The 123895-nt window shown below is 48.8% G+C and overlaps 10 protein-coding genes, 1 long non-coding RNA gene and 1 other non-coding gene across 17 annotated transcripts; 8 read left to right on the top strand and 4 right to left on the bottom strand.

Moving 5' to 3' along the window:
- The first annotated feature begins 6 nt into the window (after positions 1–6).
- LOC132450162 (uncharacterized) lies at positions 7–3955 on the top strand. The gene is made up of 2 exons (XR_009523806.1): positions 7–2902; positions 3621–3955. It is a non-coding gene; the product is annotated as an uncharacterized LOC132450162 (long non-coding RNA).
- A 362-nt stretch (positions 3956–4317) lies between these two features.
- sf3b6 (splicing factor 3b, subunit 6) lies at positions 4318–6869 on the bottom strand. Its single transcript, XM_060042175.1, has 4 exons — positions 6695–6869; positions 6206–6324; positions 5604–5742; positions 4318–4826 (listed from the first exon to the last, which is right to left on the bottom strand). The coding sequence occupies exons 1-4, from the start codon at positions 6722–6724 to the stop codon at positions 4737–4739; spliced, it is 378 nt and encodes a 125-aa protein (XP_059898158.1). The 5' UTR covers positions 6725–6869; the 3' UTR covers positions 4318–4736.
- Positions 6870–9885: 3016 nt separating this feature from the next.
- On the top strand, positions 9886–34379 carry tdrd6 (tudor domain containing 6). 6 transcript variants are annotated; one of them, XM_060042137.1, is made up of 17 exons: positions 9886–9991; positions 10221–10311; positions 10427–10513; positions 15032–19932; positions 20039–20160; positions 20367–20447; positions 20559–20625; positions 20877–20926; positions 21098–21172; positions 25924–25978; positions 26329–26387; positions 26436–26732; positions 26817–26862; positions 27297–27380; positions 27765–27895; positions 32780–32828; positions 33787–34379. In XM_060042137.1, the coding sequence occupies exons 4-17, from the start codon at positions 15111–15113 to the stop codon at positions 33861–33863; spliced, it is 6015 nt and encodes a 2004-aa protein (XP_059898120.1). In that variant the 5' UTR covers positions 9886–9991; positions 10221–10311; positions 10427–10513; positions 15032–15110; the 3' UTR covers positions 33864–34379. The 6 variants fall into 6 exon arrangements, with proteins under 6 accessions (XP_059898120.1, XP_059898121.1, XP_059898122.1 ...); XM_060042138.1 differs by having other exon boundaries at positions 26460–26732; XM_060042139.1 differs by having other exon boundaries at positions 26484–26732.
- Positions 34380–35524: 1145 nt separating this feature from the next.
- pla2g7 (phospholipase A2, group VII (platelet-activating factor acetylhydrolase, plasma)) lies at positions 35525–50698 on the bottom strand. The gene is made up of 11 exons (XM_060042161.1): positions 50274–50698; positions 49599–49726; positions 48883–49033; positions 48272–48365; positions 45134–45202; positions 43902–44076; positions 42402–42515; positions 40786–40877; positions 39595–39765; positions 38784–38932; positions 35525–37956 (listed from the first exon to the last, which is right to left on the bottom strand). Exons 1-11 carry the CDS (start codon positions 50335–50337, stop codon positions 37856–37858), a joined length of 1308 nt encoding a protein of 435 aa, XP_059898144.1. The 5' UTR covers positions 50338–50698; the 3' UTR covers positions 35525–37855.
- Positions 50699–51210: 512 nt separating this feature from the next.
- ints9 (integrator complex subunit 9) lies at positions 51211–65367 on the top strand. Its single transcript, XM_060042142.1, has 17 exons — positions 51211–51409; positions 51742–51869; positions 51999–52059; positions 52399–52461; positions 53716–53855; positions 54128–54214; positions 54454–54574; positions 54720–54854; positions 55159–55270; positions 55577–55757; positions 56030–56090; positions 57424–57595; positions 59099–59223; positions 60290–60457; positions 61484–61582; positions 61827–61964; positions 62104–65367. Exons 1-17 carry the CDS (start codon positions 51401–51403, stop codon positions 62278–62280), a joined length of 1977 nt encoding a protein of 658 aa, XP_059898125.1. The 5' UTR covers positions 51211–51400; the 3' UTR covers positions 62281–65367.
- On the bottom strand, positions 64752–67511 carry glrx5 (glutaredoxin 5 homolog (S. cerevisiae)). The gene is made up of 2 exons (XM_060042174.1): positions 67024–67511; positions 64752–66276 (listed from the first exon to the last, which is right to left on the bottom strand). Exons 1-2 carry the CDS (start codon positions 67325–67327, stop codon positions 66104–66106), a joined length of 477 nt encoding a protein of 158 aa, XP_059898157.1. The 5' UTR covers positions 67328–67511; the 3' UTR covers positions 64752–66103.
- A 109-nt stretch (positions 67512–67620) lies between these two features.
- On the top strand, positions 67621–68947 carry prkrip1 (PRKR interacting protein 1). Its single transcript, XM_060042173.1, has one exon. It carries the CDS (start codon positions 67786–67788, stop codon positions 68350–68352), a length of 567 nt encoding a protein of 188 aa, XP_059898156.1. The 5' UTR covers positions 67621–67785; the 3' UTR covers positions 68353–68947.
- A 135-nt stretch (positions 68948–69082) lies between these two features.
- On the top strand, positions 69083–69386 carry LOC132450502 (small Cajal body-specific RNA 13). Its single transcript, XR_009523881.1, has one exon. It is a non-coding gene; the product is annotated as a small Cajal body-specific RNA 13 (non-coding RNA).
- On the top strand, positions 69101–75803 carry clmnb (calmin b). The gene is made up of 8 exons (XM_060042340.1): positions 69101–70500; positions 70974–71035; positions 71139–71234; positions 71668–71751; positions 72414–72506; positions 73090–73310; positions 75465–75657; positions 75765–75803. The coding sequence occupies exons 1-8, from the start codon at positions 70428–70430 to the stop codon at positions 75801–75803; spliced, it is 861 nt and encodes a 286-aa protein (XP_059898323.1). The 5' UTR covers positions 69101–70427.
- Positions 75804–81636: 5833 nt separating this feature from the next.
- Positions 81637–85245, top strand: LOC132450150 (alpha-1-antitrypsin homolog). The gene is made up of 5 exons (XM_060042160.1): positions 81637–81763; positions 82501–83170; positions 83568–83838; positions 84204–84351; positions 84593–85245. Exons 2-5 carry the CDS (start codon positions 82504–82506, stop codon positions 84782–84784), a joined length of 1278 nt encoding a protein of 425 aa, XP_059898143.1. The 5' UTR covers positions 81637–81763; positions 82501–82503; the 3' UTR covers positions 84785–85245.
- A 4202-nt stretch (positions 85246–89447) lies between these two features.
- si:dkey-63b1.1 (B2 bradykinin receptor) lies at positions 89448–91073 on the top strand. The gene has a single exon (XM_060042341.1). The coding sequence runs from the start codon at positions 89448–89450 to the stop codon at positions 90666–90668; it is 1221 nt and encodes a 406-aa protein (XP_059898324.1). The 3' UTR covers positions 90669–91073.
- An 8416-nt stretch (positions 91074–99489) lies between these two features.
- Positions 99490–121411, bottom strand: kcnk10a (potassium channel, subfamily K, member 10a). The gene is made up of 7 exons (XM_060042151.1): positions 120800–121411; positions 114819–115186; positions 107127–107244; positions 106315–106475; positions 104982–105174; positions 104019–104161; positions 99490–101403 (listed from the first exon to the last, which is right to left on the bottom strand). Exons 1-7 carry the CDS (start codon positions 120852–120854, stop codon positions 100747–100749), a joined length of 1695 nt encoding a protein of 564 aa, XP_059898134.1. The 5' UTR covers positions 120855–121411; the 3' UTR covers positions 99490–100746.
- Positions 121412–123895: the final 2484 nt, after the last annotated feature.

Raw genomic sequence — 123895 nt, forward strand, 5'->3', positions numbered from 1 at the left:
ACGACCAGATCTCCCTGGAGGAGTTCAAGGAGGCGGCCAAGAGCGACCCGTCCATCGTGCTCCTCCTCCAGTGCGACCTGCAGAAATAGGCTCCTCCCCCCCCACCCCCCCCCCCCGCCAAACAGACTGCACCGAGAGAAGATCACGTTCCATTCAATCTGCAGCTACTTCCAACCTGAGAGCAGAAAATTAAGAGAAAAAAAACACAAAAAAAAAATACATGCTTGGACTGACCTTTCAACGATTCCGCTTCTGGTGTTTGAAACACTTTGTGTGCATGAGAATGTTGTCCGCTATTTAAAAAAAACTGACCTGAAGATTTCCACGTGATGTATTACAGTGTGCACGCGCCACTGCAGGAGTGGGGGGGGGTGGATGCAGAGGTTACGTGCACAGGGACGCACGGATTACACGTGAGCAAACACACACCCACACAAACCGAGACACACACACAAACACACCTATACATGCACACGCACACACGAAAACACAGACACAATCCCTCACCACGTATTTACATATTGCACAAATATAAATATGAGTATTTAAATAAATGAAGATAAATAAATATGATATATATTTAAATTATTTAAAGAACTACTGCCAAAATGTGAAGTGTGCAAAGTGATTTTCGATAAGGGTTTCATTCTATCGTAACACGCACGGCCACGCCCCCTGCGGGCCCCGCCCTCTGCCTACCGCTTCTCTCCCTAGTCTACTGGCTCCGCCTCCGTGTTTCATAATAGAGTGGCGAAGTCACGCCCCTTCCGGTAGAGGCCATGGGGCCTATGAGATCGAAAAATATGAATGGGTTTAGATGGAGAGAAAGTAATTATCTTCTGGTCCCAGTCTTTATATGCCCCGGGTTACACATAATGTTGTTTGTGGATTTAAATGGTAATTTTTCATGTCTTGAGTTTTACCGTTTATTGTGCAATTTTTCAGTTAAAGGCTGTAGAGAAAACACAATGAGAAAGACTACATGTCTCGTATGTGCCGTCACGCTCCCTGCGACTGGTGTGGACAAGACCAACAATCTCCCCATCGGCATAACTGAAACTCTCCACATGCAACGACTTATAATGTTTTTCACCTCTTTTTATGCTTTTATCCTAAAAAACTAACATTATCAAACCTCTTCACGAAAATGCTTAGTTTTCTTTGCATGAAAAATTATCATTTAAATCCACAAACAACATATGTGTAATCCGGGGCATATAAAGACTGGGACCAGAAAATAATCCCTTTCTCTCCATTGTAACCCATTCATATTTTTCGATCTCATCGGGGATCTACCGGAAGTGGCGTGACTTCGCCACTACACTCTCCCAACGTTATCCCTCCTAACACGATGTTTCTGATAGGCCTACTTAAAACGATATTTTACCTGAACACACCACACAACCACACACACACAACCACCACACCCACACACACAGACCGCTAAGCCTTGGTCCGACTCCTTCTCCGTTTAGAAACATGCTTGTAACTGTCCGTAACCGAAAAATGTAAACGTCGTTAATTTGCATGCATTTTGGTTCTGCCTTAAAAAGAAGAAAAAAAACGAATCTCCACTTGTTGCATCCTTCCAGTATTAAAACCGAAGACGGCAAAGCCTTATCGAAGAGTTGCGGTGACATTTTTAAAGCCCCGCAATAAAATATTTTCATGGGAGCGAGTGAGTGGAGCCGGCGTTCTGCCCGTGTTGTCGTGTGAGATGTGCGTTTGGCCAGAAAGTGGGAGCATGTTTTTTTCTGCTAGGCTAGCTTTAGTGTGATGTGATAATGTAGTTATTCGCCCCCTTCCTTGAGTGCATCCTTGCACTTGCCCATCTCACGGCACTACTTTCTGGTTGAGTAAACGTTGACAAATCTAATTTTCCCAAGAAATTATTTCCCATGGGATACAATCAATATGATGAACTTTGCGATATGGATTCGTTAAATAAGAGTTGTCCTCGTTAGTTGAATGCCTTCACAGGGAGCCAACACGACTCGTGCTGCTCATGGCGTAACTTTGCACGAGAACCCTAAAAATCGAGAAATGACTCATCTCAAAGGTAAAGGATTCAAAACGATGTTTGAAATATGATTTTGCTTATAATGTGTCCCCATTGTGCGACTCTTCAGATCTGATAGCACGACCGAAAACCATCGAGTAACTCGTTTGTGTTCAGGGAAGGGAAACAAAATGGCGGAAGAATATAAAAAGAGAAGGCTAGTTCCACCTACATCCGGGGAAAGACCTAAAGCAACGTGAAGAGTAGTTAGAAAACGCTCCCTGACCCCACGTGAAGCTTTCCCCGCTCTAGAGCTCCTCTCGCTGGCTAATCAAATCTTTTTGTACTTTTTTACTCCCTTTCTCCTACATACGCATTATGAAGTTGACTATTAACTGAAACCACCGTTCCCTTTATTTGAGTGTACGGCTGCCAACTGCATAGACCGGCGACGGACAAACGGATGTAAAAACAGTCAAATAATCTGTTTAATGACCCTGGTTGTCGAGTCTGCAGATTGTCCTTCAGAGAGCTATTCAGTAACACTTTATAATAAGGTGCCATAATAAACAGCAAACTAGTCATTACCTAACCCTTTGTTAATATTTGCTAATTGTTGCAAAAATATCTATTTGGCACAAGTTAATGTTTTTTTCATCATTAATTAAATATTAGTTGTCTGGACAACCCTAACTCAACCCTAACCAGCCACACTCTGTGGTCAGTGAAGAAAAACGATTAACTTGTGCCAAATATATATTTTAGTAACAATTAACAATGATTAACAAAGGGTTAGGTAATGACTAGTTTGCTATTTATTATGGCCCCTTATTATTAAGTGTTACCGACTATTCTCCTGGCCCTGATTGACAGCCCCACTGAGTCTCTTCCAAACACAATAGAGTGGCGAAGTCACGCCCCTTCCGGTAGGGCTCATGGGACCTATGAGATCGAAAAATATGAATGGGTGTCAATGGAGAGAAAATAATTATTTTCTGGTCCCGGTCTTTATATGCCCTGGATTACACATATGTTGTTTGTGGATTTAAAGGATAATTTTTCATGCAAAGAGTTCGACCGTTTATTGTGCAATTGTTCAGGTAAAGGCTGTAGAGAAAACACAACGAGAAAGACTACACGGCTCGTATGTGACGTCACGCTCCCTGCGACTGGCGTGGAGAAGACCGACAATCTTCCCATCGGCATAACTGAAACTCTGCACGTGCCCCGATTTATAATGGTTTTCACCTCTTTCGATGCTTTTATCCTCCCCTTGGAAAAAGCGGTGAAGTGGGGCAGAGAGATCGCCATCTCTGTGCCGAGTTCCAAGGGCGGGTGTGGTGACGTATATCATATGCGTTGAGAGCAGCGAAGAGCTGTAGTTCACAAAGCGGCCTCACATAAAACCTAAAATTATCAAACTTCTTCACGAACATTTTTAGTTTTCTTTGCATGAAAAATTATCATTTAAATCCACAAACAACATATGTGTAATCCAGGGCATATAAAGACTGGGACCAGAAAATAATTATTTTCTCTCCATTGACACCCATTCATATTTTTCGATCTCATAGGTCCCATGAGCCCTACCGGAAGGGGCGTGACTTCGCCACTCTATAAGGAAAGTATGTCAACACAAACCATTTGGACTCGTCAGGGCCTGTTGATATAGCGGTGAGGTGGGAGGATCATCGCACTGCAATGGCGCCAGCGGCGACACAGACGCACTCCCATCAGCAGTTCTTAACGACGGCTCTCCGACCACGTCTTTAACCTGAAAATCTTTATATACAATTTCAACTCTTGTTGTTCCTATTGCCGTGACGACCGAGGTACCGAACGTAAGCAGCAACCACCAGTGTTTAAGGATTATTTTGTAGCATGTATTGTCGCCCCCAATGACATGGCTGCGTTGTCCCGTGTTGTGATTTAATCTAATAAAAGATATGAACTCTATGCTCCACCGTGTGGCCTGGTCTGGTAACTGCATCCTTCTGCATGGACCCGTGTCATCAAACGGCGGTTATAAGGCAGTGTCGTCTGGTCACGATCGATTTCAAGGGCCCGATATTAGTTGTTATACGGTTAGGAAAGTAATTGGTTTAAAATTAGTTTGTTGTTCAGTGCTGTTACAGTTAAGTGTATTGGATACATTATTCTCTATTAATCTGTACAATTTAGTAGGCTAATATGTATAATATACGAGAGTTCTCTAGTGAAAGAGAGACAAATAGACAGGCAGGAAGACATGGACGTCAGGTTTATAGGAGAAACATTACACCATCACGTTGATAATAAATGAAGACAGAAGGAACTGCTACATTAAAAAAAAATGAATTTTTATTTTACAGAAATTACAATCTTTATACTGATCCAGTCCAGAATTTGATAAAAAGATTGGACTATACTTTATGTTTGAAATACATTTCAAAGAAGGTTGAGTCTTCACAGATCCAAAACTAGCACACAGGAATGATGCCGATGCCAAAAGAAAGACCAAGACAAATGAGTGTTGCTGATGTACGATCAGAGACTAAACCCAGGATAAATTAAGAGGCTAAACTCCTCATACGGACATCGACATCATAGAGAGTTTGGATTAGTATTACGGTGTCAACGTTTTCAAAACAAAATTCCATCAGTAGAAAAATCCAAAAGGAGACAGAAATGTGTCTGAATGTGAAAGACAGGTGTGGGGAGAGATAGGCTTGGCGGGGGGGGGGGGTCCAAGCAGTCCCTACTTGGGTGGGTCTGTGTTGATTCCATATTTCTCCTTCAGCAGCTTCAGCTGTTCCTCCTTCTTCTTGGTGTCCATCTTCTGGAACGCCTGGGAACAACAAACGGAACATGGAGCCAGTCAACGCTTCAGAAGATACTAATGGAGTCGTGTTCGGTGCCTATAGGTCTGAGGTTTGTGTAAACGATTAATTATATCCTTGCAAGGAAATTCCCAACCCACTAAAGTAAGCTGAAGAACTGAAGATTGTCGTATTTGGTACATTATTGTACCGACTGTCCTAATGTATGTTGGTAAATAAACCGTAGCCTCATGTCCTGCTGCCCTGTTAATAAATGTGGATATAAATATAATACACATACTATGGTCAACGTATAGGCCCTTCATCCAAGGGACATATATTATGAAGAATGGTGTGCGGATTAATACGTTTGTAAAGTCTTTGTATTTCTAACAGCTGTGGTGGCTGTAAGCCTGGGTTGAGTGTTGGCTGTAAGCCTGGGTTGAGTGTTGGCTGTAAGCCTGGGTTGAGTGTTGGCTGTAAGCCTGGGTTGAGTGTTGGCTGTAAGCCTGGGTTGAGTGTTGGCTGTAAGCCTGGGTTGAGTGTTGGCTGTAAGCCTGGGTTGAGTGTTGGCTGTAAGCCTGGGTTGAGTGTTGGCTGTAAGCCTGGGTTGAGTGTTGGCTGTAAGCCTGGGTTGAGTGTTGGCTGTAAGCCTGGGTTGAGTGTTGGCTGTAAGCCTGGGTTGAGTGTTGGCTGTAAGCCTGGGTTGAGTGTTGGCTGTAAGCAGACACAGTTGGGTGTAAGTAAGTGTAAGTTGGGTGTAAGTAAGCGAGCAGTGTAATGAAATGCAGCCCATGAGTCCGTACTCTGTTGGCGTTGTAGTAAAGCACCACCAGGTAGCGGTTGCACACGTTGAAGCCCGACAGATGGTCGCAGGCGTTCTTGGCGTCAAAGATGTCCTCATAAACCACGTAGGACGTCCCTCTGGATTCTGGGGTGTTTCCGCTGAGCGCACAGGATGTTTCAGTTAGAATGCAGCGGTGGTTACGGTAATTCGGCGTTAAACGCCATTTTGAAATGGACCCTTTAGTGACATCACACATGGGTGTGTCCAAACCAGGTGTATAATGTTGATTTCAGCCTCCCAGTTGGTACACTGGACCAAGTAGCCTGAGGTTGATCTGTCCTGTAATTCAAGTCCATAGATTGCATAACAAATTTGGTAGCATGGCTGTAATGAAGCCTTCAAGAAAAGTACTCTACATTAAGTCCCAAATCAAGATAATCACTTCCTAAAACACAGCTGATAGTTCGATATTAAAAGATTCCTGGCTATCAGTTTAAAAAAGTACAAACTTGATCTTTCCAAATTCTTATCCTTTGGAAATAGTTAAACAACTATTTGAAGACGTGTTAGCGTTCGGCATATGTGTATCCCGTCGGGGGTGCCTGAAGAGCGGCTCCTTACGTTCTGATCTGGCGGATCGGTCCATACTTCCCGAAGATGTCGTACATCTCCTCGGCTGTGATCTTGTATGGTAGGTTCCTGATGTAAAGGATTCGGTTCACCTCAGGGGGCAACCGGATCTATAGAGCGAGAGACCATTTAAGGAGATCCATTAGGAACGTACAGGTCAATGTAGAGACACGCTCAAAAGTCCAACAAGACACCTCATGATGATACAAAGCAATGTGTTCGACGGTCAGACAATTCAAAACATTTGTCAAACAGTACAGGGTTCAATGTGGTGGAAAAGTCAATATGATTTGGATTTCCCTTAAAGGGGGATTTTAAAATCCACATTTACCACCTAATATAAGGAAATGTGGGTTTTGGTTAAACTCGGCAGCCTGAAGCTATTTTAGCATTAGCTTCTCTGTTTATTTATCGTTAGCCTCGAAGCTTCAGACTCATCGTTGTTACTCTCAAAAACCCAAATTAAACGTCAGGACTCACGTTGGCTCGTTTCGCTGCCTGCATCGCCATGGTGAGTCCGTGAGATGTCGACTTTTAGATCGAAAAGAAGAGAGGAGAGGATATAAACAGCAGCGCTGCGCTGCGTTTCACTGCTGAATAGCTGCGAGGAGACGAAGTCGCATGCTGATGACGCACTTCCGGGTCTGTGGTGAACGCGTCCAGTTTCTAAATTATTTTTGAGGGTTTGACTTTATTAACACATCTTTCCATGTTAAAAACTACCGTAAAATATGTAATGTATGCATGAACGCATACAAATAAATGTGTTCCTTCAATTGTATCCACTGTTTGGACAAAGGCAATGCATTCTTTATTATTTATATGTATATCGGTTCAGTTACTTTGTATCATCCCAATAAAAAAATAAATAAAAAAAATCACTATCATATAGTTCCCTGAAAATCGCGTCCATAGTAAATCTTGAGTAGAGTGGCGATGTCACGCCCTTTCCGGTAGAGCGCATGGGCCCTATGAGATCGAAAAATATGAATGGGTTTCAATGGAGAGAAAGTAATTATTTTCTGGTCCCAGTCTTTATATGCCCCGGATTACACATAATGTTGTTTGTGGATTTAAATGATAATTTTTCATGCAAAGAAAACTAAACATTTTGGTGAAGAAGTTTGATAATGTTAGTTTTTTTCCAAGGGGAGGATAAAAGCATCAAAAGAGGTGAAAACCATTATAAGTTGGGGCACGTGGAGAGTTTCAGTTATGCCGGTGGGGAGATTGTCGGTCTTGTCCACGCCAGTCGCAGGGAGCGTGACGGCACATACGAGACATGTGCTGTGTTCGAATATAAGATAAGATAAGATAAGATACAACTTTATTAATCCCCCGTAGGAGAAATTTGTTTGTTTCAGAACAGCCCAGCAGCAATGGAAGGACACAAGAAAAAATAACAATGCAATAAATAAATACAATAAATACAAAGTGCTAATGCATAAGTAGACGCTTATAGTTAAAAATAGGGACAAAAACAAGACAAACAGAACCAACATCAAGATGGGTGATGCATATACACATATATACGCATACCTAAACACACACATGCATATGCAAACACATAGACATACACAAACACAATCATCATCAGGCACTGTTGAACAGCCTAATGGCTGCCGGCACAAAGGAGCACCTGAAGCGCTCCGTCTTGCACCTGGGGAACGTGAACCTGTGGCTGAAGGTGCTCCCCATCTGCCACAGCTCAGCATGGAGGGGATGGGAGGGGTTGCCCAGGATGGACTTGAATTTGTCCCTCATCCTCCTCTCCACCACCACCTCCAGACTGTCCAGCTCAAGTCCCACAACAGAGCTGGCTTTCCTAACCAGCTTGTTGAGTCTGTTTGACTCCCCAGCCTTGATGCCTCCTCCCCAGCACGCCCCAGCAAAGAACAGCGTGCTACCACAGACAGATAAAATGTCCTTAGCAGCCTGCCACACACATCAAACGACCTGAGCCTCCTGAGGAAGAAGAGTCTGCTCTCTCTCTGACTCTTCCGGTAGAGGGCCTCTGTGTTGTCCGACCAGTCCAGTTTATTGTTGATGTGTACTACAAGGAACTTATACGAATCCACTGTCTCAATTTCAACCCCCTGGATGGTAATAGGGGTTGGGGGCTTCTTCTTCCGGCGGAAGTCCACCACCAGCTCCTTGGTCTTGCCGATGTTGAGTTGGAGGTGGTTCTCCTCAGACCATCTGACGAAGTCCTCCACCACACCTCTGTACTCATCTTCCCTGTCCTCACTGATGCAGCCCACGATGGATGAGTCATCTGAACATTTCTGGAGATGGCAGATTCCAGAGTTGAAGCTGAAGTCAGAGGTGTAGATGGTAAAGAGGAAGGGTGAAAATACTGTTCCTTGGGGTGCTCCAGTGTTGCTCATCACCATATCCATACTATCCGTACTTACTAGCCTTGGTTGAGTACGTAGGGCGTTCCAATTCTGCGTTAATATAAGTGTACCGAAAGGACCCGGATGGTGTACTCAAAACGGTCAAATCGCGAAGTGTGGATCGATGACGTACACTTTTCGTACTCAACAGCAGCCATCTTAGCTACGTAGCGGATGAGGGCGGAGCCAGGCTGAGCCAAAGTCGGCGCATTTTCAACATAGCCTGCATTAATAGAGTCATTTTGTAGTTTTTATAGATTTTATAGATTTGTATAGCTGCTAGGCGTAAAGAGTTCACCGTTCAAATCGGGATGTTTATTGCGGGGGAGGAGCCGCGGCGGCAGTCGTGATCGTAATTTCCGGTTGGTGCACCACGGAGTACTCGATTTGGAACAACACTGACATCTGAAAATCAGCGCACTTAGTGAGTACGGATAGTGTACTACGTTTAAGTGTACTCATGGAAGTATGGATATTGGAACACAGCATTGTAGTCTTTCTCATTGTGTTTTCTCTACAGCCTTTAACTGAACAATTGCACAATAAACGGTCAAACTCTTGGCATGAAAAATTATAATTTAAATCCACAAACAACATATGTGTAATCCAGGGCATATAAAGACTGGGATCAGTCTTTATATATATATAATTATTTTCTGGTCCCAGTCTTTATATGCCCTGGATTACACATATGTTGTTTGTGGATTTAAAGGATAATTTTTCATGCAAAGAAAACTAAAAATGTTCGTGAAGAAGTTTGATAATTTTAGGTTTTATGTGAGGCCGCTTTGTGAACTACAGCTCTTCGCTGCTCTCGACGCATATGATATACGTCACCACACCCGCCCTTGGAACTCGGCACAGAGATGGCGATCTCTCTGCCCCACTTCACCGCTTTTTCCAAGGGGAGGATAAAAGCATCGAAAGAGGTGAAAACCATTATAAGTCGGGGCACGTGCAGAGTTTCAGTTATGCCGATGGGAAGATTGTCGGTCTTCTCCACGCCAGTCGCAGGGAGCGTGACGTCACATACGAGCCGTGTAGTCTTTCTCGTTGTGTTTTCTCTACAGCCTTTATCTGAACAATTGCACAATAAACGGTCGAACTCTTTGCATGAAAAATTATCCTTTAAATCCACAAACAACATATGTGTAATCCAGGGCATATAAAGACCGGGACCAGAAAATAATTATTTTCTCTCCATTGACACCCATTCATATTTTTCGATCTCATAGGTCCCATGAGCCCTACCGGAAGGGGCGTGACTTCGCCACTCTATTCAACAGCATGATGCAGATCATAAGCGCTACATCGTTTTTTTTGTTCTGAATTTTCCTGACAGTACCTTTATTTCTAAATAGAAAAAATATCTACTGCCGAAGTAAGCACTGATTCACATTTATTTTTCATGCAAGCATAAAACATTTATATTATTCATGTTTTTATAGTTAAATGAATAAATGAATTAATAAATAAATGAATAAAATAAATAAATTAATAGTACTTCTTGAACTAATACAAATATAATTATATGTGAAAGATCATGTTTAAAAGGAGCTTCGTGTTAAAAAAGTTGATTAAAACAATCGCGCGCATCGTTTCCGTTGAAGGTCAAAGTTGAGTCTCTTCGGTCAGCATCCATTTTCGGGAACGAGGGAACTGGCATCTCGCTGATCGCCAAACCGTGTGCCCGATCTCCATGTAAGTTAATGTGCTAAAACGAATGTTGAAAACGCAGAAGACGAATTAATTGACGGTTTAGTTCGACGCAGTATAACTATATTGACTTCTGACCGCCAACTTTCTGCATTTTCAGGCGCAGCGGCTCGCACCTTGGCGGACGCACTTCAGGAACCAAACTGTTAGCAACGCCGAAACTATTGCTAACGTGGTCGTTAGAGCGGTAAGAAATACCCGCGAAGTGTAATACATATGAATGGACGCAGTAAACGGATGAGTCTGGTTATTGAAAATGTTATGGTTATTTTATATTAGGTTTATATTGCCGCCACGATCGTTCGTTGACCGGGTGTTCGTCAGGACTAAGAAATAGGGGCCTTCAAAAAGATAAAAATCGTCCTGCTCCCGTGTTAGACATAAAAGGCCTTCTGTGGTAACGAACGCATCAATATTCATTTTCATGGGATTATACATTAGTTCAAACATACTAATGAATTTATTGTACATACTTATCAGACTTGTACCATACCATTCTTTTAAATGCAACGATTAGAATCAACTATTGTACACATTTCCCCTTATAATGTATTTTTACTGATCACAGATGGGGAATTCTGGTGCCACAACAGCAACTGCAAGAATAAATGGTTATCAATTCATTGAAACGATTAAACTACAAAAAATAGAGAGAAAATCATGTATAGAACTAGTTATAGAACAGGAGCTAACACGATGGGCTGCTGGTATCATGGCGCAGAAGGAATAAAGGGAGTTGTAATGAGTTTTATTTAGTATGGCTGAGCACCATGGTTTGACTAAGTCTTCTTTCCAAACAGAAAAGAACATGATGGATTGAGATATGATACAGCAATACGTTTTTATCTAAGCTGATAGTATGTATATTGTTCTTTTCTAGGTACCCAAAGTGATTTTAAATAGTGAGTGTTTGGGGGCGTCTTATGTTTTTTATATTTTTGAACTATTAAAGGAGAAATCCGGTGTAAAATGGATTTGGGCTATGTTTGGTATAACGAGTTGGAATGTTTGTTTTGGAGCAAAAAAGCGCATATAGACGCATTCTTCCGTTGACTGTTTTTAGCCGATTCTATCAAAACGCTATAAACTTGGAACGATAGGGGCATGTGTTATAGTTAATACGAAATCGCTATTTTAAACCACTTAAAAGGCTAAAAGTAGCCTGACACTTATTTGGTAGTATAATAAGGATCTTAACATATAAAACGAGGCATTGATAACTTTGTAAGTGTACAGATTAGTTATTAAAAATGACATTTTATACACAATACCATCAGTATTTCACCCGTCGACGCCATCTTGTTTATAAGGCTCAACAAATAGATTGATGAACAGAGATTGTGACATCCGTCAGCAACACGCAAGCTCTGTTTGCCAATCTACTTATCGAGTCTTTTTAATAAACAATCTGTACAATTGTAAAGTTATCAATGCCTCGTTTTATAATAATATAATAATGATACATTTAATTTAGAGGCGCCTTTCAAGACACCCAAGGTCACCTTACAGAGCATATAGTCATCATAAATCGTTTAAAAAAACAAGACATTGTGGGGAAAAAATAAATCAAATATAAAAAAAAAAAAATAAAAAAAGACAAAACAAACAAACAATCAAAACAGTGATCAGTTAGACGTTGTGTGCGAGTTTGAACAGGTGAGTTTTGAGTTGTGACTTGAAGGTTGTAATGGTGTCTGACTGTTTTATGTGTGGGGGGAGGGAGTTCCAGAGCCTGGGTGCTGAACAGCTGAATTACCGGGCACCCTTTGAGTCGTGATGTGGGGATACATAGTAGTCCAGCAGAGGTTGAGCGGAGGGAGCGGGAGGGAGTGTATTCTTGGAGGAGGTCGCAGAGGTAACTGGGGGCTAGGTTGTGGAGAGCTTATATGTTATCTTGTATGTTAAGACCCTCATTATACAACCAAAGAAGTGTCAGGCTACTTCTAGCCTTTTAAGTGGTATAAAATAGCAATTTCGTTTTTACCATAACAGATGCCCCCATCGTTCCAAGTTCATAGCGTTATGGTAGAATCTGCTAAAAACAGTTACCTTTTAGAATCCGTCTATACATGCTTCTTTGCTCCCAAACGAACATTCCAACTCGTTATCATACTAAACATATCGTAGATCCATTGTACACCGTATTTCTCGTTTAACATGCAACCTCCTGTTTTCAAGACACTCATTTAGTGTCGAGGCGCAAACAACAATGCCAGTTTTATTATAAAGGGTTTATAGGCAAAGCCACAATATGGGGATACTTGCAGATAGGGCTGGGCGATTCATCGAATTTTGATTTCAGCGTCAAACCATCACAAAATTAACATAATCGAGTTTTGGACAGCTCTGTATATTATTTTAGATTGGAATTTTGTGACCATTTTGTGTATATTTTAAGGCGGAATTTCAAAGTTCTCAGTTACAAAGTTCTTTTTTGGGAGAAACATGCTGGATAAATACAACATGTTTTCCAACTCAAAAATAATCGTTTGAATAATCGTGATTTCAATATTGACAAATAATCGTGATTATGATTTTTCCCATAATTAAGCCGCCCTACTTACAGATGGGTATTATGTTTATTATAACAATCGAATTAACAGGAAATATAGGTTTAATATGCAGGCGTTTTCTTACATATCAATCATGGGAAGAGAATGATTATGGTCATCAAGGAAGTGACAGCGTCTGGGCCCCCGGGCAATTAGTTATAGTTACTCACTACTTGTTCCAAAAAGTAACTGAGTTAGTAACTGAATTACTCTTTAATAAAAGTAACTAGTTACCAGGGAAAGTAACTTTTTGCGTTACTTTAAAAAAAAGAAAGTTGCTTTATGTGAAAGATTTGGATTTTTCTGAGCAGTTTTCACTTGGCCTTAATGTGTTAAATGGTTGAACTGCCGATTCAAGGCCCTGATATGCTTCCAACTGAGGCCCCGTCCACACTAACCCGGGTAAATCAACAAATGCATCAATATTCATCCGTTTAGTCCTTCCGTCCAAACTAAAACAGAATTCCGACACTGAAAACGATGCTGAGGTGGATAAATGTGAAAACGCTTGGCTCGCGTTGTAGTGTGGACAGACGGAGGCTTTCAGAAACGATGATGTTCGATTGCCATGACACTGCCACAAGCTTGCGCTATAGAAGCTCATCAAAAGAATCGCAGGTGAAATGCAAATGAGGATCTCTCTGTATATTGCACTCATTTATCTCCAGAAACAACTCGACATATTGAGTCAAACATATTCGTTGCTCCAACGCCGGAGGCGAGCGCTGTACTTAATGTTCTTAAGTGATGGTAAAACAAAACGAAAGACGACAGTTCAAACCATAGCCTGCGTTTCTGGACAAGACCGGGTCGAAAATGATTAACCAGCTGATCAACTGTAAATATCATCTGATCGCGCGCCTGTAATCTAAACCGAGAGGCGTGGTGGAGTTACGAAACCATGAAAACAACTGTTTATCAAAATAATTTCAGTGGAACGTGGATGCAAAACATTCTGAAAACGATATGAAAACGATAGTGTGGACGGAGATCATTTTCATTGCGGATGTGCGTTTTTACATTTACCCGGGTTAGTGTGGATGGGGCCTGGATTTAAATTTGCTTGGTTGCAAAGGCTGTGGAAGATCTGCCAGATACTACCGAAAAATGCCAACTTTTCATCGGATTGATCCGCACTCGCCATTTCTGCTGCTTCATCGAATCGGTTTGGTGTGTGCGTTTGCGTGTGTGTGGCGTGCGTGTCCTGCCTTGTGTGTAAAAACACTGGCTCCGATTGGCTACCATGATGCATGACTCTGCCTTAGCCAATCATAATCGCTTATCTCGTTGTTAATCCACCCGGTCTCCTCACTAGCAGTTTGTGTTTGGAGCCAGGACTGCGTTCGGATTACAGAGTTTATTCAATCAATTCATAGTAACGCACTGCATTTTTCGTACAGTAACGGTGTTGTAACGACGGAAATAGTAATTAGTTACGTAACGCCGTTCTTTTAAACTGCCTTATTACCAACACTGATTAATAATATTTTGACCATTTAATAAATGCCTTCAGTAAAACCTGGATTAGATTTCGCGGGTTTGTTTACCGGCGTTGCTATGGTTACTGGTCTCTAATAAAGTTTCTAATAAATCGCTGTCTAATCAATACTTAATACACAGCCTCTTCCGTGGTCATTACAATATTATGAATAGACTGCTCTGTAAAAAATAATAATAATTATACCAGATACATTTTCAGTCGCACCGGTGCGCCAAAATAAAATATTTGGTCGCACTACCCCGAATTCTAGGCGCATGTGCGCCCAAATTAGGCGCACTCTGGAGCCCTGGATTGTATTCAACACAAAGATGCAAATTAACACCGCAGGAATAAATTAAGCTCTGTGATCTAGTGATCTCGTCATATTTGTCTAACCATCCAATATCTTTGAAATTCCCCTCGGTTTTCGTCTGTTATGGTTGGATTAAGCCTTTGGCTATTGATGTATGCTATAATGTCTCATCAACATGCTTCCGTAACCCAGTTACCGCAGTGCACTATTAATATTACTGTACTATTTATGTGGAAAAACCCAAACCCCCCAAAAATGCAAATTTCAGATCATAATAATATTACTACTTTCTGGCTATTTTATTGTTTTAATACTCGGTGTGGACTAATTCTGCACTGTCATGTGACTGTCAAATTTCAGACACATCCGCTGAACATGTGAGCTGTATATCTGAAGAGCTTTAAACGGATCAAAAACAAATTCTGGAAAAAGACCCAAAATGTCTTCAATACCTGGACTTCCGCCGGTGGGATCGGACGTTACTGTTCTGGTAACTCGTGTCAATTTGAACGCCAACTGTGTGCTTGTAGAGTTATGGGCCAACTTCAACAAAGAAAGGGAAGCAGAATATAAGTGCATGGAAAGGTCCATTCAGTATCCCGGTGAACTGTTTCGAGAGCAGGACGGAGATCCTGGAGACCATTGCTTGGCCTGTGTCGATGATACCTGGTCCCGAACACGCATAGTATCGAGAAATGGCAATAATTACACAGTGTTCCTCATTGACAAGGGTTGGATACATGGGGCCACCACAAACTTGTTGGCATGGGGCAAGAAAGACTACTTTCTCTTGCCACCCGAGGTTGAATTCTGTGTGCTGTCCAATATCCTGCCGCTCTCCCCTGACAACAGGTGGTCTCCAATGGCTCTGCAGTTTCTTGATTCACTCTCTGGGATAACAGTGAGGGCATTGGTTCAAAATGTGCTTGTTCCACAGAGAACCTTTCTCTTGCACATTGCATGCATATCGAAGCAAATGCACGAGATGGGGTTTGCCAAATGTTTGTCTCCTCCTGAGTTCAACGACTATGTGCTCAAGTCGGTGCATTCTGACAACAGAATAGCACTTTCCCCAGGGCCCCCTCAGCAGTCCACAGCGGACAGGGGTGAGCCTTTTGACCAACAGCAGTCCTTCATGTATGTCGAGCTGCCCATAGGGATTGTGGAGACGGTCATCATCACCGAGGTGACCAGCCCACTGCGGGTGTTCTGCCAGCTCAAAGTTTGCTCGCAGGAACTAAAGAAACTCTCGGAGAAATTAACAAAGCATTACGAAGGCCGGACCTCCAGCTCCACTGGCCCTGATACGCTTGGATCTCCGTGTGCAGCGAGAGGAAATGACGGGAAGTGGTACCGGTCGGTCGTGCGGCAGATCCTTCCGGCCAACAACGCTGTGGAAGTGTTCAATGTCGACTCTGGAAAGAAACAGTTTGTTCTCGTGGACAATGTAAAACCGCTGGCGGCCGAGTTTTTCAGAATGCCGGTCATGACCTACATCACCTCCCTCCACGGCATCATCGACAAAGGGGTGGGCTGGACGGCCGGCCAAATCGACCAACTCCGGTCCCTTCTGCTGTGCCAAACCGTGGTCGCCAGATTCGAGTACCACAGCCTCTCGGAAGGCGTTCATTATGTCACGCTGTACGGCCAAGACAATAAAAACCTGAACACCTTGTTTGGCTCCACTGAGCGTTGCCTGCTGGAAAGCGAGAAGCTGCTTGTGGATTATGTTGGGGACGGCCCTTTGTGTAAGACCGGTGATCAAGCTCCACATGAAGGTCAAGGAGATGCCCAGAGCTCTCCCAAGGCTGTGAAGCTCGTCGGAAGAAAGACACCCAAAGAACAAATACCGGTGGAAGATCTTCCTCTCGGTTCTTCCCTTGTTGTGGTGGTCCTCCGTGTCTCTTCGCCGTCCGAGTTTTGGATTCAGACACAGAAATATGCCATCGAATTTGATCATCTGATGGCTGGCATTTCTGACCTGGACAGGGATCCGGTCAACCCAACTGTTGGCTCCTACTGTGCAGCTAGGCTACAAGATGGCCTTATGTACAGATCAAGGGTAGTTGAAGTGAGGGAAACCAAAATCAAAGTTTTCTTGGTTGATTATGGAAAAACAGAAGTTGTTGACCAGGGAAGCATCTGCTTTCTTCCAAACAAGTTCAGAGAGCTCCCTCAACTTGCATTACAATGTAAGCTTGCAGGCGTCAAGCCAAGAAACGAGAGGTGGACCCGCACAGAGGTCGACTTTTTCACAAGATCGGTTACAGATAAACTCCTGCACAGCCGGGTGGTCACCCAGTATGACGGTGGCTATGGTGTCCGACTGACGGACTCTGTAGCACATGGAGAAAAAGACGTGGGCAAGCTAATGTGCAGTTATGACATTGCAGTGCAGGATGATGCACAGAGTGAAGATGGGTACAAAGTCGCCTCTCCACATGCCATGACTACCCTGGCACCAAACCGTGGTGCCGCGCCATTGGTTGTCAAGGACTCTATCTCAGATTGTCAACCTCAAAACCCTGTTGATCTCAACAACAATGAGGGCCGACCTGCTACACTCGGTGAGCAAAGGTTTGCAATCGGAAGCACCCTTGAGGTCAACGTATCTTGCATTGAAAGCCCAAATGATTTCTGGTGCCAGTTGACTCGAAACATGACTTTTCTCAGACTGCTCATGCAGGACTTGCAGACCTACTACGCTGAGAGTCAGTTCTCTCCCTTTGCGGAAAAGTTATGCGTCGCTCGCCATCCTGACGATGGAATGTGGTACCGGGCCATTGTAATCCACAGGCATGTGACACGCCATGTCAATGTGCTGTTTGTGGACTTTGGAAAGACGAAGGCAGCTGTCCCCCTGTGCAACCTGAGGAAGATATGCCCAGCATTTCTGAAACTCAAGGGACAAGCTTTCCGCTGTTCTCTTTACAATCCTGAGGAACCATTGCCGCCTATTAAAGATTGGAACCAGGAGGCAAGGGCACAGTTCAAGGAATTTGTCGAGACTGCTGTGTCCAAGCATGTGGATTTAAAATGCACTGTGTACGCAACCATGTACAGTGAACAGAAGGTTCTGCATAACATTGTGGATCTGGAAACGCCTTTTGAAAGTGTTTGCACTCGTATGCTCCAGCTGTCAAAAAGCACGCCTCCAAAGAAGATTCCTGCGCCGTTGATTCGACTGGACACGTACTGTTACTCTGCACACAACATCAAAATGGGGACGGAGGAGATGATGACGGTAACATCTGTGGATAGCGCAAATCAGTTCTACTGCCAGCTGGACCGCAACTTTGATGTGGTGGAAGACCTCACAGTGAAGCTGCAGAGCTTGTGTGAACGACTAAAAAACGCTAAACTCCCCACATTGTTTGGAACGGTGTGCTTTGCAAAGTATCCCGATGGACACTGGTATAGAGGACTGATCAAGGCCACAAAGCCATCCATTCGTGTCTTCTTTGTAGATTATGGTGACACTCTCGAGGTGGACAAAGCGGGCATACTCCCTGTTCCTATGGAGGCTACTGAGATCATGATGGTGCCGGTGCAAGCGATCGAGTGTGGTCTCGCCGACGTCCCCGCCAATGTTCAAAGCGAGGTTAACAGCTGGTTTAAGACGAAAGCCACAGATGGTTCATTCAGAGGATTGGTTGTAGCCAAAGAACCATGCGGCAAACTCCTTGTTGAACTGTATGACGAAACAAGCCAAGTCAACTCTGAGATCAGAAAAACCTTCCTGACTGCCCTCCCAAAAGGTGTCCCAGAGTTGAAGGATAACACTCAGGCTCCAAAGAGAAAACCGTGTTCGGACCCAAAACCAGTGCCTCACCTTGAGAATGATGTTAAAGTATCAAGAGCAACCTCTTGGTCTGAAAACAGGCACTCGCAGCGACTCAATGAGAAGTCCAATCCCCTGACACAGGATCGCTACAAAACGCCACACCAAAGGAACATGGCCAGCCGGATAGAGGCGGGGCAACAGTGGACCGACCAAGTGGACACCCAACCAATAGAACAATATGTCCCTGAACAACGGCAACAGCGTTCTGTATCTCATCTACATTGCACAGAATCCCAGCAAAGTAAAGTGGTCTTGGAGCCTAAAAAGCCGGCCCCCAAGCAGTCAGAGAAACCAAGGACTTTGGATGTGAAAGTGGAACCTCTTCGGTATCTCCTACCTAATTTCTCCGAGGGGCAGAAATTGGAGGCCTATGTCGCAACCATTAAAGGGCCTCATACCTTCTGGTGTCAGCCTGCAGACGGTGAAGAGCTCGATAGAATCACCCATGCCGTTTCAGAGCTGGGAAACGCCGAACACAAGCCTCTTGATCCGAAGCTGCTCTCACACGGCAGAGCGTGTGTCGCCCTTTTCACAGACGAGCAGTGGTATCGAGCAGAGGTCCGCAGCCTGGATGGCAGCAAACTCTCTGCTCACTTCGTGGACTACGGAAACGACTCGCAAGTCAACATTAAAGATGTGAGGGAAATTACCTCTGAGCTCGTCAAGATTAAAGCGCAGGCGTTTCTGTGCGAGCTTGACGGGTTTGATGATGCAAATGGCTCCTGGACAGAGGGGGCAGTTGAACACATAGCGGAGCTCATGACGGACAAGTTGTTGGAGTTGACCGTTGTGAAGGTACTGGGGGAAGACGAGGGCAAATTCAAGTGCATTGTTCAGGTGTTGTGTGAAGGCAATAAGATTAATGCCACGGCAAGATCATACTGGAGAAGCTCCCGAACTGAAAATAACATTGATTCCACGGAACTATCGGCTGTGCACCCAACATTACTGCCCTGCGATTCTGCTGTCCAAGACACGGCGATGCCACAGTCCAAGAGTGAAGCAGAAGAACCTGAGCATCACACCATGGAGAAGGAATCTCCAAGAGACCCTCCAGATGAACAGCACACCGTTGGCTCTGAGAAGTCTGAGGAGCCTAGCATACTTTCTGAGGTGGCTATGGTGTCAGAACTGACTTCGGAAAGCCTGGATCAAACCACTCATTCACCGCAATCGGACTCTGTCGGTGATGAAGAGGTCCCCGTTTTATGTGAAGCTCAACCTGGAGATGGAGCCGCCCGACTATCGGATAAGGATGAAGCATGTCAACCGGAGTCGTTGAGCACAGACGACAGCGTGATCAAACCGGACCAGGACTGCCAACGTGATGACCCTCAAGTTGATGACAAGGGTTCAGGTCCTGATCAAGACGGCCTAGAAGATACTCCGGCAACTCTGGAACTGGATTTGGATTCTGGTGAGTCACACAGTTCAGTTCTATTAAGATTCTCCATTCTAAAAGCTTCTTCATGCATTCTGTTCTCTGGATCATAAATGTTTTCTCATCTTTGGTGTGTCTGCAGAGTTTGGTGGACTGAGAGTGGCAGAAGCTCTGCCGGTGGGGGCCATGTGTATCATCCGGTCACAGACGAGCCAGCGATGGTGTCGAGCAATAATCCTGAAAAACCTACCGGACCACACGTTGGTAAGGGAACGCATGGAAACAATTCACATGGAATTTAACCACGGCTGGATGGTTATTCTAAATGATTCAGTCAATCATTCAGTTTTTGTTTTTGTTGTGCTGATTAACATGAGGGCATTGATTGGGAAAAACAAGTCTATTTCAACTACAATAAAAACTACATGTTTCTTTGCCATGTGGAAGTAAACCTGTCCCTTGAACGTCAGGTTGTGTTGATCGATGAGGAGAGGGAGATGCTCGTCCGTCCAGACGCTGTATTTGAGTCGGTGGTGCCGCGAGCGGATCAGGTTAGGGACACCAAGCGCACGGATCCCATCCGCCTTTCCAAACGTCTGGCTTGGGCCAACCAGGATGGCTCGTCCAGACCCTCACACTGGGCTATGTTCTTGTCTCCCCAGCTGGATGCAAACAACAACCAGTGCAGCGACCCCCACAGTGTCCCATTCCCAACCCAACTCCTGGCTGGTGAGGACAGCATGGCCCCCCGACCGCACAGTGCAGCACATCTGTTTATTTAGGTCTAGTTTAGTGGCAGATGTGTTTTATCCAGTGTTTCTTGCAGTGCATTCAGACACACTGTTGAGGTGCAGGCCAAGGTAAAAGGACTGTCCAGCCACTGTTTGCCATTGGTTGGACTCCTAAGTGTTGCATCTACGCAAGCCTAGACTTAATGGTGTGTGTTTTCTCTACCTGGGTGGGTTCTCTACCTTTTCTAGGTGAACTGAGTGACGACAGCGAGGGAACACTGGTGGGAGTGGAAGAAATGGTAATGATTTACATGTAAATAAAGTACACAACAAATCTGAAATGTGTAAATCATACACGTTTCATATTTAAGACGATGTATAGTGATGGGGCTGGTGATGTTGGGCTCCACACAGCTAAAGACTACTCAGTCATATTTTGAGGCTCTTCTTCCATGTTCTTTATTCATAAGACTTCGCGGGAGGACGGGGACTTGGAGACGTCCCTCAGCGAAGGCACCCCACCCAGAATGGATGGGCCACTACCTGTGAGTCCTAAACCGTCCTGCAATATACAACATGTATAGCACTGACCATTACAGAACCTTCATTAAATACCTTTTAGTAATACAACCTTTATTATTATTAAATGTCTACTTCCATGTGCTCCAATCCCATGCTATACAACGTGTATCATCCTATATGAGGCAGCAGGGGGCTCAGGAGGCAGAGCGGGTTGCTAGTTTGATCCCCTAACCGAGTGCTGAGGTGTCACTGAGCAGTCACTGAGCAAGCACCCCACCCATGGATTAAAGTTCTCCGTCGCTACGACGGATTTCCGTCATTTGGAGTTCACAGAGGCCACTTCACATCTCCGATAACGTCGGGACAAATTTACAAACAGGCGTCATTTGGATAAACTAATCGCATATTAAGGATCTAAATAGGTACTTTCTCGCATAAAAAAATATTAAAACTTAAGAAAGTGATGTATTAACAGCACTGAAGCGAGAATTAAAACAGCTTTTAGCAGCTTTACCGCTACCGCTGCCGCGAAATGCATTCTGGGAAACTTGCATACTGTATACTGCGGTGCAGTCGGTCTGCTGTATACTGCATACTGAATCCCACATTCAGTATGCAGTATACAGTACATACTGCGCAGTATGTAGTCGGCAGTACGGTAGTATGCAGTTTCGAACATGGACATACACGCGTGTATTATGTCGTCATACGTCAACGCCGGTAAAATTGTCAAATTATATAGTGAGTATTTAAAAGGTCTACCGTTAAAATTGACTGAAAACACAAGCATTTTAATGTACATCCCGATTATATATTAAATATATATTAAATATATTATATACAAATGTATATATATACACACCATTTTCGCGCCACATCTTACGTCTCTTTGTTGTGTTAGTGTTGAGTGTCAGAGTGAAAGTTAAGCTAGTATGAACTCCCTTATAATGATTGACGGCTCTGATGTATCGGATATTGATAAAACACAAAAAAATAAATGGAGATGGGCATGGCTGACGGAAACGGGGAACGATGGCAAGCCTTACGGTTCATGGTGCAAAAAAATATGAGACAAGCTTTGCAAAAAAAAAATCTTAAGGTGCGGCCACACCAGACGCGTATCGCGTACTTTTTACGCGAGATACGCGCGTATAATGTTGCTTGACCATTTTGTGTAAAAAATGGTCGCATACGCGCAATACGCGCTATACCTGTCCCTGAGTGACTTCCACCTCCTGTCCACTGACAAGAACATATATACATATTAAGTTGTGTAACCTGACAAGCGGGACAGTCTGTTGTAGTAGTATCACTTAATATTACTGCTAACTGGTGCTACCGCTAACCGGCGCTAACTTTTTTCATAGTAGAACACAACCGATAGCTGAAGCCAAGCAAAATACACACACACATTATTCACTGATCTTACCAGGAACGCCAATATCCTCTGCCACGTCGACCCACGCCCTCTCTGTTTTGTTCCTGTCCCTGTACGACACCATCGTGGTGTCGTACAGGACAGGACGGCCGCACACGGCGACGATGATATTTTGATCCACCTCCATTTCTGTTTGTGTAGTGTCTGTAGTGTTGATCAGCAGAGAAATAGTCCGCCAAGACGTTGAGGTTGCTTAGTAACCAGAGACTCTGTCCATGCAAGTGAACGGAGCGTTCCCTCTTCGTCATAACTATCAAACCAAACATCCTTCACATTCACCGAGCGAACATTATGAAAGTAAAATGCACATTTCTCGCTAGAAATGTTTCCATAAAAGCATTTAATGGCGTAACTATGTTACTATTTCCACCCAGAATAAAGAAAGATGTCGGCCGTATGCTTCTGTCCAAGCTCACTACTCTCTGCCAGTGACGTCGGGTCAAGCTCAACGCTGATTGGGCAATACGGCTAATCGTCATGCGTATGAGCGTAAAAAGTTAAATTTTTTGAACTCTTGAAATGTACGCGATATACGCACTTTACGCGCGTATAGCGCGCGTACATATACGCGCCTCATACGCGCGTACAATGTTGCTTATACGCATATTACGCATAATACGCGCGTAAACCAATGGTTCCCTATGGAAAAAATGGCGATTTCATACGCGAAGTACGCGAAATACGCGTCTGGTGTGGCCGCACCTTTAGAGTCTAATTGAAAAGACAACAAAAAAATTGCAATAGATGCAAAAGAACAGCTGTTTAAAATCCTCCTCCTGTAAAACAGTATTGGTCGAGCATTTAAACGTGATGGCTGCATTTGGTGCTGACGTCTTATACATTTGTATTTCTTAAGCAGGTGTCAAGTAACCTAACCTGGAACATGTTTCACACACTGCACGTGACTTGGCTGTAGCGCGAATAAAATTTCAGTCAGAAGATATTTTTTCACTTTAATCCCTGACCCCACCCTAACTGCTCCCAACGAGCTGGCTGTCGCCTTACATGGTTGACTGTCGCCTTACATGGTTTAATCCCTGACCCCACCCCAACTGCTCCCAACGAGCTGGCTGTCGCCTTACATGGTTGACTGTCGCCTTACATGGTTTAATCCCTGACCCCACCCTAACTGCTCCCAACGAGCTGGCTGTCGCCTTACATGGTTGACTGTCGCCTTACATGGTTTAATCCCTGACCCCACCCTAACTGCTCCCAACGAGCTGGCTGTCGCCTTACATGGTTGGCTGCCGTCGGTGTGTGAGTGGGTGAACTATAAAGAGCTGTGTGTGGCAACTGGTTAGAAGGCGCTGTATGAATATATTCCATTCACCATATGCATTCTCACTGTTGGTTTGTATTCCATATTGTGAAAGGGCCTTTTTAACCACAGATACTCTAGGGTCTGTAGCATATAACCGCGTTGTCTGATTACAGCTTAATTAATTTTTCACGATTTACCAGCTCTCCTTTTGAAGACTAATCGCCGCGCCATTCGTTTCAATGGGAATCGCGACGGTCAATACTTTCAACATAAAGGGTACATATTTGTAATTTGAAATTCATCCCAGGCTTTATACCACATATATTATAGGGTCTATAGCAGGGGTATTCAACAGAAATTCAAATAGATCCAGTTAGAGGAAATGTCCTCAAGCAAAGGTCCGGAACATCATAATGTCTAACTTACGTTATGATTCAGAGTGATATTGAAGTAGCTTAGTAGTTGTATCAACGTCTGCATGGAATCAACAACTGACTGTCAGATCAATATGGAAGAACAATTCAAAAACATTTAGACAATATTTATTGTCACAATTATACAGATAACACTGAAGATGTATTATTTAAGGAGGTTCTACTGACTCCACTGAAACTAATCTCTTCAAGGAAATGAAGGGCTGCATTTAAAATCAAAATGGTGAAAATTCACAGGTAATGGTGGGTTAACATTTCAATTTTCTTTGTGGCTGATTCTGACATGGGCATTTGGTTTATTTTCTCTCAAAGCTCTTTCTGTTTCCCCTCAAGTAAGGTTTCAGCTACTGCACTCATGCACTCCTTGACAACCCCTCCATCAGTAGAAGGCTTTTTGTGTTGACCCAAAATCCAAGTGACTGAGGGAACATTCATTAGCACGTCATTGGGCAGTGAATGAATGGGTCAAGATCCCGGTGGATTGTTCATATTGGGCTCTGAGACTGCTTATTTTCTGTGACCGCAGAGACTTGAGTGGGTATGTTTGGTGAAAAACGTTGTGCTTCGTCTGTGAGCATATGAGATCTGTGGCCATGACGTGGCCATGCTATCATTGACACAGATGCAAGTTTGATGCCAACATATTCCAGTTTCCTAAATTCAGCTGGAAAATCGCAAAGGGAGGAGACATAAGGGATTGATGGACAGCCTGCAGCCAATCAGAATCGAGTGTTCCGAAATATACAAGTGGCGTATTGATCTACTATTTGATGACGCTGTGATCCGTCAGCAGCAAATAGAACCGACAAGTCAACGGGCAAGCTGCCGGGTTAATGCCCTCCTCCCAGCCAATCACACTCAAGCATTCTTATACCAAGTAGAATCATTGATATTATGACATCTTTATTTAACTTTTGAATTGTAACAGAAAAATAAATACGAATCTTAATGATCTCCAGTCAGTAACGTGAACGGTAAAAAAAAAGATATAAAAAATACACAAAATACACTGAAACATTCTAGATTTGCATGTGGCGTTCTATTACACTGCAATGCCGGTTTGAATTGGATCATCGTTGAGCCCTACTTGGTGCTGCAGCAGTGGGGTTCAGCCCAGCCCTAGTGGGGTTCAGCCAGCCTGACCTGGGGTTCTGCCAGCCTGACCTGGGGTTCTGCAGCAGTGGGGTTCAGCCAGCCTGACCTGGGGTTCTGCAGCAGTGGGGTTCAGCCAGCCTGACCTGGGGTTCTGCAGCAGTGGGGTCCAGCCAGCCTGACCTGGGGTTCTGCCAGCCTGACCTGGGGTTCTGCAGCAGTGGGGTTCAGCCAGCCTGACCTGGGGTTCTGCAGCAGTGGGGTTCAGCCAGCCTGACCTGGGGTTCTGCAGCAGTGGGGTTCAGCCAGCCTGACCTGGGGTTCAGCCAGCCTGACCTGGGGTTCTGCAGCAGTGGGGTTCAGCCAGCCTGACCTGGGGTTCTGCCAGCCTGACCTGGGGTTCTGCAGCAGTGGGGTTCAGCCAGCCTGACCTGGGGTTCTGCAGCAGTGGGGTTCAGCCAGCCTGACCTGGGGTTCTGCAGCAGTGGGGTTCAGCCAGCCTGACCTGGGGTTCAGCCAGCCTGACCTGGGGTTCTGCTTGTCCTGTAGGTGCAGGACAACGGGGCGCCTTCAGCCCCCTGCGGGCCTTCACAGCCCGGCACTGGTGAGTGATCCCTCCCCCAGGCTGAACATACGGCGATACAACCATTCCTCTGAGGTCGGGTACATGTTTACCATTATAGTCAGGAAGCAAACCAATGCTGGTTTCAGGGATTCACTGTCCTGCAGGGAACGATGCAGGGGCTGTTCCCTCACAGTCCCCTAGGTGGCGGCAAAGGCCTGACCCCAGAAATATGATCATCCGTTAATCTGTTTGTGGTGTAATGTAAATGACACATGTCTTTATAAACTAAAATGGATGTAATTATAAATAACGGACAACGGATCGGCTTTAGCCAGAATGACCATAAGCGTGAATGCTAACCGTGTGTGTCTTGGTTTGTGGTGTTTCAGCGGCTCCTGACGAGCTGCTGGGCACTGTGGAGGAGGTGGTGCATCCCTCTTCAGAGGAGGTGGTGCCCTGTACCCGGGAGGAGGTGGTGCCCTGTACCCGGGAGGAGGTGGTGCCCTGTACCCGGGAGGAGGTGGTGCCCTGTACCCGGGAGGAGGTGGTGAATCCCTCTTCAGAGGAGGTGCAGCAGAGGTCTACACAGGCGCTGAGCTGTCCTACAGAGAAGGAGGTGCAGCTGCCTCTTACAGACGCGGTGCTGATGCCCTCGACCAAGGAGGAGGTGCAGGTCAATCCATTAGCAGAGGAGGTGCCTTTGCCCTTTTCAGATGACGAGGAGGGGCTCCTTCCCTCCAGACTGGAGGGGCCTCCCCTGGCGGAGGAGGTGGTGGTGTCTCCTCCGGATGAGGTGAGTCTTCATTGGTATGACCCTCAGGCCTTTTTACGAGGCCCCAGCCTGTGAATGGTCCTGATGATGTGTCTCCTTTGGCAGACGGTGATGGAACAGGGACCTTCTCCGCGTGTGGGAGAACCTCGAGGTTTGTTCATCTTGGACAGCGCACCTCCGCATTGAACCCATACGTGACGGTGGTTATTCTCCTCCTGTTCGAGCAGTACCACTCGGAGAAGGCCTCCCCAAGGGTGCAGGTGGACGAGGCCTTTGTGATCAAACCAGGTGGCCTTGTCCACCTGGGCGGTTTTCCTCACGTTACTCCTAATTTATCATAATAACTTTTTTGGCGTACGTAGTTTTGAAACTCAAGGACTTCTCACAGCGCAGTAAAATAAGTCAGAAAACAGACTAAGCACACAGGAATGAATAAATATAATCCTAAACGTTACCAGGCTTAAATGCTTCTTGGGTTCAGCCAACCCAACCACTAGCAGTTAGTAGAGTAGGGTAGTTCAACGATAGTTCGCCATTGTGTGTGTACTGTTTTTCTCATTTGTTGTTTTGCGTTTGTCTCCATAGCAACAGCGGTGGCAGCCGGCAGGGAGCTGGCAGGAGACGAACGTCCAACAGAAGGACGTCCTCTGCAGGGGGCGGGAGCTAGAGGTCAGTTACTGACGCGCCGCCCTCTGGTGGCGGGGAGGGCCTGCCAATCAGACGTGACTATTGAGGCTCATAGTGCTGTTGTAGTATAGGAGGGTAGAAGTGCCCGTTGTGGACCCTCTTCAGAGGGCGCTCCCTGCTCCATCAAAGGAGAAGACTTGTACTAGTCTCATGAAGAACCCCTTGTTAAGATGTCTCCTCTGGGGAAAGTCTCTTGATATGGAAGGATGGCGCTCCCTGTCCATGCCAAGATATCTAACGCGTCCTATAGAAGCTATGTCTATTAGTTTAGGAATAAAACAGATGTTTGCACACCGGGGTACTAGGAAGGGCAGATAAGGTTTCCGTCCCCAGTCTGTTTGACACTGAACCTGTTTCTCCGAGAAGGTCCGACCATGCTCCACCGTGCTATTCTGAACTTCTTCTGGTGGACAGGACTCTCCTCTGGACCGGTACCTGTGGACGAAGAGCAGGGGACCCCGGAGATTCAACCAATCGCAGCCCCACGGCGGGACGCGGTGAGTCACTACGGTCCCCCAGGGTTCACTCCTAACAGGACCCCCTCCCCCCGGCCCCTAGTGCTCCTCCTCTAGACCTCCTCTAGACCTCCTCTAGACCCTGCTCCTCCTCTAGACCTCCTCTAGACCCTGCTCCTCCTCCTCTAGACCTCCTCTAGACCCTGCTCCTCCTCCTCTAGACCTCCTCTAGACCCTGCTCCTCCTCCTCTAGACCTCCTCTAGACCCTCCTCCTCTAGACCTCCTCTAGACCCTGCTCCTCCTCTAGACCTCCTCTAGACCCTCCTCCTCTAGACCTCCTCTAGACCCTGTTCCACCTCCTCTAGACCCTCCTCCTCTAGACCCTGCTCCTCCTCTAGACCTCCTCTAGACCCTGCTCCTCCTCCTCTAGACCTCCTCTAGACCCTCCTCCTCTAGACCTCCTCTAGACCCTGTTCCACCTCCTCTAGACCCTCTTCCTCTAGACCCTGCTCCTCCTCTAGACCTCCTCTAGACCCTGCTCCTCCTCCTCTAGACCTCGTCTAGACCCTCCTCCTCTAGACCTCGTCTAGACCCTCCTCCTCTAGACCCTGCTCCTCCTCCTCTAGACCCTGTTCCTCCTCTAGACCTCCTCTAGACCCTGCTCCTCTAGACCTCCTCTAGACCCTGCTCCTCCTCCTCTAGACCTCCTCTAGACCCTCCTCCTCTAGACCTCCTCTAGACCCTGTTCCACCTCCTCTAGACCCTCCTCCTCTAGACCCTGCTCCTCCTCTAGACCTCCTCTAGACCCTGCTCCTCCTCCTCTAGACCTCGTCTAGACCCTCCTCCTCTAGACCCTGCTCCTCCTCCTCTAGACCTCGTCTAGACCCTCCTCCTCTAGACCCTGCTCCTCCTCCTCTAGACCCTGCTCCTCCTCCTCTAGACCCTGTTCCTCCTCCTCTAGACCCTGCTCCTCCTCCTCTAGACCTCCTCTAGACCCTGCTCCTCCTCCTCTAGACCTCCTCTAGACCCTGTTCCTCCTCCTCTAGACCTCCTCTAGACCCTGCTCCTCCTCCTCTAGACCTCCTCTAGACCCTGCTCCTCCTCCTCTAGACCCTCCTCCTCTAGACCTCCTCTAGACCCTGCTCCTCCTCTAGACCTCCTCTAGACCCTCCTCCTCTAGACCTCCTCTAGACCCTGTTCCACCTCCTCTAGACCCTCCTCCTCTAGACCCTGCTCCTCCTCTAGACCTCCTCTAGACCCTGCTCCTCCTCCTCTAGACCTCCTCTAGACCCTCCTCCTCTAGACCTCCTCTAGACCCTGTTCCACCTCCTCTAGACCCTCTTCCTCTAGACCCTGCTCCTCCTCTAGACCTCCTCTAGACCCTGCTCCTCCTCCTCTAGACCTCGTCTAGACCCTCCTCCTCTAGACCTCGTCTAGACCCTCCTCCTCTAGACCCTGCTCCTCCTCCTCTAGACCCTGTTCCTCCTCTAGACCTCCTCTAGACCCTGCTCCTCCTCTAGACCTCCTCTAGACCCTGCTCCTCCTCCTCTAGACCTCCTCTAGACCCTCCTCCTCTAGACCTCCTCTAGACCCTGTTCCACCTCCTCTAGACCCTGCTCCTCTAGACCCTGCTCCTCCTCTAGACCTCCTCTAGACCCTGCTCCTCCTCCTCTAGACCTCGTCTAGACCCTCCTCCTCTAGACCCTGCTCCTCCTCCTCTAGACCTCGTCTAGACCCTCCTCCTCTAGACCCTGCTCCTCCTCCTCTAGACCCTGCTCCTCCTCCTCTAGACCCTGTTCCTCCTCCTCTAGACCCTGCTCCTCCTCCTCTAGACCTCCTCTAGACCCTGCTCCTCCTCCTCTAGACCTCCTCTAGACCCTGTTCCTCCTCCTCTAGACCTCCTCTAGACCCTGCTCCTCCTCCTCTAGACCTCCTCTAGACCCTGCTCCTCCTCCTCTAGTCCTCCTCTAGACCCTGCTCCTCCTCTAGACCTCCTCTAGACCCTGCTCCTCCTCTAGACCCTGGTGCTCCTCTAGACCCTGGTCCTCTAGACCTCCTCTGGACCCTGGTGCTCCTCTAGACCTCTTCTAGACCCTGGTGCTCCTCTAGACCTCCTCTAGACCCTGGACCTCCTGTAGACCCTGCTCCTCCTCTAGACCTCCTCTAGACCCTGCTCCTCTAGACCCTGCTCCTCTAGACCCTGTTCCTCCTCTAGACCTCCTCTAGACCCTGCTCCTCTAGACCCTCCTCTAGACCCTGCTCCTCTAGACCCTCCTCTAGACCCTGCTCCTCCTCCTCTAGACCCTGCTCCTCCTCCTCTAAACCCTCCTCTAGACCTCCTCTAGACCCTCCTCTAGACCTCCTCTAGACCCTCCTCTAGACCCTCCTCTAGACCTCCTCTAGACCCTGTTCCTCCTCCTCTAGACCTCCTCTAGACCCTGCTCCTCCTCTAGACCTCCTCTAGACCCTGCTCCTCCTCCTCTAGACCTCCTCTAGACCCTGTTCCACCTCCTCTAGACCCTCCTCCTCTAGACCCTGCTCCTCCTCTAGACCTCCTCTAGACCCTGCTCCTCCTCCTCTAGACCTCGTCTAGACCCTCCTCCTCTAGACCCTGCTCCTCCTCCTCTAGACCTCGTCTAGACCCTCCTCCTCTAGACCCTGCTCCTCCTCCTCTAGACCCTGCTCCTCCTCCTCTAGACCCTGTTCCTCCTCCTCTAGACCCTGCTCCTCCTCCTCTAGACCTCCTCTAGACCCTGCTCCTCCTCCTCTAGACCTCCTCTAGACCCTGTTCCTCCTCCTCTAGACCTCCTCTAGACCCTGCTCCTCCTCCTCTAGACCTCCTCTAGACCCTGCTCCTCCTCCTCTAGACCCTCCTCCTCTAGACCTCCTCTAGACCCTGCTCCTCCTCTAGACCTCCTCTAGACCCTCCTCCTCTAGACCTCCTCTAGACCCTGTTCCACCTCCTCTAGACCCTCCTCCTCTAGACCCTGCTCCTCCTCTAGACCTCCTCTAGACCCTGCTCCTCCTCCTCTAGACCTCCTCTAGACCCTCCTCCTCTAGACCTCCTCTAGACCCTGTTCCACCTCCTCTAGACCCTCTTCCTCTAGACCCTGCTCCTCCTCTAGACCTCCTCTAGACCCTGCTCCTCCTCCTCTAGACCTCGTCTAGACCCTCCTCCTCTAGACCTCGTCTAGACCCTCCTCCTCTAGACCCTGCTCCTCCTCCTCTAGACCCTGTTCCTCCTCTAGACCTCCTCTAGACCCTGCTCCTCCTCTAGACCTCCTCTAGACCCTGCTCCTCCTCCTCTAGACCTCCTCTAGACCCTCCTCCTCTAGACCTCCTCTAGACCCTGTTCCACCTCCTCTAGACCCTGCTCCTCTAGACCCTGCTCCTCCTCTAGACCTCCTCTAGACCCTGCTCCTCCTCCTCTAGACCTCGTCTAGACCCTCCTCCTCTAGACCCTGCTCCTCCTCCTCTAGACCTCGTCTAGACCCTCCTCCTCTAGACCCTGCTCCTCCTCCTCTAGACCCTGCTCCTCCTCCTCTAGACCCTGTTCCTCCTCCTCTAGACCCTGCTCCTCCTCCTCTAGACCTCCTCTAGACCCTGCTCCTCCTCCTCTAGACCTCCTCTAGACCCTGTTCCTCCTCCTCTAGACCTCCTCTAGACCCTGCTCCTCCTCCTCTAGACCTCCTCTAGACCCTGCTCCTCCTCCTCTAGTCCTCCTCTAGACCCTGCTCCTCCTCTAGACCTCCTCTAGACCCTGCTCCTCCTCTAGACCCTGGTGCTCCTCTAGACCCTGGTCCTCTAGACCTCCTCTGGACCCTGGTGCTCCTCTAGACCTCTTCTAGACCCTGGTGCTCCTCTAGACCTCCTCTAGACCCTGGACCTCCTGTAGACCCTGCTCCTCCTCTAGACCTCCTCTAGACCCTGCTCCTCTAGACCCTGCTCCTCTAGACCCTGTTCCTCCTCTAGACCTCCTCTAGACCCTGCTCCTCTAGACCCTCCTCTAGACCCTGCTCCTCTAGACCCTCCTCTAGACCCTGCTCCTCCTCCTCTAGACCCTGCTCCTCCTCCTCTAAACCCTCCTCTAGACCTCCTCTAGACCCTCCTCTAGACCTCCTCTAGACCCTCCTCTAGACCCTCCTCTAGACCTCCTCTAGACCCTGTTCCTCCTCCTCTAGACCTCCTCTAGACCCTGCTCCTCCTCTAGACCTCCTCTAGACCCTGCTCCTCCTCCTCTAGACCTCCTCTAGACCCTGCTCCTCCTCCTCTAGACCCTCCTAGACCTCCTCTAGAGCTCCTCTAGACCCTCCTCTAGACCCTGCTCTTCCTCTAGACCTCCTCTAGACCCTGCTCCTCCTCCTCTAGACCCTGCTCCTCCTCCTCTAGACCCTGCTCCTCCTCCTCTAGACCCTGCTCCTCCTCCTCTAGACCTCCTCTAGACCCTGCTCCTCCTCCTCTAGACCTCCTCTAGACCCTGCTCCTCCTCCTCTAGACCCTGCTCCTCTAGACCCTGCTCCTCCTCTAGACCCTGCTCCTCCTCCTCTAGACCCTGCTCCTCTAGACCCTCCTCTAGACCCTGCTCCTCCTCTAGACCCTGCTCCTCCTCCTCTAGACCTCCTCTAGACCTCCTCTAGACCCTGTTCCACCTCCTCTAGACCTCCTCTAGATCCTCCTCTAGACCTCCTCTAGACCCTGCTCCTCCTCTAGACCTCCTCTAGACCCTGTTCCTCCTCTAGACCTCCTCTAGACCCTGCTCCTCCTCCTCTAGACCTCCTCTAGACCCTCCTCTAGACCCTGTTCCTCCTCCTCTAGACCCTCCTCTAGACCCTCCTCTAGACCCTGTTCCTCCTCCTCTAGACCTCCTCTAGACCCTGTTCCTCCTCCTCTAGACCTCCTCTAGACCCTGACTCTCTGCTCTGCAGGAGGACCTGATGGAGAGGGTGCCGCTGGGCTCGGCGGGACAGAGTCTGGGCTCGGCGGGACAGAGTCTGGGCTCGGCGGGACAGAGTCTGGGCTCGGCGGGACAGAGTCTGGGCTCGGCGGGACAGAGTCTGGGCTCGGCGGGACAGAGTCTGGGCTCGGCGGGACAGAGTCTGGGCTCGGCGGGACAGAGTCTGGGCTCGGCGGGACAGAGTCTGGGCTCGGCGGGACAGAGTCTGGGCTCGGCGGGACAGAGTCTGGGCTCGGCGGGACAGAGTCTGGGCTCGGCGGGACAGAGTCTGGGCTCGGAGAGGCAGAGTCTGGGCTCGGAGAGGCAGAGTCTGGGCTCGGAGAGGCAGAGTCTGGGTGGGTGAACTGCGCTTGGCAATGACATACCGAAGTATATCACGCTATCAACACAACTGGCTGAATATTAATACATTAAATGACCCCACCCAAACCTAGTCAGTCGAACACCCACCCAAACATACACCCAAACATAGTCACTTGAAGACCCCACCCAAACATAGTTAAATACACCACCTAAACCTAATCAGTCGAAGACCCAACTCAACAATAGTTAAGTACACCGTCCAGTCACTCGAATACCCCACCCAAACATACTTAAGTACACCGTCCAGTCACTCAAATACCCCACCCAAACATAGTCAGTTGCAGACACCACCTAAACAGTCACTTGGAGACCCCAGATCTTTCACCCCTGCTGCCAAATGTTTGTCATGTTGATGGGTTTTTATGGGCTTCAGAAGTTCTTGCCAAAAATGTGTATCTGAATTAAATGTATACAATCTTAATGCGTTAAGCAACATTTACTATTCTGCGCAAGTCAACGCATTTCTGAGGAATGCGATGGGTCTGCGTAACAGACCAATCATGGCTGCCCTATGTGTGATGGTCAGATCCTCACAGCCAATAGCGGAGTACAGGGGGCGGTCTGGCTCCCCATCTCGTCCTCCATGTGAACCTTCTATGTTTCTGTCTGTTCCAGAAGCTCAGTTGTCATCGGTGACCCACCTGTCGCTGGTGATCCACGACAGCTCGGAGAACCTCACCAACGAGGAGTGACCAAGAGAGGGCGGGGCCAAGGAGCCATGTGACCCAGGACCACTGAGGAGTGACCAAGAGAGGGCGGGGCCAAGGACCACCGGGGGCCTTTTACTACCAAGTGTGTGTGTGTGTGCATTTTTTCTGACGTTTGTTTTGAAGTTCCAAAATGTGCCGTTGGGCCAGTGTTTACTTTATAATATACTTTTGTTAAAGCTTTATTTAAAAGGTTGTCTTTGCATGCTTTGTGGTCAGTCGCCCACCGTTCTGAATACTGTGAATGTCTTGCTCCCATGCTGGTTTCTGTTGCACACCCTCCCTTTGAAGACCCTTCCTCTCGGAAATATGTTCTGGTCCTGGTCCAATCTCGAAGGCCATGTTGTTCTTGTAAAAATAACTTTGTTATTGTTAAAAAAAGATTGTATTTTTCCCACGTTTTATTTTCAAGAACATTAATTGTTTGTTGATTCCGGTTTGTCAAAAGACAAGGAAAATGTGACTTTAAGTTGGCGCAATAAATAACAGCATTTCCTTGAATACGACTCTTGTACCAAGTTGTTTTTCCCTCTCGACTGGCCCCAAAAACACAGCAGGGCGGGTAGTGGGTTGGAACCCCAAAAGTGGACCTGAAAGGTACCCTCTCCCCTAGAAGTGGACCTGTAAGGTACCCTCTCCCCTAGAAGTGGACCTGTAAGGTACCCTCTCCCCTAGAAGTGGACCTGTAAGGTACCCTCTCCCCTAGAAGTGGACCTGTAAGGTACCCTCTCCCCTAGAAGTGGACCTGTAAGGTACCCTCTCCCCTAGAAGTGGACCTGTAAGGTACCCTCTCCCCTAGAAGTGGACCTGTAAGGTACCCTCTCCCCTAGAAGTGGACCTGTAAGGTACCCTCTCCCCTAGAAGTGGACCTGTAAGGTACCCTCTCCCCTAGAAGTGGACCTGTAAGGTACCCTCTCCCCTAGAAGTGGACCTGTAAGGTACCCTCTCCCCTAGAAGTGGACCTGTAAGGTACCCTCTCCCCTAGAAGTGGACCTGTAAGGTACCCTCTCCCCTAGAAGTGGACCTGTAAGGTACCCTCTCCCCTAGAAGTGGACCTGTAAGGTACCCTCTCCCCTAGAAGTGGACCTGTAAGGTACCCTCTCCCCTAGAAGTGGACCTGAAAGGTACCCTCTCCCCTAGAAGTGGACCTGTAAGGTACCCTCTTCCCTAGAAGTGGACCTGTAAGGTACCCTCTCCCCTAGAAGTGGACCTGTAAGGTACCCTCTCCCCTAGAAGTGGACCTGTAAGGTACCCTCTCCCCTAGAAGTGGACCTGTAAGGTACCCTCTCCCCTAGAAGTGGACCTGTAAGGTACCCTCTCCCCTAGAAGTGGACCTGTAAGGTACCCTCTCCCCTAGAAGTGGACCTGTAAGGTACCCTCTCCCCTAGAAGTGGACCTGTAAGGTACCCTCTCCCCTAGAAGTGGACCTGTAAGGTACCCTCTCCCCTAGAAGTGGACCTGTAAGGTACCCTACCTGCTCCGTAATGACTCAAACTTCACCAAGCCGAATCAGAGAAAAGCATTTGTTTAAATAATCTGAGCTGGATCAAATATGTTGAAGCGGATGTGGGGTGATAGCAAAAGGATGACAAGAGCAAGACATGACTGGTTGAGTCGGGGTACAGTTCAACAAAACAGGCTGCAGATTGATTTTACATTGAGCTTTATTTGGTTTCTGTAGTGTACAAATGAAACATGACTCACTGTATGATGAGGTGATTCCCAGAAAGAATTGGATGAGAACGACGGGCTTATTGGAGAATAAGTCCCAGCATGGACTAGTCGCAGACTTTCAGTTAAGGCACATTCTTAGTGTTATTTTTCCAGGTCATTGCTAAAGTATAATCAAGTCTTAGAAAAAGTATCAGAATTTCACTTGACATCTTAAGATATATATGTATACAAATCTAGTCCAGTCACATTTTATTAAAAATCATACTTCAAATTAATATATATGAAAGGGTAATCCACATGCAGCCACACTTCAACCTGAACCACATCAGGACACGTTCATCAGAGGTATTTCTAGGTTGCCTTTTTCTTAAACACGATGTCTGAGACTAGTGCTTTCGTGGACGTTAGCAGTGACGCTAAGGGATTCAACGACGGCCCATTTCAGTGATCTTTCATACGTCCCTCACCCTACGAGGGCTGGTGTCACAGCCGTCCTCTGACGGGTTTATCGGTGTCTTCTTGAGAACCAGCACCGGACCTCTTACGTGTTACGTTTTATCGAACAGGCCCCACAGAGGTGGTCGCTGCGTGTCTGAGACACAGGTTAGCGAGGACAGCGTACATTCACAGCACCGTTCAAGAGGCCCTGGGGTTTTCCAAGCCCTCAGAATATACTCCAGTGACCTCACAAGGGGTGGGGTCAACCAAGAGCTGGCCACTCCCACTTGTGATGTCACCGTTGGGTGCATTCTGAAATGGATTTGAGTAGACCTTATTCAACAGCCTTGTTGGGTGGGGAATCCTACACTCTTAGAAAACCCCTGAAAACTCAATGCATTCTTTTAAATCCTAGGGCCCATTCACTCACCCACGTATCATTTAAAATGCATTTGTAATTTGGACTCATGTTTCCCCATACAACTAACCAATATGGCTGCTAGGTGAAACAGGTCTATGTTTAATCCACCTCACACCTGTTAATGTGAGGTACAATTTGCCTGGTTTTGATGATACACTGGTGGGACTTTGATGGAGGTCTGATGGGCACAGTTCATGGCGAATGGATCCGATGCTGTGTTCCAATATCCATACTAGCCTTAGATTGAGTACGTAGCGTGTTCCAATTCAGATCGGGCGAAAATAAGTGTACTGAATGGACCCGGATGGTGTACTCAAAACGGTCAAATCGCGAACTGTGGATCGACACCTTTCGTACTCAACGGCAGCCATCTTGGCTACGTAGCGGAAGAGGGCGGAGCCAGGCTGAGCCAACGTCGGCCCATTTTCCACATAGCCTGCATTAATAGACTCATTTTGTAGTTTTTATAGCTTTTAGGCGTAAAGAGTTCACCGTTCAAAGCGGGATGTTTATTGCGGGGGAGGAGCCGCGGCGGCAGTCGTGATCTTAATTTCCGGTTGGTGCACCACGGAGTATTCGATTTGGAACAACACTGACATCTGAAAATCAGCACACTTAGTGAGTGCGGATAGTGTACTACGTTTAAGTGTACTCATGGAAGTATGGATATTGGAACACAGCACAAGTGATTCAATCCCTGTATTTTGCATGCACTCCTTGTTCACTTCCTGTTAGCCACTACACAGTGTGTAGCATGGCATACTGGCATTAGCTGCCATGACACTATCGGCCAGAACAGGCTACATTTAAAGGTGTAGTGTATAGAATGTAGTGGCGTCTAGCGGACCTGACTTGGCAGTAATGGAATATAATATACATAAGTATGCATTAAAAAGTGTATAATCCCATGAAAATAAGCAGTGTTTTCGTGAGCTAAGAATCAGCCCTTAATGTCTACATTAGGAAGGGGGTCCTCTTCCAGGGAGGCGGCCATGTTGCACCTCCATGTTTCTACAGTAGCCCAGAAGGGACAAGCAGCTCTAGAGAGGACAAGTTTAAAGATTTGTAATCATAATAGCTATCTTACTTGCAACCTATAATTTCACAGAATAAATAACTAAAATACAATTTATAAATCAATCAAGGAACTCCATCACTTGCTATTTGGCGATGTAGTCATGGACAATGACATCATTTCAGAGTGCTGGCCCCTTACAGGCCACCGTAGGTCGTCGGAAAGGAAGTGGTTAGGGGTTAGCATATTCAGTTGGTCGCAATTCTGCCACCTCGCCTCTAGATGCTGCTAAGTCCAACAAAATGCACCTTTAACGCCCAAGCACCAGACACTCAGTCGGAACACAGGGCAAGAAGTGGTCGGTTAGGGACAGGAAGTGGTCGGTTAGGGACAGGAAGTGGCCCGTGATCCCCTGTATCTCGCGGTGGACTAGATGGAGGACTGCAGCAGAGTGATGTTGGTCCCAGGCATCAGGTTCTCGTCCTTCCCTTCGATCAGGGGGTCCCACTGGTTGAAGTCCTTATTCAGACCTGCACGGTAAAAGCACTAAGGTCACTTACAGCTGGGATGGTGTCTGTTCATATCTGTATACTACAGGGGGCAGGAAGGATCGTCTAGCTGAGGCGTTCGACCGCCAGCCGAAAAGATACTGGGTACCAACATTCATCAGTTGAATTTGTCATCAGACAAATCTACTTACTGTAAGTGGCCCTGGATAAAAGCGTCTGCTAAATGCCCTGAATGTTAATGCAATGACATGCATCTGGATTGACTGTCAGCTCCTGCAGACCGACAGCAGCCTCTCTTACGTCAGTGAGGCTCACCTCGACCCTACAGCTGGCTAAGACTGTTCTCCATTATTCCAAATGTTTGTCTGTCTTGACCCGATCCCAGTCCATGTCTCTGCCTCTCCTCTAGACACTGGTTGGTCCTTGTCCTGGTCTGTATGTCTCCGTAAATCTGTTTGTCGAACGTGTTCTGTTTTGTTTCTGCCCTAGGGTGAGTGGGTTTCGGAGCTGCTTAAACCTTCTGGTTTGAACCTATGCCTGAATAAAAATAAAGTTGTCTGTGAAAAAGAGTTTTCTCGACGCACATGGTTGTTGTTAAAAAGCATATTTTTACTTTAAACAAATAGCACAACCGTCTAAAACTCTGGCCCTCTTAAGGAGAACCAGAATGGGTGTGGCTCAATTAGCCTATGAGCCACAGCTGCAGACTAGTACGGCTAACAGCCAGACAGGAATATGTGCATCTTTTAAAACATGGTTTAAAACAGTGAAGATGCCATTCACATCTTCACATTGTCCTCTCAAATAGTATTGTGGTTGTGGTGGGCAAAATATATAGTTTGGCTCACCGAGGTGCCTCTGCAGGAATGCCAGCGACGCCCGGTTGCTGAGGTCCATGGCCACTGCTGGGTCGATCTCCCCCTTCAGCTTCATCATCTTCCCGATCCAGTTCCCCGTCAGGAAGGTGAAGTCCGGGAAGCTCTGGTGCACCGCCCCCCTGTGGGCGTTAGAGCAGTGGGAGGCACGTCAGGGAAGACCCAAATCACGTTCCAAATCACGTTCATGCCCAAATCAGCATCAGGGCATTAAACTCATCAGTGAAGCCTAGATCCTCTGAAGGTCGGCGGTTGTCTGCAGACGACCTCCGACCTTCTGATGACCCACTGATGGGATCGATGCCCTGACGCTTTTTAAAGTTATTTAAAAGGTTGTAAAATTGTCATAAAAAGGTCCAGCATATACGAAGCGAACGCCTAATGACTCGGGCCTAAAGCTAAATAGTACTTATCCCTTGGTGTCTTAAATGGTAATTGGAGCGCACTTATACAATGCTTTTCTAACCAGTGGGCCCTCAAAGTGCTTTACAACATCGGCCAACGGTCACCCATTCACACACACGGCGGTGTGCCGGAGCGGGGCGTCTCGCTCAGGGTAAACCTCCACGCTCAGATAGGAGGAGCCGGGGATCGAACCAGCAACCCTCCGGTTACCAGCCAACCCGCTCTGCCTCCTGAGCCCCACCCCGGCCGCTGTCCTGCGATGCGGCCCCTAGAGGATTGACATTACGGGGCCGCTGTTGTGTGGACGTAAACACCAGAACCTCCTCGGGGTCCTGGTCCAAACAGGCTGGGACCCCCGGGTCTCTCCTCCTCCACCCACCGGATGGTGATCATCTTCCTCTGGATCCCGGCCGAGTCCAGCTTCTTGATCTGGCTGATGTTCCCCGCCCAGTGGAACTTCTCGGAGTTGATGAAGAAGATGGGCTGCTTCACCTTGGGGAAGATCTCCTCGTCCAGGGGGGTCATCCACACGTCCAGGGCGATGCCACATCTGGACCGTGGGCACACGGAGGAGTGTTGGAATGCGATATTGAATTAATTTATTGACTTTCACTCTTTGTCCATTTATTATGAATAATGTATCTGCCCATCTCTATCTTTGCTTTTTCAGATATCTACGCAATTCCGAGTGCTGAACAGTTGACAGTAGACGACTCTATTGACAACCAGCTTTGATTACAATTAGGGCATTGAGCAGACGCTTTTATCCAAAGCGACTTACATCGGTTAATAACACGAACTAGCAACCTTTCGGTTACAAGACAACTGCTCTACCTCCTGAGCTAAGCCGACCCACTATGATGCAGATTGACCATTACTAGCCCTTTAGTAATCCACCCTACAGGTGTCAGCCGACCAGACGGTACAGCCCACTGAGCAGGTTGGTTGGTCGTTTATATCTATCCACTACCTCTGGGGGGAAACGCCCACTTGTGATGTCACAAATGGCATATAATGGCTATTGAACATCACGCCTGGTAATTAAAACAGACTGCTAAAATCCATTTGTTTCATATCTGCTAATATTGACCTAGGTGTCCCTGAGCGGTTTCATATCTGTATATATTAACAGATATGAAACCAGCATTTATCTGCAAATATCAACAGATATGAAACACATATTAACCGTCTCTAATTCCTCTCAAGCCTTTGTGAGAAACGGTGAGTAAGAACCCAACCGCTCGCTCTCCAGAGAGCCAGGTTCTCCAGAGCCCGGTTCTCCAGAGCCCGGTTCTCCAGAGCCCGGTTCTCCAGAGCCCGGTTCTCCAGAGCCAGGTTCTCCAGAGCCCGGTTCTCCAGATCCAGTGTTCTCCAGAGCCAGGTTCTCCAGAGAGCCGGTTCTACAGAGCCCGGTTCTCCAGAGCCAGGTTCTCCAGAGTCAGGTTCTCCAGAGTCAGGTTCTCCAGAGCCCGGTTCTCCAGAGAGCAAGGTTCTCCAGAGCCCGGTTCTCCAGAGCCCGGTTCTCCAGAGAGCCCGGTTCTCCAGAGCCCGGTTCTCGGGGTGCACCTACTTGAAGCGGACCTCCTGGCACAGCGACTGGATGACCGTGGCGCCCCCGAAGGAGTGTCCCACGGCGGCGATCCTGCACAGGTCCATGGTGTTCTGTGGAGGAGGGTGAGGTGAGGGCGTGGGTGAGGTGAGGGCGTGGGGGGCTGGGGCCCCTCAGCAGGGGCGGCCTCAGAGGGGCCCTGTTCCCCACCACATGGTGCCTGAGCTACTTTATGACATTTCAACATTCAGGGTGTTTTACAGACGCTTTTTTAGAGCTGTCAAGCGATTCAAATATTTAATCGTGATTAATCGCATTAATGTCATAGTTAACTCACGATTAATCGCAAATTCTTTTTCTATGCTAAATATCCCTTGATTTTTTTGTCCCATAATTCTTCTCATTTTAATTCTCTTATCAACATGGTGAAGTGCATCGGCTTGCCTTGTGCAAATGATTTTTTATTGATAACAACATTGGCATATACTGATCAAAACAGGACGATACTGCTTTGAACAAATGTAATTTGAACATAGCAGTCAGGCTACTGCTTCTTTGTTTTGAGCCAAAGAAATTTATTTTTTATTATTATTATTTTTTTGAATAAAATAATTGCGTTAATCGCGCGATCATTTTTTTAACGCCGTTAAATTTGGTTTGCGTTAACACCGTTAATAACGCGTTTAACTGACAGCTCTAGCTTTTATACAAAGCGACTTATGAAAAGTATTTTTTTCAGAAGAAAGAAACTTAATACTGTAAGGATGTTCATAGAACCATGTGCCAAGCACTAACGATGTTAGGTTAACCCATTCCACGATATACTATGATAAGAGGCTATACAATGCTATGTTGCTACAATGCTACACAAACCATCTATCCCTGGTGACATCACCAGTGGGAGTGTCCACCCGGGTGTTTGATAAGAACAATCCATGACGGACTGTACCATCCGGTAGGCAGGGGTCGGATCAAGCCATTGTACACCTGAGGAGAAACTACCCCTTGTGAAATCACAAGTGGAGGACGTTGAAAGGTTTTGTTATGATTCATCAGCCTCACTCCTGGTGATAAGATAGAGCAGTTTATGATGTCAGAGCCAGGAGGAATGCTGCATCCTGGGTACTATGAGTCCTGGGTACTATGAGATCACCGATCTGCTGGTAATATAGATGATATGAGCTGATATCTAGGGTGGAGGTCATTATTGTGGATCATTTATTATCATTATTAGCAGGATTGCACCAAAGAGTTAGGAAGGTATTAAAGTGTAGTAACGTGGCTGATGGTAAAAACAAAAAGACCTTAACCCAGCGAGTACACGACAGTATTAGGTACCTACTAATCAGAAGGTTTGGGAGTTTGTTCTTAATACAGCTGATATCATGTGATATTTGCGGAATAATAAGGAAGGTCATTGACCACTGCAGCGGTTACTTTCGTAATCCAGCAAATTTGGAAACTAGTATAATAAATACTTCCATCTAACCGTCCGACTTTAGTGCTCCAACTGGGTTCCTGATTTGCTGTAGTTGTAGAAAGAGGAAGAGAAAGCGATCGGGTCTTCACGTGCTGTGAACGCGAGGTCACGTGGCGACCGTGACGAGGTCACCGTGGCGACCGTGATGAGGCCGTACCTCCAGTGTGGTCCAGTCAAACTGGCTCTTCAGCACGTTGTCCACCTGCATCCCGGCGTTGATCTCAAACAGCTTGTCCAGCGCGCGGACACACTCGGCGGCTCTCTGCTGCACCTGGGAGCACAGAGACATCGGGAGTTCAACCAGAGATACGTTTGATTTGATTTGATTTATTTGGAATAAAGACATATCCAAGGGATAGAAGAAAAACATGACAAAGTGCCACCACTTATTTCCATCATGTTCCCCGACACCTGAGTCAGTTATGGAGAATATAGGATCAAGAACTGACATCTGGAGGGAACCTGAGATACATCTGAGTCAGTTATGGAGCTATATGATCAATAACTGATATCCTGGGGTTAACCTGGGATACACCTGAGGCATGTATGGAGCTATATGATCAATAACTGACATCTGGAGGTTCACCTGAGATATACTCTCAGTTATGGAGCATATAGGATCACTAATGTTATCAATAATATCAGTATTAATATTGCAGATTTCGTGTGTGTACTTACATTTCTGAAGTCATATTGTGGTGTAAACTATTCGTATATGTTATGTTGTTTACATTTTTAACAATAAGGTTGACAATACCTTGGAAAAGGGAACTTAAATGTGGATTTATTTAACGGCTGAGGCGGTCAATACTTTGATGATTGCGTGTAAAATAAGGGACCAGGACCTCGTTGCCCTGCATCCTCTCCGACCAACAACCAAACCGAAACAGGGAAGGGCTTTTAGATTCAACCACGTCTGATCGCTCCCCAGATCCCATTGGTCTGAGCCAGCTGATCCAGCCCATGTGACCACAGCCCATCTGACTGCTTCCCCTCTCTTCAACTCAATAACAAACCAACACCAACCACCCCAGAAACCAGACTGGGTAGCTCCGCCCGTTCTGCCGGCGGCTTGAGTTCGCCCGGCAGAAGGAGTCTGGAGAAGAGCAATACAATTACAATCAGGGCATTAGGCCGACGCTTTTACCCAAAACGCCTTACAACGGTTAATACACACATTGACACACCGACGGCAGAGTCAGCCATGCAAGGGGACCGCCAGCTGGTCAGGAGCAGTGTGGGTTAAGTGTCTCGCTCAGGGACGCATCAACACTCAGCTAGGAGGAGCGGGGGATCCAACTAGCAACCTTTCGGTTACAAGACAACTGCTCCACCTCCTGAGCCGACCCGAGAAATCAACATATTTCTTTCTGCTTGCGATACGTTTTTGCGGGAGCCAATCACGAAGCTGGCTTCTCCCCCTGGCGCGCTATTGGCTGGTTTAACGACAGGGAAGCGACGGCATTCAGCCAATCGCGAACAGAGTCAGTTGAACTAGGACCGTTGGTCACGCCTCCTGTGCTGAAGGAAATGACAGCAGCCTCCTCAGACCGACGGTCAAGCTCCGACTGATCTTGGTCTGGCAACAGCCAGGCTACGAGAAACACTATCTGACAGTTGGGAAGGAAAGCCTTGTTGTTGTCGTCGCCGTGGTTACCTGCTTGTTCCGGACCTCGAACTCGCTCTCTCCGTGCACCAGGGCCCTGTAGTACATCCACTCCTCCACCAGGGTGTCGGAGGCCGGGAGGGAGGAGGGCTTGGGGAGGGGCCCAGCCGCCTTCTCCGCGTCGCTCATCTCGCGGTAGGAGAAGGTAGCGGAGGCCGACTGGTCCCTGGGAGACCGAGGGGGAGGTTGGACTTCATAAGCATTACTCTGGCCATTTTCGTTTTTTTCAATTCATTGTTTATTAAGTTATATATATATATATATATATATATATATATATATATATATATATATATATATATATATATATATATGTTTAACTAAATAAACAATGAATAGAAAAAAACGTTCATAAGTTAAATAAACATATTTGGTGACGGTCCAAAGGACACACTCCCCTTGTTCTCTATGCAAATTCAATACAAAGCTTCCCAACCTTTGAGCATTTCCTGGAACAATAACAGGAAAAGCAGCATAGTTTGTTATTCCCACCCACAGGAACCTTATCCAGATCCTTGGCTAGCAATGTGACGATCCCAGATATCATGCTAGGCTAACCCGCAGGCCCCGCCCACCTGGCCTGTACCACTCTGATCCGGGGGTGAGCCTCGATTCACAGCCATGGCGCGTGGGGCAGACAGGGCTTTATGTGGCGCTCTATACGCGGCCCTGCCGTCTATCAGGTAATAAAGAGGGGAAAGTGATGAGCTGGTATGTGCTATTGTTACAGCAGCCTTTTCTTCTGCCTCTCCACATATCAACAGTCGGCCCCCCAGAGAGAGTCTGTGTGTCTGCTGGACCCCGACACCGTTGGGGGGTCCTTCGATAAACCAGGGAACCCCTTTACTGGTGGGATGGAAGACGATGTTGGTTGATTAGTGTCATTCGATGGCCCGTGTGGTTCTGTTGCTGAGCTGTGTGTGACCGCGAGCGCGTCTCTGAAGCCCAAAGGCTTCGCTGAACCAAACGCTCTTCTTTCTATCGTTAGTTTGTTAAGTTACCTGTCAGCGTTACGTTTTTAGGGGTCCAGATACGGAAAATAAGAAATGATAAAAGATATATGATCAATAAATCTAAGAGGAGTTTCATTGCAAGCTGTTTTATAAACAAATGCAGACATTAGGGGCTTTAAATTGATAGATTGATGACTTAATAAAACTATAATATAAATAACTTGAGATTCATGGAAATTGATACAAATATATAAATGAAAATAGAGATACCTGTGCTCGACCGAGGCCACGATGAATCCATTTGAAGCCATTTCAGCACACACAGCGGAATACAGAGTCCTGGAGAAACACACACGACCTGAGTACACACACGACCTGAGTACAGTACATGACTACAGTACAGTACACGACCTGAGTACAGTACATGACTACAGTACAGAAACACACACGACCTGAGTACAGTACACGACCTGAGTACAGTACACGACTACAGTACAGTACACGACCTGAGTACAGTACATGACTACAGTACAGTACATGACTACAGTACAGAAACACACACGACCTGAGTACAGTACACGACCTGAGTACAGTACACGACCTGAGTACAGTACACGACCTGAGTACAGTACACGACTACAGTACAGTACACGACCTGAGTACAGTACATGACTACAGTACAGTACATGACTACAGTACAGTACACGACCTGAGTACAGTACACGACTACAGTACAGTACACGACCTGAGTACAGTACATGACTACAGTACAGTACATGACTACAGTACAGAAACACACACGACCTGAGTACAGTACACGACTACAGTACAGTACACGACCTGAGTACAGTACATGACTACAGTACAGTACATGACTACAGTACAGTACATGACTACAGTACAGAAACACACGACCTGAGTACAGTACACGACTACAGTACAGTACACGACCTGAGTACAGTACACGACCTGAGTACAGTACACGACCTGAGTACAGTACACGACTACAGTACAGTACACGACCTGAGTACAGTACATGACTACAGTACAGTACATGACTACAGTACAGTACATGACTACAGTACAGAAACACACACGACCTGAGTACAGTACACGACCTGAGTACAGTACACGACTACAGTACAGTACACGACCTGAGTACAGTACACGACTACAGTACAGTACACGACCTGAGTACAGTACATGACTACAGTACAGTACATGACTACAGTACAGTACACGACTACAGTACAGACACAAACACCAGACATGAGGATCAGACAGTCAAGACCTTTTACAACCAGAGTGCCATCCATAACAGGGTACTTTATATTGTGGATAACCAGGTTATAGTTTAAGCGGATGTAGGGTCGAAAGGAAGAGTGGATTACAGTGTTATTGTGGTGGTTGTTTAAATAGATTTGGGTCGCTTTAGTTTATATGTGGGTAGTTGTTTAAGTAGATAATAGGGTAGTATATATAGCAGCTAAGAGTGAATAATAGTGTCATAATGTTGGTCTTTCACTTGTTCACTCGCGTCCCTTGTAGAGCGGCTATGTGGGTGAGTTGTTTCAGTATATTGACGAGCTGCTGTCAATAATTAGGAAGGCTCAGGTAGATGGGTGTTTATAAGAGTGGGTGGAGGTGTGGGTGGAGGTGTGTGGGTGGAGGTGTGTGGGTGGAGGTGTGGGTGGAGGTGTGTGGGTGGAGGTGTGTGGGTGGAGGTGTGGGTGGAGGTGTGGGTGGAGGTGTGTGGGTGGAGGTGTGTGGGTGGAGGTGTGGGTGGAGGTGTGTGGGTGGAGGTGTGTGGGTGGAGGTGTGGGTGGAGGTGTGGGTGGAGGTGTGTGGGTGGAGGTGTGTGGGTGGAGGTGTGTGGGTGGAGGTGTGGGTGGAGGTGTGTGGGTGGAGGTGTGTGGGTGGAGGTGTGTGGGTGGAGGTGTGTGGGTGGAGGTGTGTGGGTGGAGGTGTGTGGGTGGAGGTGTGTGGATGGAGGTGTGTGGGTGGAGGTGTGTGGGTGGAGGTGTGTGGGTGGAGGTGTGTGGGTGGAGGTGTGTGTGTGGGTGGAGGTGTGTGGGTGGAGGTGTGTGGGTGGAGGTGTGTGGGTGGAGGTGTGTGGGTGGAGGTGTGTGGGTGGAGGTGTGGGTGGAGGTGTGGGTGGAGGTGTGGGTGGAGGTGTGTGGGTGGAGGTGTGTGGGTGGAGGTGTGGGTGGAGGTGTGGGTGGAGGTGTGTGGGTGGAGGTGTGTGGGTGGAGGTGTGTGGGTGGAGGTGTGTGGGTGGAGGTGTGTGGGTGGAGGTGTGTGGGTGGAGGTGTGGGTGGAGGTGTGGGTGGAGGTGTGTGGGTGGAGGTGTGTGGGTGGAGGTGTGGGTGGAGGTGTGGGTGGAGGTGTGTGGGTGGAGGTGTGTGGGTGGAGGTGTGGGTGGAGGTGTGTGGGTGGAGGTGTGTGGGTGGAGGTGTGTGGGTGGAGGTGTGTGGGTGGAGGTGTGTGGGTGGAGGTGTGTGGGTGGAGGTGTGTGGGTGGGTGGTGTGTGGGTGGAGGTGTGTGGGTGGAGGTGTGGGTGGAGGTGTGGGTGGAGGTGTGTGGGTGGAGGTGTGTGGGTGGAGGTGTGGGTGGAGGTGTGGGTGGAGGTGTGTGGGTGGAGGTGTGTGGGTGGAGGTGTGTGGGTGGGTGGAGGTGTGTGGGTGGAGGTGTGGGTGGAGGTGTGGGTGGAGGTGTGTGGGTGGAGGTGTGTGGGTGGAGGTGTGTGGGTGGAGGTGTGTGGGTGGAGGTGTGTGGGTGGAGGTGTGTGGGTGGGTGGAGGTGTGTGTGTGGGTGGAGGTGTGTGGGTGGAGGTGTGTGGGTGGAGGTGTGGGTGGAGGTGTGTGGGTGGAGGTGTGTGGGTGGAGGTGTGTGGGTGGAGGTGTGTGGGTGGAGGTGTGTGGGTGGAGGTGTGGGTGGAGGTGTGTGGGTGGAGGTGTGTGGGTGGAGGTGTGTGGGTGGGTGGAGGTGTGTGTGTGGGTGGAGGTGTGTGGGTGGAGGTGTGTGGGTGGAGGTGTGTGGGTGGAGGTGTGGGTGGAGGTGTGTGGGTGGAGGTGTGTGGGTGGAGGTGTGTGGGTGGAGGTGTGTGGGTGGGTGGAGGTGTGTGGGTGGAGGTGTGTGGATGGAGGTGTGTGGGTGGAGGTGTGTGGGTGGAGGTGTGTGGGTGGAGGTGTGTGGATGGAGGTGTGTGGGTGGAGGTGTGTGGGTGGAGGTGTGTGGGTGGAGGTGTGTGGGTGGAGGTGTGTGGGTGGAGGTGTGTGGGTGGGTGGAGGTGTGTGGGTGGAGGTGTGTGGGTGGAGGTGTGGGTGGAGGTGTGGGTGGAGGTGTGTGTGTGGGTGGAGGTGTGGGTGGAGGTGCTGCAGTAGCCAGCAGGTGTAGCAGGGCTCTCACCTGAAGGCCCCCAGGCCGTGGCTGAAGACCACCACGGGACACTTGTCGTTGCTCTTGAAGGGAGCGTCCAGGTACGCGGGGATCTTAAAGGATCCTGAGGCGACAGAACGACGGACCACCGGTGAGCCGGGACTGAGCCACCTGAAGCTCACCTCCAACTGCTCTATTGAGCGTTTCATCTGTAGGCCAAGCGCTGAAGTAGAGCTGTTCCGATACCGATTCCAGTATCGGCGAGAAATTCCGGTATCGGCGAGAATACAAATCTATAAGCTGATCCGATACCATCGGGTGAATAGCTAATGTACTTCACAGGCAAAGAACCTCAGCCCACGTGCAGTGTTATACTGCAGTCGTTAATGTATAAATGTAAATGATCTAGTTCTGAAAAAGGATATTGTGGACGGTAAGGGAACCGACTATACATTGCTGTCATCATAAGAGAACCCTTTATTAATAATAATAATAATAATAATAATAATAATAATAGGTGCTATTAGTAATTCCAAAAGGCTGTATCAGTATATACACGGTATCGGCCGATACTCGAGGTCAGGAATCTGTATCGGGAAGGAAAGAAATGGAATGGGAGCGTCTGTGGCTGGAGGGCCTACCGAAGAGGTAGTTGAAGATCTTCTCGCTGATGGCGCGGTTGATCTTCATGAAGTCGGCCAGACCGTTGAAGTACTCCCTGCAGGGGATCCAGTCCGGGCGATCGCCCGTCTCCCTCTTCTGGCAGGGGTAGTAGAGCCGGAAGAAGGTGCCCTGGGGGGAGGGAGGGGGGAGACGGAGAGGGTAAGGGGGAGACCAGAGGGTAAGGGGGAGACCAGAGGGTAAGGGGGAGACCAGAGGGTAAGGGGGAGACCTCGATCTGCTGCCTGATTCGACCGCATACATGTATATAGGAGTGAGCATTTTAAAGTAAAAACACATTGTTAATTATTCAATTTTTAGATCATGCAGAGCTAATAAAATGTAATGATATTTGTACAGCGTTTCAGATCCTTCAGCGACGTACAATGAGCCCAGATGCATCTCAATAATGAGGCGACCACCAATGCATTCAGCTGAGGGTCAAACTGAAGGCAAGACATTCTTTCATTTAACTATCTTCAGTATGAATTGTAGTCTGGGTTTAATATTTTCCAGTATGTATCTCATGTTTTTTTGTATGCATTAAATATATTCCAGTATGTGTTTCAGTATGCATTAAATGTTTCCAGTATGTATTTAATATATTCCAGTATGTATCTCATGTGTTTCCGTATGTATTTAACCGGGTTCCATCCTTAGCAGCTGGTGTTAAAGGGCGCATCAGGCCTGGTCCTACCTTTGTCGTGTGGTCCACCATGAGGTCGGTGCATCCCACCGGGTAAGGACCCTTAGCTGGGGGGATCCCCAGATTGTTACTGCACTGGTTCCCCATGGCGCACAAACCGAGTGTGCTGGCGCTCTTATCTGTCAGTAAGAAAACAGTAAATCTACTGAGAAAGTCCTACTAATTCATTATATTTAGGCTGAACACGACCATGGCGACATATTGAGTAGGAACTTGGTACTTGGAAGAAGATGGTACTTATATTAAATGTTTATACAGTCCAGCTATTCTTTTTCAACTGATGCCAAAACCTGTTTCTTTCTCCTCTGTTTAAGTTAATATTTTGTTCGCCTTCGATATTCTAATAGTTGTAAGATTGTTTTTTGATAGTTTATATATATTTTTCGGATTTAAATAATTTATTATTATATAGTTTCTCCATTTGTCGCCCTTGCTCTGATATGTGAGCACTTACATAATTTCCAATTGAACGTAATTTAACGAATACAAATTACGTCAGTGTGTCTAAAGTGGACGGATCGATCAACCCGTTGTATTAAATAATTGTGACAGTTACTGGGTTAGAGGTCATATTGACTCAAGATCAGTGTATAAAAAGGAAACATACCACAGCTGTTAAACTATCTTTTAAGACGGATCACACAATACCATTCAACCAGCCCATACCTGTCCTCGACCACGCGTAAATCCTCTTTCCTAACAACTGTAACAATCCTCCATTAGAGAACATAGGACTAAACCGCTCACTAAAAAACACTAATCTTTGATTTGATCTTTTAATAGCAAAACCCGTAACTAAAGCCAGGCCCGGGTTAACGTTAGCAGAGTTTCGGGACGCGGTGTCTCTGTCGGCACATCCCAGGTGTAGTGAACTATCTGGGGCAGAAGTGACCCCGGCTGAGTCACTCGGGAGTGGCGATCAATGTTTGACAGCCCGCTCCCACGTTATGCTAGTGGTAAACAAGCAGACCTATTGAATGCTATCCCAGGCTAGGCTAGTGGTAAACAATGCTAATCCAGGCTAGGCTAGGCTATCTGGGAGTGAGGATGAGGCTAGTGTTTAAGTCTATGGATACATAACCAAAGCTGCAGATAGGGACAGCTATTTAACTTTATAGCGTGTAAGCGTGTAGCGTTTGTTTGTACCGATAATAAAGAATTATATCGACAATTTTTTTTTTGGAGTGATGGACCTTTCGATATTAGATCTCCAGCCCATGACTTCACTATCTGTCATCCTGTCATAAATCATCATCTTGAATTAAATCACCAACATCATCTCATAAATTGTCACTTTATTATCCACGGAGGAGGACTCGTGTATCAGTAGACTACCCTGACTAAATTATATTTTGTAATAACTTGAGAATGGTAGTACCATGGGTAGTACTGGGCCAGTTGGACTGGGGGGGCAGTGTGTGTGTGTGTGTGTGTGTGTGTGTGTGTGTGTGTGTGTGTGTGTGTGTGTGTGTGTGTGTGTGTGTGTGTGTGTGTGTGTGTGTGTGTGTGTGTGTGTGTGTGTGTGTGTGTGTGTGTGTCCTCCGGTGCTGCAGGGGGCGCTGTGAGGGGGCATCAGAGACCAGTAGAGTAGAGCGAGTGGAGATCAGTGTTGCCAGATCTAGTAAGATTTCCAGCGCAGATTTCCCTACTGCAGCCAGTGTTGCCAGATTGGGCGGGAAATTGGACCCAATCTGGCAACACTTGTGGAGAACAACACTGCATGCACTGCCAGAGCTAGTGCTAGCACAGCCAGCTAGTCAATTCAACCGAATTCTTAACTTCTGGGTGTCAAAATGAAACTGGTGAGTAACACGTCCTCACCCCGGTGATTGTAAACTTGTATTTGACCATGAGATCCGTTGAGCGGCTCAAGTTGGGCTGAACAAGCCTTTGTTTTCCACCATAGCTAACCCATCTAGTATCATTCATTCATGAGTCTGATCATAATAAACTCTAATAAAACTAACTTAACACGTAGGTGTGTGTGTGCGCGTACACAACGGTGCACAAACGTGTACACGTCCCCCGCACACCCAGTCTAAACCAAGCCAAACGTCCCTATGAGCAGTAACGTTAGTTGTGTCCATTTTCGTGCGAAATTAACAATGTCTGTATCCCATCTACTGTACCCCAGTACTGTTTATCAGGACACCCGACGCTGCCCTGCAATGTGCTCAAGTTTAAATCCACCACCATCATGCTGGACTGTGGCCTGGACACCACGTCCGTCCTGAACTTCTTACCATTGCCTCTGGTGCACAGGTGAGTCCGTTGGCCTGGTGCGAGCGGCGTCAGGTGCACACTTTGGGAACGGTTTTACTGTCTTGTGTAAAGTTGTGTTGTCTCTCATGGTGTCATATCGTTCTCTCTCTCTTTCGTTTGGTTCGTTAGTCCCAGACTCTCCAAGCTGCCTGGCTGGGTGTCCAAGGACGGATCGATCAACTTGGAAAAGGTAAGAGGGTCAGTTTGTGTCTGATTGGTTTTCTGGGGTCACTGTATTCACGAAGTCGTGTGTCAGAATCAGACGAATTGGATAAGCTTGCTTCCCACAGAATGACACTCACAATGTACAGACATGCATTATATACAGACATGAATGAGTTAAAATGCGTTATCATGTATAGTGGTTTTAATCATGATAAATGAATGTGGATGAATTGTATTTACAAATGGTGGCTTGTCTGGCCAGGATGAAATAGTAGATTTGATATAGTAATAGATGTACCAAATACATTATATCATATACACTAGTGTGCAACATTAAACTTGTGTTGTGTTGTTGTGCGTCCAGGAGCTGAAGGAGTGTGGTGGCAGAGTGTTTGTGGACTCCCAGCCTGAGCTCTGTCTTCCAGAGGTAAAACAAACCTCATGCATTTAACTGTACTGTATCACAACATCTCAAGGCCATACATACTCTTCAGTTGCGTTGCTGTTATCGTGGTTAATATTACTAAGTATATGACGTGAACCAAAATATATGCATTTTAAAAAGAGAGCTGGAGGTTATCGTATAAAAGGCTATACCAACTTACTCTGTCAATACATTTTACTACTACTTCTACGACTGCTATTAGAACTATTACTACTACTGCTGCTACAACTACTACTACTTTTAATCCACTATTACTAATACTCATACTTCTACTATTGATATCACTATCACTAGTGAATACTATCACTGATACTTTTATTAATACTACTACTACGATAACTAAAATTACGATTAGACTACTACTTAAGTACTATTAATGCGACTATTGCTACAACCACTACTACTACTTCTACTACGTATCATAATCCTAGTGTTGATAATCAAGTCAGATGTTATTCTGTGTTATTTTATGTTGTTATATGTTGCCCTATGTTGCACTATGTTGTTCTATGTTGTTCTATGTTGTTCTATGTTGTTCTATGTTGTCCTATGTTGTCCTATGTTGTTCTATGTTATTCTGTGTTCTATGTTGTTCTATGTTGTTCTATATTGTTCTGTGTTGTTCTATGTTGTTCTATGTTATTCTGTGTTCTATGTTGTTCTATGTTGTTCTATGTTGTTCTGTGTTGTTCTATGTTATTCTTTGTTGCACTATGTTGCTCTATGTTGTTCTGTGTTGTTCTATGTTGTTCTGTGTTGTTCTATGTTGTCCTATGTTGTTCTGTGTTCTATGTTGTTCTATGTTGTCCTATGTTGTCCTATGTTGTCCTATGTTATTCTATGTTATTCTATGTTGTCCTGTGTTGTCCTATGTTGTCCTGTGTTGTTCTATGTTGTCCTATGTTGTCCTGTGTTGTTCTATGTTGTTCTATGTTGTCCTATGTTGTTCTATGTTGTTCTATGTTGTCCTATGTTGTCCTATGTTGTCCTGTGTTGTCCTATGTTGTCCTATGTTGTTCTATGTTGTCCTATGTTGTCCTATGTTCTATGTTGTCCTATGTTGTCCTATGTTGTTCTGTGTTGTTCTATGTTATGCTGTGTTGTTCTATGTTGTCCTATGTTGTCCTGTGTTGTTCTATGTTGTTCTATGTTGTCCTATGTTGTCCTATGTTGTTCTATGTTGTTCTATGTTGTCCTATGTTATTCCCTGTTCTGACGTTAACACCCCCCCCCCAGAGGGAGCTGATGGACCTGTCCACCATCGACGTCATCCTGATCTCCAACTACCACTGCATGATGGCGCTGCCCTACATCACCGAGCACAGCGGCTTCACCGGCGCCGTGTACGCCACCGAGCCCACGCTGCAGATCGGCCGGTAGGGCGCCGTCGGCACGGCGACGGGGAACACCGACTCACATGGTTCACAGTGCACGGGGGGGGGGAGGTTCGGAAGGTTCTGCGTAGAACGGGAATCTTCTAGTTGGTGAAAAAACAAAAAACATATATATTTAAAGCTCACATTTTTATATATATATGAACTCTTATTCTTTTTCCATAAGATGATGATTGAGGTGATGCATTTATCTCATTGGATGCGTGTCTATTCTGTCTGATTTCAGTCTAACCTCCCACCGTCTCCTCCTCCAGGCTGCTGATGGAGGAGCTGGTCAACCACATGGAGAGAGTGCCCAAAGCCCAGTCCGCCACCTGCTGGAAGAACAAGGAAATACAGAGGTTCACATGTTTGTATGCCTCTCAAAACACATTGTGTTCCTTTTAATATGCAGCAATGTAGACAGCAGGAAAGTGGAGCCGAAAGGGTCTCGGTTCGATCCCCCCTTGCCCGCGTTCCCCTTGTGTCCACATGCATCCAAATCCAGATGCTGCTTTCGTTAAAGCTGACAATAGATCTAGATGATGTGTGTAGTAGGATGTGATGTGTTGAGCGGCGGCTGATGGGGCGTTGGTTCCAGGCTGTTGCCAGGGCCGCTGAAGGACGTGGCGGAGGTGTGGGCGTGGAAGAGGTGCTACACCATCCAGGAGGTCAACTCGGCCCTCAGCAAGGTGCAGCTGGTGGGGTACTCCCAGAAAGTGGTACGGTGTCCTCCATCAGGCCTCACTGCTCTCCCTAAACGTACCCGAGGACTCGTCTGTCGTCTCCTTCTGCTCCTGCTGGAACGCGAGTTCAGATGTAAACACCCGCCGTCTGGTTTGTGTTGTTGTTGTTGTTGTTCTCCAGGAGTTGTTTGGCGCTGTGCAGGTGTCCCCTCTAAGCTCCGGCTACTCATTGGGCAGCTCCAACTGGATCATCCAATCACATTACGAGAAGGTCTCCTATATGTCCGGCTCCTCCCTCCTCACCACACATCCACAGGTGAGACCCACCTGGGATCCATTGAGAGGGTCTGGTGTTTTACCAGCAGGGGCGATGTGGATGAGTCTAAACACGCGTGGGAGTGTCCACACATCTACTATGGCTGGATCAACCTCCCAGTTGGTACAGCCCACTGGTCAGGCTGGTACGTGGATGTACCTATCATACCTGGTTGGTAAAATAGGGTTCCTTCAATAATACTGGAAAGGACTTTGGCAGCCAAGGAGTTAAAGTCTGCTTTGATGGTTCTCTGAAAGCGGTCCAAAGTCCACCCTGACCTCCTCTTCCTCCTCTGTCCCTCCAGCCAATGGACCAGAGCTCGCTGAAGAACAGCGACATCCTGATCCTGACGGGCCTTACGCAGATGCCCACTGCCAACCCAGACGGCATGCTGGGAGAGTTCTGCAGCAACCTGGGTAGGCTGTTCTGATGAGAGCCCTCTGGGCGTCGGCCTACAGGATGGGTTCAGTCAAACCAAACAATGACATCATGATACACAAACCAAGAGTCACTCACTCACCTTTTGTGAATTAAAAAAACATTTTAATCCATAATTGTTCTCCTTGGCCACTCAAAGGCCTGTTGTGCTTCATTCATTCATTCAGCATTCATTCATTCATTCACTGCAGTCATGAGTATAGTCTGGCTGTGGTGTTGGACTCCCAGCTGGAAGGTACTGAGGGCTCACGGGGGGGCTGATGTTGTTGCCATGCCGCCCGTAGCCATGACGATCCGCGCGGGGGGCAACGTGCTGGTGCCATGCTACTCGTCGGGGGTGATCTACGACCTGCTGGAGTGCCTGTACCAGTTCATCGACAGCGCCAACCTGGGCAGCACGCCCTTCTACTTCATCTCCCCCATCGCCAACAGCTCCCTGGAGTTCTCCCAGATCTTCGCCGAGTGGTGGGGGGGCTTTTAATTTGAACATTTTCTCTATCCATTTTGTTAATAATACTGTTTACAACCAGGATAACCATATCCTGAGGCCACACGAGGATATGGTTCATGAGCTACATTAATTATTACAGACCGTCCAGTTGTTTTAATTCAAAGCTGTGTTTAAGCTGTGATCCGTTTTGATCAGTGTTTGACTACTCGGGCCTGGCACCATGCTGATTGGGTGTGTTGTGTTGTGTGTTGTGTGTTGTGTTGTGTGTTTGTGTGGCCCATTGCAGGCTCTGCCACAACAAACAGTCCAAGGTCTACCTCCCCGAGCCGCCCTTCCCCCACGCAGAGGTGGGTGCTGTGTCGGGGATTCATTCAGGAAGGGTTCCCCATGTGCATTAGGACTAGTCTCCGTCTGGTGTCACACCTGGTTCGCCTATGGCAACAGTAGAACTAGTCTCCGTCTGGTGTCACACCTGGTTCACCTATGGCAACAGTAGAACTAGTCTCAGTCTGGTGTCACACCTGGTTCACCTATGGTAACAGTAGAACTAGTCTCCGTCTGGTGTCACACCTGGTTCACCTATGGCAACAGTAGAACTAGTCTCAGTCTGGTGTCACACCTGGTTCACCTATGGCAACAGTAGAACTAGTCTCAGTCTGGTGTCACACCTGGTTCACCTATGGCAACAGTAGAACTAGTCTCAGTCTGGTGTCACACCTGGTTCACCTATGGCAACAGTAGGACTAGTCTCAGTCTGGTGTCACACCTGGTTCACCTATGGCAACAGTAGAACTAGTCTCAGTCTGGTGTCACACCTGGTTCACCTATGGCAACAGTATAACTAGTCTCCGTCTGGTGTCACACCTGGTTCACCTATGGCAACAGTAGAACTAGTCTCAGTCTGGTGTCACACCTGGTTCGCCTATGGCAACAGTAGAACTAGTCTCCGTCTGGTGTCACACCTGGTTCACCTATGGCAACAGTAGAACTAGTCTCAGTCTGGTGTCACACCTGGTTCACCTATGGCAACAGTAGAACTAGTCTCCGTCTGGTTTCACACCTGGTTCGCCTTCTTCCTCCTATGTAAACATTATTACTGGCCTCACACCAGTTTTCCCAAATTCTCTTTTTTAAACAAGGGGTAATCTTGTTTCACATCTGGTTTCCTACATGGTAAATATACTACTGGTATCTGGTTAAAACCTTTTTTTTCTTACATAAGTTAACGGCATGAATTGTATCTGGTCTCGCACCTGGTTTTGATAACAGTAGGACTAGCATCTGGTCTCACACCCGGTGTACTCCACACGTAAACAGCCGGTCTAGCGTGTAGCCACACCCGGTGTACTCCACGTGTAAACAGCCGGTCTAGCGTGTAGCCACACCCGGTTTACTCCACGCGTAAGCAGCCGGTCTAGCGTGTAGCCTCACCCGGTTTACTCCACGCGTAAGCAGCCGGTCTAGCGTGTAGCCTCACCCGGTTTACTCCACGCGTAAGCAGCCGGTCTAGCGTGTAGCCTCACCCGGTTTACTCCACGCGTAAGCAGCCGGTCTAGCGTGTAGCCACACCCGGTTTACTCCACGCGTAAGCAGCCGGTCTAGCGTGTAGCCACACCCGGTTTACTCCACGCGTAAGCAGCCGGTCTAGCGTGTAGCCTCACCGCGGCGTCTCTCCTGCAGCTGATCCAGACCAACAAGCTGAAGCACTACCCCAGCATCCACGGGGACTTCAGCAGCGAGTTCCGGCAGCCCTGCGTGGTCTTCACGGGCCACCCCTCGCTGCGCTTCGGGGACGTGGTGCACTTCATGGAGCTGTGGGGCCGATCCAGCCTCAACACCATCATCTTCACCGGTACAGCCCCCGCTGTGAGCCGCTGCTAGGCTAGGCTAGGCTAAGCTATGCCAGGCTATGCTATGCTAGGCTATATTAGGTTAAGCTATGCAATCTATGCTATGCTATGCTATGCTATGCTATGTAGTTACGTAAGTCGGGTGTAGCGGAAGGGACAAATGGCCACAAGAACCATAACTGACCCACCCACTTATTCAGTGGGTCAGTCTCAGGGCCAGTCTGTCTCAGGGCCAGTCTGTCTCAGGGCCAGTCTGTCTCAGGGCCAGTCTGTCTCAGGGCCAGTCAGTCTCAGGGCCAGTCTGTCTCAGGGCCAGTCTGTCTCAGAGCCAGTCTGTCTCAGGGCCAGTCTGTCTCAGGGCCAGTCTCAGAGCCAGTCAGTCTCAGGGCCAGTCTGTCTCAGGGCCAGTCTGTCTCAGGGGCAGTCTCAGAGCCAGTCTGTCTCAGGGCCAGTCTGTCTCAGAGCCAGCCTGTCTCAGGGCCAGTCTGTCTCAGAGCCAGTCTGTCTCAGGGCCAGTCAGTCTCAGGGCCAGTCTGTCTCAGAGCCAGTCTGTCTCAGGGCCAGTCTGTCTCAGGGCCAGTCTGTCTCAGGGCCAGTCTGTCTCAGGGCCAGTCTGTCTCAGGGCCAGTCTGTCTCAGGGCCAGTCTGTCTCAGAGCCAGTCTGTCTCAGAGCCAGTCTGTCTCAGGGCCAGTCTGTCTCAGGGCCAGTCTGTCTCAGGGCCAGTCTGTCTCGGGGCCAGTCTGTCTCAGGGCCAGTCTGTCTCAGGGCCAGTCTGTCTCAGGGCCAGTCTGTCTCAGAGCCAGTCTGTCTCAGAGCCAGTCTGTCTCAGGGCCAGTCTGTCTCAGGGCCAGTCTGTCTCAGGGGCAGTCTCAGAGCCAGTCTGTCTCAGGGCCAGTCTGTCTCAGAGCCAGTCTGTCTCAGAGCCAGTCTGTCTCAGGGCCAGTCTGTCTCAGAGCCAGTCTGTCTCAGGGCCAGTCTGTCTCAGGGCCAGTCTGTCTCAGGGCCAGTCTGTCTCAGGGCCAGTCTGTCTCAGGGCCAGTCTGTCTCAGGGCCAGTCTGTCTCAGGGCCAGTCTGTCTCAGGGCCAGTCTCGGGGCCAGTCTGTCTCAGGGCCAGTCTGTCTCAGGGCCAGTCTGTCTCAGGGCCAGTCTGTCTCAGGGCCAGTCTGTCTCAGGGCCAGTCTCAGAGCCAGTCTGTCTCAGGGCCAGTCTGTCTCAGGGCCAGTCTCAGAGCCAGTCTGTCTCAGGGCCAGTCTGTCTCAGGGCCAGTCTGTCTCAGGGCCAGTCTGTCTCAGGGCCAGTCTGTCTCAGGGCCAGTCTGTCTCAGGGCCAGTCTGTCTCAGGGCCAGTCTGTCTCAGGGCCAGTCTGTCTCAGGGCCAGTCTGTCTCAGGGCCAGTCTGTCTCAGGGCCAGTCTGTCTCAGGGCCAGTCTGTCTCAGGGCCAGTCTGTCTCAGGGCCAGTCTCAGGGTGGGTCCTCAGGGTTTGTCTCCCATCTGTCCCCCCAGAGCCAGACTTCTCCTACCTGGACGCGCTGGCCCCCTACCAGCCCCTGGCCATGAAGTGTGTGTACTGCCCCATCGACACGCGCCTCAACTTCCACCAGGTGTCCAAGCTGCTCAAGGAGATCCAGGTGAGCCCGCCCTCCGGTTCGAACCAGCCAATGAGGAGACGCTACTGGACATAAACAGTAGAACCGGCCCTGGGCCCGCACCAATACGATCAGGACTCTTATTGTATCAAAGTCTACACTGAGGTAGACGCGTTCTATCTATGGATATGATGGTTGGTGGGTTGATACTAGTTGGAGCCAAGGCCTCAGAAAAACACTGAAACATCTGTTGCAGGTTTTTTTAAATTGCCGGCATGATTAAGCTCCTCCACTCTAAACTAAATTCCAGAGCGATGTTTAATGATCTTTTATCCTCACTATTTACTGTTTTGGCTAAACAAAGAGAAACCTTTCTGGCCAGATGGCAGCGCATACTGTTTACTACCGAGTCAGTCATCTTCATCCAGAAGGACTTTGGCAGGAAGCTTTAGATCCACGTCCTTAAAGGAGAAGTAGGGGTCAGGGCATCTGGCTCAGTGATGTCCCTCAGACATCTGGGCTTCATTATACATTCATCCAAAACGACTTACAATGAGTCCATTAGTCAGAAGAAAGAGAAACAACAGTATATGGCTGTCGATACAGTGAGGATGTTCATAGAACCAAGTGCCAAGCACTGACAATCACTAGGATAACCCCGTATACAGCAGAGACAGGATGAGATGCTACACAATGCTAGGTCCTATAGCCGCTGCCAGGCCGGTCCACCTCCAACAGGTGCGTAGGAGGGAGGGAGGGAGGGGGGGGGGCTCTGCAGTCGAGTTAAACAAGTGAACCTTGACCCCCCGCCGCCCCTCACCCTAAATGCTGACTATGGTCCCACGGTCGCGCACCGCAAGGCGGTCGCGCGCCGCAAGGCGGTCGCGCGCCGCAAGGCGGTCGCGGGCCGCAAGGCGGTCGCGCGCCGCAAGGCGGTCGCGGGCCGCAAGGCGGTCGCAGGGCCGCAAGGCGGTCGCGCACCGCTTACGTCCTCGCTCCCCGACATCGTTACCTTCAGTCGAGGCGAGGCGGCAGCGAGGCCTGTGATTGGTCCAGGCCTGTGATTGGTCCAGGCCTGTGATAACCCCCCCCCCCCCCCCCCCCCCAGCCGCTCCACGTGGTGTGTCCGGAGCAGTACACCCAGCCCCCGCCCGCCCAGTCCCACCGCTCAGACCTGATGCTGGAGCTGCCGGCCCCGCCCCTCCCGTACCGCCGCTGCTCCGTGCTCAGCCTGCCCTTCAGACGCCGCTACGAGCGCATCCACCTGCTGCCCGAGGTCAGAGCCGCACCACACCACCCGCAGGATAACACCACCCGCACCGACACCACCCGCACTGTAACATCACCCGCACTGTTACACCACCCGCACTGTTACACCACCCTAACAGCCTCAGCCCAGAGGTCGACTAAAGTTAACAGATTAGATGTGAATTCTCCCGGTTACCATAGTAACACAGTGTTGTTGTATAGCTACGTGTTTACAGTGAGAGGGTGGTGTTGGTGGATGTAGTGAACCCCCTTTCAGTGGGCCTTAGAGGATGTCCTTAAGGAGGGGGTAGGGTGTAGGTCTCCCTGCCCCCTGATCCATCCCAGTACCTTCAGCAGTCGATCAATAAGGCTGTCCTGCTGATCAGTCGATCAATAAGGCTGTCCTGTTGATCAGTCGATCAATAAGGCTGTCCTGTTGATCAGTCGATCAATAAGGCTGTCCTGTTGATCATTCGATCAATAAGGCTGTCCTGTTGATCAGTCGATCAATAAGGCTGTCCTGTTGATCAGTCGATCAATAAGGCTGTCCTGTTGATCAGTCGATCAATAAGGCTGTCCTGTTGATCAGTCGATCAATAAGGCTGTCCTGCTGATCAGTCGATCAATAAGGCTGTCCTGCTGATCAGTCGATCAATAAGGCTGTCCTGCTGATCAGTCGATCAATAAGGCTGTCCTGCTGATCAGTCGATCAATAAGGCTGTCCTGTTGATCAGTCGATCAATAAGGCTGTCCTGCTGATCAGTCGATCAATAAGGCTGTCCTGTTGATCAGTCGATCAATAAGGCTGTCCTGTTGATCAGTCGATCAATAAGGCTGTCCTGTTGATCAGTCGATCAATAAGGCTGTCCTGCTGATCAGTCGATCAATAAGGCTGTCCTGCTGATCAGTCGATCAATAAGGCTGTCCTGCTGATCAGTCGATCGGTCGATAGGGCCGCCACTATTCAGTAGGAGGTCGTATTACTATAGAGAACAGTCTCGGTAACATTGATGATGACCGTGATCCGCCCTAACGAGAGCTCTGTGGTCGGCAGCTCGCCAAGTCCCTGGTGCCCTCGGAGGTCAAACCGGGCGTCTCCGTGGCAACCGTCTCCGGGATGCTGCAGTCCAAGGACAACAAGCACACGCTGATGGTGAGGTGTTTGTATGATTGTATCCATGACGTACCTATACTAGCGACGTGGCAGTGGTCTCACAGTGGGCTATCATGCACACGCAACCAATCAGAGCGTCCAGTTAATTAAGCAGACCTGCTTAAAGCCAATCAAACGCCCCTATCGTATCCATGGGACTTGTTATCCAACGGATGGTGAGCTAGCTAACCCGCCCACACGCGGCCTACGTCCGGCTGAAGCCTGTCCCCCTGTGCGTTGCCAGTCGGTGCCCCGCCCCCCCCCGGCCGCCCCCACCAAGAAGAGGAAGCGGGTGGCGGAGGAGCCCCCTGAGCTGCTGGCCCCCAAGCCCCTGCTGAGCGGAGCGGTGCCCCTGGACGGCTTCCTGGCCACCCTGCACAAGGTACCGCCCCAGAGCCGGCGCTGGCGAGGGGGTCAACAGGGGCTCTCATAACCCGGGCCCCTGTTGACAGGCCTTCATCATTCACCTCCTCTACACGCTCTGTATTGACCCTGACCTCTGACCCCTGCCCCCCCCGCAGCACGGCGTCAGCGAGGTGAAGGTGGAGGAGACGGCCGACGGCCACATCCTCCACCTGCAGGCGGAGGACGCGCTCATCCAGATGGAGGCGCACGCCACGCACATCGTGTGCGACAACAACGAGCCCATGCGCACCACCCTGCGCGACCTGGTGCTGCGCTTCCTGCAGAAGCTCTGACCTCTGACCCCTGACACGCCCCCCCTCCCCCCCCTCCCGGAAGCACCGCCCCCTCTGACGTCCTTGTTAAAGGGCCCCTGTTCTGATAGGCCAGAGACGTCCTTCACCCTGGCGACCATTTTGTTTATTTGGGTGGGAAACCTTCTGGAATATTTGGGGAAAACATGACGATTAAATGGGAATGCCTTCCTGATGCTTCCCGATGCTTCCCGGGTGTGGAAACGGAAGGCAGGCCTAGAGTGGTCATGGTTCCTCCAGAGTCTATAGAAGGTTTCTCCAGCCAGCTAACCAACATGGCCGCTCGGTGAAGAAGGTCTAGCGCGAGCCGTCTCAGCTCCCAACCGCTTCCCATAGTGACATCACAAGTGGGACTGTCATACCAGACGCTTGACGGACAGGTCGATCAGCGTACCAGTGGCACTCCCACCTATGATGTCATGACAGGGTTTCTTAATGGCCTCTGACGGCGAATCAACAGCACTGGTGGAAACGAGGGCCCTTTTTAATGATAAATAAAAGACTAAAGCACAGAAACACTAACCCGAGGGAACAGCACCCCCCTCTGGTGGAACAGGTGCTACTGCAGTCGGTGGCAGCGGTCGGTCCGGAGGAGGGGGATCATGGAGGGTTCGTCTGCAGCCTGGGACTGATTGGTTGAGGGTGAGGAGGGTGAACTGAGTGCTGAAAGGCGATTGGCTCGTCTGTGTGCCAGCTCACTGCCAATAGCCTGGCTGGCCGATGTCAGTATTTACAGTGTTGTGCTGCTGTCAATCCTACTTAAGTTTTATTTTATAAATTAATATTTTGTATTAAATAATTTCAGGTTTAAGAAACAAATTTAGCATCCAATTCATTTATTACAGTTCCTGGTTTTCGGTTCTTCCCATTCTTATAAATTTAGCTGGTGTAAGTATTATTTTATACTCTTTTCAGAGTTATGGCCCAGTACAGATAAATGTATTTTAATCTTTGTATATCAAAATAAGAAGAATTAATACAGATTTTCACAAGGTAATAATCATTTACTCATTTGACTAGGCAAGGCAAGGCAACTTTATTTATATAGCACTTTTCATACACAAGGCAGACTCAAAGTGCTTCACATATAAACATTGTCATACAATAAAATAAAATAATAGATAAGTAAAAAAAAACATGCAAAGAAATGGGTAAAATAGAAAGTTAAAAAGGCATTTTAGTATTAAAATAGAAAATAAAGGCAAAGTTAAAAAAGCTTTTTAGAAAGTGCAATGTATTTAAGATTTTGCAGAAAGCTAAAGCAAACGTCTTCAGTCTTGTTTTAAAGGTGCTCAGAGTTGGGGCACGTCTTAAATCCTCAGGGAGTTTATTCCAGCTATTTGTTGCATAGTAACTAAATCCTGCTTTCCCATGTTTTGTGTTTACTCTGGGGATAATTAACAGATTGGTCTCATAGGATCTAAATGGTCTAGAAGGCTGATGTAGTGGAAGCATATCAGTTAAATATTTTGGGCCTAAACCATGCAGGGATTTATAGGTTAGCAACATGATTTTAAAATCCATTCTCTGACCTACAGGAAGCCAATGTAACGATTTCAGAATTGGTGTAATATGTTCAAATTTTTTGGTCTTTGTTAGAACTCTAGCAGCAGCATTCTGAACAAGCTGAATCTTCCTCAGTTTGTTTTGGGAGACCTGTAAGGAGACCATTGCAGTAATCAAGCTTACTAGTGATAAAGGCATGTACAAGTTTCTGTAAGTCTTCAGTGGACATGAGCCCTCTAAGTCTTGCTACATTTTTTAAGGTGATAATATGCCGATTTTGTAACTGATTTGATGTGACTGTCGAAATGTAAATCTGAATCCATGATAACCCCTGGATTTCTGGCTTTGATTGAGGTTTTCAGGGACAGAGAGTGAAGGTAGAAACTAGTAGAAACACCAAACATTTGAACCACAGAATGTTTATCCCATTTAAACTTCAATGGCTGTTTAATGCCATTCACTTCCAAATTTAGAATATATGTACCAGTTTGAATATGGTTCAAGTAAGTATTTTGTGTTTTCCAGTATCGGCAAATATAAAGACACTCGGCAACACTCAAATACTGAGGTAAATATTTACCAGTCTCAAATGTAGTATAACTATTCTTGACACTTGTTGTGCTTGTTAGTTATGACCAGTGAGTCAATGTATCCGGTAGTTTCCAGAGTTTAGTACCACAGCTAGAGGCTCTGGACAAGATAAGGATGTAATGTAGAGTTTAGTCCTGTAGCCTTTCGCCAGCACCTTTGTCAGACTCTGAATTGTTCTGCCGCTACATGTGATGAGCGAGCAGGCAGGGTTGGGCATTGCAGACATTAAGGTTTGAACCTACAACCATCAGGCTGACCGCACCCTGGCATTCCTGCCTCCATTTGGTAAACATGTACTCGTCGAGGAAGTTTATATCCGGTCATTTTTGACTTGAAGACAAAATCCCAATCCAAAATCATGGCAAAATATTTTTTTTATTGATAAACAGTTCAATGTGCCACTGAAATACACGTAATATCTCAATATAAATTATCTTACAGTGCACACCACAAGCGTCACTTAAATACCAACAGTGTGAAGCAGAGCGCTGAGCTTCAGCGCTCACACAGAAAGAACTGACCACAGACCAGGACAGACAGATAGACCAAGGTGTTGTCTTGTCCATTTCCGAGACCGCCATTTTGAACTAGGAGAAACAAAACGGTGGAGGTGGAAGACTGTTAAGTTTCGGAGAGTGTACACATGATGAGGGTGCGTTTGGACCATTTCATTAGACAGTTGACCAACTGACTGCGGTTGGTGAGAGGAAAGGGTTAATAGGATACAAACAAACATGGCTTGCATACACAGTGTAATCATTGCTGCACCCTGCTGTCAATCAAGTGGTTTATATGAACTTGTTATTCATGAATAGTAAAGCCCGCCTTTAACTACGTTAGATGTAACCATTGGCAAACTTTACCGTGTCGCTATTGGCTATTATGTAATAATCTGCTTCTTCAAAGATACTATTGCTTGTAAAAGCAAACTATCATGGAAATATCCGAGCTGATCTAGAAAAATAATCCTTTGTCTGGGATTAAAAAAAACAAAGAAATGAACCCGATATATAAGAATAAGACCCTGTTTAAACAGAACAGTATCGTTCCCCGTTGGTTTAGTGTAGTAGAAATAAGACGGGGACGGTGACATCACTTCCTGGCTGCCGTCACACTGGGTTTGAACCCTAACAGGAAGTGGTGCTATAAACGGCAGGATCAAGAGCCTTCTAGGGAAGGGGGGAGGAGGGGTCAGGGACGAGGGGGGAGAAGGGCCCTTACAGGAATAGTATTCAAATGCTCTGTCATTCAGACTTGTAGGTCGTTTCTCCAAAAGGTTCCACCGGGCTTGTTAAGTTTCCAACGCACACACACCAGGTGTAAAACCCCCACCTGGTGTAAACATATCCTTACTAAAGGGGGCTGGGGTCGGTGGCAGTTGGTATTCGCGTTGGATTTGACACTCTGACGCTTATTACCTTTGGATGTTACCAACGTCAGAACGTCAGCGTTCGGGCACCCCAACCCCTGGTGTGATGCCCCCCTCCCCCTCGTCATCAAGATAAGTGGTGGCACCTGCTAACCAATCAGTGTACCTTCCTCCCCACGTCAGGAAATAACTAAATTAAGATAAAGATCGGTGCTGATTGGCTCTGGTCGGCGGCCGGTCAGGTGGTGGCCGTGGTTCGTCTGGGAGTCGGTTCCTCTGAGTGTCCGGGTGGGTCGGCGGCGGCGGCGGCGGCGGCGGCGGCGGCGGCGGGGGGCGGGGCTACTTGGACTCCTTCTCGGCCTCCACCAGCGCCGAGCGGATGCCCATCTTGTTGAGCTCCTCCACCAGGTCTCCGCTCTGGTGCATCTGCAGCAGGATGTCGCAGCCGCCCACAAACTCGCTGTTGAGGTACACCTGGGGGATGGTGGGCCAGTTGGAGAACTCCTTGATGCCTGGTGGTGGGGAGAGAGCGAGTGAGTTTCTAATCGTGAGGTCGCTGGTTCGAGTGACTCTGTGACCAATGTTCTCCAAATGTTTAATTCTGTGATTTGTAGTGTTAAAGTAAGATAATTCCACTCTGATAAAGAGTTGGATCTTATCTAAAATTTGGTTCATTAGTTATGGGTCAGGAAGATGGTGGATGATGGTAGTTTTCCCTGTTCCGTGTTCAGGCCCAATAGGAGATTGGTTATTTTACGGCCTGAACCAGCTTACCCACTTTAGAGAGATTGCCAGGTCTCCCAAGCTTGAAAACAAGCCCTACTGAATAGAGTGACGTCGTCGGTTTCTTAACTTCCTTGTCCCCTGTCTGAAGTGAGGGCCTGAACACATAATAGACTGTCCACTTCTCTGTAACGAGCAGTGACGTTGCCAAAAACTGCACTTTCCTCAACAGATTTTAACATTTGACATAAAGGCCACCCCACCCCTCTGGCGGAGCTGGTGAGGACTGATAAAAGTGGAGCCCCCCCCCCCAGTGTGTGGCAGACTCCTTCAGACAAGAAACCCCCATAAGCACTGTGTTGAAATGACGCAATGAGACAATACGGCCAGTCACCATTAGCATCTAGATTAAATGCCACCAAAGGATTTTAACCGTAACTTATTCATTAAGTTGAAAACAACAACAACTCTAGCCGAACCCCTACAGTTAATCGGGACAGTCCCCGGTCCATCAGGACAGTCCCCGGACCACTGACCTTGTCGGAGGTCCTGGTCGTCCAGCACGTTGTACGCTGCGTAGTCGTCCACCCCGTGCATCCGGAGGATCTGCACCACCGCATTACTGAAGCCGCACATGGGCTGGGCGGGGGTCCCCTTGATGAACACCACCACCTTGTCCTTCTTCACCATCTCCCCCAGGGTCTGCTGCATGTCCGTGGCGGCGCACAGGAGCCGGGCAGCGGTGAACGACACCGGCCCAGCGGGGAGCCGCATCGACGGGTACCCCGCAGTGCTGCCCGCCCGCAGACAGCGGACGCTCGCTCGGATCAGGTTGTTCATGTTGTCCGCTTGACGATACGTTGGTGTAACGATACAGGTGGTGTTTGTTTTGATTAGTTGCCGAACACACACGGCAGGAGACGAGGGTTAAGTAAAGTCAATGTCCTCCTGCTTACGAACGTAGGCAAGCGTCACCCGTCACGATGGCCGGAGCCGAGACTGATTGGGCGACAGCTCTCTGTGGTGGATGCTCATTGGTGGAGAATCGTGTCCGTTAAAATTTACGCAATGCACTGTAATTCGGATTAAAATCTATTCATTTATTTTTTGTTATTACATATGTTCTTTGTTGTTTTAAAACAAAAAATTACCATGATTTCACGCAAAATTAAAGGATGCTATTACTGCGCAAACAAAAAATATATAAAAGTCATGACCCTTCCGGGTCGTAACCGGATTTAATCCGCTTCCGGGTCGACCTGTGGGAGTCGGAAGTGGACGATTGTTGATTTTGAAGCATGGCGGCGAAAACCGATACAAAAAACACAACAGGGAAACCCTCCAAACATGGCGGCAAAGAATCCAAAAAGCTCATCATCGCCAAGACCCCGGCGGAGGAGCAGCGGCTCAAGCTGGAGCGGCTGATGCGGAACCCGGACAAACCCGCGCCCATCCCTGAGCGGCCGCGGGACTGGAACCCGCGGGCCCCGCCGGAGTTCGTCCGGGACGTGATGGGCTCCAGCGCCGGGGCCGGCAGCGGAGAGTTCCACGTCTACCGCCACCTCCGCCGCAGGGAGTACCAACGGCAGGACTTCCTGGACAAGATGTCGGACAAGGTGAAGCAGGACATAGACTACCTGGACAAGGTAGAGGAGAACAAGAAGGCGGCAGACGACCGCACCGCCAAGCGCCGCAAGAAGAGGGACAAGCTGAAGATGAAGAAGATGAGCGCCAAGAAGGCGAAGGAGGACTCCACCAAGGAGGGCGACGAGAAGAGCTCCAGCAGCAGCAGTGATGATGATGATGATGACAAGGAGGCGGAGGACGATGCGGAGGCTCCCAGTTTCGTAATGGGCAGGAAATAACCAGTAACACTCTGTATAACTGTAGGCCCAGTTCCACTCTATATGACTGCAGGCCCACTGACGCTGGAGGAGATGGAGGTCTGCGTTTAGATGTGGAGGAGATCCGACCCAGGATTCATTGTTGTGCTGGTGAATTGGACTTGAGAAGCAGAAGCACACATAATTGGAATCATCAGGTCGTCTAACCCGGACTGCTGTACAATGGAAAGATGCAGCTAGTCTTTGATTGGCTGGAACCTGAATGGACGTCTTCTAATATCCCATGGACATGATTAATCTAATTGTAATAATTCTGATATACTTTTTTCTGTATTACTTGAATTGTCATGACCCTGTAAGATATTAGTTTTTTGTTGCTCTTGTTTCTCTTCACCAGAACAGCATTTTCTCTTGTAGTAATTGTCAGGACAATAATGGACCATCTTTTAGACGGTACTTGCCTTTCATCACCGGGTCGCCCTTGCGATCAGCTTCGGAAGGTGTTTCCTACTTGTGTGTTAGAATTGAAGGTAATGTCGGCCGCCCTAGTATACCTGTTGTATATTTTTATTATGATTATGAAGTGTTTTAATAAAAAACAAAACGTGCTAACGTTTCCTGCCATTTTTCTTTAATAATACAGCTATCCTGACTTATCTTTACTATTCAATGTGGTGATTTTTTACTTTTTTAGTTTATTTTAAACCAACTGTCCTATCCTGAGAGTGTACTGGGTGTTTTCCCAGGATGCATTGCGACTTTGTTAACACGGCCCCTTGCGAGATCTGCAAGTGGTGCCCCCTCAAAGTCGCAGAGAGTAACTCAAGGAATGAAAAGGCGTGGCTCCTGGAGGTGCCGGAGGTCCACGTGCGATGTTCCTTGGACACGTTGCCCCCCCCCCCCCCCCCCCGTGCGACCCCTGTTTCCCACGGCGGTGGTGGCGTTCTGACCTGTGGCCACCACCTCTTCTTGAGGCAGGGAGAGAGAATGCAGTGGGGGTGTAGTGTCTGGCAGGGTGAGCTGCTCCTGTCCGACGCCTTTCCACTGCGACATGCCCTGTATGTAGGTGAGTGGTGTGGGTGCAGGACCTGGCTGGAGATGGACCGTCTCACTAAGGGTTTTTAATGGTCCAACAATCAAGGTATCGCACGAGGCGATCTGTCACCTGCAGGATAATATGCAGCCAGCCTTCTTGGATGCACGCATCAGATTGGATGGAGAGGCCTAAGTCTTAATTTGCATGTTTCTGTCCGTTCCACTGGACTTAATGTTCTCCCTCAAGTCTATATGTATATAATATATATATATTTCTTTTTTTTTTGGAAAGGTAGCCCACTATTTTTAATGTTAAATAAATGATTTGATTTAAAATTGTTTACTCTTTCATTGCGACTGTTTATTTCTATACATCTGTGTTCATAAGTTGAGTGTGACGAAAATGCTGGCTGCACATATTTCTACAAACGAATTGTGCCTAAAGTGTAGGTGGAGCTGAAGGTTGATTGCTATAGCGTTCATGTTACGAAGAAACCCAGTAACTCAGAAATATGCTCCTTATGGTATTTTTCTATTCATTTTATAATGAATAAATCTGAGCTTGTAGTAATCTTAACTTTATTAAATGGCATTTGTGATCATGTTGGGGCTTAATCATAAAACTTAGTGGTTTCTCCAAAGAGCACCTTTTGCATTTTCTTAAGTGAGCTGAAGAAAAACCTGCATGGAAAGATCTGGTATTAGTTCTCTGGATTCATTTGTAAACTATGAGACGTGGGATACGAGTTAAAGTTGTAGCCTGCAGGCTATGACACACACACTTGTGTTTTTGTTCTCTTGAAGGCCAAAAGCATGCACACTTTTCTTCTTCAAACTGAACCCAGGGCTCCGGTTGTGCCTGTGGCGGGGGAGGAGCAGGAGGGCCTGCATGTCGAGGCAGGAGACTGTCCTTCCTCATTGACGTTTCTTCATCTGCTTCTGGAACCAGGCAGGAGGTGGAAGTACTCTGCATGCTCCTTTTACTCGCCCGCTCTCAGCGACAGAAGTTGCGCTCCAACATTTGAGTTCTAATTTTAAAGTCGACCGGCGCCGCTGGCCCCATGGCCCTGGTGGGGGCTGCTGGAGAGGGCCCCAGAGAGGAGACCCCCGACCGCAACCCGCCGTCCCCTCAAGGTACACTTCAAGAACGTCAGGATGGTCGCTGGTGGAGAATCCCACGGCTGGGACGGGGTCCCACGATATGTTTGGACAATCAATTTGTAAAACCGATTTAGAGCAGACAACCATTCAGTGAAAGTCGAGTGTAGTTTGTTTTGAGTGGTGGCTGTAGTTGTGTCTGACTCTTCCTGATGACGGGTTGGGACATTAGCCCTCCATTTATTGTTTACTTGCTGAGACCTAGTACCTAAACGCTAAATTACTAGTGTTGAAATTAGAGAAAAAATTCAGTGCAAAAGGTAACTATCAAATTATAGTTTGTCATTTCTAGGGGTTGAATAGTGTAAAGTTGTGTTATCTACATACAACCTCTGCCAATAAAGTAAGTTTGCATATGTTAATTGTTCTAGATTGTGTAATAACTTAGTTCAATGCAACCTGCAACGATCGTTCAGTTGTCATTACAGGAGAGTGTGTTTCTCTCCCAGGTGAGAAGACGGCTGTACAGAAACAGACTTACACCAGATGGATGAACGTCTTCCTGAAGAGAGTGAGGAGCACACACACACACACACACACACACACACACACACACACACACACACACACACACACAGGTCCCTCCCTCTGATCAGTGCCCCCCCCCCTCCCAGTGTGACCCTCCCCTCCAGGTCCAGGATCTGTTCGTGGACCTGGGGGACGGCCGGGCGCTCCTGGCGCTGCTGGAGCAGCTCTCAGGCTGCCAGCTGGTGAGGCAGCGAGGAGGAGAACCACCGCCAGCCCCGACCATGACCTCCGATCTGGATGTGGGGGGGGGGGGGGGTTATGTACGGGCATAACAGGGGGGCTGACTGACCTGAGAGTAGACCAGACGGCGTTTAGAGGATGGTGGGGGTTCAGGATGCAGAATGAGGGAGGCAGTATGGGAGGCAACCTTGAACTCAAGGTTTTACTTTGAGCCCAGATAAGACGGACTAAATGCACTCAGAAGAGCCTCAGCCTGGAGCTGAGGCTCCTTATCTTCCTTCTGTTCACCACATGACCAAAAGAGCTGGAAACCACAGCTAAATAGATTAGATTCCTTCCCATTATTTCAGTCGATGAATTCCATAATGTGGATTCCTTCAAACTATTGAGGATTCAGCCCAACAAAGAGATGTGTGACGAGGTTTCTCCCTGTAGGTGTATCGGTTCAGGCCTTCCACACACCGCATATTCAGGCTGAACAACATCGCTAAGGCCCTGGCCTTCCTCGACGACCGACACGTGAGTTCCTTCAGCTACAGTCGCCGTATCTTTGCATAACCGCTCCAGCATTTATATGGTAGTTGGTGTTCATAATGGTATGTGAAGTGTTTTTGTATCCCATGAAAAGCCCTTATTTCCATAAAATGTATTTATTAAAATAAGTATTTTAGTACGATGATTTTTGTAGCCTTATTTTGTTGTAGCACTATTTTGTTGTGGGTTGTTGTTGTTTGTTGTCCACCCAGTGAGTCCTGACTAAAGTACATTACTCAAGTAAGGGACTCAAGTAAGGGACTCAAGTAAGGGACTCAGGTAGGTGACTCAGGTAAGGGACTCGGGTAAGGGACTCAGGTAAGGGACTCGGGTAAGGGACTCGGGTAAGGGACTCAGGTAAGGGACTCAAGTAAGGGACTCAAGTAAGGGACTCAAGTAAGGGACTCAGGTAAGGGACTCAGGTAGGGGACTCAGGTAGGGGACTCAGGTAGGGGACTCAGGTAAGGGACTCAGGTAAGGGACTCAGGTAGGGGACTCAGGTAGGGGACTCAGGTAAGGGACTCAGGTAAGGGACTCAGTTAAGGGACTCAGGTAGGGGACTCAGGTAGGGGACTCAGGTAAGGGACTCAGGTAAGGGACTCAGGTAAGGGACTCAGTAGGTGACTGAGGCGTCTCCTGGTCCTCAGGTGAAGCTCCTTGGCGTCGAGGCCTCAGCGGTGGCTGACGGTGTTCCTCACGTGGTCCTGAACCTCCTCTGGAACATCATCTCCTTCTTCCAGGTGAGGGCCTGTCTGACTGACTGTCTGACTGACTGTCTGACTGACTGTCTGTCTGAATGTCTGTCTGACTGACTGTCTGTCTGTCTGACTGTCTGTCTGACTGTCTGACTGACTGTCTGACTGACTGACTCATGCACAGTGACATGAGAACGGTAGATCCTAGCCTGTCTCCTCCTCCCCCCTCTCCCCCCTCTCCCCCCTCCTCCCCCCTCCTCCCCCCCCTCCTCCCTCCCTCCCCCTCCTCCTCCCCCACTCCCCCCCTCCTCCTCCCCTCCTCCCTCCCCCCTCCTCCTCCCCTCCTCCCTCCCCCCTCCTCCTCCCTCCCCCCTCCTCCTCCCTCCCCCCTCCCTCCCCCCTCCTCCTCCCCTCCTCCCTCCCTCCCCCTACTCCTCCCCCTCCTCCTCCCCCACTCCCCTCCTCCTCCCCCCTCCTCCCTCCCCCTCCTCCTCCCCCACTCCCCTCCTCCTCCCCTCCTCCCTCCCCCCTCCCTCCCCCCTCCTCCTCCCCTCCCTCCTCCCCTCCCTCCCCCCTCCCTCCCCCCTCCTCCTCCCCTCCTCCCCCCCCTCTCCCCCTCCCCCTCCAGATCCAGGAGGCGACCGGAGGCCTTAAGCGGCGTCTCTCCTCCAGCCTCTCCTCCCTCCCCCCCTCCCCCTCCCCCTCCCCCCGGGGCCCCCTCCCCCCGCCCGGGGGCCCCTACTCCAGCGCCACCCTGCCCCCCCGCCGCAGGAGGCCGGGCCGGGGCCGACGGCTCCGCTCGAGGCCCCTGGAGAGCCTCCTGCTGTGGGTCCAGAGGAGGACGGCCAGGTGAGGGGGGGGGAGACAGACAGACATGGTTCAGACAGACAGACGGGGTTCAGACAGACAGGATGGAGACAGACAGGCGTGGTTCAGACAGACAGACATGGTTCAGACAGACAGACGGGGTTCAGACAGACAGGATGGAGACAGACAGGCGTGGTTCAGACAGACAGGATGGAGACAGACAGGCATGATTCAGACAGACAGGATGGAGACAGACAGGCGTGGTTCAGACAGACAGGATGGAGACAGACAGGCGTGGTTCAGACAGACAGGATGGAGACAGACAGACATGGTTCAGACAGACAGACGTGGTTCAGACAGACAGACGTGGTTCAGACAGACAGGATGGAGACAGACAGACGTGGTTCAGACAGACAGACGTGGTTCAGACAGACAGGATGGAGACAGACAGGCGTGGTTCAGACAGACAGGATGGAGACAGACAGGCGTGATTCAGACAGACAGATGCGTCCTGTCTCCAGGCTGGGCGTGGTTCAGACAGACAGGATGGAGACAGACAGGCGTGGTTCAGACAGACAGATGCGTCCTGTCTCCAGGCTGGGCGTGGTTCAGACAGACAGGATGGAGACAGACAGGCGTGGTTCAGACAGACAGATGCGTCCCGTCTCCAGGCTGGGCGTGGTTCAGACAGACAGATGCGTCCTGTCTCCAGGCTCGGCGTGGTTCAGACAGACAGATGCGTCCCGTCTCCAGGCTGGGCGTGGTTCAGACAGACAGGATGGAGACAGACAGACAGCATGCGTCCCGTCTCCAGGCTGGGCGTGGTTCAGACAGACAGGATGGAGACAGACAGGCGTGGTTCAGACAGACAGATGCGTCCTGTCTCCAGGCTGGGCGTGGTTCAGACAGACAGGATGGAGACAGACAGGCGTGGTTCAGACAGACAGATGCGTCCCGTCTCCAGGCTGGGCGTGGTTCAGACAGACAGGATGGAGACAGACAGACAGATGCGTCCTGTCTCCAGGCTGGGCGTGGTTCAGACAGACAGGCGTGGTTCAGACAGACAGGCGTCCCGTCTCCAGGCTGGGCGTGGTTCAGACAGACAGGATGGAGACAGACAGGCGTCCCGTCTCCAGGCTGGGCGTGGTTCAGACAGACAGGATGGAGACAGACAGGCGTGGTTCAGACAGACAGATGCGTCCCGTCTCCAGGCTGGGCGTGGTTCAGACAGACAGGATGGAGACAGACAGGCGTCCCGTCTCCAGGCTGGGCGTGGTTCAGACAGACAGGCGTGGTTCAGACAGACAGATGCGTCCTGTCTCAGGCTGGGCGTGGTTCAGACAGACAGGATGGAGACAGACAGGCGTGGTTCAGACAGACAGGCGTCCCGTCTCCAGGCTGGGCGTGGTTCAGACAGACAGGCGTGGTTCAGACAGACAGATGCGTCCCGTCTCCAGGCTGGGCGTGGTTCAGACAGACAGGCGTGGTTCAGACAGACAGGCGTCCCGTCTCCAGGCTGGGCGTGGTTCAGACAGACAGGCCAGGCGGCGTGGTCTTCAGATCAGACAGGCGTGGTTCAGACAGACAGATGCGTCCCGTCTCCAGGCTGGGCGTGGTTCAGACAGACAGGCGTGGTTCAGACAGACAGATGCGTCCCGTCTCCAGGCTGGGCGTGGTTCAGACAGACAGGCGTGGTTCAGACAGACAGATGCGTCCCGTCTCCAGGCTGGGCGTGGTTCAGACAGACAGGCGTGGTTCAGACAGACAGATGCGTCCCGTCTCCAGGCTGGGCGTGGTTCAGACAGACAGGCGTGGTTCAGACAGACAGATGCGTCCGTCTCCAGGCTGGGCGTGGTTCAGACAGACAGGCGTGGTTCAGACAGACAGATGCGTCCCGTCCAGCTGGCGGGTCAAAGACAGGCGTGGTTCAGACAGACAGATGCGTCCCGTCTCCAGGCTGGGCGTGGTTCAGACAGACAGGCGTGGTTCAGACAGACAGATGCGTCCCGTCTCCAGGCTGGGCGTGGTTCAGACAGACAGGCGTGGTTCAGACAGACAGATGCGTCCCGTCTCCAGGCTGGGCGTGGTTCAGACAGACAGGCGTGGTTCAGACAGACAGATGCGTCCCGTCTCCAGGCTGGGCGTGGTTCAGACAGACAGGCGTGGTTCAGACAGACAGATGCGTCCCGTCTCCAGGCTGGGCGTGGAGGTGTGGGACTTCGGGCGGAGCTGGCGGAGCGGCCTGGCCTTCCTGGCCCTGATCCAGTCCATCGCCCCGGGCCTGGTGGACCTGGGGCACCGCCCCCCCACGGACCCCCACAGGACCCTGGAGGAGGCCTTCAGGGTCGCCCGGGACCGCCTGGGCGTCCCCGCCCTGCTGGAGCCACGGGTGAGACTGACAGACAGACAGACAGACAGACCGGGTCAGGTTAGGGTTAGGGAGAGAGGGTTGACCCGGCACTGAGCCCAGGGGGTAATGCTCCGGTCCTCCCCCAGATGTGGCGTGCTCTTCACCCGACCAGCGCTCCATCGTGACCTACCTGTCCATGTTCCTGGAGTTCCAGAGTGAAGCAGACGAGGTGAGTGTGTGTTCACCAGAGCCCCCGGTGCATCCATCACGGGGTCCTGGGGAGGGCGGCTCCTGTTGGCTGCTCTCCCTCCAGCAACATCCCATAAAGCCTCCGTCGGTGACCCCCCCTCTGACCCCCAGGACGCCCCAGAGCTCCAGGGCCCCCTCCAGCGGAGCCAGGGGGGGCCGGGGGGGCCGGGGGGGGGGCCTGATCTACAGCCAGAGGCCCAGGTCTTCCTCCACACTCTGGGGAGACAGGGAGCAGTTACTATGGAAACGATGGTCCAACCCCCCCCCGCTGCGAAGGACGTCTTCATCCCACGGAACCTCGGGGGGCACCCCCCCCCCAAGGGCCCGGCGGCACGGGGGGGGTCTCGTCGGGACCGGCCCCCCACGCCGCGGCCCGGGACGCGGCGTGGGGGTGGCAGGGGGGGCCCCCAGCGCCACCACGTCCTCAGCCGTCCCGCGCCGACCCCGGAGAGGGGGGCGGCCCCCGCAGCGCGGAGGACGGGGCGGCCCGGCTGGCCGCGCTGGACTCGGACGAGGAGGACGCCTTCAGCTACATCCTGGACCTCCAGCGAGAGGGCCTGCGCTCCGAGGAGGGGGGGGAGGGGGAGGGGGGGGAGGAGGGGGAGGAGGAGGGGAGGAGGGGGAGGAGGGGCAGTGTGGAGGTGAAGGACTGCCCCACGTTGGGGGGGTGAAGGCAGAGCAGTGGGAGGAGCATGGCGCCGTGAGGGGGGGAGACGGTGGCGCCGTGAGGGGGGGAGACGGTGGCGCCGTGAGGGGGGAGACGGGGCGCCGTGAGGGGGGGAGACGGGGGCGCCGTGAGGGGGGGAGACGGTGGCGCCGTGAGGGGGGGAGACGGGGGCGCTGCCCCCCGGAGGAGCCCCGGGCCGCGGGTTCAGACGTCCTCCTGGCGGCCGTGGGGGGCGGAGCCGAGGGAGAGGAGGGACGTCGGACGAAGAGGGCGAGTCGCCGGCGGGATGGGTCAGACGAGGAGGAGCGGGGGGGGCGGGGCCTCCAGGCCAACGCCGCGGGGAGACCGGCGAGTGACAGCGTGTTCAGGGAGGGGAGTGAGAGGGTGAGAGAGGAGGTCTCCGCGTTCAGGGGGAGGTTCGGCGAGGGGGGTGACCTCATCGACCGGCGCCGGCCGCGACTCCGACCAATCAGACGCCGGAGAGAGAGCAGCAGAGACCTCAGGAGACACGGGGGCTGTACCACACGGCAGGGGAGAGATGGAAGAGAGGTTCTATGGATGTGTGGCTGGCGAGGGAGAAGAGGGAGCGACTGATGAAGAGCGGGTCGGGAGTTCCTCCGGTGATGTCACCCGCCGGGAGCTGGAGGTTCTCTTCGGCCTGTGGGTCCTTCTGTTCTGCTACTTCCTGTTCCATGAGACGCACGGCTGACGACTCCTACAGTCGGTGCCCTGAGACAGACAGACAGACAGACAGACAGACAGACAGACAGACAGACAGACACCATCTATTTCATTAATGAGGTACTTTGATACTTGAATCGAACCAGCCTAACAAACTAGGCAAACTTTTTTTTGTCAGAATCTGTGTCCCTAATTGTTATGATATAATGTTAACATTTTGGTATGCATTAATTATCATACATATACAGTTGGCCATTTTTTTTAAATGTTTTGCTTTACTGTCATTATTCTTTTATAGATGCACAACATGTTTGTTCAACCTCAAGTTGTTTTGGCGCACTTCACTCATTAAAAGGTATTTTTCTGCTACATTGTTTTTGCGTGGAAAACGAATCCGTGCTTCCCAATTCTAACCACAAGGTGGCAAAAATAACCGCGGCAAAGCTCTTAACACAGTAGAGAGGCGGCGTCTCCACGATGCTACCCATCTAGAACCACAGAACTAATCTTATTCACTCCGTTCTTTTTAACGCAAGTCTTCTGTTCATCCTTCCTCCTCTTCTCACACACTTAAACATAAGTGATAATTAATACTAGCATTAATATCCTTGTATCAATGACATGTGCCTCTGCATGGTTCCTATAACAGGAGTCAGGCAGTCTGACGGCCGTGTCTCTTCCCGGGTCACCATTGGCCCGAGTCACAGCAGGTTGCGGCCGTTATGTAAGGAGCAGAACGGGGACACACTCTGAAGCAGGAGCGTTGCCTCAGGGTCCAGACTCCATGTTGACCCTCACACTGTGTTTGTTGTGGGCTACACCGGTAGCACAGCGCACACAACCCCCATACAGACGGGAAGAGGAGTTCTGAGAAACTGAGGGAGAGGGAGGAGGGAGAGAGGAGGGGGGAGAGGGAGAGAGGAGGGGGAGGGGGGAGAGGGAGAGAGGAGGGGGAGGGGAGAGAGAGGAGGGTGGGAGGGGAGAGAGGAGGGTGAGAGAGAGAGGGGGAGGGAGAGAGGAGGGGGAGAGACAGTGAGTGGAGGGAAGAGACAGAGAAACACAGAGAGACAGAAGGGGAGAGAGGAGGAGAGATAGACAGACAGGGAGACAGACAGACAGACAGACAGACAGACAGATAGACAGACAGGGAGAGAGAGAGAGATAAGGGGACACAGACAGGGAGAGAGAGAGAGATAAGGGGAGACGGGAGGCGTGTTCACCCCAGGGGTCGTGACACTAGCGAGGAGGTCGATATTGTTTCAACACCGCCGCCGCCGCCCCCACACACACTCAGAACAGAACATAAGAACAACACATCTCTGGCTTCCACTCAGCATGAGTTTCTTTCTGATTTGGAGGTTTAGTTTTTTGACCCCTTCAGTGTTTCTCCGTACCTCGGCAGCTGGGCGCTATCGCCATCGGCGACAGCCGACCAATCAGAGCTGCTCCTTCAGCCCCTGAACAACTAAATCACACCAGAGGCTTTGAGAGGTCAGAGGTCAAAGCTCTGCTGCTAAATACACACACAACAGCCTAACCCTTTATACACTGCTTTGACCTTTGAACATCAACCATGACCTCGTCAACACCCAAACCTTGACATGAGCTGTGTTCGAAATCGTTCCCTATCATGGATGTAGGGCACTAAATAGGGTGTACGCCATTTTGTAGGGTGTTCGAATTCTCAGTGGTCCACTATATAGGGCACTATATAGTGGACTTAAAATAGGGTACATACGATGTTCCCTACATGTTACTCCTGTATACCACAATGCAATGCGGTCGTGTTTTTCCGGAGGAGAAGAAGAAGCTGAATAACCGCGAAAACGAATACATTTAATGATGGAGTCTCTGGCTTTCGTTTACAAATGTCAACAATTTATTTGGGATTTAACATAGAATATTTAACATTCAAAATTAAGAAAAAAATACTTGAACAAGGAAATGTAACATTTAACATCAATACAACCTCCAGCTTTCCATGTGAGTGCCCGGTTTGTTAACATGATGTGGGCGCATCGGTCTGCGTCGCACAAATACCCGGCGTATTTACTGACGCAAATGACGTTTAGAAATGTTCAGCGTAGTGTCCGAATTCTCGTTCCCTATTCCCTATATAGTGCACTATATCATGTACACTATATAGGGAATAGGGAACGAGTGTATAGGGAACAATTTCGAACACAGCTATGGTCTCCCTAACCAACACCTCCATCGACCCCACCAGCTATCCTCCACCTCCACAGATCCGTCAGAGAGGGTCCCGGTACTGGGTCCTACCATTTACAATTCTACCTGTTTGTGACATCACAAGTGGGAGATCAGTTTGCCTGATGTCTCAAACGGCTTGTATCGGCCAATCACAGCACACCTGGGGCTCAGGGCTCTCGGGAGGAAGGGATGCTCTGGGTTCTAGTTTTGGTCTCAGGAGATTCTTTGCGGGAACCTCCAATCCTTAACAGTGGTGGTGTGTGTGTGCAGGGCCGTAGCACCAAATCCTGGGCCCCTATACTCTAGATACTGATGGACCCCCCTGCGCTCAGTTGTTGACGGGGGGGGGGGGGGGGGTATGGAGCGATTGTTAACGGGGGGGGGGGGGGGAGTATGGAGCGATTGTTGGCGGGGGGGGGGGGGGAGACGTGGCCGGTGGATAATTCTTTTTTTTTTTCTTTTTTTTTTCAGGGGCCCCCCCTCTGCCTTGGGCCACCCCACAACTGTCCCCTTTGTCCCCGCAGTCCGACGGCCCTGTGTGTGTGTGTGTGTGTGTGTGTGTGTGTGTGTGTGTGTGTGTGTGTGTGTGTGTGTGTGTGTGTGCCTGCTGCAGGGGCCTTTGCATAAATGCGTTGGTGTGTGTTCTGTCTGTGAAATGCGTTTTAATCCAAAGGGGAGCATCTATCACCCGGACTACACATCCGAGAAGGGTGTTTGCTGATGAGTGGGAGTAGCGAGGGGCGGGAGGGGGTCGATGTCCACAGGGGACACGCACACGCACGCACACACGCACACACACACGCACACACACACGCACACAGACCAAGCCACGCTTCTAGACTCTATGTACTCAATTTGAAAATCCCATAACCCGATATATACCCGGTATATTCACAGACATGGGTGGAAACGCCGTTTTCAAGTTGGAAAACCCACCACAAGTTCCTTCAGTAACGAACAGATGTGTATCTGCATGTCTTTATTGCCCCATGCATCGGGGAAGAGCTTGACCATGAGCCACTCACTGACTCACTTCTCTCTCACTCCCCCCCTCCCTTATTCACTCCCTCCCTCGTTTGCTCCCTCCCCCCCCCCCCCCCCCCCCCAGCGAGGGGAGGACAGACGCTCCTCTCTTCGTGCTGAACCTGGTTATCGTCCCATGGTGATGTGATCAGTGTGGCCCACAGCCGTTAAGCTGTTGCATCGCTTCCTGGACGGCCTTTCCCTGCGTCTTTATGATTTATTAGGATTTAATATTTGTTTGCTCCCTCGCTGATATAATAAAACACACACTCGGAACTGAAACAATTGAACTTCCATACTCCTCTCTCTGCCTCTCTCTATATCTCTGGCTGCTCTCTCTCTCTGTGGTTGTTGTCCCTCAGCAATATGTTTTACATTATTACCACAATCATCGACTTTGTGTTTGCATGACGCCGTTCATCCAGACTCTCGGCTCACAGGCCAATAAACAAGGTGTTCATAAGGCAAATGTTTCAGTACAAGACTTAAAACGAAACAACATGACAAAAACAAGGAGGCACAGTGGTATGAAACGGCCGACGGACCCGATCACAACAGGGAGCCTGTTTCACCGTTAAGGTTGAGTTTAGGGTAAACGGACCACATTTATACAGAGCTTTTCTAACCAGCCGCCCCTAAAAGCGCTTTACAATATTGCTGATAATTCAAGGAGATCTCTGAGTGTGTGTGGGATGGCCGGTTCAACCTGCAGGCTGATGACTGAAGGTGCAACAGGTGTGCCGCCTCCACCAGCCCCAGAGTCCATCAGTGGGCCTTAGGGCAGGTAAGACACAACCCTCAATAACTATTCACTTTGGAGTGTATTTATATATTCGATTTTTAAACATTCATGTATCTGAAAAAATAATTAGTCAGAGGAAGTACTGGGCTAAACTTTAATAAAGTATTCAAATATAATATGTTAAAATATTGCATTTTGATTAATATTTAAATATTATTCAAAATGTAATATCTACATATCCATATTTTATTGAACTTGTCTTGTCCGTGTATTTACGACCTTCTGTAATCCTTTGTCTCTCCGCCCCACGAGGATCTAAAGATAAACTTTCTCAAAATCAAAAATAGAAATTTAATCCAATAAGAGCTAAAGATTTACCCACAACCCCCCATTCTCTAAAGCCCACGTCCTCATTTGCAGCCGTGAGCAATGTCCGCTGCGTGAGCGGCTCTCGCGCCAGAGCACATAACCGGCGCGCGGCATCAGGCAGGTTAATGATTGACAGGTCAGCTGAGCCTCGGACACTATAAAAAGGCTCGGCTCGCTTTCAAACTGTCCCCACTGCAGAAATCGTAAGTATGGCTCTTTTTCTCTCCTTATTTCAGCCCTGTGAGATCCAAAGTGTTGCGTTGTGTTTGAATATTCGCTGTTCGCTGTGAATCTCTTTGGTTTTGAATTAGTTTGCAAGTATTCCAAGTCCAGGGGTAATAAGATGGATTTGTATCTAAAGGGTATCTTCTGCTTATAAATGAACACAAACTACGTTTGTGTTCATTTATAATTTTCGAGACACAAAAATTATAAATAAGTTGTAACCTCTGCTAATAAAATAAATCAAACCACGTTGTTGGAATTTATAATTTCCTGCACACAAAAAAATAACGTTGTCGTTTTGCGTCACAGTCGGCCCCAGTAGAGTTTTCAACGTACATTTTTCTATACAAATGTCAATAAAATTATTATTAATAATAAAATAAATAAATATATATCCAACAGCATATAGATAGATATTTTTTATTCATTATTTCATTCATTATTTATTGAAGTTTAAAAAGAAAAATGTACGTTGAAAAACTCGACATTTAGGGACGACTGTGACGCAAGACGTCAAAAAAAGACGAAAAAACCGGACCTGCCACACCCTGGCCCCCGGCTCCGGGGCTGCTGCTGGACGCTACTTGCTTTGGTCGCTACTAGTCTGACCAGAGAAGAATCGCACCTCTCTGGGTTCTAGTCTGGGTTTAGCGGGGCTCACCCATCCCCAGATAGACCCCTGAATCCCAACCCTCCCCCCCCCTGCTGTGCCCAGGTGATGGAGATGCCTGGAAGCTTCGCGATCCTGGCCGTGCTGCTGGCCATGGCGCTCGCCGCGCCCCACGACGGCGACCACATGGGCCACACGCCCGAGCACTTCCACCACCTGCACCACGCCCCCGAGGAGGTGCACAGCCACACGGGCAACGAGAGCATCCTCAAGCTGTCCCCGCCCAACGCCAACTTCGCCTTCGCCCTCTACAAGCGCCTGAGTGCCAAGGCGGCCGCCTCCAAGAACATCTTCTACTCCCCTCTGGGGATCTCCACCGCCCTGTCCATGCTGGCAGCCGGAGCGGCCGGAGACACCCACAGCCAGCTCTTCAGCACGCTGGGCTACAGCGGCGAGCAACTCACCCAGGCACAGGTGGACGAGTCCTACGAGCACCTGATCCACGTTCTGGGCCACAACCAGAAGATCCAGCAGCTGGAGCTCGGCAACGCGCTGGCCGTGCGCAAAGAGTTCAAGCCGATGGTGAAGTTCGTGTCGGACATCAAGCACTACTTCGCGGGAGAGACCTTCGAGGTGGACTTCTCCAACGCGGCCGACGCCGTGGCCAAGATCAACGAGTACATCGCCGCCAAGACCGCGGACAAGATCAAGGACCAGGTGAAGGAGCTGGACCCCGACACGGCCATGGTGCTCATCAACTACGTCTTCTTCAGAGGTAGGGATGGTCTGTTGTGGGTCATGGAAGCCGGTGGTCAGAGTCGCTATGACGACTCAATCAATTCAAATGAAACGTTATATACTGTATGTAGCCCCTTTCGTGCAAAATTGCAATACCAGGTTCTTAAAAATAAAATGGATAAGAGAATGCTGACCTAAATAGGTATGCTTTAAGGTTTCTTTTTAAGGCGTTCATAGATTGTGAGGTCCTCAGATAGAGAAACTTGACACAGGGTAGAGAGCACCAGTGTCTCTAGTCAGCAGTCCATTTGTGTCTATTGAAACACCTTCCACCACTGCACTCTGAACGGGCCGGCCTACACCCTGGCCTACCGTAACCTAGCAACCCCAGTCTCCCTTCCTAATTCTAACGTCTTCTCCACCTCTCAACCCAGGAACCTGGGACAAGACCTTCGACCCCGCCCACACCTCCAAGAAGGACTTCCAGGTGGACGCCACCACCAAGGTGGAGGTGGACATGATGAAGAGGACGGGCCGCTACGAGTTCTATCAGGACCAGGACAACCACACCACCGTCATCATGCTGCCCTACCAGGGAGACACCTCCATGATGATCGTGCTGCCTGACGAGGGCAAGATGCAGGAAGTGGAGAGCTACATCTCCAGCGACTACATCAAGCACTGGCACGACTCCCTCTTCAGAAGGTAGCCCAAACCTAGCCTTACTTAACTTTGTGTTACCCAACTCCTAAAGTGCCATTGACCCTATTTTTTTGGTACGACGACTATCCAACTGATCAGAGTGGTGGATCCTCCTCCAGGTGTTTCTAAAGTGAAAGTCCCCATCTTGCACGCTTTAAACCACTAAAGCGTTGTATGCTCTTAAAGGGCAAGTGACCCATTTCCTGGTACAGCGATTGTACATAATCGATCGATCCCACGACTCCCACCTGATGACAGAGGGATGGGCGTCGGTAAAGGAGAGGTTCCCAACTCTTGGGCCAGTTTGCTAACCCCTTCACTGACCCCCCCTGACCCTCCTGCTCCCTGTGGCGGCCTCTCTCTGGCAGCTCGGTGGATCTGTCCCTGCCCAAGTTCTCCATCTCGACGGAGACCTCTCTGGGAGACGTGCTGAAGGAGATGGGCGTCACCAAAGCCTTCGCCGACGACGCCGACTTCTCCGGCATGTTCGACGAGACCAGGGTCAAAGTCTCTAAGGTAAGGCGGGCCCCTCGCTGGAGGTCAAGGGAACCAGACTAAGAGCCGACTGATCAGCGGCAGGACCGGGTCCGGGTGTTTAGAAAGTAAAAGCCCCCCTGCAGCAGCACGCGTCACACAGACACAGCCCATGGCCCAGGAGCCTGACATCCTTAACATTGAGTTACTATCATCTTATTGTTATTATTAAACATTATACGGGACGCGTCATAAACCCTCGTCTTTCTTCTGGGATATGTAGGTGTCCCATAAGGCGGTGCTGAGCGTGGACGAGAAGGGTACGGAGGCGGCGGCCTCCACCACCATCGAGATCATGCCCATGAGCCTCCCCGATACCATGGAGCTCAACCGGCCCTTCCTGGTCCTCATCGTGGAGAGCTCCACCAAGAGCATCCTGTTTATGGGGCGCATCAGCGACCCCACCGCCGCCTGAGGAGAGCCGCCCACGCCGGGGAGCCTGACGCCACCCAGAAGATACCCCCGTAGTTAGTCAGCTGTTCGTTCACTGCTAGCTGTTAGCTTACGGCTAGCTATCTGTTGGCACCCATTTACTGCCGTAAATCTATAGATACATGGGTTTAGAGGACTTTGTATGTTAGTAGGACTTTGCGTGTGAGAGTGTATGTGTGTGTGTGAATGTCTGTGTGTGTATGAATGTGTGTTTGTCTACATCATTTTGGGATTGTGTTTAGCCTACCTCTGAATGGTTGATCACCGCTAGCGAGACCTTCTTAGAAGAGCCCAGGGTGGTGGAGGAGTGAGGAGGCGTGAGGAGGGCGAAGCACGCCTCACGCTCACTGTGTATCCCTCCGCGGCCCAATCAGAGCCAGGTCCGTGTTTCTGATCCGTTTTCTTTTACCATCGCTGTAAAATTAAAGTTTGGGAAAAACCGAAGCCTTGTGTAAGGAGTTTATATTTTCTTCAGTATGTGGTGTTTATTTCGAAGGACAGATTGATAGATTAAACAATGATCCAGATATAGCAAAGGAAAAGTTTTATTGGGATTAAAGACTTTATTGATTAATGAAGTATTAATCGTTATAGATGCTTAACACAAAAAAAAACACAAAGCTATAGCCAGTTTGGTGAAATATAACATTTTCTTTTTGATCAAAAAATGTTTTCGAACTTTTTTTTTGTAAGGTCGGCTAGTTCCTCACCAATCACCAATCAGCTCCCAGGTTTGACCTGGTGGCCATCAGCCTCAGATGAGTCATCAACCTTTGATCTGTCAATAAACCAGTGGATCCTGGGGGCCACAGACCCTCTGTCTCCTCAATCGGCCCCTCTGTTTACACACGTATCCGTTCAGTCAATGGTATCAGAGTCCGAAAGCCGCAAGCACAGACTAGAGACCAGAGACCTGGGTTAGATGTTCAGGCTCAGCACTTTTACTGATAGTTGTGTCAGTTACGGAATGGCCATCAGTAAATTGCTTCAAATATTATAGCATTGTATAAGATATGAGGGCTTAAGATATATTCACTGCTTCCAGACGTTTCTGATCGAATTATAAATTATATCAGTCACTCACTGATTGCCTAATCTTTCATTCTCCTTGTATCCCTCCTCTCTATCTCTCTCTCTGTCTCTCTCTCTCTCGCTATCACTCGCTCTCTCTCTCTCTCTCTCTCTCTGTCTCTCTCTCTCGCTATCACTCGCTCTCTCGCTCTCTCTCGCTATCACTCGCTCTCTCTCTCTCTCTCTGTCTCTCTCTCTCTCTCTCTCTCTCTCTCTCTCTCTCTCTCTCCCTCTCTCTCTCACTCTCTCTAATTACATTCTCTCTCCCCTCTTTCTGCACTCTCTCTCTCCAGGGCGCCATCTTCTGTTTTGTTATATTATTCCCCCTCCCTTCCCAACCTCTATTTCCTCACCAACCCCAAGATGTGCATCCCCGTGCTCTTCTCTGTAAACTCTACGAGGAGGTTTCTGTTGGCCAGGGGTCTGCCTCCTAGAGGGTTAGATCAGGAGAGAGAGAGAGAGAGAGAGAGAGAGAGAGAGAGAGAGAGAGAGAGAGAGAGAGAGAGAGAGAGAGAGAGAGAGAGAGAGAGAGAGAGAGAGAGAGAGAGAGAGAGACACAGAGAGACAGACAGACAGACAGACAGACAGACAGACAGACAGACAGACAGACAGACAGACAGACAGACAGACAGAGATAGGGTTAGAACAGAGAGTGAGAGGGAGAGAGAGAGAGAACTGAGAGAACAGCGAGAGAGAACAGCGAGAGAGAGAACAGAGAATGAGAAAGAGAGAGAGAACAGAGAGAGATAGAGAGAACAGAGAGAGAGAGAACAGAGAGAACAGAGAGAGTGAGAGAGAGAGGGAGAGAGAACAGAGAGAGAGAGAACAGAGAGAGTGAGCGAGAGAGAGAGAGGGTTAGAGACATAGGGTAACATATGTGTAAGAGGTTCAGATACTGGGCCCTGCCCTCCACATTCCTGGCGCTCCAGACCTTCCTGGTTTCCGTGGCTCACGGATGTGAGAGATTAAGGATGAATCATCATATTCATCATCTTCAACCATCATTCCAGAAGGAACCGTGCAACTCTGGGAAGTTTACCATCACAGTAGCGTCTTAACGTGCTTCTGTTGTCCACACTGCAGAGGGGTCGTAGGAACCCCTGAAGCTCCCCCTGTTGAGTCACCGGGCTGCTGTTTCAATGATATGTCGATTAATAATAAGTAGAGCTGTCAGTTAAACGCGTTATTAACGACGTTAACGCAAACCAAATTTAACGGCGTTAAAAAAATTATCGCGCGATTAACGGAATTATTTTATTTAAAAAAAAAAAAGAATTTTTTCTTTTTTTTTTCTTTGGCTCAAAACAAAGAAGCAGTAGCCTGACTGCTATGTTCAAATGACATTTGTTCAAAGTAGTCGTTTAATTATAACTATAGGCTCTTTTTTGTATCGTCCTGTTTTGATCAGTAGTTATCAATAAAAAATCATTTGCACAAGGCAAGCCGATGCACTTCACCATGTTGATAAGAGAATTAAAATGAGAAGAATTATGGGACAAAAAAATCAAGGGATATTTAGCATAGAAAAAGAATTTGCGATTAATCGCGATTAATGTGAGTTAACTATGACATTAATGCAATTAATCACGATTAAATATTTTAATCGCTTGACAGCTCTAATAATAAGACATAATTATAGAGGTACAACTGGAAAAGGAAAGCACAGCTCCAGGTTGTAAGGTAGAAAGTATTTCTCTTTGAATCACCCCTTCCAGTAAATACATATCCAGTTATATTTAGGTATTTGTCCCGATACAAGTTTATATGACTTGTGGGTTATTCTAAACAAACACTGGAGGGCTGATGTTAATCTCTGGAGCCGGAGGAGGGTCTGGATACGGTGTCCAGCCACGGCCAGGGTGAGTTGTTATGACGACACAGTGATGCAGGCGTGGGATAAACGTATAAAAGCAGCCTCCCGCTACGCTCTGCACTGCAGCGTCCATCGCATCGCAGAGATCGGCCCGGAGCAAAGCAAGGAGAGACAGCAGGACCGCAGCAGCTTGAGCTGAACAAGGTAAGACACTGATGGAGAAGATGTATTTCGTTGGGATGACCTGTGACTTGGCTTGTCGTTGCCAGGCCTCACTGATTAGGTGTGATGTGAAAGGAAACAAAAGTTATTCGGGATACATAATCCTAATGTTCTTTCTGGTTGGGATCCAAGCGTTAACGTTGAATTGTTTTGAATGTTTTGAACCACCGCCCGGTTTAGAGCTGGGTGCTCCATTTTTGGGCCCAAGACAGAGTCTTGGGAAATCACCAGAGAGTGATTCTCTCCACTTTCCGTGTGGGAGAGAGTGCAGCCCATCTGTCAGAGCACTGGGTTTCGTTCCAGCCCCACGTCATGGATGAGTTAAGGTTTGAGGGGGATGAGCTTTTAGCTCTGAGGGGGTCTGTTTCTCATTGGTCCTCTGATGCAGAATGTGTCGTTTCCACTCAGACCACAGAGTCATGGTCTGAGGAGAGGGTCCAGATGTTGGTGATCTGGACCCTCACTGGAAACACACACTGGACCCTCACTGGAAACACACACTGGACACACATACTGGACACACCCTGGACACACACACTGGACACACACACTGGACACACACCCTGGACACACACACTGGACACACACACTGAACACACACACTGAACACACACACTGGACACACACACTGAACCCACACTGGACACACACACTGGACACACACACTGAACACACACTGGACACACACACTGGACACACACACTGAACACACACTGGACACACACTGGACAGTGGACACACACTGGGTGTACACTTGGACGCACACACTAATGACGACAGATAATTAGTAAGTAATGAACAACATATCTTTACATCGTCATATATTTTGTTTTGATATATTGATCAGTTTTCCAAACAGGGTGGCGCAAAACATTTTTGGCCATTTCAAGTTTAGGTATAGAATTGCCAACCAAGACTGACTTTGTCCGACCAGACGTCATGGATCCTGAAGCCCACAGCGATCAGAGGATGAGAGAAACATAGAAACGTAGAACATAGAAATGACCCCTGTGGTTTACCGTCATCTGAGCGCTTCACAGACTGGGAGGGCTTCCAGTTATGAGTGGGAGGGTGAGGATGTGCAGAGGTTACACAATGTTATGTGTGTCTGTGTGTGTTGTGTGTGTGTGTGTGTGTGTGTGTGTGTGTGTGTGTGTGTGTGTGTGTGTGTGTGTAAGCTATTCAGTAGGTGTGTAGTGGATAATTCCCCCTGTGATCTTTGATTGCTATTTGACGTTTTTATATCTTGTTCATCGTTTTAATTAGCCAACCTCGTGGATTTCTTGTTAATCCCTCGTAATATCAATCCAGACAAGATTGTCAAATACGTGGGCCGACTCATGTTCAAGCACAATTCGAAAGTACCATTTTAGGAGATTCATTTAGTTTTTCTTTCAGAGTTTTTTCTTGCCGTCTGGGGGCGAGGGTCAGGGGGGGTCGTAAACATATCGCCTGTTAACCATTTTGTGATGAAGGGATATATAGAATAAAAATTGAATTGAATTAAATTGAAGTTAATTTAATTAGTAAAAAAAAACAAATGATCTGCGGTTGCCTCACCGGCGTCTCCTTCCACTCCACCTCTCAGCCTCCGATGCCCCTCAACGCCTCGGCCTGGCCGGCCCTCGGGGCCCCCGGCGACGCCCTCGCGGCCCCCGGGGGCCCCGAGGGCGTCGCCTGGGGCCCCGAGGGCCGGCAGCTGCTGGAGGACTGCCGGTCCAACAGCACGGAGGCCTGGCTGTGGCTGTCCGCCCTGCAGCCCGCCTACCTGGCCCTGGTGAGCACGGTGGGCGTGGTGGGCAACAGCCTGGTGCTCTGCGTCTTCCTCCTCCAGAGGAAGCCCTGCACCGTGGCCGACATCTACCTGGGCAACCTGGCGCTGGCCGACCTGGTGATGACGTCCTGCCTGCCCTTCTGGGCCGTGACCATCGCCCGCCACTACCAGTGGCCCTTCGGCCAGGCGCTGTGCAAGGCGGTGAACGTGGCCATCGCCATGAACTACCTGTGCTCCGTGCTGTTCCTGGTGCTGGTGAGCGTGGACCGCTACCTGGCCCTGGTGCGGCCCCTGAGGCCCAGCAGGCTGCGCAGGGCCGGCTGGGCCAAGAGGCTCTGCCTGGGGGTGTGGCTGCAGGGCCTGCTGCTGAGCCTGCCCGTCCTGCTGTTCCGCAGCGTGCGCTTCGTGGCGGACGCGGGGGTGGAGGCCTGCATCCTGGACTACCCCCACCCGGCCTGGGTGGTGCAGTACAACGTCACCCTCAACGTGCTGGGCTTCGTGCTGCCCGTGATGGCCGTGAGCTACTGCAGCTGGCACATCGTGGGCGCGCTCCGGGAGAGCCGGGCGCGCCGGCTCCCCGGGGCGCGGGCCGAGACCCGGTCCACCCAGCTGGTGCTGGCCGTCCTGGCCGTGTTCCTGGCGTGCTGGACGCCCCACCAGGTGGGGCGCTTCCTGGACACGCTGGACTACTTCGGGCTCACCCCGGGGTGCCTCTGGGGGAAGGTGCTGGACATCGGGCTACAGCTGTCCTCCTACCTGGCGTACAGCAACAGCGCCATCAACCCCTTCCTGTTTGTGATCCTGGGCCGGAGCTTCAGGCGCAGGGCGCTGGAGGTGTTCCGCGCGGCGTGGGGACGGCGGTCCACGTCCCGGGACGGGCACTCTGTGGTCAGCTGGGCGGCCGTGAAGAGAGCCAACGACGGGCACACCCAGCTGTTTGACCCCCTGTCCAACTACCGGAGCAACGCTGCAGAGCTGTACCGATAAAGGGATGGGATGGATACCGGGAGGATTCAGAACCGACTCATCAGCCTGACCGGTGTTGGGGCCAGAGACTAAAGACACCAACCACACTGTTACGCATCTGAGTCGTTGTGTAATCAGAAGTGAACAACAATGTTACAGACGACTGCTTGTTTATTCTGAAGTGAACCAGAAGGGCTAACTGCATATGCTATTGTTTGCATGACTAAGAGATAGTTAGGGTTAATGTTATTATCGTGGCCATCTGTCGACTCCACTGAGCCATGTCCGTGATGAGTCTGGTTTGTATTATGTAGAGTGAGCAGGACTCGTCTTGTATCTGATAATGAATCCCAAAGGGATGTGGGGAAGAGGTTAGCATGAGGGCTAATGACCACACCTGGCCAATAAATGAGTGTTGAACTGTGATTTATCTTGAAAGGTACTAATTTCGAACCAAACCTAATTTCCAGTTTTTCTCAGTCGCTTTGGTACATTTCTCAGTTCTACAAGCCTTCCAATTTTTATAACTTTTGGAGCCAAAAGGTCAGGAAATTAATAATAATACTAACGATTACAATAGGGTCTCTGCGTCATTCGTAGGACCCCTAATTATAATAATACTAATAAAAACAATAGGGTTGCTATGGATTCGTAGGACCTCTAATGATGCTGCTCTGATTCAACTCAAAAATCTGTTTTAAAAGTGCAGTCCGAATGTCCGCCAGCAACCGTTCTGACGGACGGACTTCAACAGCCGGTATTTTGACTCACTAATATGGCCCGTTCAGACTACACGATTTCAGCCCGATTTTGCCCGATTCTTTTTTCGCAGACAAATTTTCAAATCGTACACGATTTTGACAGGTCGGCGACGAGACGAGGTCTTGTAATGTGACATGCTTGCGATCTGCAATGTTTTCGTCTGCGACGTTCGAAAACGACGAAAAGTTTGGCATGTCAGAATTTTTGGGGGAGTCGCATGACGTATACATTGTTGACATTAGGGAACCACGCCCCCAGTTGCGTGAGGGAAGCCCGCGAACAGCTGGAGCTCACGCGCAGTGTTTACCAACTGACTTCACTGCACTACGCTGAGTAGGAGTAACTACTGCAAAAATTAATGCGATCAATAACAAGAAGAATGCTAATAAAGAAAACGATAGAAAATGGAGCAATATAATGGAGACAACTTTGGTGGAAATGTGGCAGCAACGTCCCTGCATTTTCGACGTGTCCTCAAAGGACATGTCACGCTCAACGCAACTACTGTGAGGAATTGCCGCATTGAGCAGATATAAAAACTGGATCCTTTATGACAAAAATGTCAAAAGCATTTATGTTAGTTCTAAATCTTAGATTTTCAAAATATCTTGCAAACGTGATATATATATATATATATATATATATATATATATATATATATATTTTTTTTTTTCATTAATGTCTAGGATTTGAACTAGTATTATCACATACAGTCTTTTATGCTGTGTCTCTCATTTCACATATCTATGCACTTTATGCTGTGTCTCTCAATCCACGGATCATCCTGAAGACATGTGGGCAGAGAGCCGCAGCATGAAGGAGTCTGAACAGAGAACCAGCGGGCGGTCAGCGTTCAACGCCTTCATATCAGGCCCAGACATTCCATTAGCAGCTGAGAGCTGCATGCCTTTCATTAGAGCTTCACCATCAGACCTTTCTACGCTTTCTTCATTGCTGATTTCACTTAATACATGAACTAAAACTCAATGGTTGTATAAGAAGGTTACAATGAAACTGGGAAAGGCTTTTCTGGAAAGCATCTCTGCGCAGTCTTTAATATGCTGACATGCCACGCAGACACAACGGATTACTATAAATATTCCACTCGTCTCTGCTGTGAGTGTCTAAATTGACCATAAATACTCGATTCAAGAGCATACAGCCAGGAAAGGTAACAACTAGGCATATTTAAAAAAATAAGAGAAGCAAAACATAATTTAATGATAAGGACTTCTTTAGAAATCATCATGCAATTTGTTTGTTCCTATCACACGTTTTCTAGAATAAATCAATTTATTTGAACTAAGATAATAAAAAATAGAAATAATAATAATAATGTCACTGCCATTTCTTCCGGTCCAAACTCCTGTCCAGTTGGGGGCGAAAATAAAACTAATAAACTAGGCTGCATCCCAATTAAAAGAGAAGAAGAATTTCAGTTTGCTAGCGCTAACGGCGACTGATTTACAATCACACCAATTAAGACCAGAGAATCAGAACAAGAAGAAGGTGAGCGCTTGGAGGTTCGGTCATGATCACAACACAATAATGACCTTATGTTGGGGTTAAGTTGTCGACTTTATTGTTATATTTTCTGTATTGTGTTGACGGTTTACCCCGTTGAAAACACATTTCACAGTGAGATGAACATCTTCAGACCACTGGGTTCTTCTTTTCTTTTATTGTTGTAGAAAGCGTTGGGTGTGTTCAGGGACACCCTTTTATGGCATTGTCTCGTGTATATTATGAGAGAAATGCTGTACCGTCGTGTTGAAAGATCAAATCATAAAGATAAAACTAGAAAAGAAAAAATAAATCTTGTCTTCGTTTATTGATCACATTGGTTTGAATAAATCAGATATATTTAGACTTTATTTTCATCTCAATTATGCGATGGGACACGTGTTTTAAGAAAAATAACCCCTGCTGCAAATAGATAGGCTATAGTTAGGTACACAAAATGTCGTCGATTATGTTTTGGTTACAGTTCGACCGTGAGCTTCTCAATTTGAACCACTGGAGGGCAGTGTCTCCGTGCAGGTTAAACAGACATACACCTTACTATACTATTTACATACACCTTACTATACTATTTACATACACTTTACTATACTATTTAAATACACTTTACTATACTATTTACACATAATTTACTATACATATTTAAATTTTTTACATTTACACTTTACTCTACTATTTACATACACATTACTATACTCATGGATTAAATGATTTCCGTCATTTGGAGTTCACAGAGGCCACTTGTGAGATCAATGTAGATCCGAGGAGTTTTTTTTCACATCTCCGATAACGTCGGGACAAATTTACAAACAGGCGTCATTTGGATAAACTAATCGCATATTAAGGATCTAAATAGGTACTTTCTCGCATAAAAAAATATTAAAACTTAAGAAAGTGATGTATTAACAGCACTGAAGCGAGAATTAAAACAGCTTTTAGCAGCTTTACCGCTACCGCTGCCGCGAAATGCATTCTGGGAAACTTGCATACTGTATACTGTGGTGCAGTCGGTCTGCTGTATACTGCATACTGAATCCCACATTCAGTATGCAGTATACAGTACATACTGCGCAGTATGTAGTCGGCAGTACGGTAGTATGCAGTTTCGAACATGGACATAATACACGCGTGTATTATGTCGTCATACGTCAACGCCGGTAAAATTGTCAAATTATATAGTGAGTATTTAAAAGGTCTACCGTTAAAATTGACTGAAAACACAAGCATTTTAATGTACATCCCGATTATATATTAAATATATATTAAATATATTATATACAAATGTATATATATACACACCATTTTCGCGCCACATCTTACGTCTCTTTGTTGTGTTAGTGTTGTATGAACTCCCTTATAATGATTGACGGCTCTGATGTATCGGATATTGATAAACACAAAAAAATAAATGGAGATGGGCATGGCTGACGGAAACGGGGAACGATGGCAAGCCTTACGCCCCGTGCCCACTACCTCCGTCAGTTGTCCGTTGCCCATTGACTTTGAATGGGGACGGACGCGCAATGCATTGTGGATCCGTCCGTTCAGTTGGAGCGTTTGCCACCGTCAGAAAGTTGAACATTTTTCTACTTTTTCGGCAGCGACGGTTCCGTCATCCAATCAGATCGCGTATGCAAATGTAAGCACTGTGATGCGACTCGGGCTCTGACGATACTGGAAAGCGGGAAAGCGGGTCATCTTGCCTCGCAACAAGCAGGAAGAAGCGGGAAGAACCCGGCGAACCGATTTGATTGGCTGACGGATGGCTCTGCAAAGACTACTCACCCATCCGTCAGCCACGCCTTCCCACGTCCGTTGACTGACGGTGCAGTGGGCACGAGGCGTTACGGTTCATGGTGCAAAAAAATTCAACAACCAGGTGCGTGTTTTTGTGTGATATGCAGGTGTCAAGTAACCTAACCTGGAACATGTTTCACACACTGCACGTGACTTGGCTGTAGCGCGAATAAAATTTCAGTCAGAAGATTTTTTTTCACTTTAATCCCTGACTATACTACTTTCATATACTTATTGGGGCAATTGCTCTGTCGCTAGCTTAGCCACTTTTTAGAGTTTAACACGGTTTTAAACTCGTCGGTGACGCAAGAAGTCAAGTGACGTCTTAAGCTCCACCTGTGGTTTAACCTGCAGCTGCGTTTTACCTTTATCTCAATTGCTGTGTCTTCAGAGAAATTCACATCAGACACTAGAGGGCGTATTTTGTGCATGTTAGTCTAATCTCGAAATTGACGCGGTTTAGAGGAGACTAAGCAGTTTGCAGGATGAAACAAGGCTCCATCATAACACACACACACACACACACACACACACACACACACACACACACACACACACACACACACACAGAATTAGTTTCATGAATTATTAGCATTAATAATAATGTATGATACATTCACACTTGTTACACCAGATAGGCCTTTAGTACACTAAAGGCTACAATATATGCTATATAAGTTAACTAGCCTGCGCACTCACACACTAAATATGAGAAATTATAACAACTTACCTGATTGGTGTACCTGATGAACACTGTCACTGTCGTGCACACCCTCTATTGCACTTAGTATATTTGGAATAATCAGTGATATTTCACGGCTCAAGGGACCCAGGTCTTGGTCGTGAGTCCGCTCAGCAATAGCTTTACGAGCTTCCACTTTCAAGCGCTTCCATAGATTTTTTAAATGTGCCGGGCAGCTCGGTCTTCTGCTGGGAAATCTACTGTTGAATGTGTTTGCGAGGTTATCCCAAACAGCCGATCTTCGGAGCTTGGTTTGGTGTCTTTCCGAGGACTTTCCACCGTGTCCACAACACCTCAAATGCAGTGCAGCAAACATAACTTTGGCTCCTCGTTGTAGTTCTCTGTCCGCGACAAAAAGTAGCCTGGACTATTTCATAATATCTTTCAACATTATTTGTGTTTTATTATATTAAAGTTCAATTTACATTCCCATTAAGTTATTATTACCCTATTGTTACCATTAAGTTAAGACTGCATCTTCTGGGTTACTAGAAATCAGAGTACTTCCGGTTTCCAAGCAGTTTAACCCGAGTTTAACTAGGAATCAGCTGATCCTTTGTGAGTCGTTTCCGAGCAACAACGTTCAACTTTGTGTGCAGCTGCGTGTTAAACTCCATAACCTCTGTTTTAAGGAGTACGGTTTTAAAGCGCAGCACAGCTAGCGCAATGCTAACTGACAGAGCAATTGGCCCATCGTATTCAAATTAAGAGCTAATGTGTTTATTTATTGCCAATCACGTGCAACACATTCAACCCACCTGTGATTGGATTTTACTGGACTTTACCATATTGAAAGGTTCCTGACCCCATATTTAAAACCGTATTTGGTGTGTAAGCGCTGTAGCATCCTTGACCTTGTGGGATCATTCTTGTCTTAAAGGTTTTAGAGAGGAGAGATCTTGACTGATTTCATTAGTTAGGGCCTTGTATATAAATAGGAAGCTCTTCTCCCTGCTCTGTTGAGGAAGACCAACCAACTTTAGAGAAAATAATCTGTGTGTGTGTGTGTGTGTGTGTGTGTGTGTGTGTGTGTGTGTGTGTGTGTGTGTGTGTGTGTGTGTGTGTGTGTGTGTGTGTGTGTGTGTGTGTGTGTGTGTGTGTGTGTGTGTGTGTGTGGGGGCTTCGATGGAGGATGTCCGTTTCAATAATCGTTTCTGATATTGCTTTGTCTCATCATTATTTTCTGGGTAGTAGATCTCTGCCCCAGCCCTTACTTCTGTGCTTTCGTTGGAATTACATCTAATTGCGTTAATTTAAAAGCATCTTTTGCTTTTCTTAACTAAGTACGAGTTATATTAATTATGTGCACGCTGAGTGTGTATTTCAGACAGCGTAATGTCGTAACATAAGGAATGATCTAATGTTGGAGGTTAGCTGTACTAATGAACCCAACAAGGCCATTGTTTACCCTGTTCGCTTCAACAAAAAGGCCTTTTGGTTCTTGTTGTATTTAATATTAAACAAACAAAATGACTCCATAGACATTACCTTTTTATATACTCTGAGCTCATTGTATCCAAAGGAACTGTAGAGAGCACTCGATTTTTTTCTTCTTCAGACATGAACATCAGAACATCAATCAAAGGAGGATATTTATTTAATCATAATTGTAAGAGTAGTTTTTCTACTTCGGAATAGATTTGATTCTGAGCTGAGGTTAACCGACAGGGAGGTTGCCATGGAAACCAAGCAGACATGTTTGTCTTGTTAATCCTCTCAAGGTCCTTCAAGGACTTTGAGCTGATTTTGTATGAAAAAATCAAAAAAACAAAATGTGTTCGAAGATACATTATTTTGATGTAATTACAGCATTTGGTCCCAAACGTTGTATAAGTCATGGTTATTGTTATGACCATGGGGTGGGGCTAATGGCCCATGGGAAGGGTTAGGGCAACAGGGGTGTGGTTATGGTCCTGTGGGCGGAGCTATGTGCCTGTTGCAGCAGGGGTGTGTCTGTGAGTTTGTTTACTACATACTACATACCTAACCCCTGTTTGTCTGGTCGCCTGGCGTGATGATGATGATGATGATGATGATGATGATGATGTCTCCATATCCATCACACCTGCTGAGACCATCTGGCTCAGCAGCCAATCAGAACAGAGACCATCTGGCTCAGTAGCCAATCCCAGCAGGGCTCCTGCCCACTTGCTTCTATGAGCCATGATGGTGCAGAACGTCCATCTGTTTGTGATAAAGTCATATTAAGTGATGCTGACTCACATATTCTTAGACAAAATCTCATATTTATCTGGATCATCCTAAATTCAGTTTCCCAGACATGCCTTTAGGAGTCTCCCACTAATCTGCTTTCCAGAATGAGGTTTAGAAGTTTTGGAGGTGTGACTGAGGCCTTGAGTTTAACCTGGTCATAGCAGATTACATTTCAGATAAGTGGATTTGGGATCCCAAATTGACAAATGAAATTCAAGAAAATTGATATTGTGGACCATGTCAATCATCTGAAGAGGGGGTTTAGGTTAGTGATGACTTTTCCTGTTATTATTAATATATGAACTAATAAAATTAGTATCATTTTCATGTGGGAAAATAATGTAGGATAGTGTTATCACCCTCATGTTAGTACTGCTCTGTGAACATCTCTCGCAGGGCTCACGTTAACAGGAGCCATGGATCAGACACACTGGAAGCATTCATTCAGTAATTTATTCCTGTTTTTATTCCAAAGAGGGGCAACCACTACATTTAATGTAATGCTCGCACAAGTAAATCACGTGACATTTTTTCAAACACTTCCGTCTTGCCAGCAGCGGATGGAGAAATTAAACATTTTGCGTTGTGATGGTATACAATCAATAGCATTAATATCACCATATATGTGCAATCATAGCATGCTCTTTAGTTCAATATCTTCAGATCTTTTTTCAACGTTAACACTTTATTTTATTGATTTTCATCACACAGTATTAGTTCTGTTCAAAGCTAATGCACCCAGAGACGCAGAAAGGCAGAGTGGACCCAGCAGGGGGGGGGGTCAGGGGTTAAACATGACACCACATGGGAGGGGGGGGTCAGGGGTTAAACATGATACCACATGGGGGGGGGGGGGGTCAGGGGTTAAACATGACACCACATGGGGGGGGGGGGGGTCAGGGGTTAAACATGACACCACATGGGGGGGGGGGTCAGGGGTTAAACATGACACCACATGGGGGGGGGGGGTCAGGGGTTAAACATGACACCACATGGGGGGGGGGTCAGGGGTTAAACATGACACCACATGGGGGGGGGGGGGGTCAGGGGTTAAACATGATACCACATGGGGGGGGGGGTCAGGGGTTAAACATGACACCACATGGGGGGGGGGGGGTCAGGGGTTAAACATGACACCACATGGGGGGGGGGGGGTCAGGGGTTAAACATGACACCACATGGGGGGGGGGGGTCAGGGGTTAAACATGACACCACATGGGGGGGGGGGGGGTCAGGGGTTAAACATGACACCACATGGGGGGGGGGGGGGTCAGGGGTTAAACATGATACCACAGGGGGGGGGGGGGGGTCAGGGGTTAAACATGATACCACAGGGGGGGGGGGGGTTAAACATGATACCACAGGGGGTGGTAGTTAGGGTCAGGGGTAAACATGATGTTACAACAGGGGGTGGTAGTTAGGGTCAGGGGTAAACATGATGTTACAACAGGGGGTGGTAGTTAGGGTAAGAGTTAGGGTTCAAACATGATGATACTACACAGGGTTGGTAGATAGGGTTAGAGAGTTAGGATAGGTTGGAGGTTATGTGTCAGAAGAAGGTATTTGTGTTACTGTGGTACAATCAGAAAAAGCACACATATTTTAGGCATGGGTCATTCCACCATGAAAGTAGAACAATTTCTAGACGCACAAAAAGTACACCAGGTCAGGTATATTTTAGAACTGGAAGCAGATACAGCAATGACTGAAATAATGCTCTTCAGTTAGACATCCCATGGACAGCCATGGGCCTGTCAGTGTCCTTCACCTAATCAATACCCATGTGCAGAATAGGATCTGGAATCCTCTCTGTATATGATCTGGTATCAGTATAGGATCTGGAATCCTCTCTCTGTATAGGATCTGGTATCAGCATAGGATCTGGTATCTCTCTCATTATAGGATCTGTTATCTCTCTCAGTATAGGATCTGGTATCTCTCAGTATAGTATCTGGTATCTCTCTCAGTATAGGATCTGTAATCTTCTCTCTTTATAGGATCTGGTATCAGTATAGGATCTGGTATCTCTCTCAGCATAGGATCTGGTATCTCTCAGTATAGGATCTGGTATCAGTATAGGATCTGGTATCAGTATAGGATCTGGTATCAGTATAGGATCTGGTATCTCTCAGTATAGTATCTGGTATCTCTCTCAGTATAGGATCTGTAATCTTCTCTCTTTATAGGATCTGGTATCAGTATAGGATCTGGTATCTCTCAGTATAGGATCTGGTATCAGTATAGGATCTGGTATCTTCTCCCGAGATCTACAGCGTGAAACATGTGGACGGAGTCAATGTGAAACAGCATTCAGAGTACAATCCTGCTCTTGTGTTTGTGTCATGTGACAGAGAATGAGTGTGAGACAAAGAGCAGTAGGGCTGTGAGTAGATCCTTCAGGATCTGATCGAGACGTGCCTACCCACTACTGATGTATTTTTGGCATGCCTTGTGGGGTAGGTGCATAATATAAGTTGGAAAAAGGAAAGAAATAGACATTATTCAGCGTGTCATCTTCGACAGTTTGTCCAATGCATTTATATTATATTTTTTCATGTTGTTTTACCTAATTCTTTTTCTCATCCGCCATCGACACGTTGGGTCATAAAAATACATCATTCTGATACATCTCCTGTGCCGCTATTTGCGACAAACTCCAAAGCAGAAAGTTCCAACTGGTAGCAGCATCCTCCTCTGTGGCCCCCATCGGCCCATCCTCCCGTTCATCCATGGCTCAAACTAGCGAACATTGCATCTGCAGCGAGCTGCACATCGGCCCTCAGCCTTCTCCTCATCCTCCCAGAGCTCACATTTATTTGGTACAACTGGACTCAGAATCTCTTTGTAATACTGTGCTATCGAGCCTGAGGGAAGAGGCCAACACACAACACACTACGTGGTCCCACGGGGCTGACGGGGATCAGGGAAAGGGTTTGGGAATTACCCAGAAGTCACGGCACAGAGCGGGACGGGGCGGTCCCGTGGTTAAGCAGGCCGAGCAGAGGGACAGATCCAAGGCACACAGCGGTGGTGATTAAAACTCCAGTAGGAGCGACACGAGGCCTAGGGAACCACGTCCACCATCTCAAGGTTCTCCTCGTTCTCCGTGTCGGTGGAGTGGACCCGTGACCTCGGCGTCAGCAGGAACCCGTTGAGCGGCTTGCACGCCTCCACGAACAGCGGGAAGTCAGAGAGGCTGGCGTTGCACTCCTTGTCGTCGTCGTCCTCGTCGTAGACGTCCTTCCTCCTGCCCGGCTCCAGCCCCGCCGCGGGGCCGCCGGGGTACACGGCGCTGCGCGGCCGCCGCGCCTCCTCGCAGATGTTCTTCTTCAGCTCGCGGTTGCGGCCGCGACGGGCGAGCCGCGAGATGGAGCCCAGCCGGTTGAAGATGTTGTCCTCGGACGCCGTGACCACGGAGGCGCCCTCGGCCTGCTCCACCCCGCGGAGGCGCAGGTTGTTGATCTTGGTGTCGATGCTCTCCTGGGAGGGCGTCTTGCAGCCGGCGTCCGGCCCGTTGAAGGCGGCCCGGCGCTCGGGGGACAGCACGTCCAGGGAGACGGCGCGCTGGTCCAGGCCTAGCTGCCGGCGCTCCATGCTGCGGATGGTGGCGGCGCGCTGCAGCTTGTCGTGGACCTCCACGCTCATACGGCGCCGCGTCTCGCGGAACTCGGCGCGCACGTTGGCCTTCCACTCGGCCGCGTGCGCCTTGATCTCCACCACCTGCCGACGCACGCGGTGTGGGGTTAGCAGCACTGTTATTAGTGTTAGTATTACTATTATTACTGTTATTAGTGTTAGTGTCATCATTATTACTGTTATTAATGATAGTATTACCATTATTACTGTTATTAATGATAGTATTACTATTATTACTGTTATTAATGATAGTATTACCATTATTACTGTTATTAATGATAGTATTACTATTATTACTGTTATTAATGATGCAGTATTACCATTATTACTGTTATTAGTGTTAGTATTACTATTATTACTGTTATTAGTGTTAGTATTACTATTATTACTGTTATTAGTGTTAGTATTACCATTATTACTGTTATTAATGATAGTATTACCATTATTACTGTTATTAATGATAGTATTACCATTATTACTGTTATTAATGATAGTATTACCATTATTACTGTTATTAATGATAGTATTACCATTATTACTGTTATTAATGATGCAGTATTAGCCTTATTACTGTTATTAGTGTTAGTGTCATCATTATTACTGTTATTAATGATAGTATTACTATTATTACTGTTATTAGTGTTAGTGTCATCATTATTACTGTTATTAATGATAGTATTACCATTATTACTGTTATTAATGATAGTATTACCATTATTACTGTTATTAGTGTTAGTGTCATCATTATTACTGTTATTAGTGTTAGTATTACTGTTATTAGTGTAAGTATTACCGTAGTTACTGTTATTAGTGTTAGTATCATCATTAGTGTTAGTATTAGTACAACCACAGCCCCGCTGGGTAGGGTAAGTACTGTTATTGGTGTTAGTACTAATTAGGGTTAGCATAACAGAATGCTATGTCTATTGTTTACAATCGTTTTTTAATTAACTTGGGTTTAAATTATTTCTACAATTACTACATAATAATGTTATAGATTGAAATATATTATACATTAGAATATTATTTATTGAGGATGTCATGCCCAGCGGAACCGGGAAATAGGGTACACCTAAATAATTAACAACCAACCAACGTTTTCAACTGCATATCTGGCCTTGTGTGGGCCTACAATTTGTCAAATTCTTAAGAACATTTGAACTATTTTCCTAAATGGTGAGTAAATACGATGTTGGCAAATACGTGTGCGAAATCATAAGATGATTGAACTAGCATAATTACCATAACCGTCTGCTAAGCACTGTTCATCTAAAGGCTGTTTGAGTGGCTCCTCTCAGAGACCCATGATAAGAATATTCTTCACATTAGGGTTAGTTAGTTAGTCAGTAGCTCCCCTGAAGGGTTAGTTAGTTAGTCAGTAGCTCCACTGAAGGGTTAGTTAGTTAGTCAGTAGCTCCACTGAAGGGTTAGTTAGTTAGTTAGTTAGTCAGTAGCTCCACTGAAGGGTTAGTTAGTTAGTTAGTCAGTAGCTCCACTGAAGGGTTAGTTAGTTAGTTAGTCAGTAGCTCCACTGAAGGGTTAGTTAGTTAGTCAGTAGCTCCACTGAAGGGTTAGTTAGTTAGTCAGTAGCTCCACTGAAGGGTTAGTTAGTTAGTCAGTAGCTCCCCTGAAGGGTTAGGGTTAGTTAGTCAGTCAGTAGCTCCACTGAAGGGTTAGTTAGTTAGTCAGTAGCTCCACTGAAGGGTTAGTTAGTTAGTCAGTAGCTCCCCTGAAGGGTTAGGGTTAGTTAGTCAGTCAGTAGCTCCACTGAAGGGTTAGTTAGTTAGTCAGTAGCTCCCCTGAAGGGTTAGTTAGTTAGTTAGTCAGTAGCTCCACTGAAGGGTTAGTTAGTTAGTCAGTAGCTCCACTGAAGGGTTAGTTAGTTAGTTAGTCAGTAGCTCCACTGAAGGGTTAGTTAGTTAGTCAGTAGCTCCCCTGAAGGGTTAGGGTTAGTTAGTCAGTCAGTAGCTCCACTGAAGGGTTAGTTAGTCAGTCAGTAGCTCCACTGAAGGGTTAGTTAGTTAGTTAGTCAGTAGCTCCACTGAAGGGTTAGTTAGTTAGTTAGTCAGTAGCTCCACTGAAGGGTTAGTTAGTTAGGGTTAGTTAGTTAGTCAGTAGCTCCACTGAAGGGTTAGGGTTAGTTAGTTAGTCAGTAGCTCCACTGAAGGGTTAGTTAGTTAGGGTTAGGGTTAGTTAGTTAGTTAGTCAGAAGCTCCACTGAAGGGTTAGTTAGTTAGGATTAGGGTTAGTTAGTTAGTCAGTAGCTCCACTGAAGGGTTAGGATTAGTTAGTTAGTCAGTAGCTCCACTGAAGGGTTAGGGTTAGTTAGTTAGTCAGTAGCTCCACTGAAGGGTTAGTTAGTTAGTTAGGGTTAGGGTTAGTTAGTTAGTCAGTAGCTCCACTGAAGGGTTAGGGTTAGTTAGTTAGTCAGTAGCTCCACTGAAGGGTTAGGGTTAGTTAGTTAGTTAGTCAGTAGCTCCACTGAAGGGTTAGGGTTAGTTAGTTAGTTAACAACAAAACCCAAGAGGGAGTCCTTTTATCTTGGGTTAGGGTTAGTTAGGGTTACTTCCGATCTATAGTCTGGAGTAAGGGTTAGTTAGGGTTAGTTTAGATCTAATCTCTGGGGTAAGGGTTAGTGAGGGTTAGTTTGGCTCTATTATCTGGGGTTAGTGGGGGATGGGTGGGGGTGATGGGGGTACCTCTTCCTTGGTCTTCTTGGAGAGGACCCTCAGCCAGTCTCCGATCATGCTGAGGACGGCGGCGAAGTAGGCCAGGCCCACCAGGATCCAGAACCAGACCAGCGGGCGGTACCACTCCCGGTACTCTATGCGCCGGTCGCCCCCTGGACGCACAGAGCAGAGAGCGAGCCCATCCATTATTCACCGGCCGCGCCCCCAGCGCCAGGGTTAGGGACGGGTTAGTAGTCTGCGTTCACCCTCTACTCAGGAAGTTAGTCGGAGAAACTGAAGAATCACTCTGAGGTACGGTAGGGGTAGTAGTAGTTAGGGTTAGGGACGGGTTAGTAGTCTTATGCTAGCTCAGCCATGTAGCGTCTTAATTTATTTTATTTTATATTTATTATACAGGAAAGTATTAAAAGTAGCAAAGTTACAATTTAAAACGGGCCTGTCTCAGTAAACTAGCTGATTTCCAGCAGGTTCCTGTTCTGCAGCACATACAGCATGTAACAGGGACACAGCACGTCAGACATCAGTAGGACAATCATATAGACAGCAGACTGAGCACAGACACTGATCTATATAAGTCAGTGTTCGCAAGTGTATGTGTTAAGGAGTAACAGTTTAGAAGCTTTTTTGAACTGTGTGATGGATTGTAATGCTCTAATGTGATGGGGAATGCCATTCCAGACTGGTGAAGGTGTGGGTGAAGGACCTCTGGCCAAAGCCGTTATTGTATGCGGGCACTGGGTGGAGGGCCATGGAGACAGATCTAGTGACTCGCACTCGGGGCGAAGACAAAGACCCTGAAAACCTTAAATCTGAGACACGATAGACTTAGTGGGTCGGGTTAGAGTTAGTAGTCATGAAGGTAAGTAGTAGTGAGGGTGAGTAGTAGTTAGGGTCAGTAGTAATGGGGGTTAGTAGTAGGTTTAGGGTTGAGGTCAGGGTTAGTAGCTGTCAGGTCCGGGGGGGGGGTCCCACCGGCCACGTAGTCCCCGATGCCCACGGTGGTGAGGGTGATGACCACGAAGTAGATGGCCTCCAGCCCGGTCCAGCCCTCGATGTGCTTGAAGACCACGGCCGGGATGGTGACGAAGAGGATGCAGCCCGCCAGGATGAAGAGCAACGTGGACGCCACGCGGATCTTAGTCTGGCTGATCTGGTTGTGTTTACGCTGAGAGAGAGAGAGAGAGAGAGAGAGAGAGAGAGAGAGAGAGAGAGAGAGAGAGAGAGAGAGAGAGAGAGAGAGAGAGAGAGAGAGAGAGAGAGAGAGAGAGAGAGAGAGAGAGAGAGAGAGAGAGAGAGAGAGAGAGAGAGAGAGAGAGAGGTCATCTTCAGCCACAGCCTAACTCAGTCTCACAATCACCTAACCCCACCCTATTTCATCATAACGTTCTGCAGACCTGCATTACCAGACACCTTCCTCACGCCCCCCCCCAAAGGACATGTCTGCTACCCTCCTGTTGCCTGGCAACATGAATATGCTCCTATTAGATCGGATGACTCATCGCGTTGTATGTTGTTAAAATGAAGTGGCCTGGACAAAGCTGTCTGAGGTTTCAGACCCACACCGTGTGGACCTGCCCCGGTACAAAGACGCTCGTTACAGCCCCAGAACGCCGTCATGTCCAGGCTCTGTGTGGCTCTGTGTGGAGACGCCGCAAGGGTTGCCAGATTGGACCAGATTTCCCGACCAATCTGGCAATCCTGGCTGCAGCGCTCTGCAGCCAGGATTGCCAGATTGGTCGGGAAATCTGGCCACACTGGTGCCTCTCCCTCCTGAAGTCAATTTAATTTAATTCAATTAAATTTTATTTGCATGGCCCTTAATCACCATTACAGTCTTAAAGGGCTTCACAGGCCAAATATTTATGACAATTTATTTATGACAATATTTACGTTAATTCTTGCTCTAACGTAATGGTATCCAGCAGTCCTACTTTATTACAGCAGAACTTCTGGGAGGCAGATGATACTAAACCTAATCTACGATCCAGCAGTCCTACTGTGTTACAGTAATACATCTGAGAGAGACAGGGCCGCTCAAACTGAGTTACAACTTCTGTCCTGATCTCCTCGCCCCAGGACGAAAGTCTCAGAACGGAGTATAGATTAGAGTGTTTCATACGGAGCTCTGCTTTCAGACTTTAAATGTTAATCTTAAATCTGATTTGTGGGTCTACACGCACACTTTAATGTCGCTGTTAAAGCACTGCCTTGTGTTATTCAAACACAATGCAATTCAAGTCAAGGTCAAGTAGATGATTAGTACTAATAATAAGATATGATCGCAACGATGAAGCCGGTGCCATACCCTGAAGGTCTTCTCCACCTTGGCGATGCTCTTGACGAAGATGGTCCCCAGCTGGTCCCCCACGCCGGCCAGCAGGAAGCCGAACAGGGGGATCCCGAAGATGGCGTACAGGATGCAGAAGATCTTCCCCCCCTCTGTGCTGGGCGCGATGTTGCCGTACCCTGAGAGACGCACACAGGTACGTGTTAGCCAGCAGTGGAGGTCGACGGCTCAGTGCAGACCACAGCTGAGACCTCGTGCTTTACGTATGTCGCCCCTTTCCACTGGTCCTCATGCCTCATGGGGATATCGGACGTTCTGGGCAGGGGAGGATGCGTCACCATATGGAGGAAAACAGATCTTTTAACAAATCTTGTGTGTTTTTCTTTACGTGATTTAAACCTTTTTCTTTTATTGCATTGATTTCATTTATTTCTTCATTTATAAGGCTCCGTAGAGACTTCGACTTTGACCCTTTTCCGTCTCTCGCTGCCGGGTTGGGTAAGGGCGAGGTAATTGAGGGTGGATTTAAATGTGATTTAGATCCCTTCCTGTGTTCCGGAAGGTTCAGGCATTTACTTTTGATGGTAACGAGACATTTAGGTTGATCCAATGTATTCATTGACATCCTTGTAGGTGGTATCTGTGGTAGTGTGTGTTGCCTATGGTTGCGTGTGTTACCTATGGTTGCGTGTGTTACCTATGGTTGCGTGTGTTACCTATGGTTGTGTGTGTTGCCTATGGTTGTGTATGTTGCCTATGGTTGCGTGTGTTAACTATGGTTGTGTGTGTTACCTATGGTTGTGTGTGTTGCCTATGGTTGCTTGTGTTACCTATGGTTGTGATGACCGTCCCGGCAAAGAAGAACGCACTGCCCAGGTCCCAGTGGCTGGAGTTATAGGAGGTGTCTCCGATGGGACTCACCCCCGCATTCACCGCCTCCACCGAGTGCTGCGACACAAGAAGCACATAAAACACACTTAAAAACTCTAAGGCAGCACGGTTAAAACACACTTAAAAACTCTAAAGCAGCACGGTTAAAACACACTTAAAAAACTCTAAAGCAGCACAGTTAAAACACACTTAAAAACTCTACAGCAGCACGGTTAAAACACACTTAAAACTATGCATATTTTCACTGTCCATGTGAAGCTGGAAACTCAGTAGTTTGGTTTGGTCCAAGTAGCATGTAGTAGTTTGGTTTGGTGTCAGGTTTGGGGTCAATAGTTTGGTTTGGTGTCAGTAGTTTGGTTTGGTGTCAGTAGTTTGGTTTGGTGTCAGGTTTGGTGTCAGTAGTTTGGTTTGGGGTCAGTAGTTTGGTTTGGTGTCAGTAGTTTGGTTTGGTGTCAGTAGTTTGGTTTGGGGTCAGTAGTTTGGTTTGGGGTCAGTAGTTTGGTTTGGTGTCAGTAGTTTGGTTTGGTGTCAGTAGTTTGTTTTGGTGTCAGTAGTTTGGTTTGGTGTCAGTAGTTTGGTTTGGCGTCAGTGATTTTGGTCCCAGTAGCAGGTCTGGAGTCAGTAGTTTCTGTCTCAGTAGCTGGTCTATACCCCAGTAGCTGGTTTGATGTCAGTAGTTTGGTTTGGTGTCAGTAGTTTGGTTTGGTGTCAGTAGTTTGGTTTGGTGTCAGTAGTTTGGTTTGGTGTCAGTAGTTTGGTTTGGTGTCTGTGGTTTGGTGTCAGTAGTTTGGTTTGGCGTCAGTGATTTTGGTCCCAGTAGCAGGTCTGGAGTCAGTAGTTTCTGTCTCAGTAGCTGGTCTATACCCCAGTAGCTGGTTTGATGTCAGTAGTTTGTTTCGGTGTCAGTCATGTTCTCGAGGCAGCAGCTGGCCTCTGCCCCAGTAGCTTCCTTCGGGACCAGTGTTTGACTCTTGAAAGAGTAAAGTATGAAAGCAAAGTCCATAATCTACTGGAGAAGGGGAGGGGGTATCATGCGTTGCCACGGTGCCCTGCAGGAGGCTAGGATGTGAGTGGTCGGCATGGCGACCGAGCAGATGGAGCAGCTGTGCCCCCCCCCCCCCCTGTCTGAGTGTGTGGGAGTGTTGTCAGGGAGGAGGCTGAAGGGCAAAGCACTCGCTGCTCTACTCAGTTACCGGTACTGTAACACTTGTTTCACTATTAACCTAACCCCCCCTATTTCCACGATTAACCATAACCTGTGTTACATTACCCTTAACCCTCCTTATTTCACTATTAATCATAACACTTGTTTCACAATTAATCCAACCCCCTGGTTTAGCTATTAACCATAACCTGTGTTACACTTTAAACCTAACCCCACTGGTTTAGCTGTAAACCATAACACTTCTTACACTATTAACTATAACCCCCTTGTTCACTATTAACCTAAGCCCCCTGGTTTCACTATTTACCATAACCCTTGCTACCCTTTAACCCTCCCCTTGTTACACTGTAACCCTAACCGTTCTTCTTACACTATTAACCATAACCTTAACGTGTCTGTTGCATAAAACCTGACCTTGAGGACCCAAAGTTACGATGCAGAGGAAAAAGAGCCAAGTCAAGTCCATTGTATTTGTATCGCCTTCATCAGTCGTAGCTTCAGGCCCCCCAGCCCGGTCCATATGCTGCATGGTGTTCGTACAGTGACGCTCACACAACAAACACAAACACTACAGTCGCCGGGGGTGTTCGACAGACGCTTTTAGTTGAGATCATCGCCCTACAGCTCTGTAGCTGTGTTTGTGAGTCACACCACCACACAGTGAGCTGAAGAGCGGTCGGTCGCTCCTCCTCCTCCCTGCAGGAGCGACCTCGTGATGTCATGGAGAACGCGTCACTAACGGAAGGGTGGGAAGACGCCACGACACCCAGTATGTAACAAATGGTAATAGACTCAAGGCCTTTATCTGTGGGCCATATGCTCATCACCTTGAAATAAGCTCATTGGGCGATAGGTAGACGTTTATTTCAATCCAATTGTTGAGATTGCTACTTTAAGCTAAGGTTTATTTACTTACTACTCTGACCGTGACCAGGGGTTTAAGTAACTCCTGTCTAGGTTGAGTTTACTTGACTTGAGTTGAAGGTTGAGTTTACTTACCTCTTGTTTAAGGTTGGGCTTATTTACCTCCTGTTTAAGGTTGAGTTTACTCAACTCCTGTCCTGTTAAAGGTTGGGTTTACTTAACCCCCATTTAAGGTTGAGTTTATGTAACCCCTGTTTGGGTTCAAGCCTGATTCAAAGTCGCCGTGTGTGAACTGCAACGGTCAACATGAACTAAAAATGACATCATCCCTTTTCAGGGTTAGTTAATTCGATGGCGCATCCACAGAGTCGTGATGGAAAGATGGCCGCCATCAGAGGCAGGGCCGTGGGGTCTACTGCCGGGCACGTCACCTCATACTATAATGAAACAAAACAACGCTCCTCTCTTTATAGTGTGAACGCACGAGTGGCTCTGTATGAAACGATGGATCATTGAGTGGAACGTCGTTAATGGAGTACAAAGAGAATGACCTCAGCCCCCCCCTGGAGACAGGGGAGGTGGAGGTGAGGTGGAGGTGAGGTGAGGTGGAGGTGAGGTGGAGGTGAGATGGAGCTTAGGTGGGGCTGTGGGGGAAGACTACGGGCTTCACTCCTGGCTCCTTCTCCTGGCCCTCTGCCCAGCTCTGCTTTGATCAGCTGCCCTTTTCCCCTGCAGCTGGAGCCCCATCGCTCACATCCCATTCCCCCAGAGCGTGAGGACTCCTAAAGAGCCCCATCGCTCACATCCCATTCCCCCAGAGCGTGAGGACTCCTAAAGAGCCCCATCGCTCACATCCCATTCCCCCAGAGCGCGAGGACTCCTAAAGAGCCCCATCGCTCACATCCCATTCCCCCAGAGCGCGAGGACTCCTAAAGAGCCCCATCGCTCACATCCCATTCCCCCAGAGCGCGAGGACTCCTAAAGAGCCCCATCGCTCACATCCCATTCCCCCAGAGCGCGAGGACTCCTAAAGAGCCCCATCGCTCACATCCCATTCCCCCAGAGCGCGAGGACTCCTAAAGAGCCCCATCGCTCACATCCCATTCCCCCAGAGCGCGAGGACTCCTAAAGAGCCCCACGCTGGACCGCGGAGGGTACTGAATCCAGCGCTCCTGAGTTAGATGCATTGCTTACAACCGTTGGAACGTTTCTACCTTTTCCTTGTGGAGCTCCTTATTTAACGTCATTGAAACACATTGATGTTAAATGTTTTAAAAACTGATCTGTGAGAAGCTTCATCCAAGTACATATTTAATACTGTGATTTTAACTTTAGTTTAAATATGCACCTCAACTAAAGTAAAATATTCGTAATCATGGACATAACATAAGCATAAAAGCGTACTTTTCAAAGAATGTCTAACGGATACGTTTGATCTGCCATTTATCTTTCTAGTTTTATTCGGGGTACTTCATGTAATTTGGCCCCAAACACACTCTGTTCCCGTGGGTATGTTGTAGTACATATCAATCACTATCACTTAAAGGGGAATAGGACAGCAGTGCTAAGAACGTTTATGTAGCTGGTTCGTGACCAGCGGTTGGCAGCCATCTTGGCACGGAATGTGGTGCTCTCATGAATATGTATGAGGTGTTTCCTAAACCCTGATATAAATTGGTTCCAAATTTCATTAATATAATGCCATTTAAAAATTAGTGTGTGTATTAATCCACCGGTTGGAATATGACTATTATGGCGCAATAAATAAATGATAAGCTTGTCTCATGATAATTTTTTGGAAAATCCCTGTCGACTAATTTGACTCAACACTGTCGAGGCTCAATTGTGCTCCAGGTGTTCGCTGCACAAGTTGTTTATTTTCTAACTAGAGCTTACCAACCAAAAACTGAAAAGATAGAGCAAGGTGCTCTGGAGAGCTGCCACGCTAAACCTGCTCTGGCGTTAGCTGTGAGTGTCAGTTTGACTGCGTGGGTGTTGAGCTGCCATGTTTCACCCTGTGCTTAAAATATCACAATCTGTATTTTATCCTGCCCTGCCCACAGCAACAAAAACACAACACTGTTCACTTCCACCACAAAAACCATGAGCTAGCATAGACGAGCACCCATAGACTAACAGTAGATTACACATGAACTAACCCTAGACTTTATATAGATATAGAGATCAACCCTAAACTATAGACAAACTATAAACTAAGCCTAGACTATAGACTAACTGTAGAATAACCTTATACTAGACTAACCATAGACTAACTATACACTAACCCCAGACTATAGACTAACTGATGATCAGAACAGGGAACACACACTCACTCACTCACTCACTCACTCACTCACTCACTCACTCACTCACTCACTCACTCACTCACTCAGCAGTACCCACACCAGTCGTCTTGCGTCTCTAAACCCCAGAGGGAACCAGCCTTCCGGATATGTACACACACAAACACATCACTGTTGACAGACAACAAAGAACCGCACACACCTAGTGAGATTCCTCACACAAGGAAAGATCTGCCTCAAAATCTACACCTCAGACTCGACATCTCTTCTCTCTCTCTCTCTCTCTCTCTCTCTCTCTCTCTCTCTCTCTCTCTGCATCTCTTTTTGTTGCCTCTCTTTGTCTCTCTGCATCAGTTCAGTTCAATGGGTTTTATTGGCATGGGAAATAGACACTTACATTGCCCAAGCAAGTGTGAAATATAAAACATGTACACACAAATTGCATCTCTCTTTCTCCCAGCTCTCTCTTTCGCTCTCTCGCTGTATCTCTGCAATTCTCTCTCTCTCTCTCTCTCTCTCTCTCTCTCTCTCTCTCTCTCTCTCTCTCTCTCTCTCTCTCTCTCTTTCCCTGTCCCTTATCTGTTAATCTCAATTCAATTCAAAAGAGCTTTATTGACACGGAGAAGAAAAACTACATTGCCATGGAATTTTCAACAAAGGTTCTACAAAAAGGTGAGAAACGAAGTGACATATCGATTTCGCTGCAAGCGCACTGCAATCAATGAGGTAATGCCAGGGGAGTGAGTCAAACCGTTCCCCGGGCCTCGGCCAAACAGCACCACGGGTGGTTTACTGCTCCAGCCAATAGGACAGGCCTACATAACGACCCAGGTCCTAACCCTAACCCCATGGCGGCTCGTCCTAATCCTTAGCCTTCTAGAGTGGACCTCCCAAACTGAATGAGCACCACACCTAGGAACAGAACACCACGCTGTTCGCTCCACCTGGGCGCAGCCGAAGATGATAGCTGCAACATGAGCTCCTGCAGCCGTGAGTTTCAAATCCGTCCTCCTCCCCAGCAGCAGCGTCACAGCGTGCTGCTGCTGCCGCTCTGGAGGCTCCACAGCGTCACAGCGTGCTGCTGCTGCCGTTCTGGAGGCTCCACAGCGTCACAGCCGCTCTGGAGGCTCCACTGCGTCACAGCGTGCTGCTGCTGCCGCTCTGGAGGCTCCACAGCGTCACAGCGTGCTGCTGCTGCCGCTCTGGAGGCTCCACAGCGTCACAGCGTGCTGCTGCTGCCGCTCTGGAGGCTCCACAGCGTCACAGCGTGCTGCTGCTGCCGCTCTGGAGGCTCCACAGCCCACAGCTCATAGACAGGGGCTGAGCTCATCCCAGAGGGGGGGGGGGAGGGCATTACCGGTCTGAGTGGTCCAACCCTCCTAATATCTCCCCCGGCTTCACCAGAACATCCATCACCAGGATCCTTTGTCTCGGTGCTCTTACCGAGGCGCTGAGAGCATTCAGACACGATACGTAGGGCTTTGGTCTTTTGGAGTCCATGTGCGTCAGTCAGTACAGAGCTGATCAACAAAGAACATGGACCTAGACCATCTAGAAGAGGCGTCTGTGATGTAAATCATTGGTTTACACACGACCGGCGCTTTGGCAACAACCATCTGAAACTATACATAGTTTGAACTTTGAGGGCTGGAAACCTCCTTACAATAGGCTATGGCCAAAACATACTAATCATCAATCCTTTATAACTTTTGGATTGAATTAGAACCGTCAAAGGGGATCCTCTCAAAATACATATAGAGAGGAACCATCCAATGAGATCCTATCTGAAAGCAGAGAGATTGTATTCATTTTGTATTTCGATAATGAAATCTAAACTTTTGAAGGCTGGCAGATCAGTCTGCATCCAACCACCGTGAAGCAGCTGAAGGCCGGCCGAGGAGCAGCAGAGAGAACTCTCTCTTCCACCAGGCCTTCCCTTCACCGACCGTGGCTGCTGCTGGCAACATCACAGTGAACCGCGCTGAAAGACCCAACACAAAGACCAAACCGTCATGTTCGGTACCGGCACAGTAAACTCTGTTCAGTATTATCAGTACAAGGAGTTCATTTTGACCAATTATGTCGTAGCAGATTTTTAGTACAGACTGGATATAAGATAACGATGGCTTGATCAAGGTTTGTCCTTTAAGGTGGGCGGACTTGATGTTTTACAAAAGTATTGTTGTGGCACTTTAGAACGAACATCTATGCGGCAAGGGTCTGTCAAACGACACTGATAAAGCTTTATCCTTCAATCACGTTTCACCTTTTAGTTTTGTTCCCTTCAAGGACTTCTGCGGTCCGGGTTTGCGACACGCCGGCACTTGGGTCTGATGTGACTTTATTTTGGACTCGGTGTGTGTGTCTGGTTGCAGGCGGCGATGTGTGGAGCTGGAATAGCATCAGGTCGATGCAGGCTCCTCTTTCATGGGGAGCTGATTCCCCACCAGGGACGGAACACAAGGACCCGCCCCCCCCCCTCACCACAGCGGACCGGAGTCCTACAACAGCGGACCCTCCCCCAAAACCACAGCGGCCCCTCCCCCAAAACCACAGCGGCCCCTCCCCCAAAACCACACATGCCCCGTCCCCAAAACTACAAAGGCCCCTCCCCCAAAACCACACAGGCCCCTCCCCCTCACCACAGCGGACCCTCCCCCAAAACCACAGAGGCCCCTCCCCCAAAACCACAGCGGACCCTCCCCCAAAACCACAGCGGCCCCTCCCCCAAAACCACACATGCCCCGTCCCCAAAACTACAAAGGCCCCTCCCCCAAAACCACACAGGCCCCTCCCCCTCACCACAGCGGCCCCTCCCCCAAAACCACACATGCCCCGCCCCCAAAACTACAAAGGCCCCTCCCCCAAAACCACACAGGCCCCTCCCCCTCACCACAGCGGACCCTCCCCCTCGCCAGACACAGGCACCCCCCCTCCCCCTCACCCCCAGCCCACCGGACCCTCCCCCTCCCCCACAGGACCCTCCCCCTCCCCCACAGGACCCTCCCCCTCCCTCACCGGACCCCCCCCACCCCCCCTCCTCCCACCAGTCCCGCCCCCTACCTTGATGATGGCCTCCACCCCCCCTCCCCCAGCCCCCCCCTACCTTGATGATGGCCTCCACTCCCCCTCCCCTCCCCAGCCCCCCCAGCCCCCCCCTACCTTGATGATGGCCTCCACTCCCCCCCAGCCCCCCCCTACCTTGATGATGGCCTCCACTCCCCCCCAGCCTCCCCCTACCTTGATGATGCCCTCCACCCCCCCCTCCACTCCCCCCCCTCCCCCCAGCCCCCCCCTACCTTGATGATGGCCTCCAGCTCAGGGGGCGTGACGCAGCGGTGGCGCTCCAGGAACGCCGCCTTCTCGGCCGTGATGGTGATCTTCTGGTGGCTCTCGAAGGGCTGCTCCAGGGCGCTGAACAGCAGCCCCCCCGCCACCAGGTAGCCCACCACCACCACGAACACGGCCAGCGCCGTCTTCCACTTCATCACGGTGAAGGTGATGGTGCCGCCCTCGGCCCCGCCCTCCATGCTGGCCACCATGCTGGCGGGCCGGGGGGTCACGGAGATGCGCGGCAGGCTGCAGCCCATGGGGTTCTGCATGGTGGCCACGCTGGCCTGCACCAGGCTGCACTGCACCAGCCCCGGCTGCATCTTCTTAGGGGGGGCTGGGGGCCGCAGGAGAGGGCGGTTAGTTTGGATATCAGCGCTAGCTCTAAAGCTGTAACCCCAGCTCTAAACCCCCGGTCTAAACCCTGACTCTAAACCCCCGGTCTAAACCCTGACTCTAAACCCCCGGTCTAAACCCTGACTCTAAACCCCCGGTCTAAACCCTGACTCTAAACCCCCGGTCTAAACCCTGGCTCTAAACCCCCGGTCTAAACCCTGACTCTAAACCCCCGGTCTATACCCTGGCTCTAAACCCCCGGTCTAAACCCTGACTCTAAACCCCCGGTCTATAAACCCCCGGTCTAAACCCCCGGTCTAAACCCTGGCTCTAAACCCCCGGTCTAAACCCTGACTCTAAACCCCCGGTCTATAAACCCCCGGTCTAAACCCCCGGTCTAAACCCTGGCTCTAAACCCCCGGTCTAAACCCTGACTCTAAACCCCCGGTCTAAACCCTGACTCTAAACCCCCGGTCTAAACCCTGACTCTAAACCCCCGGTCTATAAACCCCCGGTCTAAACCCCCGGTCTAAACCCTGGCTCTAAACCCCCGGTCTAAACCCTGACTCTAAACCCCCGGTCTAAACCCTGACTCTAAACCCCCGGTCTAAACCCTGACTCTAAACCCCCGGTCTATAAACCCCCGGTCTAAACCCTGACTCTAAACCCCAGGTCTATAAACCCCCGGTCTAAACCCCCGGTCTAAACCCTGACTCTAAACCCCAGGTCTATAAACCCCCGGTCTAAACCCCAGGTCTATAAACCCCCGGTCTAAACCCCCGGTCTAAACCCTGACTCTAAACCCCAGGTCTATAAACCCCCGGTCTAAACCCCCGGTCTAAACCCCCGGTCTAAACCCCAGGTCTATAAACCCCCGGTCTAAACCCTGACTCTAAACCCCCCGTCTAAACCCCCGGTCTAAACCCCAGGTCTATAAACCCCCGGTCTAAACCCCCGGTCTAAACCCCCGGTCTAAACCCCCGGTCTACACCCCAGGTCTATAAACCCCCGGTCTAAACCCCACCTCTAAACCCCACCTCTAAACCCCCGGTCTAAACCCTGACTCTAAACCCCCGGTCTAAACCCTGACTCTAAACCCCCGGTCTAAACCCTGACTCTAAACCCCCGGTCTATAAACGCCCGGTCTAAACCCCCGGTCTAAACCCTGGCTCTGAACCCCCGGTCTAAACCCTGACTCTAAACCCCCGGTCTAAACCCTGACTCTAAACCCCCGGTCTAAATCCTGACTCTAAACCCCCGGTCTATAAACCCCCGGTCTAAACCCTGGCTCTAAACCCCCGGTCTAAACCCTGACTCTAAACCCCCGGTCTAAACCCTGGCTCTAAACCCCCGGTCTAAACCCTGACTCTAAACCCCCGGTCTAAACCCTGACTCTAAACCCCCGGTCTAAACCCTGACTCTAAACCCCCGGTCTAAACCCTGACTCTAAACCCCCGGTCTAAACCCTGACTCTAAACCCCCGGTCTATACCCTGGCTCTAAACCCCCGGTCTAAACCCTGACTCTAAACCCCCGGTCTATAAACCCCCGGTCTAAACCCCCGGTCTAAACCCTGGCTCTAAACCCCCGGTCTAAACCCTGACTCTAAACCCCCGGTCTATAAACCCCCGGTCTAAACCCCCGGTCTAAACCCTGGCTCTAAACCCCCGGTCTAAACCCTGACTCTAAACCCCCGGTCTAAACCCTGACTCTAAACCCCCGGTCTAAACCCTGACTCTAAACCCCCGGTCTATAAACCCCCGGTCTAAACCCCCGGTCTAAACCCTGGCTCTAAACCCCCGGTCTAAACCCTGACTCTAAACCCCCGGTCTAAACCCTGACTCTAAACCCCCGGTCTAAACCCTGACTCTAAACCCCCGGTCTATAAACCCCCGGTCTAAACCCTGACTCTAAACCCCAGGTCTATAAACCCCCGGTCTAAACCCCCGGTCTAAACCCTGACTCTAAACCCCAGGTCTATAAACCCCCGGTCTAAACCCCAGGTCTATAAACCCCCGGTCTAAACCCCCGGTCTAAACCCTGACTCTAAACCCCAGGTCTATAAACCCCCGGTCTAAACCCCCGGTCTAAACCCCCGGTCTAAACCCCAGGTCTATAAACCCCCGGTCTAAACCCTGACTCTAAACCCCCCGTCTAAACCCCCGGTCTAAACCCCAGGTCTATAAACCCCCGGTCTAAACCCCCGGTCTAAACCCCCGGTCTAAACCCCCGGTCTACACCCCAGGTCTATAAACCCCCGGTCTAAACCCCACCTCTAAACCCCACCTCTAAACCCCCGGTCTAAACCCTGACTCTAAACCCCCGGCTAAACCCCCGGTCTAAACCCTGACTCTAAACCCCCGGTCTAAACCCCCGGTCTACACCCCAGGTCTATAAACCCCCGGTCTAAACCCCACCTCTAAACCCCACCTCTAAACCCCCGGTCTAAACCCTGACTCTAAACCCCCGGTCTAAACCCTGACTCTAAACCCCCGGTCTAAACCCTGACTCTAAACCCCCGGTCTATAAACGCCCGGTCTAAACCCCCGGTCTAAACCCTGGCTCTGAACCCCCGGTCTAAACCCTGACTCTAAACCCCCGGTCTAAACCCTGACTCTAAACCCCCGGTCTAAATCCTGACTCTAAACCCCCGGTCTATAAACCCCCGGTCTAAACCCTGGCTCTAAACCCCCGGTCTAAACCCTGACTCTAAACCCCCGGTCTAAACCCTGGCTCTAAACCCTCGGTCTACACCCTGACTCTAAACCCCAGGTCTATAAACCCCCGGTCTAAACCCCCGGTCTAAACCCTGACTCTAAACCCCAGGTCTATAAACCCCCGGTCTAAACCCCCGGTCTAAACCCCCGGTCTAAACCCCCGGTCTAAACCCCAGGTCTATAAACCCCCGGTCTAAACCCCCGGTCTAAACCCCCGGTCTAAACCCCCGGTCTAAACCCTGACTCTAAACCCCCGGTCTAAACCCTGACTCTAAACCCCCCGTCTAAACCCCCGGTCTAAACCCCAGGTCTATAAACCCCCGGTCTAAACCCCCGGTCTAAACCCCCGGTCTAAACCCCCGGTCTATAAACCCCCGGTCTAAACCCCCGGTCTAAACCCCCGGTCTAAACCCCCGGTCTAAACCCTGACTCTAAACCCCAGGTCTATAAACCCCCGGTCTAAACCCCCGGTCTAAACCCCCGGTCTAAACCCCAGGTCTATAAACCCCCGGTCTAAACCCCCGGTCTAAACCCCACCTCTAAACCCAGGCTCTAAACTCTGACTCTAAACCCCAGGTCTAAACCGTAGATCTAAATAACCTATCTTTAAACTATACTAACTATAAATATAATCCCAATACCCTGAGAGATGCACGAGAGAAAGTATAGTAGCTTAGTTAATTATCTTTCCTTTTATCAAGTGTTTTAACTGCTTGGTGATGTGAATGTTTATTTTCCACGTGCAGAATAAAGCACTTTCAAATTGAATTGAGATGGAGAGCTAGATTCACTGAGACACAAAGATGGAGAGAAAGATAGACTGAGAGAAACAGAGAGATGAAGAGAGATAGACTGAGAGAAACAGAGAGATGAAGAGAGAGATAGACTGAGAGAAACAGAGAGATGGAGAGAAAGATAGACTGAGAGAAACAGAGAGATGAAGAGAAAGATAGACTGAGAGAAACAGAGATGAAGAGAGAGATAGACTGAGAGAAACAGAGAGATGAAGAGAGAGATAGACTGAGAGAAACAGAGAGATGGAGAGAAAGATAGACTGAGAGAAACAGAGAGATGAAGAGAGAGATAGACTGAGAGAAACAGAGAGATGAAGAGAGAGATAGACTGAGAGAAACAGAGAGATGAAGAGAGAGATAGACTGAGAGGCAGCGAGATTGAAAATAATTGGAGCGATGGAGATAGAATGACCGATAGAGGAATGGAGATCGAGACAGACTGAGAGACGGCTAGGTAGCAGGATGGAGAGATGGAGATACAGAGAGACAGATGGATGGAGAGAGACAGTCTGAGAGACAGAGCGATGGAGATACAGAGAGAGACAGATGGATGGAGAGAGACAGTCTGAGAGACAGAGCGATGGAGATACAGAGAGAGACAGATGGATGGAGAGAGACAGTCTGAGAGACAGAGCGATGGAGATACAGAGAGAGACAGATGGATGGAGAGAGACAGTCTGAGAGACAGAGCGATGGAGATACAGAGAGAGACAGATGGATGGAGAGAGACAGTCTGAGAGACAGAGCGATGGAGATACAGAGGGAGACAGATGGATGGAGAGAGACAGTCTGAGAGACAGAGCGATGGAGATACAGAGGGAGACAGATGGATGGAGAGAGACAGTCTGAGAGACAGAGCGATGGAGATACAGAGGGAGACAGATGGATGGAGAGAGACAGTCTGAGAGACAGAGCGATGGAGATACAGAGAGAGACAGATGGATGGAGAGAGACAGTCTGAGAGACAGAGCGATGGAGATGGACTGAAATACAGACGGAGGGAGAGATAGATAGAATGAGAGATAGCCAGATAGAGGAATGGAGAGAGGGATGGAGAGAGCGACAGTAAGTTCTAAAGAGCGGTAGATAATAGTCCCTAGCCGGTTAAATTACTTTTGGAAGAAGGGAAACTTTTCTCTGTGTAATTTGACACCTAAAACAAACTCCAAGGTCTGGTGATTGTGAGAGAAGGGCATTATGGGTATTATTATAACCCTAAATACAGCCTTTCACCTCGGAACCCCGCCAATAAAAATCTCAGAGTTTCATAAAACATAATCTGAATCGATCGCCTGCGTCTTGCCCCCTAGTGTCTGTGTATCGATCAGGCTGCAGGATATCAACGTAATATCCACAATGCCTATAGTATCTCTAACTGAATCGATGTTTCGATCAGGCTGATCGTTTGTAGTAGTGCAGAGGCTGGGTGACGTCACTGCCGTGGCGGCCTATAGGGTGAGCTGAACGCTTCACACACCAGGAGGTACATTGCGTCAACTATCGACCTGCTCGACGATAATTCGGACGGACTGGCGCCAAACTCCACCTCGAACACCAATAGAAGCCATCCTCATGATGCACGCGTCCAATCAGCCGTCACCGTGGGGTTCCCCCCCCCCCCCAAGCACCGCGCGCGACTGCAGGCGCACCGCAGATTTATTGGCGACGGAGCGCGCATGCTTCACGCGAAAAGTGTAGGCTGTGTGTGGTGCGTGTGTATTTGACACACACACACACACGCGCGCGCGCGCGCACGCACGCACGCACGCACGCACGCACGCACACACACAGATGTGTGTGTTTGTGTGGCAGATTCCGACTGCAAACGTTATCGATATGATCGATTCTGATCATCCATCGGGTCTATTATCCCCGAAGTGATAACAGAACAACAGTGCAAGGCACTGGCTTCCCCTCGGTCCGCTACTTAGCCTGCAGAAACGCGCTACACCTTTGATGAGAATCCCACTGACAGACCGACAAGGTCCCTACGTGGAGCGGAGACCACCGCAATAACAAGCCGGTTCAGACCTGAACCACAGGGTGAAATGTAGAAGCAGAACACATAGATCAGCAGAGACAACATCCAGGAGATTGTGGACACCTGATGCGGGCTTCGCGCTCCCGGGTTTCCTGGGGTTCTCCGTGGGGAATTTCATCTTGGATCTCTTCTAGTCTCCGTGGAGGAGGGCTTTCTTTAACCGAGAGAGGACAGAGAAAGGCAGGGCATAAAAACACATCCTCCGCGCCCGGTCCGGTGGCTCTGGTCCGGTGTGTGGGTCCTGGTGGGTCCTGGTGGGTCCTGGACTGGAAGCCTGCGTCCAACCGCGATACGATCGACTCCTCTTCACCAGAGCATCCTCAGATACACCCGCCCGCCCGTTCGCTGCAGCATGTGGTAAACACCGAGGAGGAGGTGGAGGAGGAGGGTGGAGGAGGAGGAGGTGGAGCAGGCTGGGGGAGGTGGAGCAGGGTGGAGGAGGGTGGAGTCGATGCTCCGTCGGAGAGACAGTACGCTCACATTGTCACGCACGGGGGGTCTGCAGCCGCTGCTCCGGGGGTCCAGCCTGACGGGGTGTGTGCGCTCCGCTCCGCGGTCCTCATCCCGCCTCTCCTCGTGCGGCGGCGGCCAGGAGGTCTTGGATGCGTTTTGCCAGAGCACGAGCACGATGCAACCGCTGAAGGCGAACTGGTGAGGCAACCACCAGAGCGAGGGGGCGTGCTTCACCACATAGAGGTTGGTGTGAGGGCACGTCGGCTCTTCTGCGCTATGTATGGAACACCACCTGATCACCTGATCACCTGATCACCTGATCACCTATCGACTAAGAGATCACCTATCGATGACCTACCGATCACGTGTTGATCACCTACTGGTCACCTATTATTTACCTACTGATCACATATTGATCATCTATTGTTCACATATTGATCATCAATCGATCACCTACTTATCACATATTGATAATATTTCGATCACCTATGAAAAAATATCCCGTGTCAACAGATTGGCACAACAAATAGGACTGAACATAATCCTGAAGAAAGCAGAGGTGATGACCTTAAACACACTAAATCCCCCACCGTTACCAATAAACAGAATAAATATACCCATAACAGAAGAGTTTTCATATCTAGGAAGCACTGTAAGATATGATGGAGGAACAGGCAATGACATCAAAAGCCGACTCAACAAGGCAAGAAACACATTCAGAATGATGAACAATGTGTGGAAGTCCACGAAGTACAGCATCAACACCAAACTCAAGTTATACAAGAGCTGTGTTCTCTCCCCACCTTATTATTCAGCTCTGAAAGCTGGAGGATGACGGGGAACACCATCTGGCCTAACACCATCTCCAACCAGCAATTACTTGCTCGGACCAACCAAGTAAGTATACAGACCATCATTACAAGAAGGCGGTGGAGATGGATTGGACACATCATGCGAGAGACCAGGATTACATTACAAGAACCGCCCAACACTGGACACCTGAATGCAAGTGAAAGAGAGGACGACCCAAAGAAACCTGGCGTCGAACAGTGGAGAATGAACTGAAAGACATGAAGCAGACCTGCAGTTCTATCCAAAAGCTCGCCCAAAACAGGCAGGAGTGGAGATACTTTGTTGCTGCCTTAAATGCCAGAACGCATAAAGGGCAGTCAGATAAGATCGATCATCTACCGATCACCTATTGATCACCTTCTGATCACCACCTGGTCACTTACTGATCATCTATCGATCCCCACCTGATCACCTACAGATCAGGTCTGAGTCTTTCGCGCCAGTAACCATTAACCCATGACGTCATCTGGAGGAGCAGAGAAAGCTTCTATATGTTTGAGGGTTCAACAGACCATCAAACATGAAGAGATGGATCTTATTGCTATTAATAACGCCCACATGTAATGCATAATGCATTAAACAATGCGTCATATATTGTTTATACATTTTGATCATTCTTAATTTTCTGATTAACAGGCTGACCCGACAAATGTAGGACTGTAGTGGGTGGTTTAATAAAAACGAACAATCAGCCTTTCATACAGTGGTTTAATAAAAACGAACAATCAGCCTTCTACATTTAACGACTGTTTCCCCAGGGAGTCTTTACTTTTGGTAAGTAGAAAGGGTCGTTTATTTTACTATGAATCTTCCTGCACAGCAGCGAACCCAGAGATAAATCACCAACATGTGGCCTTTTTATTTAAAATTGAACCAAATCAAAGTTCAAATTCAGATCAAGAACCGAAATCATTAAGTTGAGAAAACACGCAGACAGCAGCAGTTTATTTCAGCCAGTGAACTGCGCTCTACCCTGGTCAGTTCACCAGCTATGGCGCCCTCTGCTGGCACATTCACGCATATCTTTAGAAATGTCTCCAGATGACAATGGTGCCTGGTGCAGTCACATGTTCTACCACAACCAGAACCATAGTACTGGTACTGGTATAACCAAAGTACTGGGACTGGTATAGTCGCATGGCACAACAAGAATTATTGGCTGTTTCTTCAATCGATCAGAACAAATCCACACTAGAATTGTGAATTTGGATGTATATATTCAGCCAGGTCACAACAGCCTGATGTTTATATGTTATATCTATGCTACTATGCTATCTACGCAACAATGCGAACTCTTTCTGGGGCGCTATTGGGTCGTTCTGTGATGGAATGACGTCACTATGTTTTAAGCAATAGTACCGCCAACCCCCCGGCAGGTGGCACTGTCCCCTCTGAAGTTGTGGTTACTCTGCTTTTCCGACAGGGGGCGGCGTCTCTCCGCACTGAAACCCAACCGCAGCAGGCTGGGTGGACCTCTGCCATCCAATAACGTGCTCGTCTCACAAGGCAATGTTTTAATATTGATCTTTCAGTATAAAATCCAACCGCTAAATATGGATTGTTTTGATGATCCATAAATGATAAGTGGTAGGCTACATTTGTCATCATGTAACTAAATATGGCACTGAATCTGAAAAAGGTCATACATTGTAATCAAATAATGTTTCCTCCACCCCCCCAGTACATGAATATAATATAATATAAAATAATATAATATATAATCATATTAATATACAGGACATGTATAACAGCATGCAGCACTATGGACCTAGGGTTCGTACACAATGTCTAACTAATAAACAAACAGGGTTTGTTCAGGCGAGCATAATGCTATCAGCTTCCACACCCTTAACC

The sequence above is a fragment of the Gadus macrocephalus genome, chromosome 21 (genome assembly GCF_031168955.1).
Source record: "Gadus macrocephalus chromosome 21, ASM3116895v1".
Lineage (NCBI taxonomy): Eukaryota > Metazoa > Chordata > Actinopteri > Gadiformes > Gadidae > Gadus > Gadus macrocephalus.

What these genes read in the sequence shown, in the direction of transcription:
- sf3b6 (XM_060042175.1), bottom strand. Translation starts at nt 6,724, where the DNA reads ATGGCGATGCAGGCAGCGAAACGAGCCAAC. An exon ending in AGGCAGCGAAACGAGCCAAC is followed by an intron (nt 6,325 to 6,694) that starts GTGAGTCCTGAC and finishes CTCGCTCTATAG; the next exon opens with ATCCGGTTGCCCCCTGAGGT. An exon ending in CCGATCCGCCAGATCAGAAC is followed by an intron (nt 5,743 to 6,205) that starts GTAAGGAGCCGC and finishes CTGTGCGCTCAG; the next exon opens with CGGAAACACCCCAGAATCCA.
- tdrd6 (XM_060042134.1), top strand. Translation starts at nt 15,111, where the DNA reads ATGTCTTCAATACCTGGACTTCCGCCGGTGGGATCGGACGTTACTGTT. An exon ending in GAATGGATGGGCCACTACCT is followed by an intron (nt 21,173 to 25,923) that starts GTGAGTCCTAAA and finishes CTTGTCCTGTAG; the next exon opens with GTGCAGGACAACGGGGCGCC. An exon ending in CAGCCCCACGGCGGGACGCG is followed by an intron (nt 27,896 to 32,779) that starts GTGAGTCACTAC and finishes TCTGCTCTGCAG; the next exon opens with GAGGACCTGATGGAGAGGGT.
- pla2g7 (XM_060042161.1), bottom strand. Translation starts at nt 50,337, where the DNA reads ATGTTCTCTAATGGAGGATTGTTACAGTTGTTAGGAAAGAGGATTTAC. An exon ending in TTACGCGTGGTCGAGGACAG is followed by an intron (nt 49,727 to 50,273) that starts GTATGGGCTGGT and finishes TCTTACTGACAG; the next exon opens with ATAAGAGCGCCAGCACACTC. An exon ending in GATCTTCAACTACCTCTTCG is followed by an intron (nt 48,366 to 48,882) that starts GTAGGCCCTCCA and finishes CTGTCGCCTCAG; the next exon opens with GATCCTTTAAGATCCCCGCG.
- ints9 (XM_060042142.1), top strand. An exon ending in GATCGATCAACTTGGAAAAG is followed by an intron (nt 52,060 to 52,398) that starts GTAAGAGGGTCA and finishes TTGTGCGTCCAG; the next exon opens with GAGCTGAAGGAGTGTGGTGG. An exon ending in AGCTGCTCAAGGAGATCCAG is followed by an intron (nt 59,224 to 60,289) that starts GTGAGCCCGCCC and finishes CCCCCCCCCCAG; the next exon opens with CCGCTCCACGTGGTGTGTCC.
- glrx5 (XM_060042174.1), bottom strand. Translation starts at nt 67,327, where the DNA reads ATGAACAACCTGATCCGAGCGAGCGTCCGCTGTCTGCGGGCGGGCAGC. An exon ending in CGACCAGGACCTCCGACAAG is followed by an intron (nt 66,277 to 67,023) that starts GTCAGTGGTCCG and finishes CCCCACCACCAG; the next exon opens with GCATCAAGGAGTTCTCCAAC.
- prkrip1 (XM_060042173.1), top strand. Translation starts at nt 67,786, where the DNA reads ATGGCGGCGAAAACCGATACAAAAAACACAACAGGGAAACCCTCCAAA.
- clmnb (XM_060042340.1), top strand. Translation starts at nt 70,428, where the DNA reads ATGGCCCTGGTGGGGGCTGCTGGAGAGGGCCCCAGAGAGGAGACCCCC. An exon ending in TGAACGTCTTCCTGAAGAGA is followed by an intron (nt 71,036 to 71,138) that starts GTGAGGAGCACA and finishes CCCCCCTCCCAG; the next exon opens with TGTGACCCTCCCCTCCAGGT. An exon ending in AGCTCTCAGGCTGCCAGCTG is followed by an intron (nt 71,235 to 71,667) that starts GTGAGGCAGCGA and finishes TTCTCCCTGTAG; the next exon opens with GTGTATCGGTTCAGGCCTTC.
- LOC132450150 (XM_060042160.1), top strand. Translation starts at nt 82,504, where the DNA reads ATGGAGATGCCTGGAAGCTTCGCGATCCTGGCCGTGCTGCTGGCCATG. An exon ending in CAACTACGTCTTCTTCAGAG is followed by an intron (nt 83,171 to 83,567) that starts GTAGGGATGGTC and finishes CTCTCAACCCAG; the next exon opens with GAACCTGGGACAAGACCTTC. An exon ending in CCAGGGTCAAAGTCTCTAAG is followed by an intron (nt 84,352 to 84,592) that starts GTAAGGCGGGCC and finishes TGGGATATGTAG; the next exon opens with GTGTCCCATAAGGCGGTGCT.
- si:dkey-63b1.1 (XM_060042341.1), top strand. Translation starts at nt 89,448, where the DNA reads ATGATCTGCGGTTGCCTCACCGGCGTCTCCTTCCACTCCACCTCTCAG.
- kcnk10a (XM_060042151.1), bottom strand. Translation starts at nt 120,854, where the DNA reads ATGAAATTCCCCACGGAGAACCCCAGGAAACCCGGGAGCGCGAAGCCC. An exon ending in GAGCGCGAAGCCCGCATCAG is followed by an intron (nt 115,187 to 120,799) that starts GTGTCCACAATC and finishes TGCGGCCCCCAG; the next exon opens with CCCCCCCTAAGAAGATGCAG. An exon ending in AGGTGGAGAAGACCTTCAGG is followed by an intron (nt 105,175 to 106,314) that starts GTATGGCACCGG and finishes TCTCTCTCTCAG; the next exon opens with CGTAAACACAACCAGATCAG.